Below are 123133 nucleotides of genomic sequence, written 5' to 3'. Positions count from 1 at the left end.
TCTTCCCTCTCTGGCTTATCATATAATGGCTTATGATTCTAGTGCCTAAAATCAACTTTCAAGCTTGTTTCTAAGCAATGCAAGATGAATGAAGGTATTTGAGACATGCAGGGGCTTTAGCAATTTGGAGTCTGATATCCTTTGGAAACAAAGGGGATCCTTTTTCTCCAAGGTGCTTCTGAACAATGTTTCTGATAGTGGAGAAGATAAAAGTAAGTAAATGGCTCCTCTTTCTCATGCTAGTATTTTTCAGTCTGTGGTAGTTTTTTTATGTGGTTGTCATTTTAGTCATCAATTAAAAGAAAAAAGCAACATAGCCATAAAAGGGCAAGCAATAACAGTTTCTCGTTGATTGAAGTTTTAAGTTTGCTCTAGCAGTGTGCAAACTGGCTGATGCATTTCCTGCCCCTCACCAGTTCTTGGTTTATTATTCCTCACCTGTGTGTTGGTGTCAGCATCTGCACATGTGTGTAGTGAGCCAGATCAGGGTATTCATCTGGCTGGAAAACAAGCAAATAAACAAACCCACAACAAGTGTTGAGGTTTTTGTTTTGGCTTGGGTTTTCTTTTGCTTTTGGGGGGCATTGGACACAGTCTTCCTCTTTGATCTACCTTGCTATCTAGCTGTACAAATGTTTGCACTGGCACAAAAGAAAGGATGCCAGGAAGGCTGGGATTAAGAGGCTAATGCTAGAACTGCTTAAGCTGTCTCTGTCCTTGAGACAGTGCTTGATCCACCATGACCTGATTGATCTGTTCTATATAACATGAAGTATTTCTGTGTTCTGTAAACTAAGTTTCAGAAAGAAAATACAGGCATGATTTCATAACATCTGCCAGCCTGGAGACTTGCATAATGGTTTACAACTAGTGGTAATACAGGAGATATTTATACCTTCTTCAGGCTGGCATGAAGATGCATGTTGTAATGGGCCTTGTTCTCATGGGGCAGGCCTTTTCTGGCTGAAGCATACATTCCCTTGTTTAGCAGGCAGAAGCAGAAAACAAAGTCTCTTTTGTGTTTCCCTATGGACTTCTTTGCAGATCTGGTTCTTAAGGGTCGGGGATTATACTTGTGCATTCAGCTATTCAAAAGTATTTTGAACTTCTGTTTGTCAAACCTACGGTATTATTTGCTTTGCACTTACAGCAGGAGTTCCAGAAGCTAAAGGCTAAGGAAAGGTTTGTAAAGCCAAGGTAGTATCTTTCATTTTAGACTAATATAAATGGGGGGAGGGAGGGGAAAGTACAAACCTTTCTGATTTCAGATACCACCAGATAGTGTTTTTCTGTGCCACCTTTCTTTAGATCTGTATCTGTGTACAGCTATGCAAGGCATTGAAGAAGGTTATTTTTTCAGATTCCTTTTTTATTCGGATTCAGCAGTCTATGTGCTTTTTATGGTCAATGGGAACAAACAGGCACCCCTAAAGGAATTGTTCCTCTCAATCCAGAATTAGAACAGATCAGATGAATTGCAACTCAGTGGTGCCCCTATTGGGTATAAGAGCTTGGGATGACACGCACAGATGCGAATGTTTGGCATGTGGGATGTTAGAACTACCCGAGAAGTGAAACCTAGCTTGTACTGCTTTATGATATATATACATGTATACATATCATAATGTATATTTAAATATGTGTATTTAAAGGTGGTATACAGTTGCTAAGGTAACGAAAAGTTGGTGCAAATAGGAAAATATCATAGAGGCAGGAGTTCTACAGAAATACTGTCAAGGAGTCAACGAACAAGTAAGAATGTGAAATAATGGGGTCTTTCATTGCTCTGACATGGTCTTAGTAATGACTTTTGAAGACAATTCATTTGTTATGGACTCCATCTTCTCTGGAAATCAGGCAGTTGAAAACATAAGATGCTGCTCTGCAAAATAAGTCGGCTGCACTTGTGCATTCTGAGTGTTTCACTGAATCAGGCAAGGCTCATAAAAAGGCTCAGACAGGTGTGTGATCTGTTAATTCAGGACTGTGTGCTAATGCATTGCTCCAAAAGGACCATCATCTTAAATCTGGTGATTCTTCAATTCGGAGTCTTTGACTTTCTTTTAACCTCTTAGAGGAAGCTTATTTTCATGGGTAATTTCTGTCGTAATAATCCTCTGCTGTGCACTGGCAGTGCTGTAGCTGTCTCTTTGCAGGGTGCAAGATGCTGAGCTTGCATGCAAAGCAGCAGTGACCTGCAAGGTGTCCTCCAGCTCTGGAATGGGGTCCCTTTTCCCCTGTACTGCAAGGGGGGAAAGCAGGGTGGCTCCACGTGTTTGATGTCTAGAACTTACTGCGGGGAGGTAGTCACATCTACCTGTGAGGTGCAGCTGAAAACCCATGTCTCCCCACTCACCACCCAGCCTGCTGCTGCTGCTGCCCTAACATTGACCCGACACCCCGGTGCGGTCAGTTGGCTGTGGCAGGCTGCCCATGTTTCTCCTTGGGTGTAGAGGGAGACGGAAGAACCAAATGTATCTTTCCAAACTGGTTGGCGATTTGGCTACACTGAAGTTGGTTCGCAGAGCAAAGGAGGATGTTGCAGCCCAGCAACCTTCCTCCTTCAGTGCCAGCCGTGATGACAGGGCACCAGCTGCCCCGGGGCACACGTTAGGTACGTGTGCAAGCACTCGTACAGCTGAGCACAGCAGAGGCAAGGCTTACGAGCCTCCGGGCACCCAGCGGCCTGTGTTTGATCCGGACACCGGGAGCCCAAGGCGGCGGCCCTGAGGCGCTGCGGCCGAGCCTGCCTACGGCTCCCTCAGGACTGCGGCCAGAGCGTCCCCGGGCTGAGCTGTTGCGAGCGCGCTGCCGCCGGTGCCCACGCCCTGTCACGGTAGGTGCTGACCGGCTGCTAGGCCGCAGGACGGCTCCCCGCCCTTGCCCACCGGCTGGCCGGCCGACCCCTGTGGGGCGGGGCGATCACGGCGGCCCCGCCTCCTACCCCCGCTTACCCAATTGTGTCTGGGTGTGGGCGCGGCCCTGGGCCTTGGTAGCCAATCAGAGCCACGGGTGACCCGAAGTGGTGTTCTCTGCACGCGCTTTCAAGGCCAGGGACGACTGTCACCGGCAAAGCCCAGTCAGAACGCGGGGGGGCGGGGCCTGCTCGGCTTCCCAGCCAATGGGAGCTCTCGAGCGGGGGAAAGGCGGTGCGGGGCAGGCAGAGGGAGAGTGGCAGGAGCCTCGTGCAGTAGGGGAGGAGGATGTGCGGCCTCTCCGGGCGGCCCGAGCCAATGGGTGCCGCCGGTGGGCGGGGCGGGAGGTGTCCGCGCTTAGGCTCTGTGATTGGGAGAGGGCAGCGGGAGCCGGGCCGGGCCGTGTGTGCGCCGCACGAAAATGCACTCGGATGCCGCCGCTGTCAGTGAGTAGCGGCGGGGCCGGGCCACGCGCTCTCGCCCGCCCGCCCACCGGCGGCGCCACCGGCCTGTGTTTTTCCGCCGGCGGGCGCTGCCGCCCGGGTGGGGGCGGTTTCTCCTGCCCCTCACCGAGGAGGCTCGGCCGAACGCGCCGCCGGGGCGCCCGGTGACGGCGGAGGGTGTCAGGCCTGCGCGTGCGGAGCTGGCGGTGCGCGAGGCGGTGCGCGCACCTGGGAGCGGCGGCCCCGCGGGGATAGCAGGTGCCCCGCGGCCCTCAGCGGGCCGCTCCGAGGGGCGGCGGGAGGGGCTGGCGCTGGGCAGGGGCGGCCCGTACAGCGGCGGGCGAGGGCAGCAAGACCGGCGGGGGCCGGGGGCGCTCGGAGGGTGTGACGCAGTTTCCCTGACCCGGCTCGCGAGCGGGTGAGGCCGCGGCCGGCCCTCTTGGCTGGCTGCGAGGGGGCCAGGCTGCAGAGGGGAGGGTGGGCGCGGGCCGCGGCGGTGCCCGGCGGCGTCGCCGGGTGGGAGCGGTGTGTGTGTGTGTGGGGAGGTGGGTGGTGGTTTATTTAGCGGATTCCGCCGGGCCGGTGCAGGAGAAGCGGGCTGTGAAGGGGGAATGGGCGCCGCGGCGCATTGTGGGAGGTAGAGTCTCTGGTGCGGCTGCCCCGCGCGGCAGGGCTTCTGGCGGTGGGGCGAGGAACTACAGCTCCCAGCAGGCAGCGCGGCGGCGCTGCACTCTGCCCCGCCCCGCGCGGCAGGGAGAGTTGCTGCCCGGTACCCGGCGGTTGGTGAGAGCCCCTGGAGGGCTGGAACCGGGAGGGGCTGCTTCGTCCTCACTCCCCCCTCCTCCTCTTCGCCGTGGGCAGGACGCGGCCCGGTGCAAAGCCCTCAGCTGCGGGGCGGGGGGGAAGGTGGGGCAGGAGCGGGGGGTCACGCCGTCTGTTCTGGAGGTGCGTAGGGAGGGCTTTGTCTCTGTGGCGTATTTCGTGGCTCCGGTTTCGGAGCAGGCGGGACCGTGGGTAGGTCCCCTGGCGTAGGGGGATTGCACACCTGCGCGGGGCTCGGTATCCCGCGCCGGCCCCCCCGCTGGAGAGACGAGGCTGTCATCCCGGGTACAGCGATGGTCCCGATTCCTGTGAAATCTCCCAGGGACGTGTTCTCACTGTGCGAGGAGTTGCAGCTCTGAGACACGCTTTATTACTGCAGACCTTGCTTATGGGAGAGATAATGAAAACTGAAGCTTTGATCGTACGTTAATGAATGATGGTCTGACTTTTGGACGAAGTCCTGAAAGCAATTATGGAAAGAAATGCTGCGTAAGGCCTGGATTTGCTTGAGTCCTCCTGTGTTTTTCAAAATGAGAGATTGGATGGGGCAGCCTGGTAAAGGCTTTAACTCACAGTGTTATGTAATTTCTTTAGTGGTTCTGCTTTATTTTACCTTTATATTTAGGGATCATTATATGTTGGTGGTTAAGGCTGTTATTACAGCACAAATAACTGCCTCATGATGGAAATGGGTAATTATTCTAGAAAATTCCTTCTGTTCAGTGTCTTTTGTCATGTGCCCTATCCAAAAAAAAAAAAAGGTGCAGGTCTTCGTTATATACGTGTAAGCTACAGTTACAAATATTCCAGTGCTCCCTGGTGTAAGATGTTAAGGCTATGTGGTGATTATTTTTTTATATATGTATGGGTAATTTCTCTGCAGAAAACAACAGTGCCGTTTCTCAGCCTTCAGCTGTTACCGGCTTCTCTTTAAAAACGTCCCTTGGAATGATTGGATCTTCCACCTCAAGACTTTTTTTATGGCGGAAGGGAGAAGGGGGGCAGTTCATGGCCTTGTATATATGTTTATTTTAAATAGGAATATTTTCTTCAGTTAACTAACTTCATTATCTGTATCTTCATGGTAGTTGTTTTTATTCCTCATTGATTTAAATGCTTGAAACAGGAAGTGTTCGTGGCATTTCTTAATACATGCAGAAGTTGGTATGATTCTCTTGACTGAGCATTTCTTTTGGGCCTTCTTAGATTCTTACCTGTTCTCACGATATAAACTGCATTAACATATTTTTTTCTCAGTCTCAGTTTTACTTTCTGAGACTGAATTTACACGTTTCATGTTACATCAGAAACACAAACTTTTCCTTTTTTCCCATGGCAAACATTTGCTTAAAAGTTTTTTTCAACTCTAATAACTACAATTGGAAATGTCTTCTCTACGCCAGGCCATGCAATAAGCTGAATTAGACAGGTGAACAGCTTCTCTTCATTCTTTTTTATCAGGATGAGGTTTCATTTGTGTAGTCACAGCACTTGATTTAAATTTATTTTTGTCTGAGTGGCTTTTATACTAACTAAGTGAATTATTAATCCTGTATTTTCTTTACTTTTCCCTCCATACTTTGGAGAGACTGAAAACAAATACTTTGGGCTTTTTCAAAGCATTTTTTCCTAGTTTTGTTTGTGTCTTCAAGCAGCAGAGGAAAACTTGCTTGATTTGCCTGTCCTGTGCTTGCCAAAAAACATTGCACTAGGAACTGTGGTACATCCCATGAAAATGTACCACTCTGGTATGCCATTTAAATATTAGAGCATTTAATAGTGTGGTTATTTCTTCTACAGTAAGACTACTAGCAAGGCTTTCCAGCAGAACCCTTATTTATTTTAAATGTGCCAGCATTTTTTTTTTTTATGTCGTGCAATTAAGTTGTTTTACTTAAAATCATAGGTCTGAGGTTAAACATTATTTCCACTTTTGGCTCAACAAGAGATGGAGGTAGCTACCAGTTTGATCAGTTTTTGTATATGTATATATATATATATTGTTGTTAGAGCTACAAGGCTTTAGCTTGCCCACGGGAACCGGCTGGTGTGACACATGCTTCTGTGTCTCTTGATGCAGATGTGTGGCTGCACAGACTCTAGGACTGTCTGCTGCAGCTGCTCGTTACTGCCCATTAGCTGTAGATTACTCCTTCCTTTTCTCTACTGTAAAATGGTTTATAGGTGCTCTCTCTAATTCATTCAGTCAAATATATCTCGGTTAGCTGTGGCTGCTTACTTAAGGTGTCTGAACTGACAGGGTTGATTTTTTTTGCCTGAAGTGGATTAGGGAATGCCCACAACCTGTGCTGCTGTCAGGGCTGAGGGGTCAGTTACTTTTGGCGGAGAGGAAGAAGCAAACTGCTGGGGCAGTAATACTTTTGACTGGCATAGCTGTTCCTAAGCTGATGCAGATCCATCGTGATGTATACTAGATGGGCATAATGCTCAACACCCTAGTAGTGCGTACTTGACAGTGTTACATTTCTGCTGAATTAGCTGGAGCATGAGATGCAGAGTTTTTATTAGCTTTATGCCCTTTGTAGGATGCCAGATGACACCTAATCTGGCATGAAGTGAAGAGTAGTGCTGGCAAATGACTCTCAGGCCATAGCAGCCAATAATGCAAAACTAACTTGCTGATTCTTTTCTGAATTAATTTGGTGGTAGAGTAAGCGTTAGACTGCATAAACGCTTTTCATCAAACGGGTGTAAAATTAGTTCTGTATTAAATGTTTTGTAGCTCAAATTCATATGTTCTTGAATTGTAGACTGAAAGAATGTTCAATGTCCAAGTAACACAGAATCACTGAAATGCTGTTTGATTTGGTAATATGTGCTTTAGAAAGAAGATTTCAATTAGCTGTAATTATTCACTGCTTTCATTCCTTCTTTTCCAACTGTGGCTGGTTGCTCTAGCTTTCTGGCAAGAATCTTCATGAGGAACGCTTATCCAATACATTTAGTAGGTACACAAGCGGTATTTGCAGCAACAGAAACAGATGTTTTGCACCACAAATACATTTAGTGTTAGGTCTTGTCTATAAAAAACAAAACACGCAACCAACACGCCTCCAAAAAAAAACCCCACCCCAAATCCCCAAGCCTTAAAACCCTCCATGAGCCAGTGTGCAGGGTTTTTCATCCTATAGGTTAGTGTTCCGTAGGTTAGCATAGCTCTTACTTGTTCAGAGCCCGTTTAAGGTACACAGAGATGCATTTAAACTAACAGTTATAAAACTTTTTAACTGCTTAATTTGCTCTAAAATTCTCAATTGACTTTAAACTGCAGTAGTTCTCTTTCTAAACAAGCCTTCAGGATAGGGTACTTTAAAAATACCTGAGTAGAATAAGGATTTGTTCCGGGGAGGGGAGGGGAGGAGGGGAAATTAGTGGTTTTCCCTATCTATGTAGCATGAAGTAATTTTAAAATATTTTGTTTCAGATAAAGTGAGTGACTGATTGCATGTGGTACTGAGAGTTGAATGTGAATGTTTACCTCAACCGATAAGTGTTTTTTAGTGTGTTTTATCATTTCAACCACATTTTGGTGTTTAGGTTTGGGGGTTTTGTTTTTGTTTTTCAATAGCTTGAATCACTCTGTTTTGCTTCAGAGCATTTTAGGCTGTTGTGTTTGGAAAGTGTACACTGATTTTTAAGCTGTGGGTTTGAATACTGCTGGTGTCAGCAGTAGCTTTGAGCTTGGTGCAGCTCTGTATGCATGTGTATACAGAAGAAATGTCCTGCAGCACCATGTCTTTAGTGTTAATGGTTGGGTCCTGTTGCTCCTGAAGCCAGGATGTAGCGTCCCATTTATTGCATGTCCTTACTGTCCAGGCTGGAATTCACTTCTATTTTCCTTATTTTCTGAGGCATGTTTAACCCCATCAGATCAAGGGAGACCCTGCTTTTCAAGCCTGTTCTCTGCTTCCCCTTGCCTGCCTGCTTGCCCTTGCATGATGGACTGAGAGAGATCTCTCCTGCAGGCTGCCCTGTGAAAGGATATCGCTGCCTGTGCAGATTCAGCCACAGACACGTTGGAAATGAATTCTTAATCCTGTCTTTGACGGGGATGCAGAGTCAGCTCCTAGCTGCTCTGTTCTGCAGTTTGGGGATCTCACTTTTTAGGTGTGTTGTGATGTTTTTGTGTAAATGAAAATAATACTGGTGCGCATTTTTCTTTTGTTTTCTGCCTTTACTACTGAATATAGAAATTCTGCTTCCTTAACATAAGTATTGAAGGCCTTCAGCAAATGCAGGTTTCAGATCTGAAATTCTAAGTTCATTAATCAATATAAATTGTCTTACTCCTAGGATAAGTCACTAAGTAGTCTACAGAGCATAAAATGGTTTAGTTCATGGGAGATTAAATGATTCTTTTATGGATAAGTAAAGTTTATTTAAAACAAATTAAGAAGTCAGTATTTTGAGCTATTTCTAGTAATACTACAAGTTTTCTCCAGTTCTATTTCCTTAGTTAATACAGAGTTGTATCTGTAGCACTTACATGGCACGTCTGTCTAGGAGAAGTATTCTTAGACCTACTGTTACTGTGAGATTTTGTGTACTTTTATATTTGCTCAGAAAAATAATCTAGAAACTTTTAAAGGAAACTTAACTACAGCTGCTGATCTGGTTTAATGCTATTGTTAATTTTGTACTAGCTCTTTAGTAGATTGCAGTGCACCCTGGAGCCATGTTTTTCCCAAGCTTTAAAGTGATAATTTTGACAGCAGGAACTAAGTTAAAGTTCTTATTCAGGCACGTACATGTCTATGTGTGAGGAGGTGCACAGGCAGAAATACTCTTTTTTTTTTTCAGGTATTCATTTGTGGCTTAATTTGAGTAGTTTGACAACACATCATTCCCTCCAATAAAAAAATGGACTTGACCTTAAAAGTTTTTTCATTTCAGGTAGGAGAGTATTCTAGTTCAGTTCACCTGTATAATTTTCTTGTATTTCAGATATAGTCAGGTTTTTGTTTGTTCATTGTATTTTCTATGTTTGTCTCAGTGAGGGGGTGTAGAAAGATTTTTGTGTAGTTTGCGATGGAAGCAAGCCCAACAGCTAGCTGTTGTTTCTTTTGCCTCTACATAACTGGCAGGTCTGTAGCATGTAAACGTTAATCTAGAATGTTTTAAAGGTTATTTTTAAACTATTTGCTCTTTAGTTTTAAGTTGTATATGAATGTGACTAATTGACTAACCAGACTTTAACGCTTAAGAGTTGATGACCAAATGCAGACAGGGATTGAATTCCATGATACTAGGTTGGCTGTGGCATTTCTTCCCTTTCGATTCTGGATTTGCAATTAATTTACTCAAAGGCTTGTTTTGTTGTTTGGGTTTGGTTTTTGTTGGTTGTTTTTTGTGGGGTTTTTTTTTTTTTTTGCCATTAAATTCCGAGTTATTGCAAAGTATTAATACTGTTTGGAATTTCCTTTCCATCAGTCCTTGCTAAAGTTAAGCTAACATATGCATAAAAAGTAATCAACAAAATCTATATGTTTTTTTTGACATACAGCTCTTAAAATCATAGCAAATGTTCCAGCACATCCCTGTATTCATGAAGCAAGCTGTTTTCTTTCTTTTCATCCCAGGTCAATAAACTGTGTGGTACCTTGCTATAAAATAGGTTTTTTTGCAGGGAAAAAATAATCCAAACCAAAATATTTTCACACCAGTTCTTGTATTTAGGTGAAAAATAGCTTCACACATGATGGCTTCCGTCATGTAAAGCTCATACAACCAACTTCTGAGTGTGTAGCTTCATGTAGTGTATCCTTCTGACAGTGGGACTTGAGTGGATAGTTGATTTAACACATTGCTACTGCCATTAGAGACTGTTTTGCTCCCACTTTGGAGGACCTTTCTGGTTTCTTGCTCTAACTTTGCTTGCGAGGAGTTACGTCTCCTTGGTGATCTGCTTCAGACCCCTGAGCTGTCAGGGTTGGTTTGTTTGTACTTTTTGTGGATAAAATTCCTGGGGTGGTGGGCTGACCAAAGGGGTTGGCAGGCATAACTTGGAGGCTGCAGAAGCAAGCATAGAAGCTGGGGAGGTGGAGGGGAGAGAGCATGTTGCTGAAGCATATGATGTTGAATCACTTGCTTGTCGTGTTGACTGTGCCATTGTCCCTTTGCTGCTTTTCAAGAAGGTGTTGTTTAAGCATAGGAGCTATTTTTTTTCGGATTCTTTTCTTAAAAAAAAGTTTTAAAAATATGCCTTTTCAGTGGCACAGGATACTTGCTGTATCTTCCTTGCAATAGAGATAGAGCAAGCGCTGACCAGTTCAGGAGGTGACCTGAGCTGTAGTTTAACTCCCCTAGCTCATTGGCTACTTGCATTTGCTTTTATAACAGGTACTGTAAAAGAAATCTGTTTCTTGGTTTTGGATATATCCCTAGTTTGCAAGCTTCCCCTGTGGAAGAAAGAAAACTTTGGACTCTGGTCCTCCGTATTCATACAGATAAACCAGTCATTGTGGAACTAAGGTGTGACACTTGTACAAGAGCTGTAAAATATATTTGTGTAACCCCTCCAAGTCCCACCATAATTATGTAACCTATTTTTGAAGTAGCAGGTTAAAACTGTAGGGATATTTCCAGTGGATGTGTGAAGTGTACTGGTATGAATGATGTGTTTTGAAGTGCCTGGGAATGTTTTATTTCAAAGGTGATACGTAATATACATAAGCTTAACTTCAAAATGTTTTTATATTGTTTTTAAGGGTACCATTTGAAATTACCATTTAATATTAGTTTAGAATAAAGCATTTGCTCAATGTTTTCAGCTTGTTGCTTCCAGGTATAATTGTTTTCTCTAAAGATTCATGTTCTTTGTAGATTTTAGGCTCAGCAACAAGGGGAATTTTAAAATTCATGTTCCAGAAAGCTTAGTTTGGTCTGGCAGTTACCAAAATAAATCCATAAATGTTACCTTTTAATCGTTGCCCTTCGCAGAATGGCTTTTATGTTCCCACCCCCTTTTTATTTTTATTTTTCAGAATTCCTTTATGTTGAATTGAAGGTTGGCTAAGAGAGTCAGAGTTGATTTTTTGCAGAATAGTTCTACTTAATATTGTTTGGCTAGCAAAGATGACATTTTATTGAGCACTTAATGCAGATCTTTCATATCTTTGTTAGAAGACCTGGATTGTCTTCATACAGATAAGTACATCTAAAGTTGAATGTACTTATCTATATGGCACTTCTGACTTAGAGAAATTGTATTGCTATGGTGGTGAATTGGGGACAATACATTAAAAAATGGGTAGCAATTAGTGAAATGATGCTCTGTAGCTAAGTAGTAAATGAAATTTATGGTTCCTAAAGGTATCTTTTGAAATGTTGTTTTATTCACCCTGACAAGAGAATTCCATACCAATTTGTAGAAGAGCTGCTCTTACAGCAGCCAGTTCCTTCAAATCCACTTGTTAACATCATAGCAGTTTGGTTCACTGATTTGGGGGTCTGATATTTAATGGTTACTTGTGTTTATCCTAAGATTCTGGGTCATCCGAAGTGTATTTTGAGAGCATTTGTTTGAAATGCTAAGGCTGGAAATGTGGGAATTATGTTTGTGACCTTACGTGCATCTTGTATCAGTTACTGGGCAAAATCAATTAAATTTTTCCCAGTAGAAATGCTTTAGTGCATTAACTGGCTGGTGACACTTTGCACATACAGCTTTTCATGTACAGAATAATTTTGCCTGAAATACTTTGCTTGTCATATAGTAAATAGTCTCTATTTAATTAGAGTGTTCTTGCACACAAGTTCTAGTGAGGCAGCTAATTTAGTTTAATGCTATATAGTAGTTGGCTGTCTTTGATCCCTGTCAGCTCATCCGTGTGCAGCTTCTGAGTTTCTTGTTGGTTTGTATGCTCTCTGGCTGGATCACCGGTGATGTGTTCGTACATTACTTATTATCTACTTTTGTCCTCAACACTTCTAGCAAAAAATAAGGGATTTAAAAGACTAGAGAAAAATTAGTTTGTAATTTTTGTAACTGCAGCAAACTGAAGTGTTTTATTTTAGGAACATGGGAGCAAAGTTAACGTCTATGCTATGGCTTCTTTCATCAAGTGTTAGAATATTGTATTTTAGGGTTTTATTGGCTCTCATCCTAACAGCTGCTATATTATGACCTTTGCTTCATTATACAAAAGTCATATTTCAACAGTGTAAGTGCATTCCAGTCACTTAGTTTTGCAAGTAAATTAGTATAAAGGCAGGTTCATGTGTATTAATAAAATCAGCTTTTAAAAACCCCTAGCATTTTTAGTCAGGACTTTAGAATGTTCTATGGTATTTAGATTAGCTTGGAATAGATGGAACAGAAGGACTGAGTAGCATGGAAATTAGAATGATTCCCAATTAAAAGGAAATAATAGTAAATATTTATTTTTAATATGATTTTATATTTGGATAGAGTTGGCCATAGTTCTGTTTTGCTGAGGGTGATCCATGCCTTAAGAAGAAATGTATATCTAGGATGTCTTTTGCAGGTTTCACTTATTGCGCTTGTGTTGAAAATGTTGATGCTGAAAAAGTGTGGAGGTGGCTTTTACTTTCTAGTCATGTGATGTTTTTCTTAAATGACCAGAACATACAAAGATCTCAGTTGCTTCAGCTGGAAATGAGAGAATTTAAAACTTTTCTTTTTATTTTTTTGTCCCCTATAGATTTTCAACTGAATTCTCACCTATCAACACTGGCAAATATTCACAAGATTTACCACACCCTCAATAGGCTGGTAATGACTTGCCATTTTCTCTTAGCAGAATAGCTGAGGCTTTAGTCCAGAATGTTTTGTGATTGAAATCATTACTTTCAAAAGTTATGACTGTATTTGTGCATGAGAGGCTGTAGGTTTTGAATCTGTTAAGAAATAAATAGTACTAGGAAAATGGGGTAGATGATACGCTGGGGAGCAGAGTGGAGTTTGAGCACTGTTCACTGCAGCATTGGATTTAAATGATATCTCCACGGAAGTTTTCCTAGATACGTTAAATAATAGTAATCATCATCATTATCCAGCTTCTCATAGTTCTTTGGAAAACCTCCTGAATGGACAAGCTGTCCTCTTACAGCCATGCAAAGAGTGAAACAGGATTTATTTATTTTTTTTAAGACTGTCCCTGCTTGTCTGCTGTGCATTTACATTTGTTTTATGGTGGCCATAGCTGGAAATGCTGATACGGCTTTTGTGTGCACACTGCAAATTTAATGGAAACGTTTTCAGTTGGGTTTTAATCAGTTTTCTTTAGAACAAGTGCATTTATCCTTAAAGACATTTCTGTTGTAAACTCAACCTTTCTAATACTGCATTTATTAGTGGAATGGTTCAATACAACAGTGCAAAATTCCCCATCCTGTGGATAGTTATTTCCACTTTTGAAACACAGTTTGGTATGTTTTTGATTAAATAATTTGAAAAATATTTTTTATTTTTTTATTTTTCTATTTTAAGATTATGCTTGAACTTTTTAGACAAATGTGCAAGGGTAACTTCTTGGGTTAATATGAACTGGAAACACAAAGGCTCTGCAGTTTTAGCTAGAGGTTCCTTAAGTAATTAAGATGAATAATATCAAATAAAGATTAAAAACATGGCTGAACAATGAAGATCACCATCTTGCTAAACTGTGTCATTCCCACTCTCTTGCAGAATCTGACAGAGGACGTTGGTCAAGACGATCATCAGACAGGTATTTAATGGGGATATAGTAGAAGTAGATTGAAACAATTTAAGCACACTTCATCAAAAAAGTCTCTGACATTGTTGAACATTATATTTTCAGAAAGCTAAAGGAGTTTTAGAACAGAAGTGCCAGGATTTTTTAAAATCTTCTTCAAAATAGATGTTTGTGCTTTTAATTTATCCAGTTGTGAAGGACTCACACAGGCTTCAGAAGTGTCTGTCATTTTACTATTTCTTAGTGTAAATAGTTTAGAAGACAGAAAAATTTCTCACTCCTTGGACTCAACCCATTAGACTAGCAGAATATTCATATTCTTACAGTGCTTTGACTCTCTTGAAAGAGCATCATTGAGAACAGAGCAGAAGCAAGACTTCTTGTGGCTATTGTGATGCCTGTGACCGAGTTTAAATGCTGTGCTCCAAACAATCCAGCTTTTTTCTTGAGTGGTTTTGATACAGGTTGTTCCTGTTCCTTGTGCAGATTTTCAGTCTATGTCTAAGGATTATTTATTAGGCCAAATCTGTTTTCTGTTCCATAAAATGCCATTGTTTTTGAAGGCCTTCATCTCAGGTGCTATGTAATAGCTTGCTGCCATTCTTGATTCATCAGCATTTGTGCTTTGTCACTTGATATCTTACAACTTTTGTTACCTCCTTTACACTTATAATTTGTGAGCTGGCGTCTTCCTTGATTTCTTTTTCTTCCTTCCTTTCTGTGTTTCAGGCATGATACCTAAGGAGGAAGGAAAATAACGTACTGGCTTCAAGCCTTGATCACTCAGCAGAATTGTTCTTTAAAACTGACCGTATCTGTCCTACCATCTGTCTCAAAGTTTTTATCTATCCTGAGGTGCTGGCTATGTTTGCTGATGTTACCTTGAGCGCTTCAGATAGTGGAGAGAGCTGTCAGCTTCTTCTCCAGATTTCTGGGACACACTTATAAATCTAGCACACGCTTAGCCTAGAGCAATGAGAATTGATGCATAGGACTGCATTGTTTGGGATCGGACAGAGCTCACTTGGGGCTTATGTACCCTCTTCCATATGGTGACAGGTGACTTCGTTTCATAGTTGAACTGTCTTACCCTAGCCAGAAAAGGCTTCTGTCAAATATTTCCTTCAGTTTGGTTAGTGATCTGATACTTGAAATTACTTGATCATGTAAAGAAAAACCTTTGCAGGAAAAGTTAAAGCAGGTAGATCAAAGAGATTTTATTGTCTGCATGTTAGAACTAATGTCCTCTCCCATCTCCCGATGGAGACTTGGAATTTTCCACTTTGTGATCCAGTTGCTCAAACTAAACACAGGTACATACTGATTCCATGTTTGAAAATACATTCTTTGCTTACTTTTGATTAGAAAAAGCTGTTGTGAAGCATTGACTTAGTCCCCTTCTGTCACCAATCAATAAGAGTAGGTATGCTTAAGATAATTAGAATTTATCTTATTTCTTGCCTAGCACTTTGTTCATAAAGGTCGGTGTGAGAAACTAGCCTCAGAGCCATGATTACCTCTGTTGGAGAGTTTTGATCATGTTACTACTCTGGATGAACTGCTTTATACTGACACTTGTTGCTTTGATTGCTTTGATTCTGTTCCTTGAGTTAAGCTGTTTCAAAAGCCTTAAACATGCCCATTAAATGAGTGGGCCCAAAATCCTAGTAAATTTTTACAATAGTCATAAAAGAACCTTTCAAACCAGGAGCAAGTATGAAATGAGAACCAAAAGCAGAGGTTGACACTGGCAGGCCATTATCAGATCTCTTTGCAGTATTTCTTATGCTTCTGTCCTACTGTATGCCTCTTGGCAGAAAAAGATGAAGCTCCAGTGTTTGCATAACTCCCAGGTGAATCTGGTCAAAATCTGTGCTTGGTTTTCCTCATATGAGGACAAATAGGCAAGGAGCTATTTTGGCTATTGTGAATATAGTACAGTGAAGTCTCCTGTACCTGTTTTTTATGGGACTTGACACTTCTGAAACATCTTACTGGACAGCCTTATATAAACTTTTTGATTGTGATGTGCCTAAATTTTTGGAACTTCTGTTTTCCAGTATTAGTGACTGCATAGTAAGAAGTGTCCTGTTAATAGTGACCTGTTAATTTTGTTACACAGTTTATAGAACTGCATAGATGCTGTGAATTCGAGTTTCTCTGTCCAGAGCTCATTTGAAAGTCATGTTAATAACTGTAGCAAAAGATTCTTTGCATGTTGCCAAACTCATCACGAAATGTTTGTTTGGGTTTTTTTTAGTTTTGAAAATTCTTTATACACTCTGAATCATCTGGAGCAAGCCTTATCCTTCCAGATAACTGTTTGTTTTCTGACATAATTATCCTGGCTAATGTTATTACACTGTGGGCCCTGCTTTTGGGATGATTTAATAAATGCATGTCTAAATTTAGTTGAGATTTCTAAAAACTATTTAAAAAACCAAAGTATTTCAATTTTATGTTAATATTTATAATGAACTTTTAATGCATAGTGCATTTATTTCAAAGCACTTGTTTCTGAGCTAACTATATATACTGGACATCTAAATGACTTTAAGCAAATTATATCTTTTATAAGTATTTGACAGATTTCTTTTCTGGAACCAGATCTTAACAAAGAGCTAGAGAGTGGCAGTTGTAAAATTTACTGTTTGTAACGGTAAGAAAAGCAGGCATTCAGGTTCTGTAAACAGTACCTTTTTCCTAGTATGTATATGCATTAACTTGGAAAACTCTCTCGAGCTGGAAACAAGTTGTTTTTATGTCATAACTACAAATCTAGTAACTTACAATAGCTTAAATTGTGACTGACCTATCAAGACTAAAATGTCTTTAAAAGTGAAAGTACAATTCCTGTTGTCACAGGTAATGTCTTCATTGCTGTTCTTGAAGCTTATAGGGAAAAAAAAATACCTTTGCCTTAGTATTTTTTCTGTTCTTCTAGAGAAAAAAATCCTTTCTAGTCAAAAGCAATTCTGTAGTGTGGAATTCAAGATAAAGTGATTTTTCCTTTTACAACGAGATTGCAAGATTGCTTGATGTTCTGATGAGTATCCTTGTTTTCTCATCTTGTATCTGAAAAATACCGATTGTTAACTTGTGCTTGTTGTGGTCTCGTTTTATCATTAAATGAGCAGCTTTACCCTTCCATTTACTTCAGCATTCACAGTTTCTAATTATTTTTTGTTTGAAACATCCTTCTGCTTAAGCGTCAGAAGAGCAGGATTATTCACAGTCGTTATCTAGGGAGAAGGTGGAAATTACATGTCTGTAAATCACTTCTGCAGGGACCTCCTTGTAGAATACTTATTGTTGAACTCTGTTTATTATTTTCCATTTGTTCTGGTTTTGTTGCTATTCTAGGAGTGTCCCTCTCTTGTGGTGATTATCTTGCATATTGTTTTAGATCTCTTAGGGTGAATTTTAGCCCTTAAGTTGATCTTTCCACGGGTAGCTTTGTCTTCTGCAAATTTGGAAGTACTGAGTAGAATGTTTGGCAAACAACATTTACGCTCGGCAGGCTTTTGGCTGATGTTGGCCTATTTGGGAGCCATTTGGAGGCTCTATCTTGCAAGTGCTCACTTCAAGTGTCAAAAACCCAGAGAAAACTAGAAGGGTTCTGCCAATCCTGAGTTGAGACCCAGGAGTAAGAAACTTTGAAGATAATCGCATCAGAGAAGTGGCCCTCGGTAAGTAAAGTTCCTGTCAAACTTTGCATGAAGTCAGAGGGAGCTGCATGGATGTTTGCAGATGATCAGACGTTTGAGAAGTAGAATTAATAGTGAAAGGCTAGATCAAGAAATTACATGTAGAATTAGAAAGCTCTGTGTAGGAAAGATTAATATTGATGGTACTTAGTGACCTATACTGTAAAATAAGAAATTGCAAGAAGTCAGCCAAAAAGGACCAAACTCTCTGATAGTTTTTAGCTTTAGATGGAAATGGAAGATTAAAAAGAAAACCAAACCAACAATATTTTCAGAGTTTGTTGCAGGGAAATTATAACTGCCCTTCAAATTCAGGGTACTGATTCTAGTAACAAAAGGAAATACTTTCGATGTAACAGTCTTGTACTGGTTTTTTTAGTACTTCAGAGATCATTCAGCAGTTAAAACATAGTGGACTTGGTCCAAGCCTCAGTTATTAAAATACTGAATCTCTAAAAGCATGTACAATATGTTTGTCCACCTGGTGTCTGTGTGTGTGTCTGTGTGTGAGGGGATGTCCATGTGCATTTAATAGCCACTTACCGATTTCTGAGCTATCTCTTTTCTTCCTTTTTCTGTCAGTTTGAGAGCTGCAACTAGATACATTCAAACCAAGAAAGGGTACAAGTTTTTTGTATGAGTCATTGGAGAAATTGGTGAATTCTGTTATCAGTATAAGCCTTTAAAACCACTTAAGCCATCTTCCTTAAAGTGTCCTGTCATTTAATGAGGAAAAGACTTCAAGCAGGAATCTTTGGGTTAAATTTTTTGGTTTGTATGGGGTTGCAGATCTGCCAAAATAATTTTCATGTTCTATAACAGTTTTATTTTTACTTTTGTTTTTATTAATTTCATTTTCATCTTTCGCTGTGCTTATCTTTTCACAAAGGCCTTGCATATTTCTTTTCACAGCCAAATAACTGGTAAACTGGACAAAACTGGGATGGGTTGGTGGTTTTTCTTGCATTTTACCAGCATCCAATGCCTGTGATTCCCTTTTTGAAGAAGGGCATTTAAAACCATTCAAATTGCTCTCGAAGGAAGGAGATAGCTACAGGTTGTACTCAAGTACATATGTATTTTCCAAAATAAGGTGTTCATTAGCACACATTTTCATTTATTGGGTTTAGTGTGTGTCTAAGTCTGGCTGTCTCTGAGCCATCTGTTCTGCTGTCATATTAAGTGTTTTTAGTTTGTGTAGGTTTTTAAAAAATACTGGCAGAGCCTTTGAAAATTGATCTAAAAGGCCATAGAGCATTGCACTTTCAGTATCTTCTGGGAATACCATTTTGCACTGTCACTAATTTGCAGGCATAATCAGGTGGAACAAATGGCATTCAGCAGGTCAGGTTCCTTAGTTTGTTTAATCTGGGTAGTAAAATGCATCTGGCGTATTGTGAGTTCTTGATGGTCTCTGGCTTACATGTTTCAAATGTATCAAATATCGGTTAGGAGGAGAAGATGAATATTATTATAGCTAATTTCCTTTTGTAATGTATTCCAGAAGTATATTCTCCTGACACAGCCATTATGATTTTTTCATGTGATAGTAGTTTATGGGGTATAATGCTTGAAAGTTTTTTGATAACTGGTTAAATGATAATTTGATCTTACAATACTCTTAGAACTTTTTTCCTAGAAGTCAGTGTAGGTATTGCCATACTTTCCTGGAGGATGCTGGGGTGGGGGAGCTTCAGCGTAAAAAGAAAAAGGGATACATAGGAAGAAATAATTGGAAAGAGTATTTCTTGAACTAGAGAGATTAATTTTATTCTTAATAGAAATTAATATAAAGGTAAGACCAAAGAAGGCATACTAAGTGCAAAAGCTTTATTAATTGAAACCAAACTAGTTCATCTTGATGTAAAAACTTGTTTGAACATCTTGCCTAATACTAGAAAAATCCTTAGTTTCATATGTATAATAGTTTCAGTGCATGTTTAAAATAAAGTACATGTAGCAAAGCCTGTGAGGCTGTAAGGTTCCTTACATGTGTTTCTCCTATAACAGGAGAGAGGCTTTCAAAGATACGAAGAATAGGTAAGCAAAAGATTGCTGTTAGTATTTGTTGGGAATTGGGCCTCTAATTTCAGTCTGCTCCCGTGGTGTCAAAAAGCAGTCAAGGTTTTATTGCTTGCTTTTGTGCTGTGACTTAAAAGATTTTGTGGGCATCTTAATAAAGCATAGCTAAACTTGGATGCTGTTGAAGCTAAGAGAAGGCAGCTTAGGCATGCTGAAGTTCTTCATATTTTCTTGCAAGTTTTCTTTGGCGTTGCTTTGTGTCTGGATTTTTATACCTCACCTCTTTCTTCCTTTCCTTTTAAAATTCTCTGTGTAACGCTTAGAGCTATGATAGCTCTGCGAGCTGCTCTTTCAACACACCTTTCTCAGGTGTCCACGTAGTCTTCAGTCTATAAAAGTAGGACAAAATTTTGCCTGGAGTGTTAGCTTACTGTTTTCATGAGACAGCAAAAGAAATTTAACGACTTGCTGTGGTCAAAAGTGCTGGTCCTCTGCTCTTTCTTGTGCTAATGTACAGAAGGTTATTACTCTTTTTTGCTTGGGTTAATTATCTACAGGTTTTGTGAGCTTGATTGGTACACTGAAGAGTCACATAGGAGTATGTAGCTGAGAGAAGGGGAGGGAAAGTCTGCTACTTGATTGGCATCAGTGTGTTGAATTGGCTGTTTCCTACCTGGGGATCTTCACTGTTTTGAGAATTATCCAGACCAAATGATACAGCCAGCCACTTATTTTTCCCTGCTGTGGTTGCTGAATGTCTCTTCCTCTGTCCCATCCTGTCCCTCTCCTCCCCCCAGGAAAATGAAGACAAAAACAAAGAACAAACAAAACCTTTCCTACCCCTTGCTCTCTGTGTCATAAAAAACCTTGGGGAAAAGGTTCTGTTTTCTAGAGGTAGGTGCTCTAGGCTTTGAGTCACATCTGTGTTTCAAAAAGTAATGAACAACATCTAGAAGTTCTGATTTGAATAAATGACTTAAAATAAGGATGCCTTTTTGAGGACTTAAATACTTCCTCAGGGTAGGCTCAATTCTTGCTTTTTGTTAGACTGAAGTAGCACTGGTACTACTGTACATTTTGGTATAGTACTTTTGGCCTTAACTGAAATTTGGTCATAAAACACCATGTAAAAGTGAGATGGATTTTGCTGTTTAAAGGAGACCATTTCTTTTGTAACTTTTAAATACACTAACTTCCTCCCTTCCATTCCCTTTGTAATATGCCTATTAGTGGACACAGTTTAACTGGTCTGCAACAGTTTCATTTCTTGTACTGGTGTTTTTTAATTCCCTCTGTAGGAAGTCTCCGGTCTTGCAGTTCATCAGACTGCTTTAGTAAAGTGATGCCTCCAAGGAAAAAGAGGAGACCTGCAGCAGGAGATGATTTATCTGCTAAGAAAAGTAGACATGATGGGTATGTCATCTTACCATGAGCTAAGACTGATGGAATATCTAAAGTTGAATAGCTGATATGATCATGTTTTTAAATACTAATGGAAATGGTATTCAAATTTGCTTGGTTTCTCAGTATGGAACCATAGCCTGTGATTGCACTGTGGGATATCAAGAAGCACATCAAGGTTCAGCTTGCATCTCACCTTTTTCTAGTTGTACAAGAAGCTCATGGGGAACTTCTTGTTCTAGTTTTCCAGATGTCAAAGTAGAGATACTTGCTTGTTCAAAAACAACTTTGAAGAGATACATGTATACATGAAGATATTACTGTATAAGATCTGGATTGGGCATTCTCAATCTACAGCCCGTTGGAAACGTGAATGTAGTTGTAGTTCTCTCAGTTCTTAAGCTGAAGTCCTGCTAGTCTCTCCCTGTCATGTTGTCATTAGATGCTTATTGTGCAAGGGAAAGGTGAAGATTGCCCAGGCAAGGTGGTAGCCAGTTGGAGTGGTGACTAAGGCAGTGCTGCTCAGCTTTCCCCTCGGCAGCAGGAGTGCAAGTGGGTTGTAACTATGTGCGCAAGCAGTGTATTCTTTTGGTGTAGGAGTTGCACAGCTGAGAGTTCTCAAAGCATTGGATTTTCAGTATGTGTATGTTCAGTCAGCCTCAGTCATTCAAAATGGAGCACATCGAATGTGCTTTTTGTGTGCAAGATAGTTACTGTCTATGTGCACTGAATTCAGAACTTGTGGGAGAACAGGACTCTACACTCCTGCATGATAGGTGCAGGACTGTCATGATGTTGAAAAGTGAGGTATGCAGCCAGAAAGTTTGTTTGCCACTGTGTCTTGTCAGTAGAATTTGAGTTCTATTACATTTATGTGTTACTGGTGACTCGGAAAACACATGCTTCCATAACAAGTAATTCAGGAAGGTAGAAAGATGCAGTTCTCTCCTAACTAACTGTCAGCCTGAAATCAGGCTGCGTGCTTTACTTTTTATTCTCTAGCATGAGTAAGAAAAATGCTAGTAGCCAAATTAAGCCTCTGGTTATGCCTCTATAACTCCATTGTGTTTAATAAGGTTGCACAACTGTAGCTGCAGTGGAATTTATTAAATGACCCGTTGATGGAGAAGAAAGAAATTTCAACTCCCGCTTTCATTGCTTTGTGTATGTAACACTAACAGGAACAAAAAAGCACAACTTCTAAATACATTTTGTTGCTTTTCAGAAATAATAATATACAAAAGCTAAATAGTTGATAGAGAACATTACAGCTTATTCAAATATATGCGTGCGATATGGAAGTGAAACAAGGAGAGAATGTTTCTAGAATCTTAAGTAGCTCACAAAATTTAACTCTGTCTCCCTTTGCCAAGACACTGGTAAAACAAAACAGCCCAAAAGCCCTAGGAGAGTAAGGTTGTCTGTAAGACGTACTGATTTGTGTAATTCAAATAAAAAAAAAAATAAACTGATTTCTTACTCTGTAAGTAGTATATATAAAATAATTTTTAAGAGCTTTTTGAAAGCATAATTTGAAGGATTTTATATATATATATCTGCTTTTTAGCTTATAAGTAAGGGCTGTAGTCTTCATTCTACTGCCACTTAAGGCTTTATTAAAAGGAAGACCTCAGCCTGCTTTTACAAGTGGAGGTGAAACCAGATCTGCCTGTCATGGGCCACAGGGGGAATATCCTTGTCTGATGTGGTTCCAATTTTTATCTGTCTTCCTTCTTAACTTCTAAAGGTTTGCAGGCTTTCTCTGCTTCCCAGTGTATAAGTTTCTTTTCTTTTGGTCTTCAAGAAAACTGTTTTTATTTCACCATGACTGGCAGTATGAAGTCATTTGTTGAACATTCAGCTCAGTTTTGGATCTCTATTTTCTTTCAGGGAAGGAAGGGTTTCTCCAGATCTGGCTTATGCCCCTGTAACCTTCTGTGAACAAGTTAGACAAAGAGCAAGCTGTCTCCTACTGCCATGCATGTTTGTCAGGCGGAGCTTATGCCTGTCACGTTTGGTCTTTGGAGGTCAAACATCTCAGTTTGTGAAGTGGAAATATATCTGAAATCAGGAATCTACAGCAGTGTGCTGTAGCAGACCTACTTATTTGCAAGGCCGTTTCCTCTTAGGCTGTGTGTAAAGAGTGCTGTGTATAATAAACCCAGTATGGTTCGTGCAATGCCAGTTTATGGAATAAGGGGCTTCTAGGCCCAGTTCTTTACTATCGCATCTGTTTTAGAGGCAGAATTCTAGAAGCTAGTAACTAGTAACTCAGGATAAGCATTTAAGGGACATTAGCCTGTGGAGTCTATATTAAGCAAGAAAGGTAGTCAGAGTTCTGTTCTCGAATGTCTACTTCCAATGAAAAAATACATATTCTCTCCAGCAGAGATTGTATTTCCTAACAGATAATCTGTCACTTCAAATGCTTATGCAATGATGTAAGTTTCATATGTTTCTCAGTTATAATGGCAAACTTACCACAGCAAAATTAACAAATAAATTCAGTAATTGCAAGTCTCCTGTTTATTTATAGAGGGAAGGTGTTAGGTAATAGTTAGAAGATTATCAAAGGAGTGTTACCATTAGCAGTGTTATCACAGCTGTGACCAGATGTTGATAATTCCTCCTGGTTTGTCTATACAAAGGAAATTAATTTCCTTTTAAAATCCTTTCTTGGGTAGTTTTGTTGTGTGGTATCTTCAGTCTTCACTACTTCGGGTGTGTTCTTCAGCTATTACAGCAATATTTTTGAGATATGTATTCTTTCCAGAAAGTTTATTTCAGCAGGCCTCTGTGCTGAAGGAGAGGGTGATTTCTAAAGGCTCTTAAAGTCATAAACACATCTGATACCAGGGAGCTTATAATAGCTTTCACCCTCAGTTCTAGACTGTTAGGGTTACAGCCTTATCTTGGAAGGATTAGTGGAATAATGACACTGGCTTTCGAGGAAAAACACTTACAGGAATAAATATAGTTGTTAGTGAAGTTACTTGGAAATGCTGATCTCATGCATAGACTGATTAGGGAAAACAAAGATTCCAAACATGTTCTTTAGCATCCCACTCTTACATAATGAGAGCTTGAATTCGCTTAATGTTCATAAAGTCAGCTTGAACCATGAATGCAGTGTTTCAGTGGGAGGAAGTTTTTATACCAGATGATGTATAGTGAAAAGAACTTGGTGTATTCATTTCTGGATCACTGTAAGATTTATTCTACCTTAAAGAACAGCTATTGGAGGTGAGTAGTTTAGCACACATTAACCAGAACATAATGACTTGAAGACTTTGTTTGTATTTTCTTCCCAGAATCACAGTCTTGACTTTATTCTACTTAAAATAAGGTATAGGGTATTCTCAGATTTGCGTTAAATGTGCATTTCTGAATATTCACTCTGTTAATGTCTTAGGAAAGGTAAAGCAAGTTTCATGTAATGATACTTACTCAGTAAGAATATAGTCCTCACTGCGTAATTATCTAATGCTGTTTATCTATAGCCAAGTACTGGCTTTTTCCTTAGGGAAAGCTGAGCTGTATAATGTAATGTCTTCTTTCTGATAGTCTCATTCAAAAAATAATTCTACTCCTTATTCCAGAATCCTGCTGAGGGCAGGAATCTTATAGTAACGGATGTCTGGACCTTAGAAAGATGAAATCTAGGAATATTTGTCTGCTTCACTAAAAGCTATGTTTTCAAACAATCAGATCTAGAGCCTAATTTATCCCAAATGTGTGTATGGACCGCATAAAGTCTATTAATGTGAAAAATGATTTTTCTTTATTGAGTGATAAGCTCTATACCCTGTAGTGGAAAAACATAAGTTTTCAAAACACAGTCAACACACTTATTAGCATAAGGAAGTAAAATGGGAGTGTACTAACCTCGAAAGTTTTCAGAACCTTCAGTGATGAGAGGTTTTTTAGTTCTGTTGTTGTTAACTAACTGGTTTGGTCCCGCCTTGTGCAGTCCTGTACACCTTGGTAGTGAACTTCACTTAATAGTTTGGAAGAAACTTAAACTGGACATGAGACTTAGCATGTATATTTAGCTGTTATACATAAAGCTCCTTAACTAAGCCTTATGAAGTTCAAAACATTATTTTTAAACTTTAGAGATTATTGCAAGTCTTAAAATAGGGGGGAAATAAGATGTATTCATTCATAAAACTTACAAGTCAAGTAAATTTGTGCTGAGGGTTGCTTTAGGCAGTTTTTGTCATGCCTTGCACATCGTAAAACATCTCTTCCTCATTCCCCTTGTTTCTATTGCAGTATTTATGAAACTATTGCTAAAATCATAATTGTGAATGAACAGGTAAGGCTTTATAATAATATTTTCATTGTCCTGCACTGATGAAAATTCTCAGCCAAAATTTTAAGTTAATTAATTAGAATTAATGGAAGTAGTAGGGGGCATGTTCTTCAATCAAAAGTTTGCATGTTTCAAAATATAAATAATTTGAAAGCAATTAGTTACTCAGTTTGAAGCTTGGATGAAATGAGGTAAAGTCTTTTAATAAGTTCTGGTTGAATAGAAACAAAGCTACTGTTGGTAAACTTATGTTTTCATTCAGTAAATGCTGACCATCTGACACAACCAGGCTGCAAATCTTGATGAGGGGTTAACTTTTGACCTACCATTATGAACTGTTACCTTTTTGTTTAGTTTGTTTTTTTTCTTTTCCCCCTCAAATGAGCAATTACCAACATCCATATCAAGAGAATGGTTTGTGTGACCTAAGCTCAGTGCTTTCACTGATCTCAGTTTGAGTATTCTGGAATCACACAGCCCAGAGTTGCTACTGTGGTAAGTGGAGCTCTAATGTCAGTACAGTTGAAGCATGCTCAGAGCAGGAGTAGAGAATGAAACTTGTGAAGACCTCATTAGGTTGGAGAGAATTACCATGACCTTGTTCTTTTGCTGGCAGTGACCATGTATGGTGACTTGCCTGGTTAACTTTTAATAGTTGGATGGAATTTTCATGGTTTTGCTTTCCCACCAAATCGGTTACAGAGGGAGGAAAATAATTGGGAAAAGATGTGGATGATAAAAGGCCTAGACAATTAGGTTTTTTAATTAGTTTGGTTACATCTATGTACACCACTTCCAGTTATAAGTTGTGTTGTCTGATCTTTATTGCATGGGCATCAGTTCCCTAGCTCATAAGAATATTTCAAAGACAAGCTTAAAAATGGATGTTATGAGTCAGCTCTTAGGTCATGTTGGAGATGCAAGCATTTCTGAGACAATAACTTCACTTAAATGTGGTTAAGTAGTCAATACCACTTTTATAAAACGTGGGCTGGTTAATTTCACTTTGCTTTTTCCCAGCCCTCCCTCTCCCACATTCTTTCCTCTCTAGCAGGTAAAATAGCTGTTAGAGAAAAAGCTAAATGCTCCTTAAGGGAATATTGGTTATAATATAAAAAAATATTACTGTTACTGTTATAACAGTTACTGTTGTGATATTGACAATGGCATACAAAATTAATAAAAACTATTATTTTTCAAGCAAATATCTGAGTAATTTGACCTCCATGTGTGTCTCATCTGAGACAGATACATACTCTTTGCCCATAGGTAGATTTTTTTTTTCCTGATGGGGTAGTGTGTCAGGGTTCAGAAATGGAAGGGTTATTCTAAACTGAAGTCCCACTGTTCACTGTTGTACAGTAGTGGTAGCAATAGCGGACACTCTAGGAGAACGTTCTGCATGCACTTTTCTAGCTCTGATGATGGAGACAGCACCCTTCAGTAGACCTGTTCTAGTGTCAGCATTCTCTGACAGTAGTACAAATTCTGGTACCAAAAGTACCAGGCGTACTCGTTGGCCCTTCTTTTATGGAAGGTGTCTATGGGGTTTTTACTCCTTCTCTTCCTTGCCCCTTCTTTTCTTACCCCCTCTCCTCTAGACTTGGAGCAGGATGCTCTTTCATTTCTGCTGTTTGGCTGAAACTCTGCATGTTCCTCTTGCAGACCATCAATGAATAACCAAATAAACTGTAACATAGTTAGCATAATGATTGTGCATCTGTTTGAGGTTACTGGGGTTGTTCATCTTGAGGAAGCTGTGAACCGCTGAGGACTTGCAGTTTGAAACTCAGATCTGTTCGGTAGATGTTTGGTGCTCCCAAAATATTCAGATATCTACTGTGTGCGCTCTGGTAGTTGGTATTTGTGTATCAAGAGATGCTGTCCTTAGCACAGAGACAAGGCACATCATCTTGCACTATGTACAGGAAAGTTCCAAAGATAATAGAAATACTCAAAGATACAAGATGTCTCTGGCAGTTTGTGGTTTTCTCCTCTGTATACACTGTTCTTGAGACAATCACATCTGTGTTAATGATAGTTCAGAGGACACAGTCCTTGGAATTACCTTTACCCTGTGCTGGCAGGTTATGCTTGCTGTGATAATTGGACCAACTTGTCCTAGGCTGTAATGTCAGATACTTGTCTACTCCTTGCCCATCTTGCTTCACCAAGCACTTCAGGGATTAGGAGTCTCTTGATAATAGAACTAGCTGGTTTGGCTAGACTGGGAAAGAGAAACTCATTTGGTGTTTGGAGTCAGCAGGGAGAGAACAGGTTTCATCTTTTGTATGTGAGAGATCACTAATAATGGGTCTGCATTGGTGTGCTCATTTCTGTATATTCCTTTTCAAATGATCCTTGTGTTGCAGACTGTGTGATCTGCTGTTAGTTTCTTTATGTTGAGCAAAAGGCATTTGAGATTCATCCAGCCATCTTTGTTGCATGGTTTTATGCTTCTGGGTGTGCGCAATGCATGATATGGTTTCATCTGCACTTCTAATTGTTTGGCTAATTAGCTTGTAACAGAGACTAGGATAGCTCAACATTACATTTTGTCTGATTTTATTTTTTGAATTTGTGAAGTAATTTCTCTGTTGGCACAGGTTGGAAGTTCTGTGATCAGTTCTGGTTTCTCAAAATCAAGCTCTGTTGGTCAGTTACCGAGGTTTTTTTGAACAACGATAAGTTTGAGTCCAGAGTGTTTTGCTTGCAGTTACTTGGCTGTATGTTAGTCACGTAGACTTCCTAATGAATATTGTTTCCTGTACTTCCGAAACAATGACCTTAGCCTTAAGCACAATATTAGTCCTGTGAAAACTCAGTATGTGTAAATACAGTGAATATATAAAAAAGGCGGGTTTGTTTTTTTTTTTTCTGTTGTCATTCACCATTCTTCTTATGCGTGCTGCTGTCATTGGTGTCTTGATTCAGGCTACAGTGTTTAGCTCTGGCTCATGTAGATGCTGGAATCCTTTTTCTGATATACCTGGGTGACCTAGAGCTTTGTTACGAAATTTTTCTTGAAGGTTCCTTCCCAAATCCACTGTTCGCATACTGACAGTGAATGTGCTGATGAGTTCCATGAACAAGCAGGGCAAGGCACTTGATTATCATCCTTTTGTAAGAACAAAGAGAGTCTTGTGATGAATGTCTGTCTTTGGGAACCACATTAGCTTTGCATGTCCTAGGTCCCAGCAGTGCTCTTAGAGAATTCTTGAATAGATAGAATAGAATAAAGATGTTGGCTAGCTCCTGCTACAGTAATTTTCCAATTTGGTATTCCAGTTGTGTTTGTCACGTTTGTTTGCTACAAAAAAGGGAATACTGAATAATTAGACTTTTGCCAAAGTGACAGAATGCTTCCTTTCTTCGTCTCAAGACATTTTTTTTTTTTATTTCTCTGAATTCAAATTAGCCTAAGAAATATTGGGTAGGTCTTTCAAAATCACAGGTCATTCTGCAAGTATGAGAATGTCAAGTTATCAGATCTGGAACAAAATAAATTGTTCCAACTCTTGAACCTTCTGGCTTCGTTTACTTACTGGGCAGTGCTGTCAGCCTGTTCGTTTGCAACTGCAATAAAGCTTACACAAAGTAGGTACTTCAAAGAGAAAAAAACTTTTAAAGCTGTTTTCAAAATGAAAATGGAAAAAAAAAGCAACAAACCCAAAGCCCAGCCCCTCCAAAAACCCCCAACAAAAGGAAAAGAACCAATCCAAAACAAAAATCAAACATACAAATGGTGGTTATTGTGAATGTGTATGTTTGGGACACGTGTGACTGGCATTTTTCTGCAGTGTTCCAGTTAGTTGCAGATCAGTGTGTTTCAGAACAGTGTTAATTTTTCTTTCCATCTTGAAATGTCTGAAGAGCCTCATTTGTATTTGTCTTTCAATTAGCAATTTATCATTTTGCTCTGACCAGGATTGCTTTTCTGATAGTTAGTTTAAAAGAGGTATGACAATAAACACAAAGCAGTTCTTTGAGTTACTGTAATGATCTGTATGCCATTAATGTCTAGCTACAGTTCCTCCTAGCTTTTAAGTAGGTGGAGGATAGTGGGATCCAGTGTACTCTAACCTCCTAAGTATAGACATCTTTTACGTGTCTTTCTAGAAAATGGTGGTGAAATCAACTCCAAATTAGTTTCACCAGCTTGTTTCCAAACTCTCCTTGAACCAGTTAGCTGCTGTGTTGTCCTCCCCCAGCAGGACCGTAAGAGGAAGGGCTGCATGCTTGGAACAGTCACAGAGCCATTCTTGGCTGCCTCCCCTAATCTAAACTATTTGTTGCTTGGTATGAGCCCAGGCTACTGCAGAATGGTGGAAATGGATCAAAGAATACATGTGCAGCAGTGAACAGCTATTTGGACTGCTGAGTCTTTTTCCTCTAACACAAATGATAAGTGTCTCTGCAGAGAAGTCTAAACAGGGTGGAGTAACTCATCAGCTTCTGCTGTGCCTTCCAGGCTTTAGGTGTTGCAGATGCTAAAGTCAGGAGATTGGTACTTCAGTGTTGTTTTCTGAATGTAGTTAAAATTCTTTATGCTTCTTGTCAGCATAACTTTGCCTCCTTTGGGGTGAAGGAACACTATGGATCTAGTTTTTCAGGTAACTGTTTACCCCATGATGAATGAGGTTCCTTGAGTTACTGTCAGTAAGAACCTGTAACCTGTTCTCTGTGGTTCTTTTGTGTTACTAACTTAAAAGCTTTAGAATAATGTATGTGTGGGTTGTGGCTATTTTGGCCTTTGTGCCTTCTGGAGGATTTTTTTGAGGAGGCAAAAAGAGTATGTGTAGTTCTCCTTAGTAGATAATTCAAAGTATATGAAATACGTGTGTTCACTGTGACTTGGAATTACTGTGGGATTAGACTGCCAGCTAAGTTGCAGCCCATCAATTGATTGTGGTCACTAGCAATGTGCACAAGTCTTACTTGAACTTACACAAAGCAGTTTGGGTTTGAATTTGAGGTAGTCTGTATTTGTTGTAAGGGATTGTTGTACATGGATTATGATTATGAATCAGTTGAAGTGTGACAGACTGAGCAAACACAGTATTTAGGTTCAGTGGTTCTTGCTCTGTTAAGCAGTGTCCCAAATGACTGGATATGAGGACAGAATGTTGGGTAAATTGTTCATGAGTTAATGCTGCTGCTTATAGTGTCTGACTAAAATATTGCTTCTAAAAAAGTGATGAATTAATTACTTGTTTCTCTTTTATTTTTGAAGTATGTATAGAAAATATGATTCATCTAGAATAAAAGCAGAGGAAGAAGTCTTTTCAAGTAAGAGGTGCTTAGAATGGTTCTATGAATATGCAGGTAAGGGTGAAATGCAAATTTCTTCTTACTAACAATTCAGTCTACATTGGAATAAAAAAGTTGCATTAACTGATCTTTTCCAAGAATGACTGTAGAGGCTTTTTTGTAAAAGTCTTAAAGAAGCTTTTCTTACATTCTGTGTAGTGTGAAGTTGAAGGGTTCCAGGGCTAGTTTTGTCTGTGTCTCTATTCTAGAAAAAGAATGCAGAAGATGTGTAACTAAAAGTATTTTGGAGCATACATACTTTACTATTCAAATCTATAGCTAGATATGTGCCTCTTTCCAAAGTGGTGTTACCTCTTCTTCTTTAGTTCTGTTATCTGCCATGTTAGTGCTGAATAGTACAGAATTATGCTTCACAAGTGTGTCTTTTTCTTTTTTTCTTTTTTTTTTTTTTAATGTGGGACAGGTAGAAACATTATTTTGTTTTCCTGCTGAGTGTTGTGCATATGATTTCAAGCAAAGTAGTGTATAAATTCAAGTATCCTGTACTGGTCTTGTCTTTATATAGTTTTATATCACAAGGTATAGGGAGGGTAGACTGAAGTATTTTTTTGCCCTTCTGTATGAGAACTTTCTTCAGGCATTACTTCTAGGGTTGTTAATTATGACCTGCAGTCACAAATGATGATCCTTTAATACTGAAGTTGGTGGTTGTATTCATTTTTTCACATGTGATTTTCTGAAAGGGAGAACTTAAAGTATGGGAAAACATGATCTCATGACTCTAAAAATCAAAAGGAAATGAAATAGGTGATTGACAAAATAAGGTTGTCTTGCAGTTTTATGATGTTGTCTTGGATAACTACTGAGCTTGGTCTGTTTTATCTTCTTCGTATGAGTAATGAAGAGTGACAATTTGATGTAATAATATCTTTAATAAAATTATATAAACTAAACCAAATACTTTGATATCTCACTTGTCTGTGGCAGTCTGTGAGAGGAGATTCAGTCAAATTCAAGCCAAATCTAACCTATTAGATTCTCTGCCTTTCTGACCAGCTTGGTTTATTTTTTTACTCTAGCAACAGGGATAACTCATTTTTGTCAAGACTTTCATGGAAAGAAGGGATGAAAGGAAGGCTGTATATAAAAGAACATTGGATGCATACACCAAGATAAAACAGAGAAAAGCAGAGAGTATGATTCTGTTTACAGTATTGAGTAACATTCTAAAAATTAATTTTCAGAGAATAATCTACTTTGTGTTCTTGCTTCATAAGTCTTCTCCTTTATATATGCAGAGAGTTGACACTGCATTTGTTTGTTTTGAGGTTTTTTCCCCTAGTGTGTCTTTACGTTACAGAATGAGCCTTTCTAAAAAGTGTTGTTTACACTCAGAGAACTGTGAGAGGATATAATGAGAAAATGGGAAAAGATATAATTAAACCTTGTTATTTTAGAATAGTAGGTCACCTGATAATAAATCAGATCTCTTTCTTGCACATTGCAATCTTTATATTGGATAAAAGTAGGCATTTCAGCCTTTAATGTTTTGGGTTTTTTTTTCCCTGAATGAGTCCTTTTAAACACAATAAAGAACTCTAACAAAATACTCCAGATACTTAAAATTTACTTAAAAAAAGTAAATTGCATAATGCAGTTCTTAATGCCTATATAATTTTTTCAAAAGTATTACAGAGATTACAAATATCTTGTTCTAACAGCATGTTTTAATACTAGTGCGTTTAAACAGCGTCTATTTTTCATCTTCTTTTTCCCCCTTTGAAGTTGTCAAAGAAATAGCTGTAATTCATGTCTTCTTTCCCCCTGCAGTTACTAAAATTCAGATAATGTGTGGCCATGGCAATGTGAACAAAAAGGAGCACAAGACTTTTATTTTAGGCTCTTTTTTGTAGAAAATGCTATATAGATAAGGAATATCTATGCTATATATATAAGCATATATATGTGCTATATATATATATATATATATATAAAAATGCTATATATAGGAAGGAGATTCTGAGAATGATAATGTCTTATTTCCTGTATAGCTATGTGTCATATTTTTATGTGATGTGATCTTTTGGTAACATTAGAGGCTCAATCAAAGAAAGGAGTTTCACTAACCGCTATCCACCCATTTAACCATGGTAGTATTAGGTGAATGTTCTGCTAGTCCTAAGTGGATTCTTAAAGGTCTTACTAATTTACTCTTGCAAATTATGTCAGTAGATGGGTAGAATAAAGGATATTGTGAGGAAATAAAAGTCGTTTTATGTTTTTTCTGTCTCTGTTTCCAAAGGTGAGATAAAGATTTAAGGGTTTCCAGGTCTGATAGTAAGTGTGGAAATAATTATTGTGTGTCAAAACAAACAGAAAACCCAAACTGTACAGAAGTTGAGGTTGTACTGTGTGATTGCAGTTCTCTTGTGCTGTGAAGGTAGAACTACTTTAATTTTCAGAGGTAAATAAAATGTATTTTGTTTGCAGGCACTGATGATATTGTAGGGCCAGAAGGTATGGAGAAATTTTGTGAAGACATTGGAGTTGAACCAGAAAATGTAAGTTCAAAGTCCAGTCAAAAGGTGACTGATCTGTTATGATGCACATGAGATGGTTTTGTATCTCTTATTTTCCATCAAGAATTAAAATAACACCTGGAATTGTTTTGGTGGGGGTTTTTTTTTGTTTGTTTGTTTTTGTTGTTTTTTTTGTTTTTTTTTTGTTTTTTTTTGTTTGTTTGCTTTTGGTTTTGTTTTTTTCTGGGTGGGGGGGGTGTGTGTTAAATAAAGAAATATAAACCAGGAGGTTTATGTGCACATTTGGAAAGAGGTCGCCTTTATATTAAACCTCAAACTGTCAACCTGTAAAATCTCGATTAGTCTTTGTTGCCACCTCTTCTTTCACTTTCCCACCATTCTGAAAGAGAGATATGAGAGGTTTTTTTAAATTAAAGTTAAACAAAGGCTGCTGGCTGTCTTTTCAGAAACAATGAGAAGACACAGGAGATTTAATGTAGCAGGTACAAAACTGTAAAGTAATGTTTTATTTGGGTTTTCTAGGAGAGAAGATTTCAAAAACTGTGAGCAGTATTAGCACTCCCTTTATGCCATTTTAAAAGACGAATAAGGGATATCTATAACAACATACATATGTGTGACAGTGTACATGTGACAACGTATATATGGTATATGTACATATAAGTAAAATTTAGAAATTAATAGTGCCTTTTACAGGCTTTTTCCTAGAGCTTAATCTTTGCTCTTAAAATGTATACTCAAGGCTTATCTTTTACACGGTTCATAAAGTGTCATCTCTAAGTAAAATGAGAATTGTGGCTTTGAGAGATTTACTGGAAATATGATTACCTAGTTGTGGAGTTTATTAATATAATAAACCCTTGGTATTTATGCAGACATTTGGGTGTAGAAGTAGGTGTCCTGATTTCACGTTAAAATCCATATAGAGCGGTATTAACAGCTAGTTAATGGCTGAGTTGCAAATTTAAATTATCTGATTATTTTCTTCTTCTAGTCTGCAGCGTCAGTTGTCCTCAAAGTTTTTCCATGTATTTATCAAAAGTGGTTTCTTGGGTTCCTGAGTAAGATAGTAATCACTTTATCTGAATTCTTTTATGGCTTCAGTTTTGTTAGATGTGAAAAGGACTCTGGTTCCTTTTGGGCAAAACTGAAGTATTTATTTATCAGCCTCTGCTTTGGTGTATGCTAATGTTAGTTCATCTAGCTTTACTTAACATCTACTGGAATTAAACTTGCATGTTCAGACCTGCACAATTTGGTAGGCTTGATGGAATAGCTGGTTTCAGGTGGGATCACGATTAGCTTTAGAATAATTTGATTTCACAGAGTTCATGGATTGCAACTGATGTTCATCTAGAGGAGAGTGCAACAAATGTCAAATGTAACATGTCAGCACATTGGTACTTAGCTTTTGTAATAGTTTTGGAAAACCATTTCTGTAGTTTTTGCACCTACTCATCATTCTTGTTGTACTGCTCACTAGTTGGCTATACATGCTCCCTTAAAGCAGGGTGGCTACTTGGGTGGGTGTTCACTGTGTCTTTACACTGTTAATGTTCTCCTTGGATTATGTACAGGTTTGTCATTTTCAGTTTATCTTTTAAAATAGTGCAGCAAGGATCTGAACGTCCCATTTAGACGAGTAAAGCATTAGTAGCCTGCTAAACAGTTACTTGAATACTGTGTGGATCTTTTTGTCAATTCTTTTCAGGTAGTTATGCTTGTACTAGCATGGAAGTTGGATGCACAAAACATGGGCTACTTTACACTACAAGAATGGTTAAAAGGAATGACGTCACTACAGTAAGTGCTTTGGAAAACCTCTTACACTTGTTATAGTAAACCCAGTTCTTAGAAAAAAACGGGCTTTGATATTTTGACTCATAACACTTAAAGCAGAGAGCTCTGCTGTGGAGTGAAAGCCATACTTTTTTGGTCCCATTTATGGTGATACAGCCACCTAGAGACAACTTGAAACCTGACAGCTACACATTTAATTACAGTTGGATTAAAATGTCTGCATTCTTAAGAAAACAGAAATGTCATGAGGTTCAACACTGTTTTTGTCCCCAAAGACATCTGTCTTTGTCACTGGATTGGACCTATCTATTAGATATTGGCATGTTGTTAGAGCATGTGTGGTTCAAAATGCCAAATAATACAAACCCTTTCTGTGATTCTGCATTGTCATATTCTTTCTAAGATCTGCTTTCTCTATTTGAGAGCTTATCTTTGTGGCATAATTAACAAATGCAATTGAATAATCATCTAATTTATAGAGAGCTGGAGAAAGAACTGTGTTTTGACTTTCCTTCCAGAACAGAGTCACTAAAACTGTGAGAATTTTTATAGTTTCAGCAAAGAATTGTTTCACTGCTGTGGTTTGCTGGTTATTTGCCATGTGTAGACGATGTCTTAGTTTAATCCTCTGGAGAGTGCATTTTCCTTAAGGCCAAGCAATTTTTTTATCAGAATACCAATGTAAGACTTTTCTATTTTACCTAAATCCATTTCACACTATGGGTTTAATCAAGGCATTTTATGCAGACAAACTCATAAACATGCCTTTGTACAAAGCGATGTATTTTGAACAGATTGATGGGGATACATGTTAGCGATGCTTTTCTAAACCATTGGACATTTGTGTAAGAATGCAGACTCTAAATTCACTTTGTGCTTTTTTTGTAGATGTGATACTACAGAAAAATTGAGAAATTCTCTGGATTACTTGAGATCTTTATTAAATGAACCTACCAATTTTAAACTTATTTATAGATATGCATTTGACTTTGCACGGGTAAGTAATGGGGAGGACCAGTATCTGAAATTTAAACTTTACACTCATAAGTAATAATTGGAAGACTGTATAATTCTGTTTCTGTTAAGAAACCACTCTAGATTGCTTCTAACAAATGGAACTGTTCATGTTCTAAAAAAGTATATGTAAAATGCTAGAACTGGAAAAGAAAAGTGTATAGGATGCTTGATGTTCAGTGTTTTGACATGTTTTGTTACATCTCTGCTTCAAGCTACTCTGTAACTTCAAGGAAATAATTTAGAACCTATTCTGTTGTAAATTGGAAGACTGTTGGAAGGTCATTAATGGTGTTCTCAGTATTTATTAAACAATACACTGAGATCAGTCTTCCTGCTGTAAAATATATATCAATAAAACTGTACCTGGTATTGGAACCCATAATATACATAGGACTATTCCTACTTAAAGGGAGCAATAAAAGAACTTTAATTTTCTAAATTAACATTTTAACGTGGAATTTGGACATCCATCTTGCTAATGTGATGTAATGTGATGTGCAGATGATTTAACATAAACACGATCACAGGCAAAGCTGAAGCTAAGATTTCAGTGCAGGAGAACCAAATGCACCAAGAAAATTTGCAGGAAAAAAGAAGTAACATGAGAAAAATAATAAGAAAGACTTACCTATCAGAATTGCTCTCAGTTCAATTTCTATCGTAGGCAACTCAGATTTGTGGTACATCAGTGCTTTCTACATGTTAGCTTGCAGAGATTCACAGTAGTTCACTTTTAACCAAAGAAACCTACAGCTGAGTATGTCAAAATGAGTGGTATTAGTTTGTATGAGAGGACAAAAAAAGGCTTTATCAACATCCTAATTACTCCTTTGCTGTGTGAAGATTGATTCTGCCAGTTTTGGTCAACGTAAAATGCAAAGGCAAGAAATAACATTTACAAGGAAGATATTGATGGAATATTTTGAACAGGTAGCAAATCTGAAACAGCTAATGGCCTGTCAAAAGCAAGCGCAGAAACTTAAGAAGAAGGTAGTGGGTGAGATTTATTCAAGAGATACCAAATAGATGTCTTGAAAAAGAATTTAAACATTGTGACACAGGTGCTGTGACATCATTTGTGGCCAAAAAACCCCCAGGTTGTAGAACTGCAATTCAAAGGCATATCAACAGGGGAATTGTCAAAACAATATTGGAGTAGTAGAATTATCGAACTTTTAATACTATGTAGCCAGTGGAAGTCTGAAGGAGAGTGGCATCCAGTAAGAGATGAAGGCTGACAAAGGCTGATGTATTTATATAGATGTGACAGATAAATCTGTTCATAATTTTTATCAGAATAATTTAAGTAGTTGGTGGCAAAAAGCTGATGGGGGAGCATTTTTGGGGTTTGATTCAGAAGATTGTGTAATTTCTATCCTAAGAGTCATAATTCCGGGGAAGTACTATATGGCAAAAAGCACTTGTATAAACTTTTTAAGTTTTAAGAGAGAATTTTTGAAAGCATCTGTTGTGATTTGGTAGAGTTAGTTTGTCAATAAAAATAAATATCATCAAGGTTTTGTGCAGTATGAATGATTTAAGTCAGCAGGGATTTGAGGAAATAATTTAAAATGCCATATGTTTGTATTAAGCACAAATACACTCCTCGCTCCCTGTTAGCTATTGTCATTGCCAAGTTTGAGAACATACAGATGCATGTATTTCATGGCTTAAACAGCTCTTTTACCTGAAATGTAGGGAGGGGAAATCTCAGGCTGTCTATTGTCAGTGTAAAACAAATACTAACATTTATCACAGTTTGTCAATGTATTATTTCCCACTGTATCCAAGAAAGTTAATGTAAGTAACTGGAATGTATGTTAAAAATGCAATTGAAGCATCTGTCACAGCAGATGCGCCATTAGGCAGTTGGAGGTGGGTACAAAGGGCTTATCTGAATCATCTGTTCTGAACAGTAGTCAGAGAGAGAGAATGTAGAAACTTTGCAATGTAAGACATGTAAAAACAGCCAAAGTACAAGGAACAGAGCCTGATTTCATTAACACTTAAGTGTGTGGAAAGAATTCAGAACATAAACAGTATGGAAAGTAAAATGTATTCTTACAGCAGTATCATTTCTGCCTAAAGGTGTTTGTGACAGGTGTAAATGGGCTTTGGAAAGAGGGCTAGTTTTTAGAACTATTTGATACTGGAAATAAGTGAAAGACTTGTATCATATTAATACAAAATGCCTTTGCAGGTGTGTTTTTTAATTATCAATTGAAAAGCTTTGTCCATCCTGGCATTTACTGTTTTCCCCTAGATCAGAATGAGTGAAGTCCCTTTTGGTTTACATTTGGTCACTAAACCCAGCTTCTGATGTTTTCAGAGCTGCTGGACTTTTTTTTTTTTTTTTTTGTTTTTTTTTAATGGACACTTTCCTTCCTAAAAAACCCACATAAAATTTGGTCTACAGAATTTTAAAGTTTATTTTATATGAAATGGGTTTCAAGAAGAGAAGATAACCTTGTGGCTAAGGTTTTGGCTGTTCTTCAGGAACTGGGATCTCACTTTACCACGTCTTTCAGACAGAAGGCAGTTCTGCCTCTTTCAAGGTTGTTTTCAATAAAGATGTGTCTTCTGTAGTATATACAGTTGCATTTGCAGAGGTAAGGCAAAGGGTTCAGTTCCCTCTGCCTTGGGTAGCTGTCTCGCACTGCTCTGAGGCACTCCCTGTATTCTGGATATGCCTATATCCATGTTTTTTCTTAATTGCTGTCTGTAATCATGAATACATACAGAGAGATCAAGGTGTATAGTAGCTAATGTGGAACTTTTTTTTGTGTGATTTCATTAACTTCTGAATTTGTAGCTTAATGCTATAAGCAAGGCATAAAAGGGTGAGGTTTTACATCCTATCTCACACCACAGTTTATTTAATTTCAAGACAACAGATGTAAATGGACAAACTACTTGAAATAACAAAATCAAATTTTAGATGTACACACATTACTTTTGAGATGCGTAGAAGTTGTGTTATCAGATATATTAACTTTCCCACTGATGAGATGTAACAAATCTGTTGGGTGCAGGTGATACTTTTTTAACTTAGCAGAAACAAAAAAATCACCCCCTAAGCCTAATACACTACTACTCTGTTGAACTAAAATAGGGTCTCTGTGTGCTAGTGTGTTTTGTTCCCTTTGCTCATTCAATATTTAATTTAATCTGAATTTCATGTAATCAGTAGAATAACAGAAAAGAACCTCCTTGGCTCACTCTTGCATGGTCTCTGTTACTCGGTAGCTACTTAAGTATTTGCTGACAGTTTATGTAGCCGTAATAATTCTGCAGGAAATATGTGCAGTGATACTTCTTTTAAGAGACATGGATATGCAGAGACGTGCAAACATGGGTATGGATCAAATGGCCATTGCTTTCTGACAGTGTCTGAAGTTACAAACAGGAGTGTATGTCTCATCAGCAATAGTGGTGATGGGTTTTTGGGGAAAGCCTGTATCAAACAGCATCTCTGAATAGCAAGGTATTAGCTATGGGGAAGGAAATTTTACTAGGAGGTTGTGTTTTATGAAAAACCTCTGCTAGATACTGCTATTTATTATTCATTCATTAATTTATTTCCTTTATGCATACAGGAAGTGAGAAATTCTGAAATGATGTTATTTTCTGGTTTTTGACCTTTTTTTATGCAGGAAAAGGACCAGCGCAGCCTAGATATCAATACTGCCAAGTGTATGTTGGGCCTTCTTTTAGGAAAAACGTGGTCCCTTTTTCCAGTATTTCACCAGTTTCTAGAGGTACGAAGTTTGGAACAGAATTACTTTCTTTTTTTTTTTTTTGTCTGTATTCTCTGATACTTTAACTAGCGATAGAATGAGCAGCTAAGATTTTTTTAGTTGTTCTGATTTAGAATATACTGACCCCTAAAGCAGCACTTGTAACTGGTTATCTTCCTTTCTTCCTTTTCCCCAGATCCATATGCTGTTTAGGTTTATTGCAGAACAAAGTGTAGAATGTCTTTGATTTGCTTTTGGACTTTCATTTTATTGCTGTATGTTTGTCCACTAAAAGGTGTCTTAATCAAAGTGTGAATTATTGAACACTGGCTTGGCTGGTTAGTGGTTTCTTTAATCTTGTCCAGTTTTAGAAGGCATACTGATTAAAATAATTCAGCATGAGGTTTAAATTTTCTTTAAGAGAACCTGATTTTGAGGGAGTTGAAAGTGTATTTTAGTAACTTTTGTTTCTTGCCTCAAGCAGCAATCAAAATACAAAGTTATCAATAAGGACCAATGGTGTAACGTTCTTGAATTCAGTAGAACAATTAACCTTGACCTCAGTAACTATGATGAAGATGGAGCCTGTAAGTACTACCATATGTTGGTATTATAAAATAGTTTCTTTCTCTGAGCTTAATGACTCAGTGTCCTTTTACAAAATTTTGTAAAATACAGTTATTTGATCTCTCTACAGGGCCAGTGTTGTTGGATGAGTTTGTGGAGTGGTATAAAGGAAAACAGATGACATAGGAGTTTAACTATGCACAGCCACTCAAGAGTCACTGTTACCACAGTTATGTCAACCATTAGCCATAAACTGCTATTTGTATCAAAGTGCATGCTGCTTTTCTTGCACTGCATCCCTTTTGCAGGGAACTTTCGATGTTTGCTATTTAACAAGCTAGCTATGCTTGCTGTGTAGCATTGTTCTCTTTGAAGGCTGCTTTGCATTTTGTATTTACACTACAAATTGGTGAACTTGCCAGCGTCTTCACTGTGATTATGTGTATATTGCTGTCTAAATTTTGTATATGTGTATAAAAAACCCCTTCAGCTAGGGATTATTTCTGCAGAAATGTATTGTAAAAATAATTTTGTGGCATATTTCTAGTCATCACTTACATGTTTGTTGAAACTTTAGTTGTTTTGTTTTTCTTTCGGTCTCAAATGTAGCATTTCAGAAAATGAAATGAACAGACTGCTTGGACAGAGTTATGTGAAGAGCTATTGTCAGTTTTAATGTTACTATTTGAGATGCCAGTTTCTGGGAGGAGAAGACATGCTGTGACTTCCTTCACCAGAATTCGCCAAACCTGACCGATTGCTTAATAGGAATGAAACATTGATGTCTTAAAATTCTCTATATACACATACAAATATTAAACCACTGTAATAGTTGTACATGCCACAAATGATTTCCATTTGAAGAAAAAAGTACTGACTTTTTAATGTTAAAACTGCAGTAGTCATTACAGGTACCAATGAACAAATTAAAGTACCTTTTAAAAATGGGCTTTAGACTTTTGTAAATTGCCTTTGGCATATTCCTCTTAATTTTTGGTGTACCAAGAGTGTTTGGTTTAAGTTGTGATCTAGTGAAACTGGAAGTTCTAGGTAAAATTATTGGTTTGGGGAATAAAGTCTGCTCAGCCCTAGCACATAGATAATACAGATTTGGGGGTTGTTTTTTGTTTTGGGGTGTTTTTTGTTTGCTTCGATGGGTTTTTGTTTGTAGTCTTTGCCAAAGTCTCTAACTTTGTGTTTCTAGGTAATTGGAAATATGATACTGAATAGTCAAAACATTTCCTTTTCTTTCATGCTGGGGATTGGAATTCCCAGAGTGTCCATTGCAGGCAATGGCATGTTAAACACCAGCATTAAATGGCAGTGCTTTTTAGTAGGGACCACTTCCTATTTCACTCATTCTTTATCTGTATAGGGCAGTTCTAGTGATTAATCTGGGGAAAATGAGTGAATGGAATTACGTTTAATTTCCATAATTTTGTCACATTGCCTTATCCTTATTTAAGTAATGTGTTGATTTTTATAATAGGTCCTCAAAGTATCCGGTGCTATTAAACTTTGAACCCTTAAGATTTACTAAAATGTTCCGTATTGATTCACAGAGCATTTAACAAGAAAGGGCCAACCTGTGTTTTGGAATGAAGAATAACATTACTTTTCTGTAGAAATATTTTACAAGGTATTGGCAGTTTTGATATTGCTCTGGAATGCAGTCTGGGGGAGGGGGAAAATGTTTTATGTTGAATGTGAAATTTTCAGCTGTATTGAAGGTCCTGTTCTGCCATCAGTGAAGTCAGGAACAACTGTCCTTAACTTGACTACTTTCAAGATTAAGCCTAGTTTAGCAAAAGCTGAACGTGGTGCTTAAACATTAGTTTGCTACCCTGGACAAGGAGGTTGTAATTGTGGTGCTACAGGTGGTCAATTGTGTTCAAATCTGTTTGCTGTTGTTGATTTTTTTTTTTTTGTCAAACTCAGCTGCCAAAGACAAAAATTGTGTGTGTTTATGTATATTTGTATATACATAAATAGACAATATATGTGCATATACAAACCCCTCGAATTTCATGATGCTGAGAAGAAGAGACTACCTTTCCCTGTGAAATAGTCATGTTTGGATTTCTGTGACACTAAATAGTGCTAATTGAAGTTAATAGTATTAAAACATACATAGTCATTGCTTTCTTATGTACTAATATGCATAACCTTCATTCCGTGTTTAATGCCAGTTTGCACAAGAAATTAATTCAGTGGAGTGTGGTGTTTAATGTTTACAATATGCCTCTTACTAAAAACCACAAGTTTTATTAAGACTTCTGACGTAAATGTATATATTACCGTAGTATAACCTTAAAGAAATAATCAGTGGAGCTGCTGGTTTAGTTCTGAAAAGAATGAACTTAGAAGCAATATAACTTTAACATTAGGCTAGATTGTGGTTGCTAAGATTTTAAGTGAAATACTGTAATTGTTCCTAAGTGTTAAGCTAGTTACTGACTCTAGAAAACAGTTTAGCACAAATTGGCATGAATCCTGCAACAAATACAAGATGTGCATAAAAGGTTTTGTATGTCACACATAATTTAGCTTCCAATAATGGAAGCAAGAGCCAAAGACATTTCTAATCTATTACTGTTGCAACTTTCATCTAAGAGGGTCAACAGAAATCTGTTCAGCTTAATCAGGTGCTCCTTTTCCAAGTTTTGCTAGTGTTTAGCAGAACACAAAATGTAAATAAGAGCAAGTGAAACGGGAGAGGAAACCTCAGAAAGCGCTCATGTTGTATAAGTTAACAAACTCTGATTTTTTTCTTTGTGTAAAAGTAATCAGGAGTAATGGAAAGGAGGAATGCGTTTGGAAATGAATCAGATGCTGCAATTTTTTTTCTTCCACTTGCAAGCAGGATAAATCCGTAGTCTTCAGCTGGTTTATGAACATGCATCTTCATAAAATCAGCCACAGATTCAGTTGCAGCTTGTAGATGGCTTTACTGACATTTATGGGGAACAGATATACTAAAATGGACCTGTATGGCTTGATAAACTTACCTGTGCTATCCATCCTTCTGTTTGTGCTAGATACACTGATAAGCAGAGAAACCTGACATTGCCAGCTCCTGTATTTTGGAAAAAATCCCTCTCATTTTTAATTACTGTGGAAATGTAACTAAGCTACTGGGTTTGCATTGTAGTTAATACAACCTGGGTGTCTGCTGTTTGGTTTGTTGCGCCATGATACAGTTCATACAGGGTTTTCTTTGGGGTTTTTTTTCCTCTTGAAAGGTAATATATAGAATATGCCGACTTCTTGGACAAGACGCTTAGAGGTCGTTCTGGAAGAAGTGTCAGGGGTCTTGTGCTAATCTTTCTGGTGTATTATTACTATCCTTATAGCAGAATCTTGATAATCTTTGTGCAGTTCACACTTGGTGTTTGGGAGATGAAAGTGGAAAACCAGTTAGTGGAAGGAAAACAGCATCCAGAGACTATAGCAGTGGACAGTCTTTAAGTTGATAGGTGACAAACATTTGAAGCTCTTTGGACTTGATAGTCTTAAAGGTCTTTTCCAACCTAAATGATTCTATGAGTATTAGTAACTGAAACATTCCATGAATTTAGTTTCATTCTACAGGAAAATGATATTAAGTATTTAAAATATTAACAAAATTCTGTGTTACTGTTTTTTCACTCTTCATCCTTTTCAAGGAAAACAAGCTGAAGAGGATGGAGTTTATTGGAATCCTTTATGCGCCTGAGTTTTCAGTTCAAGGTTGTCTTTAAGCTACAATAAATATTTGGGTTACCTTTGTGTAGCCTTTTCTAGCGTTAGTAGGGGACTGGAGATGTCTTCCATCTTACTTCAAATACATGCATTTTATTTCATCACAAATATGCTCACACAATCAAAGTTAGTTACAGCTCATTGTTACTTGGTTAATGTTCCCGAATCACGTTATTGGAGGGCAAGAAAGGGACTTAAGTTGTGTTAAGGTTTTCCCAGATTTCTGTTGATCCTTGGTCACAAGTCTAACAAATTGTTTAATACTCTTGGAATTCATACACACAGCTTTAAAGGTTAGCTTGTGCCCTTGTATAACTGCTAAGATACCTCTTCCTAGGCCTTATATTCTGTCCTTTCATACTGCTGTAAAAGTGTATAAAATCCATCCACCAGCTACATTGTTGTCTGTAATTGAGACCAAAACTTAGCTTGATTTTTTTTTTGTTTGTTTTATTTTTAAAGATTTCCCCTATTCTGTGTGTGTGTGTGCGTATGTGTGTTATCACCAGATAGTACCTACTGACACTGCTGATGCAGGAACAGCAGTTAACCTGTAACTGTGAATGCTTTGTTACTTGGATATTACATAAATAAGGTGTGCTGAACTCCTGTGATTCACAGCCTGACAGAAATACTGTTAACACCACCTAACATGAGTTCCTCTGGTTGATTTTTAGGCCTTTTGCTGGTGTTGATGTAAAATGGCATCTCACAAATAAACAGTATTTGTGTTGGTTTCAGCAACTGACTTCAGATTTTTCTGTGGTTCAGAAATTCTCATATCTCATGCATCACTTCAGCTGGCAACCTTTATCATTTAGTAGCAGAGAACTGGTATGTACAATCTTGTCATTCTTATTTCTCATAGTAAGGAATATCAATATTAGAAACTTTGTTGGAGAAAGGTACATTTCAGATGGAGTGTATGGGTGTAAAACTGCATTGTATTACAAAAGGTTTCAACAAAAAGAGTCAATTTGAGCAGGAATGTCTCTTAAGACGAGATTTTTCAAGAATAATGATTATTACCCACAACATCTCGCCACAGGCTTTTGGCCCATGGGGGGGGCTTGCTTGCTTTCAACATAAGAAAGCTGTTGGTTGTACGGGTGGATGAACAGGCAGTGAGGCAGACTGAAAAGTAGTTGTATGGCAGGGCCCAGAGGGTGGTAGTCAGCAGTGCAAAGTCTAATTGGAGGCCAGTAACTAGCAGTGTACCCCAGGGGTCAGTGCTGGGTCCACTCCTGTTCAGGCTCATTGATGAGCTGGATGATGGGGCAGAGGGTACCCTCAGCATGTTTGCTGATGGCACCAAACTGGGAGGAGTGGCTGATACACCAGGGGGTCATGCTGCCATCCAGAGAGACCTCAACAGGCTGGAGAAACGGACTGACAGGAACCTCATGAACTGTGAGAAGTGTGAAGACCTGCACTTGGGGAGGATCAGCCCCATGCACCAGCATATGCTGGGACCCACCCAGCTGGAAACAAGCTTGACAGGAAAGGAACTGGGGCTCCTGGAGGACACCAAGTTGAACATGCGGCAGCAAAAGAAGGCAAATGGTATCCTGGTCTGTTAGATGAAGTATTGCCAGCAGGCTGAGGGAGATGATCCTTCCCCTCTCCTCAGCACTGGTGAAGCCAGTCCTGTGTCTTCTTCTGGGCTCCACAATGCCAGAGAAACTTGAGTCCAGCAAAGGGCCATGAAGTTGGTGAAGGGACTGGAGCTTCTCTCCAGAGAAACCTGGAACTGTTGAGAAGATGCTAGGTTGAGATCTTACTGATACATATAAATACCTGAAGGGAGGGTGTGAAGAAGATGGAGCCATGCTCCTTCCGCTAGTGCCCAGGGGCAGAACCAGAGGTCATGGGTGCAAAGTGAAACTCAGGAGACTCCCCCTGAATATCAGGAAACACTTTTTTGCAGTGAGGGTGGCTGAGCACTGCACAGGTTGCTCAGGGAGGTTGTGGAGTCTCCGCTTTTAGAGGTACTCAAAAGCCTTCTGGATATGGCCTGGGCAAGCAGCTGTAGATGGCCCTGCTTGAGCAGGGGGAGTGGAATAGATGACCTCCAGAGGTGCCTTTCAACCAGCTTTTCTTTGATTCTGTGATTTCTAAAAGCAACTGCTAAAGAAAATTCCCTTCAGTTATTCAAATTCAATGCTAGCAGAGAAGACAAGTCTCAGGAGTATTTAAATGTAGTGATACTTTGATCAGAGAGTCTCTTCGTAACCTTAAACACCTGTGATTTCCTTACTTTTTAGAAGACTTTAAATTATTTGACTTGTAATGAGCTCTTGCATTGATCTTTTTAAAGCAGAAGTGGTATTATCTAAGCAGAACAGTAGAAAAGCTGATAGCAATAAGACATGAAAATTGCAGCCTATGTCTCCATAATATTCACAAATACAGATTTTAAAGGAGCCATTAGTTAATTTTACTGCTTTATATTGCTTGCAGAATTACAAATCTGATTTTTAATACGAAACAGACTTAAAAGCTGGCAGAGAAAATAAGGAGAACATGTTAGAGACCATAAGAAATTGGGTTTTTTAATATTTTGCACTATTTGAGCTGCCAGTCCTAAGGCTTTTGACTTAAAATGTTATTTACAGTACATTTACTGCATTTACAGTACAGTTAGAATATTGTAATGTAGAGCCCATTCTGGAGACACGGTTCTTCATTATGTTCACATTAGGGAAGGCTAGGATTGCCTTCATCAGTTCTCAGAATGTAGCCTGCTTCTTGCATCTATAAGAGGAGGTGAGTCATAGTCTTCTCTACCATGAAAACTTTAATATTACTATTCAAATAGTTTCTGATTTTAATTATATGTAGGTTAGATGCGAATGTCTTTTCTTCAAGGGTTATTTTCCAGCCTAGTTACCAGTGAACTCTGGAACAAATGAAATGCTTTGTACCTACAGCAAACAACTTGATAGTTATCCAAGGATCATAAATATGTGTTAGAAAATGAGAGCTTTATTTCATTCTGATTACTGTAGTTCTCTGTGTACTCTTAAGACTTCTTTAATGTTTCCTATACCGATTCAGTGTATGAGGGATATTATGTCCTGTCAACACTAGAGCTCAGCACACTTGCCCTGTAAGGAATTGTGCCCAGAGTATTACCAACATCCTTTTGGCTGCCTCCTCGTGCTTCATGTGCACATTCATACAGCATATGCTCAGCCACCTCTGTCATCAAGCCTATTCTGTGACTTGGTCTGTTTACCCACTGTCACCTGTGATAGTAACAGAAGTCTTACCTGAGTGTGAGTTTTGCTACCTGAAGTTACTGACGAAGCTGATGAAGTTTCAGCTTCCCTGGAGAGCAGTTGCAGTTACTCCTCTCTGCAGTGGTAACTCCTGTGCATGGAGAAAGAAAAGTAAAACATAAAACTTCTGCTCCTCTATCAGCAGCTGATTTTGTAGTGGTGTGGGTATTCCAGAAAATTCTCAGTGACCAAACCAACTAAACTAGGGAAGATACTGGTGTGAGCAGGATACAGTGGATCGATACCAGCTGAAGTGGAAAGGAAAGGGAGTGGATAAAACCTCAAAGTGTGCTGGTGAATGGAGAGACTACAGCTATTGTATACAAAAGTGCATGATGAAATAGAGTGGATGGAGAGGAGCAGAGTAAAAGGAGCACTGCTTGGAAGCCACAGAAAATAGGTTTTATATGAACTTTAAGAGCAACTGCTGATGAAGCGAGGAACTAGTATGAATGAGAAGCAGCTGAGTGCGTTTGCATGAAGTGATGCCAAGAGTGGAGAGATCAGTAGCAAAGAATGGCACAAGATCAAGCATAAATCTGAAGGTAAGTTTGAGACAGAACATCAACAGTATTCTGACAGCAGAATTAAATACTTTGTCCCATGTTAAAAATCCCTTGACAAGGAAGAAAATTTACCTGATTAGCACAGCAAATAACTATTTTTCTGTAAGTGTATGGCATTACACTTGCAGCTTCTCACAAGCAGTGGACTGCCTGCATCACCACTGCAGCATCCCCACTGCAGCATCCCCATGGTCAGGAAAAAAGAGAAAATGATTTTGCAATTTACATTTTGAAAGCCTGCTGAACTGTAGCAAATGACAAAGCTTTGCTGTGTATGAGACAGCACTTGAGCCAGTTTGGTCTTTTTCTTGTGATCCACAAAATTGCCTTGCTTAGGCAGTTACATTTCTTAACTTGCTAGCAGCTGGTACAGCCAAAAGGTGACAGACAGGCCTTGGAGAATGGTCTGTCAACACTGTGTGAAGACTCATACATGCCATAATGAGCAAGTCTGTGCTTTTTTATGTATTCCATTTTTTAAGTTGCTTTGGCCACAAGTAACTTGTCTGTATAATGAGCTATACTGAAAAGCCAGTTATGAGCACTGGTGGTGAGGAAATACTGCTCTGTTTTCTACTTCTGGTGGCTCTGTAGCTGTTCCTATGAGGAATCACACTCATATTACCCAGTTTTTTCCTTCTAGACAGCTTCTGAAAACACAGTTGTTTTTTGTCACATTCTGTTCTCTGAGAACAGCAGCCTTAAATTCAATAGATGCCAAGGCATTACATGAGATTGAGACTACATGGGGTTTAGGAGAGAAAAATTGCAGTAGAATAGGGTATAACAGTTACAGACACTTGTATAATCAAGGAATGAGTTTATTGGGTAACTTTATTTTAGCTACATTTCTGGGGATGCTGTGATTTTGGCAGGTTGCCGTGTTTTGTTGTTTAGTTCTTGTCTACTTGGAGTAGGAACAATTGTGGACAGTGAAATGTGTAAAACCTTTGCTTGTGTTTGAAAAACTGAAAACAAAATCTGACCCTTAAACTCATGAATAATGTGATGACAAATGGACCAGTTTCTTCAGAAGATGATCTCGTCCTTGGTTCCTGAGTGGACTCCTACTGAAGGAATGAAGCCAGTACCTGCTCTTAATAAAGTTCTTAGTTACCTAGTTAGCATTTTAAGTATCACTGAGTACTGAAGCAAAAAAGGACAGAAATCTTCCAAGAATTAATTGGTAGGCAAGAAGATCTGTGTGAGTGCAGCAGATTGATTGTCTGTGAAGGAAATCTAAGCAGAAGTGACTTGGCTCGGTAAGTGTTTAACTGGTAATTGTGATGGTACATGTTTGCCCATGGCACTTGGTCACCAGCTAGGGTTAAACCACTACAGTAAGTAATTGTTGGAACTCAAGGCACTAAAGAAAATGGTTTTCAAGAGATCGAGTAATACCAGTACTGGTCTCCTTCAGCTGCTTTTCCTTGCCTCGAGTTTTTTTGCAGTAGTTCTTTTTTAGCTCCAACATGTGAAGCGAACAGATCACTAGCTTCTGTCAGCAGCGGTTTCTTCTGTCCTAGCTTTCTGTCTAAAGATAGTTCCAGAGATGTACCTGCACCGTTGGATTTTCATCTGGTGGAACTGAAATGTGTTCTTCTGTTCAGAGCTTTTAGTGAATTAATTGTGTCTGCATGACAGGGTTTTCCCTGAGTTGCCAGCCAGCCTATGTTTAATGGGAACCTGGGCCTGTTCCCCTTCGTAATGCCATTTCCCTTCAAAGACTACGTCCATGATACTGTGTACGTTAAAAGGGCCTTGGGCCATGTTCAGGGAAAAACTTAAGATTTGTTATCTTTTGGCTTAGAAAAAGTTACTTTACATCAAGCAATTGATGGTCTTACACAGCAGTTCTGAGCTGCTCTTGATTTGCCCCTCTTAAGTAAAATTCTGAAGTGGGTATAGGATCCTTTTTCCTAGGGAATTATAGCTTAGTAATAGTAGGCTGGCTTTTCTTCAATTACTCTGCCTGTGTCAGCACACCTGCAAACTGCAGGTAGCTGCGTTTCCATAGCTGACTTTTCTGCAAGGTTTGAATTCTGTTTCTTTGAGAAAGGAGAGTTCCATTTCTCTCTCTGTCTTGACAAGTTAAAACCTCATTTTTTATGTGTAATTTAATACTGCTCACACTTTACCTATCTCTGCAAAACTGGGGGTGTTCAGAGACACTTAATCCACAAATTTGGTTCAAAAAGCAGAAGAGAGTAATATGCACTATTTCACTGTATAGGGTGAGTCCCACAGGAAAACACAGTGACAGTGTAAGGATAATTTCAGTGTTATATTTATTTTAGACAAAGAAACAAAACAGTCCATATTAGAGGCCAATACAAAGGGAAACTAATATCTTAGTACCAACAATAATAAGAAAGTAAATATATATTATTGTAACTCAGCAAAAGCTTTATTAGCAGGTACAACTACCAAGTAGTTTACTCTTTTAAGTATCCTAGAGTTGGTTTCCATGAAATCTATTCGTGGTTGTTTTCTTTTTTTACAAGTACCCTTAAAGAAGTCCATGGCTTCTGACCCAAATTACCCTTTGGAATTAGAGTGGTTTTAAATTGGACATACACTCTAGTTCCATAACTTGGCTTTCGGAACTTAAAGGCAGATAGATGGTTGTACCGAGGGTTACCGAAACCCCAGCAAAACCAACCCAGGCTACTTAACAATTATTAAAAGTTACACACTTCATTTTAAGACACAATCATTTTTGCAACTACTGTGTGACATAAACACTGGGGAAGCTTAGTGTTACGTTTTTGTGTCTCAGCTATTGAAGTTTGTTCTCCTGCTTTCCAAAACCTTCGCAAATCCATCAAATGCTCTCTTCTTCTTGACAAAAACCTGTCCCTGTCCTAAATTGGTCTGACTTCTTTTATGGAGTTTCTCGCTTGAATTTTGGAGGTTGACAGCCGCTGTAGAATTGTCGTGCAGTCCTGTCAAAGTAGTGTCATCCTCCACCTTTCTGGAGTCAGTGCTTTCGGAGATTGTATTCCCTGTAGTTGTTTGTGGGAATGAACATGACCTGTATCGTGTGCTTTCACTGGAGAAGCCTTGTGGGACTGAGAGGGAATATGCGTCCTCATCACTCTGTTCCAGTTGCAAATGATCTTCTGTGTTGAATATTGGTTGTGTTTTCCCAGAAGAGTGAAGATGCACCAAATCTGCTGCTTCAGGCAGGTTGCAGTTTCCGGTATCCTGTAATTCCATGTATCCATCACAGTTTTTCTCATTAAAACCTCTTTGCATTACATCTGCACGAGCCTTAGGTGTGTTCTCCTGCTTCCTCTGTGGCAGCAAGTGTTCTGTCTCTGTAATAACTGTCAGCTGTTTTTCAGCTGTGTGTTCAGGCAGAGAGTGAGGACGTGAGTTGTTGCTGGAATGCGGTAGTGATGTTCTTTTAACAATATCATTCAAACCAGTATCAATGGGAGCAAAAAGGAAATCACTGTCTTCAGATGTGTTTCTTTGTGCTATGCCTCCTTCACCATGATTCTTTTCGGAGGAGTTCCTATCTCTGTGTTCATCTGTATTTCCCTCTGGTGTATTTGCCTTTTGTCCAGTGGGACTGAAGCTGAGGGAATGCTGTGGTTCAGTGGGAAACTGATCTGGCTGCTGCTCAGCCTCTTCAGGAGTGTTCTCTGTATCTGCATCATACATAGGGGAATGTTGTAATGAAAGTAACATGTTACCAAAACCTGCACTTGGATTGCAGAGAGAATCAGAAACCAAGGTCTGTGCTGCTGACTCGGCATTAATAAAGTGATCAAACGTAACAGGAACATCTTGATTTGCAGAACTAATTGTGTCTGGATCTGACGTGCTTATGTGGGTGCTGCATTTATCAGTGTAAGGCAGCGCTGTTTCAAGCATGATGGTATCTGATCCATAATTAATAGTGGTTTCAAAATGCACGTTCTTGTCTTCATTTTCCCCAACACGCTGAAGTCCAGCGGCAAGGTTTGCAGATTCTGGCAGTGTTGAGCACTTCTCAGTTCCACTGTTCCTATCAGCTTCCTCTAGTGACGACTGACAGACAGGCAGGTTGTCTCTAACATCAGCTTGTTCCAGTTCAAAGTCTGCTAAAGAACTACAGTCGCTCATTGTGAATGGAGCCCCCTCATCTGAAGAACTGTCATTGAATATATCTGCGGAAGCACCTCTTTCATTTGTGGGTTGTGCTTTACAGTTGTACTCTGTAAGAGGAGAGTTTTCTGTTGTTTGGTAGATGCTTAAATTCTCAATATTTGTATTTCTTCTGCAGCTACCAGGTAAAATAAAATCTCCCACATCACTGGTTAGATTTATGTTGCCTCTTAGACAAAGTTGTTTGTCACAGCTTTGCCTTCCAGGCATACATTTTGTAGTGCTCATGGCTTTGTTTTGTGGAACAACACCTTTTCTTTCAGGAGAATCTGGTGTAGCCTTTGTGATACCAGACTGCAGCAGAGCAGAGCTGTTGCTTACCTTGCTGTTCCTAGAATCTTGTGCAACTGTACATGCTTGTACTGTAGAAAGTGGAAAGCCAGTTTCTCCCTTGAAGGGTAAATCTGAATCTGAAGAGTCGGTGTGGTGTGAGTAAGAGTCAGCGTTTGATCTCCTGCATATGGGAGGGATCCTGCTCTTCTCTGAGGCTTCATTATTTGCATATATTGGATCTTTCTGTAGTGAAATTTCATTACTCTTTAATTTTCTTGGCGTTACTTCCTTGCTGTCCTTGTCATCTATCCTTACAGAAAACAGTCCATTATCATCAACATTTACATTTTCATCATTGCTGATGCTAGTTTTGATGTCTGAAAAAAAAGCTTTTTTCTTCACGTTGGTCTCATCATTGCTTTGTTTCTGGTACTCTCCTTCAGTATTTGGTGCACGTACACTGCTACCAATGACATTTGCTTGCGAAGTACAAGTTTCTGTAGGAAGAATGTATACGTTCCTTGAAGAATCCTCATCACAAATGAACAAGCTGTGTTGTGTATTGGTTGGTTTGCTTGTGCTTGCAGAGCACTTTCTGCTCAAGGTTTCATCTGAAAAAGCTTGGTTACAGTAAGTACGTTCTGAAGCTGAGTTCTTGTTCCTGCACATAAGTCTCCACAGGCTTCCAAGGTAGGGTCTAGCAAAAGCACCCAGGCAAAAAGCACAAACAAATGTAATGAGCACCGAGAGGCACACAGCCAGTGTAAGGTCTTGCTCTGTTCTTTCTTGTCGCAAAGCAGGGTTAGCATCTCGGGCTTTGCGAACCAAAAATGTTGAGCCCCTTTCTTTCACCTGTATATCATAGATGAGATATTTCTTCTTTGTTGTATTAGAAATACACAAATATAACCCTTCAGCAGCTTTCTCAGCATTGTGTATCACTAAATTATTCATTTTATCCAGTGTCATATGAGGAAGACTCGTATCTTTTGAAATTCTGCCGTTAGGTGTCCACCAAGAGGCTCCATTCTTATTACCTGGAAAAGAAGAAAATAGAAACTAAATCTTTCTTAAAAACAGAATACTTGGTTTTTGGGGTCAGGTTACTTCTGTAAGAATATGCTCTGACCTATCTTTGATAATTTCAGCTATTTATTGTAAAATCCATTTTCTTTTTATCCATCCTGTGTCATTTTACCAGGTATCTGTTAAACCATCATATACTCCCCCTCCCCCACCCCGCTTTAAAACTGTACCTATGGGGTCTTAATAGGAGGCATTACAAGAAAAATATCATGTGTGAGGGAGGAGATCACTGGAATTAGATAAGTGTGTTCTGGGTTGTACTAGAAACACCTGCTGATGTCCCTTGTGGAAGAGCTGTATTTATAGCCAGACGTTCTCCACTGTGGACACGCTCACTGTGTGCAGCAATGAGCTAAAGCTTCACTCGTTAACTCTCAGTGTGCCAATCACTGTGATTTTCCTCTAGTTACTGCTTTGACTGCAACAGTAAGATTTGAAAACCAAAGATATTTGTATCTATCTACTGAGCAATTGTTCCAAACTTTAGCTGGTGTAGACCATGGCTGGTTGTTGGCTTTTGGAATGGTTTAAGGTTGTACGTAGCCCTTTGCCTTTGGATTTGCTTGTGTTCCCAGTTGAGTTTTGGTGCAATCCAGTGTGTTGATCAGTTTCCATGACTCCTTGTCAACAGACAAAGCAGGTGGCATATCTGATGGAAACTGTGTATTTTCATTTGGGGGTGAGAGTTTTGAGGGGAAAGCCTACTCACCTCAAAGCAGTAGCAGTCTTAAACCATGACAAAGTGCTATTGTCCAGTAGAGTTAAACCATTCTGCCTTATGGCAGAGGGCAAACACACCTTCTGTTCCAAGTTTGGTCTTAAGTTTTCCTTCTGCGTGGGAAGTCCTAGCTCTGTATTAATTGGAAATGCTGACTGTGGGCTACAGTAGCTGTACTTATGTAGGAGAAATAGAAATCCTCTCCCCTGCAAATAAACTTTCATTTTATTTTGCTACAGATGGACACCAGAAATGTTACTGTATCCTTCTCAGTTCTCTAGATGCCCCAGATGCGCAACCCTGCTATTCAATCCTTTGTTTGCGTTCCAAAATTAACCGATAAATTTGCAATGTACTGCTTAGTGAAATTTATTTGTGTATAATTGGGCATCATTATTAGTTTAATGTAAAGAAGAAGATGAAGACTTCTGTGGAGAAATATGACAATCAAATATTCTAACGGGTATACTCCTTTATAATGAAATAATTTGCATGTTCATTGTCGTTCAGTTGTTTTTAAACAGGAACTTTGGAAATCCACTTTTTAAAACAGATTTCTTTGATCATTCTGCACACATCTCTTTTTTAGTAACATATGGATGGAGCCCCTGTTTTACATACCTCTTGTGTTGTCCAAGTTACAGTTTAGCACTACCATCTTCCCTGTTGGGATGGCAGCCCCCTTGAGCAAAACACTGTCGCTGCAGTTTAAATGCGAACTTGAAAGATAGAGCAGAGGTTTCTGTGAGCTGGTGCCAGATTTATTGTATGAAATACTCATTTTTTTCCTTGTGGGGTCTAAAAGAAAATGAATGAAATGCTTGAAAGCATTCAGTCTGCAATTAAATACCCAGGCATTATTTGGCAAATCCACTTCAATTTGAAAAGAGTTCAAGCTGATCAGTATCTGTGGTAGGGGGGCTGCCAGAGCATTTCCACGGAGATCTACCACCTAGTTGGAAATAAGTCAGAATTAATTTGATAAGCCTTACAATGGAATCCTAACTGCAGTATCAACAAGAGCATTTCCTTTAGCATACAAGCACTTCGCACTCACAGGGCAATACCTCTGGTCAGGATTGCAGTAATATTTTTCTAAGCTTTGTAATTTTAATGAAAATTTAAACTGTGGTATATTTAGAATTCTCCCATTGTAGACTACCTCTGTGTGCATGGGAAGCCGCAGGGCCCTCACCACGGAAGGGATGATAGTAGAGAAGGACGTGTGTGTGTTTAAGTCAGTTATGGATTGGTTTGTGGCATAAATAAACGGTGAATTTATGGTTATATTTTGTATATTTACAAGTGTATGTTTTCCTGTATATGAAAAGCATATATTATATATCAATAATGATTATTTTCACCATTTGCTTTAGTTTTTAAAATTGTATAATAATATAATAATCAAAGACCAATACAATCCTGCTGAATAGCTGATAATTAATATCTTTAACAGCAATTAATACAAAACACTGAAACAGTTGTAGTACTGCTTTGCAACCTGTAATTTGTTGAGCTCCCTGAAGGCGTCTGGATGAATTTTAGTTATGTGGTTGTTTCGCAAGTCGATGTCCTTCAGCTGTGAACAGTTCTGAAAATCGTTCAGATCGATGTGTTGTATGCCATTGGATGACATATGGACAGTTTGCAGAGACTGCAGCAGGCCCAGTCCTAGGAAGAGCAAAACTGTTTCACAATTCATGTCCTTGTTTTTCCAACTGCATCAAGTGGCTTTTTAAAAGTCTTTGCATCAAAATTCCTTCCATTCCTGACTATTGCAAGGAGTGGCTGCAGGCTTTGAGTTATGATGCCCTTCTTATCTAGTGGTTGTCCCATTCTAAAAGTTGCACAGCATCAGCAGCAGGCAGCATGTTAATACATTCACTACCAATGCATGTTTTAAAGGTTCACAGCTCCGTAAAAGCAGTAACATTCCTTTGTGCTATCAAAATTATTCTGACTGTGATCTCTGTGCTTTGAGCACATCTCTCTGGAGAACTGGAGGTAGGAAAGGAAAAGTGGGAAAAGGGTGGAATATGCTCAGTTTATGAAATCCAAGTATGTTAATTGTAAATAAATGATGGAGATGCAAAAGGTGATACAATATCTCTTACTCATTGCCCTTTGCAAGTCCGTGGGAGTTTCCCATTTGAACCACACTCACAGGATATAAACCTGACTGAAAACAGAAATGTGTTGTTTCTTACACCTGTCTGCCAGTGAATTATCAAAAGCATGACAGTGTCTTCCTCAGCATATCCTAGTTATAACAGCATCTGTCTTCTGTAAGCAGCTCTTTTGAATGCTGGTGACACCTCCTTTTTCTCAGGTGCTGCGTGGCCAGCCCCCAAAGCTCCAGCCTGCAAGTTCCGATGAGACAGCCAGCGCATGACACTTGACCTCACCACAGTTTGTAACACTTGAATGTCACTCTAAAATGATTTTTGATCATACAGCATTGTTGAAAAGCCACTATTTGTCTGTAAACATTTTGCCCTTGGTGTCATCTAGTTTGCTGGAAACCTCTTACTGCAGTTTGCTGTGCTGTTCCTTGAGTAATTGATCTTTGGGTTTATTGTGAAAAGCAGAGGGAATGATTCATTCCTGCTGTAAAACTAGAGGCAGCTGGTAGGAAAGGCATTCAGAAGTTCTGGCAGCTCATAAATTCTTTCTTGCACCTGCATGAAGAATTGTAGTTTGGATGCTTCCCTGAAGCTAAATTTGTGCCAGAAATGTATGTATGGCAGTTTCTGCTTCATTTAACCATTGTCTGGACAATGTGAAGCACTGGTATATTATCAAAGATCAGTTAAATTCAGCAAACAACATACAGGATAGCACTGCTCATATGGCAGCCTCTTCATTTAGCCACTGTTTTAGACAATATGAATCACCTGTTTATGAGGACAAAGGCTGTCATAAAGGCTGTGATGCCCAGCATAGTTCAGGGGTGACAAACACTTTCTAGGAGTCTATTGAAACCTTACAGCCCTCTCCTGTCACCAGGTGTCACTGCTTGGGTGTCAGATGGCACAGAGCAAAATTGTTTTGACTGAGAAAAATACATTTTCTTGACTTTGTGAAATACTGAAATCAGAGTAAGCTTTATTTAAGATTATTGACATTCTTCTGAAGAGTAGTATGAAATTCATTATCCATAATTTTCTTGATGTTAAGGTTCACGACTGGGTTATGGAGGCTGATGTTTTTCCAGAGATCCTTATTTCCCTTTCTGTACCACAAACAAAAATACTGCTTGGGGTCGCAGAGGATAAGTTTGGTTATATCTGACTGACATGAAGGCATTACGATTGCAAAGACTGTATAAAACCCACAACCCATTTGTTTCAGTCTCTGTATTTGCACACAGGTGGAACTTTTCCTCATTTTACATGTAACTAATAGAGATGATCACATTCTGAATTTAGTAGGATGTTACCAAATCATATCCACAACCAACTTACCCCGTGGGAGCAAGGTTTAAGGTTTTGAAATGCTTACCTCTTGGAACTGTATTAAGATGATTTCTTCCCATTGACAATACTTTCAAAGCAGGCAGGAGATGATCAGTTTTTCCGTATGACCCATGTGCAGGGGTAGCTATGTCCAGTGTAAGGGTGTGGATGGCATTACCATTGAGGATTAATGTTTCTAAAGCAGGTAAATTCCTACAAGTAGTTAAGGAGACTTCAGAAATCAGATTGTTACTGAGATTCAGGTGTTTCAGCATCCATTCTTTGTTTCTTCCATCGGTGCACAAGAAAGTTTTAATATTATTGTAACTAAAATCAGCTGTTATTGCTGTTTGTGAGATCTCCTCCGGAATAGTAGACATTCCAGTAAAAGAACAGTTCAGTAAGAGCTCCTCACCCCACTGGCAGTCTGAATGGTGATGCGTATCAAGAAGAATCTGCTGTGACTTGGTCCCCACTGAGCCAGGAAGATGACAGTAAAGGACCACAGCTACGACACTCAAGTGAAGGTTATCCATAGTATCTGCATGTAAAGTGAAGAATGGTGGTAAGTTCAGCATAACAAGACTTAAACAGAAAGCGGAAATACTTTGACATTAAACAAAATCAAACTGAACAAATAAGGAAGCATTGCCAATGTTCTGCCCTAAACATTCCATTTTGGAGTCTTCGGTACTTTTCGAAAAGAACAGTCAATAACCGGTCATCTTTCCCCTCCCACCACCTCTCCCGAAAAACAATCCCAACCTTGTCTTTCTTTTCCAGCCCTTCAGTGGGGAAACACAGCTTCAACAGGAACTTGTGAACTAACAATAGTGAAGACTTTTGAACTCTACTTCAGGAATCACACAATTACCACTGAGCAAAGTCCACCACATACAATCCATGACAAATATGTGTGGAATGATCTTCATACTTACAGTCAATAAAACACTAGTTTCCCTGTTGATAACATAACAATGTATTTTTAATAACCAACTATATTCTTACAAATAACACTTCCAAACCACAGCTGCATCTTAAGAATTTATTGTTTCATTTCAAAACAAACATTTGAAATTCAATTGGTTTTCACCTACTGAAACAACCACCACCTCTACCTGTGCTGAGAACTCTTCGCATCTAAGTTGTTTCAATGTACCCAGGATGGTATTTTACACAGAGGCATGTAGAGTGTACTTGGAACACACAGAATCTTAAGTGCATCTGTGAGAATGAAATAACGGATGTGCCACACAGTGTTTTAAATACAAGAAACAGAAAAATGTACCTCAGGCAAATAGAAGAAAACCAGCAAATAAATGCACAACGTAAGGCAGGTGTGGTGCCAACATTTTTCAAACTGTGTAGTGAAGGCAACAAAATACATTAACAACACATAAATAGTAGCTTACAAAATGATAACTTATTTCATTTGGGTTTTTTGCATGATCAGTTTTGCTACATTTTGACAAAAAGGTCCATACCTCAAAACCAAGTCTCCAGCCCAGGATTTAAGAGTACCTTTGTGACAAACCTTTCTGCTATGTTGCATACAGTATTTAAAAAAGAGCTCTTGATAAAGAATCCAATACTAGCATATAGGCCTGTCAGTACTAACCAGAGAAAAGCTTTAATATTCTCTTTGTTTGTAAGTTACTCTCTGATGCACTGTAATTTTCAAGATCTATTTCAGCTTTGAGGATACAGCTGCTTATATTTTTATATGTGCATGTGTCTATATTTAATATATACAAAAATAAAGTGACCAACTGCCATTAGCATGAGTGAAAGTTCTAAAAGTGTTACAATTTCTTTCCTCCTCTTAACTGTAACAGATACTGAGGCACTGCTTAGCAGCAAAGGTGTGTGCAGGTTTTTAGCAAAATACCTGTTGAAGTGGTTAACAAGTATTAACTCCAGTAACATTATGGTGTTCATGAAGGCTGTATGCAAAATGTTAGTACTCTCCTATAATCTCTAATGTGAGCAATTCAATGGCTTTTGCTACGCTTTATTGTCTTCTGCTTTTGTTAGAACATCTCCACTGCTGTCCATTTCCAAAACCTCAACAACTATCGAGCATCAGACTCTGGTTTTGTCCCCAAAGGGCAAGGAGGGAAGCATGACTACTCTGATCTTCTGTGCGGTTTAATGCCTGACCTAAGGAGTAATCCCTTCCAGCCCTACATGGACCTAGTGACTTCTACTAAATACAATAAATGGACCTTGGATACAAAGTTCTTGTTGCAACAGGAGCTGTTTTGTATTTTGTGGAATTCTATATACTTTGGAAGCAAACCAAAGGTAGACAGTTTATCTTCCCGTAACAAATGACCAAGTCTGAAGTGAACGTGTAACATTTGCACAACTTTTAGGAAGAGAAGTGTGTGCTTATCTAGAAAAACCTGTAAAAAAGCGACTTGCAAAGTCACCTTTGTGACCTCCATTATCAAGATTACTTGATGCTACTGAAAAACAAGATGATTATTTTAAACTGAAAATATACATGGGGTGGGGGAAGGAGGAATCTTACAATGAGCTGGTCTATTTTTAGGACAGAACACCTTACCTCTGCAAAGGCAGTTAAATAGTTTCTGTAAGGCCCCAGCTCTCCATAGACATTGTTGCCAAATTCAGATACATGTGTATTTACTCTGCTGACAGGATTTCCTACCATCACATTCAGAATTACACCCATGCAGTTTAACCTCAGAATTTAATTCTGGGGTTCTTGGTAACACATCAGTACTGACATTGACAGGGAAAAAGAGATCTGATCTCAGGCACTGCTGCAACAGTCATGCTTTAGATGATTGTCTGTTAAAAAACGGATTCATATGCAGTTCATACCAAAGCACCCAGGAAAATATTTTTTTGGGCAGTGAGCAAGTTACATCTTTTAAAATGTACTTCTAATATAAACATGTTTTATAAATACTTCACATAAATTAAGCAACTGTAGAACGCCAAAACTGCACAGACAGAATGGGAGCTCAAGTACCACTTCAGTTATCACAGGACTGTTTCAAAATTAAAGTTACATTTCCACACCTGATATTACTTTGCAAATAGTATTTATGCTACCATTTTTTTTTTAACTACATGAGACTATATGGCAGAAATAATGCATTATTATAAAGTGAATCTGCCACTACCCCTCTCTTAGTACCCATATGGTAAACCACATCATTTTGGGGGAAATTATTATATCAACCTTTGGCAAGAAATGAAGAAAAGACAAAAATCTGCCAGTAAATCCACTTTCAACAACAAATTGACATTCCTGTTGAAGTCCTTCAGATCGCAGATGTGTTCTCAGCAGCCCTCAAGGTCTTGGGATGTAGGACAAAAACCTTCTCTTAAGGCAACTGAAGGCAGACGAGACTGTTGCTAAGATCACATTCTTGAAATATATTCTACTGATCTCAATTCAGGAAGGTACTTAAGTACACATGTAGATAGACAGCTTATTCCATCAGTGCCGCTATTATCGCTAACACGATGGTGACATAATACTGCTGAACACCACAGCCTTTGTTTAAAAATATTATGTAACAAATGTTAGTATAAACTGCTGTAAAACCAGAAATCCTTGAAGGCATGCAATTACTTCATACAAATACATGTAAACACAGAAGAGAACTCTCCTGGTAGTGGTCTGTGTTTCAGTGTGTGGCTCCACATGGATTGACAGAAGTCTGACAACCCATGTTATAATCTGTCACCTGGACCTTGAAAAGTGTCCCATCCGCACACATGCAAAGCTTGAAACGCAGCCAGTTCCCATTATTAAACTGTTCCCCGTAAGAAGAACTTGGCAGTCGTGATGGGCTGACCATCACAGTTCCATTCAGAATAATGCTGTTTTCCTATTAAGGAGAAAAAAAAAAAGTATAACTTCTAATTTAAACAAGGCAGGTTGCTTTTGAAAAGGACAAGCTGGTTTAATGAATAAGTGACATCTTTAGGATGGCTGTAGGCATCAACAGGATAAAGCAAGTACATACAACAAGGTTTCATTTTCTAATTCAATTTGTGAATAATGCCTCTGGATTTCTCCATTACAGTCAGCAATGTACTTTGCTATTTCAATGGTAGATTGATACTGAGAGACAGCAGTAGTGGCTTTTCACTTTACAGACCTATTACCAAATGCAGTACATCTGAAAATATGGACATGAACTGGGAATCAGAGATTGAATTAATACACTGAATTTATTCACACATGAAATGAAAGTGTATGTATCTCTGTTTTTTTATCCTCTTCTAACCTTTTCCATCATTCCATATGCCCTGCAGTCTTACCACCCTGCAGAACCCTTACATGAATGCTGGCAAGTTATACTGCAGCAGCACAGACGATAGTGTGCTCTGCTCCTCTGTCTAAGGTTGCTGGCCCCAGTAAAGCCTCCAAAAGAGAAGATTAATTTCCTTTGGTATTCTTTTCAGTGCAGAAGCCAATAGCTTAGCTTTAACTGCATTGTGGGGTTTTGGTCTCTTAGCAGTAGTAAATCATTGGTACCTGGAAACTTCTGAACCAGTAATTATCACCAAAGTAATAAGCCACCTTTAGTTTGTGGTGTCCCTGCCCATGGCAGGGAGGCTGGAACTAGATGATCTTAAGGTCCTTTCCAACACTAGCTATTCTATGATTCTATGGTTCTATGAAAATCCTACTAAATACAGACTGCAAATAAACTTTAATGCAACACTATTTCACGTAAAACATGCAGCTATATAAAGCTACATCAGTTCATTATCAGCCTGAATTTGAAACTAAGCTGTTCCAAACAAAATGCTGATTTGAAATACTTACTGCTTTAAGTTCCATGTTACCCCCCATTCGAAACTCAATGGTCTTGCCTGTGATGAAAACACCTTCATTTCCACGGACGATAGCACGGCCATCAACCTTTATGTTTAGATCACTGGTTGCATTGCTGGTAATCTAAGAACGTGACAAAACAAGTGTACTACAGAACAATGAAACTGTGTCACTTGGGTTTGTCTGAGTAATTTCAATTACCTTAAAAATTGCTACAATTTAATAAAAACTTCAATGTACTTTTTTGCCCTTCTGCCATTATGCCTATGAAGTTTCTGCCAATTTTTAGTTTTCCACATTCCCATTTAAAAATAAGGATTACTTAATTATGGAAGGTATGTAGAATAGTTTTTTTTCCTGGAACATACTATCTAATTGTTAGCCTTGAAGAGGAAACATGAAGAACTAAATTCTCTTTGTTCTTAACTGGATTGCTCAATGCTTCCTAAGGCACACCCAACCCTCTATAAAACCACTGGTATTACTCTACAAAAGTTATACAAAAGAACCATGCACTGTACTCTATGTGTAAAGCCTTTGTTATGAGTAATGATATGCATGAAAGAAATTTTAGCCTCACATTAAGTTCAAATTTTAAACATACACACACTAGCATTTAGGTTTTTTATTTTTTTGACAAATATATCATATTTAATGCAGAAACCAAGCTAAGAACTCATTTAACCTAAAAGCCATGAACTGACACGGCTCCTGTAACACTGTAATTGTTCTCTATACTTGTAATAAGACTTCTGAAATTCTGATTGTATCATCATTTATCTCCAACGGAAGCAAAAAAGACATGAAATTCTGGTAATTATTTTGTAAGATCTTAATGAAAACAGAGAAGCTTTTCATAGAAATTTGATTTCTCAAACAGTTATTCATGCACAAGTAAATGCTTAATAAAAAGACACACAAGCCTAGTTGGCATGGTATCCCTCATACTGCACTCATTTAATGATGTCAGATTTAATTTCTGTTCTAAATTTTTAGAGTGATTTACATTTTCAGGGCTGCATTTTTAGCTACATCTTGTCAAAATTCTAAATATGCCTGAAAAATTGGATTAGTAAAGTTGTTTTTTCATTACTCTACAACTCTAAGGCAATTCTGTAATGAACTTTTACAAAAAGTGGTAGTTAAAGGAGACTTACCCTCTCTGTAGAAGCCTTCTGTACATTCAAGATTTTAACTCCATTTGGCAGATGAAACTCATGAGTTTCATAGTCCGTGCTGAACAAGGTATTTTGTGTCCGTGGGTCAACAAATTCCATGCCAATATCACTGGTAATAGAAGTTTTGTCTTTTTCCACACTAAGCTTGGTTGTTCCTTGCTGAAATACAATCTTCAGAAACAAAGTCATGCAGTTAATGATGTTTGAAGTGTAACATTTATTCATAATGTGAGTGCAATACCATAGTGTTGCTCACAGATTTTCAATTCATGATATAACTTACAGGCTGATTATTTCCAGTGATCACTAAGTCTTCATTACGTCTGCCTCCTACAGTGCTTTTATACAAGGGATGTATTACACCCATGTCAGAAACTTGCTTAAACCGCAACAAGCCACTCTCATGGAACTCCATACTGTCACAACCATTGGGACCGATGCGAATCACCGCCCAGATAACCAGCGTGATCTGAAAGAGAAACATGCATTTTCAAAGATTACTTTGACCGTCTGGATCTTGCCACAACAAGTACTGTATTAACTAGATGTTTTATTTGAAATAATTATTAATGCCAGTGTTTAAGTGAGCTTTGGGTGTGAATTTACTTTAGTCTGCTTAATTCATACTCGAAGCATCAGAACACATTTAATTATGAAATGCATTTTACATGATTTTTTTTAGATTCATCTGAAATGGTAGCTAAAATTTCTCTCTCTCTAATATATATATATTTGAAATAAAACATGTCCATATTAAATCTTTCTCCTGTTTAAGGGTAACAATGGTATCACTGGCTAAACAAATTACCTGAACAAAGCAGCTGAGCTCAGGATATACTCACCCTTGAACTACAAGAAAGCACCTTCACAGGTGGATGTCAAGTTATGAAAAATAATTCATTACTTCTCAGTGATCAAGCAATAAAAAGGTAGTAATTACAATGAGAGTTTAAAGTGCACTAGATGGTTTATTCTGAATGCTCACATACAGCTCTGTTATTATATATAAAATATTTATCATATATAAAATATTTATTATATATAAAATAAAATTTATCCCAAATGCATTTGAACTACACTAGTAACACTGCACATTCACTGTTATTCAGTTCTGGGAATGGAGAGCTGCTTTCAAGGTTCCTAATTCTATGTTGCATAAATAGTAGGTTCCTTACTGGGACCATGATAACTGAAATGATCATGACTGAACTTGAAAGATTCTTCCATCTAATCTTGCTCAGATTACAAAAGAACAGTAAAAGAAAGGAGATAAATGAGAAATTTCCTTCAGTACATTTTAAGCCTTTCTTATCCATATGGGAATATTTATTTCTCTAGTAAACTGTCAAAATTAATTAAGTCTTAAGGCTTACAGCCAAAGTATTATACTCACAATCAGATTGATGACAGCCAAAATAAAAAGAAGAACAATCACACAAATGGCCAAGTTGCCTTTCCTGCCACGTAACCCTGTCTTATGGAGACGGTCTTCATCAATTGGGATGTATCCTGCTTTAAAATTACTGTTGTGCTCCTTATTAACATTCCTGCGTTCCACAGCCTTCTCTCGCATAGACTTCTTCACTGGGCCATTAGAACTTTGCTAGAATACAAAGCATGGAGAAGCCGTTAAAATGTTATCTTCTTTTGCTGAGGAACAAGGAAATGGTGTTGAGAGAGGTGCTTGACCCAAACAGTTTTATGGTGTGCTTCCTCAGTGATGTTCTGGAAGCCACTCTAGCACTGGTGGAACTCAGAATTGGCTAGGCAAGAAAACTGAAAGAAGAGGGAAAAGGCAATGGAAATCTTGTACAACAGAACAGTAAGCATATTGTCCTGAGGGCAGTGTGTTCTTGAAAGGATGTGATATTGAGCTAGAACTCCAATGTTTTTTCACCTGGTAAGACAGCACCACAGAAGACAGCACCAGGACTGGGAGAACATGGCTGAAACAGTGCTAGCTAGAACAAGCGCTGAAGCATCTATGCTAAATTAGGCAGTGCTTCCTATGGCACGCGAGACGAGGCTGCGTAGGACCCCTCAGGACTCTGGTACTTCACACCCACTGCTGCCACTGGCGCAGATGCACATGCACAGGCTCACTCGGACTGAAGGGCCCGTGGAGACAACGGCCGAGCTCCTGAGAGACGGGCCCTGGAACAGCTCGGCCCTGCCCGCTGCGGGGTGACAGCGGCACCCTTACGGGCGAACTCAGCGCTCGCTCCGCGTGAGGCCTCGGAAGCTGCGCTCCAATCTCAGCCCCAGGCTTACTTACGCCCCGCCGCCGCGTACCGTGCTTCTGCCCCTGTAACAAGATGCCTCACGGCGCACTCCCGCAAATACCGGCCGCGCTGACCAGCTGCGTTCCGCTCCACCAACTAGCAGCAAGCGCCTATTTACGCAAGACATCGACATTCCTGCGCAGAAACGCCACAGCACTTTATTTCGAAAACAGAAAGTGTTTTCGTTGACAGGGATTGCGCTGGCTGCACGGCACAAAACGGGGCTGCACCACGGCTACGGGCTCCACAGGCCTCTACCCGCTGCAAGGCAGAGGCCGCCCGTCCCACACAGAGCTCGGCGCCGGTCACACACGCCATTTCTCCCCTTCCCGCCTGTCACGAGCAGTCGGGAGCCACGGCCATGGGGGTTGCCCTCCGCGCCGGAGGGCTCCGGCACCGCTTCAGCCTCAGCTACCGCCGCAAAAACGGCGCCCCCGCCCGACCGCCCCCTCCACAAGCAGCGCCCCTCGGCTGGAGCGACTGCTCGGGCGGCGGGCCTGGGCCTCGCTCTCCCCTCGCCCCGGCGGGGGCCGCCCCGCCGCCTCCCCGTGCTTGCACCTCGGCGGGGACAGACCTGCTCGGAGGCGGCCGCCGCCATCTTCCTCCGCCGCCGCTGCCGCCGCCGGCCCTGCGGAGGGGCCCGCGGGCGCCCCGCTGCGGCGCAGGGAGGGAAACGGTCGGGGCGGGCTCACGGCCAGCTCGGCGGCGCGTGTCCCGGAGGCGCCACCTGGCGGCCGATGCCGCGCTGCCCCAGGCCGGGCCGAGCGTTACCCGCGTCGCCATGGCACCCGCCGGCGCTACCGTCGCCACAATAAAAGCGGCGCGGAGCAGGCGGGAGGCACCGGCTCCCGCCCACCGCCGTGGAGGGCTCCCGGAGGGCGCGGGGTACCAGCGCAGCCCGTCCAACCCCCGGGAGCCAGCTGACAGCCCGCCATGGCGGCCAGCCTGAGGAGGCTGGTCAGCGCGGAGAGCGGCCGGGTGCTGCAGGAGAAGCTGGAGAGCTGGCACCGGAACTACGAGGTAGTGGGCCCCGGCCGGGAGGGAGCGAGATCCGTGTCCGCTGTGCTGAGCGCGGCCCGCCTCGCCCACCCCGCGGCCCTCGGCGTCCGCCGGGAGCGGCGCCGTTCCGCGGCGCCCGGGCCGTACGGCGGTTTCCGCGGTGACGGCGGGACGCGGAGCGGCGGTGCCCTGAGCACAGCGCAGCCGGGCCCTGCGGCCGGCCGGGGGAGCAGGTTCTAAAGGCTGCTTTGGGACACTGACCCTCGGACGCACACAGTTATCCCGATTTTAACAGCCGGTGCCTCTAACACTCGCGGCTTTTTCTATTGCCTGTGACAGGGTTCACTGAAAGCAAGGGCCGGAGGTCAAAAATGTGATATTTGAGCTGTAATCTCTGGATCGGGGAAGTATTTGTGGTAGAAGAGCAACAGATGGAAGGACCAGGGGTGTGAGTGTGCTCAGGAGGAATTGTCTGTGGCCTGGGAACAGCCAGGAAAATGTGAGGAAAAGGCTGTTGAAGGTGAGAATGGAATTCAGCTTCCGAATATTCCCAGCTCGGCTGGGTGGGAAGCCTGTTAGAGCTGAGAGGCTGCTGCAAGACAGCACAGCTACTGAAGGGCTTCCAAAGAGGGAATGTCCTGTTTGTAGCTGGGGGCTTAAGTAACAAGGAGGCAAGGGTAAGAAAACAGTTTCAGGCAAGAGGAGAAGGATGTGGGTGGATGGATGAGATGGGGTAAATGGAAGAGTAAGAGGTAACAGGAGATTGAGGAATCAAAAGAGTGGAAGAGGTAGAGGAGGTGCAAAACTAGGGAAAGGTGAGAGGACCTGAGACTTTGTCACGATTTTTCACTGAGAAAACTCAGTTATCGAGCTCCCACTCCTCTGTTTCCAGGTTTCCTTAGCTTCAGGACATGCATAGTTGATTTGGTCATCAGCCTGTAGCCACCTACTCTGTGCCATGTTTGGTGAGAAAAGGTGCTGAGTCGAGAAACAGCTTTTCAAGGGAAGGCAGTCCTTTTTATACTCGATGCTACATAGGTGTTATAGCATATTAATAGCCAGTGCAACTCTCGTCAGGATTCATGACAAAGGGCAGTTTTAAGGAGGAGTTTGAGGGTAGCTGGTAAAGATATCACAAAGTGCAGAACACTAGAGGAGGGAGGGCAGAGGTATGCATTTTAAAAACTTGCAAATGGATGATGGAGGTAGACTTCGGGATGGCAGAGCAACAGTAGGAGCTAAGCTTTCCATAGTGAGTTTGGGATAGTCTTTTAGGTCTTGGGGAATGAAGACAAGCAGTTTCAGGCTGCTGTGGCACAAGAGGAACTGGCAGATGGAAGCACCATGGGTGTTATGTTGGTGTAATGAGCTAGACAAATGCACAATGCAGTGGTGTTCTGTCAGAGGTTAGCAGGGTGAGACTGTGCTCCTTGTGGCCAGAGGAAAGCATGTTGCAGCCATCCAAATGCAAGCTGACAGGGGCATGAGTGGGAGTTTTAGCTGTTTTGGAAGCTTGTAAAAGCCATATGGAGCCATTAAAGCCTGAAGACCTGGAGGGAGATCTGCTTGGAAGATGGTGAACAGATTATGGATGAAGATTAGGAAGCAGGTGCAAAGTGTGTGTTCCCCTGGCAGGTGTAGTAGCCTCCTGGACAGATTAACCCCATCAACTCCTTTTCAGAATTTGCTGAAAGTGGTGTAGTTCTGTTGGCCTGTTGTTTCATAGGCATAATCCTAGTTTTTCCCATTCTTCAGTACTATTTCAGCTGATAACTCTTAAAAATCAGATGAAATTGCATGGAGGGTGCACATGGCTGTCAACAGAGAAACACAATAGTCTTATATGTATTATTTCAGGTAATATAAAAAATGAGATTTTAGGCAGCCTTTTCACCAGTCTCCTATCTTAATATTTTAAAAAGTCTGTGTTGAAAGATTTTATCACAGATCCACAATTACTTTATTTTAGAGATACTTATGGTTGCACCTTCTTTATGAATAGAGAAAAGGCTAAGTTTTCTCAAGTAGTGAGTTAGCTGTGTGATAGAAGTCCTGGTATCTTGTCTGTTTGCCCATTAACAATGTGAACCTTTTGAAGATGAGTATTCTAGTGGGTGCAATAACTAAAGGTTGTGAAGATACAAATTTTTTTTGGGGGGAAGTCATGATCATAATAAGAATAATTTTAAGAAAGCCCACACAGTGGCTTAATTAATTAAAGTAAATTAAATGTCATTAATACACATTAATTTACAGTTTAATTCCTGTGATCAAAATCTGAACCGATGCTGTGAAATATTAGAACTGAGCTCTGAGATTCAAGGGCAGCTCTTCGCAATCCTCAATGAAACATCTCGAGAAGGTAATTCACTGCCTTCTCTTATTACTACGAGCACATTTCAATGTGTCATCTTGTCAAAGTCTGGCTCTTTCTGTAAGTATTCTCACAATTTCTTTATGTATTTTCTAAGGGGGGCAATATGCAGGTGTGGAAACAATCAAAACTCGTCTCCTGCCACGGCTAGCACCTTGTTTTAGCTGCTCATCAGGAAGGATCTTTGAAACCACTCTCACTCAGGTATGTAGGAAATCTGTTTTAGTGGAATAGAATGGTGTGAGTTTATACCAGCAGGAGAGCTTTAATGACTTTCTGTTAATAATAGATTTTCCTTAATGAAATACACCCTTAGCTGCACGCATGGAGGCAACTGTGCTATTTCTCTGTCGCATGGCAAGTTTCCTTTGAAGGGCAAATCAAAGATGCCATTAAAGTTACTTTTTGGCCTTCTAGGTTTTATGCTGTTTCACAACAATGAGTGACAATATAGACGAATTTACTTCATTAGGGAAGTTATGTTCTCGTACTGCTTTCCTTTTCTAGGTAAAGAATTGTGCTACATTTACATTTGCAAAAATGTTACAGAAGTATTTACATCATATCTCTATTAGTAAAAAAATCTAACACTGAAAAGACCTGTGTAAGCTGAAGGTGTGTATAAACTCCATGTGTTTCTGTGAGTTGTCTTTTTAAGGAAAAAAAGTAATCTTTGTTTAATGTGTGAGCCTTATAATGTTTCCATAAGGCAAAAAAGAAATGTTCATGCCCATCGTAATACCACCACACGTCTGACTTGATGTTTGGAGTTAGTAAGATTTTGATATGTATTGAAGGGGTTGTATTATTAGCAGTTTGGCAGAAAAGACAGAGTTGTTGTGGCTGTGTGCTTTGAAAGAAAATGAGAGTGTTGGTTGATGCAGACTAGGGGAAAATATTGAAGTTCTTGATATTTGACAGTGATGCCTCCATGTTCTCATTTTTACGTCTTTTATCAAAATCTTTCACAATTAAAATTTCACACAAAAGAAAATGAAAAGTGATATTCCTTAAGAGTGAGGTTCTAGTGCATTGCAGGAGTAGGGTTCTGCAAAAAATACCAACCCCAAAGTGTACAGTAATGTTACTAAATGACAGTATACCTGATACACCAGTTGCAGGGTTGTAGTTGCATGTGACATTCAAAATGTAAAGAAAAGCCTACTGCAGAGTTACCTATTTAATTTGGTAGCATCAGGCAAATCTATTGGCTGCTAAAGACAGAGCTGCATATGTAGTAGTGTGCTTTCTGGAATGACAGTTGTTGCTTCCTCTTCTAAGTTTTTCTGTTATTTTGTGTGCATGAATACCCCCAGACTTTACTGAAGTTGGTGATATAATGAGTCAGAAGATGACTGGCTGAAAAAAATCCCAACCCAACCAACATGCAATGTGTCTGTGAGAACACTTAGTTAAAATGATGTGTATAGAGATAGCACATCTGCATATGCAGACCTTCCATATTGTCTATCATGAGGTGTAAAACAAGTATTGTTTCTTAATGTAATTGAGTCTTTGTTTTGTGTACCTGAAAGGTATTGGTTATGTTTCTAGAAGGTATGCAGTTGCTTCTGTTTTCAGATATTTTAGAAATGGTCTTTACAGAAATGTTTAGAAATACATCTGGTAATAACACCATACTAAATTTGCCAAAGGGTTCTGTAAGGTGGAACATTCAATGTGTTTGTGTTTCATTGTAGGATTTAATTGAGAAAGAGAGGCAGCTGAGAGAGCTGGCCAGTGATCAGAATTTTCAACTGCAAGAGCTGCAGGAAGAACTGACTTCAACTCGTCTAAAGCTCAACCAAGTGCAACAAGAGTAGGGGAATTAACTGTTATTCTTGCTGTTTGTTTTTTTGTTTTTGAACAAGCCATATTTTTCTCTTGGCAGCTAAATACTGCCAGAGATTTTTTAAAATGCTTCATTTCTGGCTTAAAATCAGAGCTTCAAAATACATCTAGGCTCTGGATTGTCTGTGTGTCCAAAGTGGGGTACAAATGATGCAGACATACCTGCACTCATAAATTGAGGTGATAGGTTTTACTTCTGTCAGAGGAGTTGGAAAGCATGCCTGTGTTCTGGGTAAGAGTTTTCTGTAATGCACGATAGTCCAAGTGAAATTATAGTCAATGAACTGTTGCATGCTGAGCAAACCCTTGATAAAAATCAAGTACCTATGTATATTGCTGCCCTGATTGTGAAGAATTCCTTCCTTATATCTAATCAAAATCTTTTTTCTTTAAGTTTAAAACCATTAGTCCTTGTCCTATCTGTAACACAGGGATAAAACCCAGTCTCAATCTTCCCTATAAACACCCTTTAACTGCTGAAAGGCTTCAATAAGGTCTCTCTGAAGCCTTTTCTCCAAGCTAAACAACCCTAAACTTTCTCAGCCTTTTCTCGTAAGAGAAGTGTTCCAGTGCTCTGATAATTTTTGTGGCCCTCACCTGGACTCACTCAAGCAGGTCCACATCTGTCTTGTACTAGGGACTCCAGAGCTAGATGCAGTACTCCAGTTGTGGTCTCATGAAAGAGGAGTAGAGGGGGAGAATCACCTCCATTAACCTGCAGCTCACACTCCTTTTGATGCAGCCCAGGATATGTTTGGCTTTCTGGGCTGTGAATACACATTGCCAGCTCATTTCTCATTTTTCACCTATTTGCTATCTCCAAGCCCTTCTTCACAGGGCTGCTCTTAATCCATTTTCAACCCAGTCCGTACTGATACTGGTGGTTGTCCTGACCCAGGTACATACACTTGGTTCTGTTGAACATTGAGATTCACATCGCCCCACTTGTCAAGACTATCAAGGGTTGTCTGGGTGTCATCCATTCCCTCTAGATTATCAGCTGCACCACTCAGCTTGGTCTCATCCACAAACTTGCTGAGGGTGCACTCAATCCCACTGTCAATGTCATTAATAAAGATGCTGAGCAGTACCAGCTCTAGCACAGACCCCTGAGGGGCACTGCTTGTCACTGATCTCCATTTGGACATTGAGCTGTTGACGGCAACTTTCTGGGCACAGCCATCCAACTGATTACTTACACATCAGTTAGTCCATCCATCAAATCCATATCTCTGCAATTTTGAGAAAAAGATGTTGTGTGGGACTATGTCAGAGGTCTTATAAAAGACAAGGGAGATCAGTTGCTCTTCCATTATTCACCAACAGACATTATTATTATCTGTTATGTCTCATCTTGGATGAATTCAAGGATTCGATTTTTCAGTATCAAAAAAAGTCAGCCAACTCTGGGTGAGTTAAAGGTCAGTGCATTCCCCTGAAAAGAGGAGGACAAAACCAATAAATCTTGTGATCTTGCTGTAGATATCAAATATCAGAAGTGACAAGGTGGGACAGAGAAGGACCCCATGATGTTTGGAAAAAGAAAGTGGTTTTGTTCTTGGCATTTCAACTGGTTTGCCAGAATTAGGTAATCTTGCAAAATAACTCTTGCCTAGAAGGTTTAGTAAGCAAAGGAGTTTTCTGTTAATAGTTCTAACAATAACGAAGAGTTACAGGAGATAGGTGGACCTTATAAACATACCTGAAGCAAGGTCTGTAAAGAAGACAGGGCCAGGCTATTTCCAGTGGTACCCTGTGACAGATCAGAGGCAGAACACAAACTGAAATACGTGGGGCTCTCTCTGAACACCAGGAAATCCTTTCTTAACTCTGGTGGTGACCGAGCACTGTCACAGGTTGCTCGGGGGCACTGTGGATTTTCCATCCTTGGAGATATTCAAAAGCCATCTGGACATGGTCCTGGGTAATTGGTTCTAAGTTGCCCTGCTTGAGGAGCAAGTTGGACCAGATGACCTCCAGAGGTGCCTTCCAACCTGAGCCGTTAAGGTGGTTCAGGTGCATATAAGGGACTGTTTAGGGGTGAGACATTTGATCCTATGCTCCTGTATGGATAGAAAGGGATCATTTGGTGAGCTGGGGAAAAGTGTCAGAGGGTCAAGGCAAGAGGTACTTACAAAGAAAGTTACTAATACAGATTGGAGTGAGCATGTGGCAGTTTGCAGTACAAGAAAATGTCATTTCGGGCTAGCTCCCAGGAGAAGCAGGAAATCGGTGATAAAATTTTTGTACAGCTTTGTGCATTGTATTTCTCTGTGCACTCAGGTCAGAGAGTTGTTGGCTGTGGTTTGCAGAAGTAGGAGTCTGGAAGGCAGAGGGTTGGGAAGAGGTAATTGTTGGAGATGAAATTATGTGGAGGTTTCAGAGCTCATCCTTTCAAGGTGATGCTGTATGGAGTTGTGCTGGTGTAGTTTTTGGCTTGCAGGGGACAGGTGCAGGAGAAATAGAACTCATGTCCCAATGAACGGACCCCATGTATGGACAGTGAAGTCATTCTGAACACTGTAAATTGTTGAACTGGCTGGAGAAACTAGAATTGAGTAGTAATGAAAAATGTTTTTTTCATAAAATATATCTGTTATTGCATAGTCATATCTGACTTTTTTATAAGCTATTTGTGTGCTGATAGTCTGCACAAAGCCCACTGTGATTGTTTTCATATGTTAAATTGGTATGGACTTGGTCTGCTTGAACAGTCAGTTTGTCATATTAAATTCTTCGGTAAAATCTCTGCCTTTACCATGCAGGTTATCAGTTTTTCTTGCAGTCTGGCAAAAACCCAGTTGGCTCTTGAAGATGCAAAGACGAAATCAGCCAGTACTTTTTTGGCAGCAGAATATGAAATTACTCAGCTGAAAACAGCATAAGAAAAACTTGAATCTTGGGATATTTGTGGCAGAAAGTCAGCATGCAGAGACATGGTCTGTCATTTATCTGAGCAGGTTCCTGAGTTTATTCTAAGCTGTCCTATGTTATAGCAAAATGTATCTTTAGCTTCTTAACATGTAGCTTTGTTTCTTGGTGTTATAAAGAGAGAATTAGCATAAGTAGAGCCATGTGAGAAGAACCCTTATGGCTGAACCTCTACCCTTTTTGTCTTTAGGCTTGAGGAAGAAGTAATTTTGAAACTAATAGCTTGATAGCTGTTCATCCTGTAGATGAAGTTAAATAGGAGAGAACCATATTCTGAATGTAGCTGGAAATCATTGTTTGCAGTTTCCTATGATGCTCCTGGAAGTAGAGTTCATGTTAAATAAAAAACACTTCAGTTTGCCTATATTAAGACAAAGTTCTTTGTGTGGCTTTCACTTTTAGACCATTTTTACTAAATCCTTTTGCCTCTACATGGGAGCAATGTCTATCACTAATGTTGATATCCGTAGTTTAAAAATGTTGGTTTGAGTTTCTAAGTGTGTTGGTCACATCTGGGAAGTCAGTCTGGATCAGTATGGGTGCAGCTACCTCTCCATTTCAACACAGGGGTCCCTAAAACTAATTGTGGCTCTAAAAGCAGTAATAATTCTTCACTGTTATGAAATGTAGCCCATGGTTGCTTGGTTGGGTTTTCTTTTTGTTATATTATCAGAAAAGAACACAAAGGTAGTTGAATTAATTTCAACAGCATGTGAATACTTGTGAAAACTGTCATTTCAACAACAGAATTGTAGTCATATTTGTTAAACAAATGCTTGCAGCCTTTTCGTTAAACTACATTGCCGCTCCTATAAATGGAGGAAACTTGACTTTGCTGCTTACACTGTAGGAAAGGATATAATTGTCCACAGGTTTCTTTCTTTTTGGAGTAACTGAGAGGATGAGCTACTCCTACTAAAGACAAGTAAACAAAAAAGCCTTCAAGCCATTAGAGTTTCTACTTCCAATATCAAGTTGCATGTCACTTGTTCATCTCTGGGTGTTTATCTTCTAGAATAATACTAATTGTCAGATTTCATCCATGGACTTTCCTAGCAAGTTTTAATCACTTTGGATTTTAAGTTTTGGATAGCTACCTGGGGTATGAACTCATATTCCCGTAAAATGGGCTCTTTTGATTTGTTGGGTAAAAAGGAGCTCATGTAACTCCTTGATTCTTACATATAACCTGACTGCTGTCTTCCTGATCCCTTTTAGTAGGGAATAAAACATCTTGCAGTCCTCATGTGTAGGTCTTAATGCACACTGGACAGAAATTTGTGTTGCCATTTGGACTACTGACAGAAGAATAAAATCATCTTGTCTCCCTGTGAATTCAGGAATTCTGTTATCTCTGCATAGGTATGGTTCATGTTCACTCTCAGTTTAGCTGGCACTCTATATTTGCATCTTCTGCCTGGGAGTTCAATTTTTGATTGAAGCAAAGTTGCTTTTTTTCATGTTCTGTGAATCATCTTTACAAAATTTGAAACCTATTAATTGGGTGAAATCAGAATTGCATGGTCTTCACCTGCTTGTCAAAACCAGAATCATAGAATCACAGAATCACAGAATGGTTTGGGTGGGAAAGGACCTTAACACCTGCCTCACCACCCTCACAGTAAAGAACTTCCTTATATCTAACCTGAACTTCCCCTGTTTAAGCTTGAGCTCATCACCCCTTGTCCTATTGCTACAGTCCCTGATGAAGAGTCCCTGCCCAGCATCCTTATAGGCTCCCTTCAGATACTGGAAGGCTGCTCTGAGGACTCCACACAGCTTCTCTTCTCCAGACTGAACAGCCCCAACTTTCTCAGCCTATCTTCACACGGGAGGTGCTCCAGTCCCCTGATCATCCTCATGGCCCTCCTCTGGACTTGCTCCAACAGCTCAGTGTCCTTTTCATGTTGAGGACACCAGAACTGCACACAGTACTTCAAGTGGGGTCTCACGAGAGCAGAGGGGCAGGATCACCTCCTTTGACCTGCTGGTCACGCTCCTTTTGATGCAGCCCAGGATACGGTTGGCTTTCTGGGCTGCGAGTGCACACTGAAGCCGGCTCATGTTCAGTTTCTTGTTGACCAGCACCCCCAAGTCCTTCTCCTTAGGGCTGCTCTGAATCTCTTCTCTGCCCAACCTGTAGCTGTGCCTGGGATTGCTCCGACCCAGGTGTAGGACCTTGCACTTGTCATGGTTAAACTTCATGAGGTTGGCATCAGCCCACCTCACAAGCGTGTCAAGGTACCTCTGGATGGCATCCCTTCCCTCCAGCATATCAACCGGACCACACAGCTTGGTGTCATCAGCAAACTTGCTGAGGGCGCACTCAATGCCACTGTCCATGTCACTGACAAAGATGTTGAACAAGACTGGTCCCAACACCGATCCCTGAGGGACACCACTCATTACTGGTCTCCAGCTGGACATCAAGCCATTGACCGCAACATTTTGCGTGTGGCCATCCAGCCAGTTCTTTATCCTCTGAGTGGTCCACCTATCAAATTGATGTCTCTCCAATTTAGAGACAAGGATGTCGTGTGGGATAGTGTCGAATGCTTTGCACAAGTCCAGGTAGATGACATCAACTGCTTTACCCTTGTCCATCAGTTCTGCAGCCCCATCATAGGAGGCCACCAAACTGGTCAGGCAGGATTTCCCCTTAGTGAAGCCATGCTGGCTGTCACCAAGCACCTTGTTTTTTTCAGTGCCTTAGCATGCCTTCCAGGAGAATGTGCTCCAAGATTTTGCCAGGCACAGAGGTGAGACTGACTGGTCTGTAATTCCCCAGGTCATATAATGATCAACATTTAAAAGTAATTGGAAGACAAAACATAAAGTTTACTAAAAACTGTTGTTATGTATGTAGTGAACAAAATCCTATTAGTATGAGTATAAATGGAAGCTTACTATCAGGCTGCTTAGATTTGTGCCAAGATCTAAATAAACTTAAAGCCAGATGACTCATTTTGAATTAAATGAAATTAAGAGTTTTTTTTTTTTTTTTTCCAAATCTGCCATCCAGGGGACCTGTTGTATAGATTGGCAGGAAGAGATTTTGTAATCAGTAATAGCAAATACGGTAGCTTAAATAGGTTACCTTAAGACCTTGTAGCATTGCTGTGGCAGAGGGCTCTTAAAAATAGGTTAAACACGTATCTGGCCAAAAATTACATGAGTGGAGTTGCTGCTTTGAAATGCAAGACAACATGGATAAAGAGTTGGGCTTAGCCCAAGGGCTGGAGGAACTGTGACAGTTTTCTTGTTAATTAATTGTTTAAAACTAAAGGGATTGAAACAGGATTAAGCAGACACTTGACATGAATTATCCAGGCTGTTGTATTTTCTCCTGAGAAACTGGCTGAAGATGCCCATTTTATTTTTAAACGCTTGGATGGTGGAGTTCAAAACACTAGTTATAACCTTAAAATAAAGGTGGGTTATAAAAAATGCTCTGATTTTTCTAAGAGCTATATTTTGCCTTGTGTGCTCCTATTATTTTTCTTTCTGTTTGTAGCATCTGCATCTCTTTAACCTGAGCAGAAAGGTGGTAATATTTAGCAGTAGAGTGAACGAACTGTGAACCAGGGGAAACTCAAATACTGCATAGTTTTAACTAGCATGGAAGTCAGTATTGGTAGTTCACAAATGTGTCTGTCTTACAGTTGATATTTTTTCCTTTTCGTATTTGGTTTTTCTTATCAAGAAAATGACGTGGTTAAACAGCTGCCGACAGCTAAGCACCACACAGCTACTCACTCACTCCCCCTTCGGTGGGATGGGGAAGAGAATCAGAAGAGTAAGAGCAAACTCTTGCGTTGAGATAAAAGACAGTATAATAGGGAAAGCAAAAGCCTTGCACAAGCACAGCAAAGGTGGGGTTGTTCAGCCTGAAGAAGAGAAGGCTCTGGGAAGATCTTTGAGCAGCCTTCCGGTACCTAAAGTGAGCTTACGAGACAGGTGGAGAGGAATTTTCTGCGAGGGCAGGTAGGGATAAGACAAGGGGGAATGCCTTTAAACTGAAAGAGGGTAGGTTTAGATTAAAGGGAGAATTTCTTTACTGTGAAGAAGGTGAGGCACTGGCAAAGGCTGCCCCAGGAAGTTGTGGCTGCCCCATCCCTGGCAGTGTTCAAGGCCAGGCTGGGTGGGGCTGTGAGCAACCCTGTCTGGTGAAAGGTGTCCCTGCCCATGGCATGGGGCTGGAACTGGATGATCTTTAACATCCCTTCCGACCCAAACCATTCTCTAATTCCGATTCCCATTGCAGGCAGGTGTTCAGCCATCTCCAGGACAGCAGGGCTCCATCATGTGTAATGATTACTTGGGAAGACAAATGCTATCACTCTGAAGTCCTCCCCTTCCTTCCTCTTCCCCCAGCTTTATATGCTGGGTATGACACCTTATAGTATGAGTATGCCTTTGATCAGTTGGGATCAGCTGTCCCAGCTGTGTCCCCTCCCAGCTCCTTGTGCATCCCCAGCCTACTCGTTGTGGGATGGGGTGAGGAGCAGAAAAGGCCTTGATTCTGTGTAAGCACTGCTCAGCAGTAACTGAAACATCCCTGTGTTATCAGCAGTTTCCAGCACAAATCAAAAACATAGCCCCATACCAGCCACTATGAAGAAAATTAACTCTAACCCAGCCAAAATCAGCACAGAAAGAAACATCCCACTTCAGCGGCAGCTTTTCTCATGTTTGCTATATGACAATGAAAGAAGCAGGTATTTTTGCTGCCTTCAGTCTGTCATGTGCTCTCCTATTGTGTGGTTGTTTTTTTTCTTTTTTCTTACCCTTTCTGATAAAGGCAGACTCACAATTAAGCATCTGTTTGTAATCACTATCTGCTGTCATGATGGAAAGATGGAAGCTTTGTGGTTCTCACAGCAGTGAGATAAACTTACCATTAACTTTCAAGAAAAGTCCCCATGTGAATAGGGGTAAATACCAAAAAGAAAATAATACAGTAGTGAAATGGTTATTTCTTATTTTTCTTCTCTGTTGTATAGTTATTAATACTGTATTGTCTGTCACGGAAATTTAAGGGAATAATATACAGCGTGCTGTGTATTACATAGGTTTTTTTGCCTTTTTTTTCTTTTTTTACCTAATGATTTTCCACCATTTCTATCTCAAGAACTCATCTTCCCAAGTCTACTTTCCTTTCCAACTTATTCTGTATATTAGAATTCTTTAGCCCTTAGTAAAGGACAGAGATAAACTTGCTTAACTGGTTGTCTGCCAATGTTTAAGAAACACTGCTTCTCTTGAAAGCAGGAGAGGAATCGTTAGCTTTTGATATTACTTGAATAACATAGAATCACGGAATAGTTTGGGTTGGAAGGGACCTTCAAAGGTCGTCTCTCATTGGTGATATCCTTTGGCTGACTAATATATTCCAGAAAAGAAAGAAAACAAATCCAAGAGCCCGATATAAGAAAGTATCTAGAGTCTTAAACTGTAGGAAAGGAAATTGAGCTGGTTTAGTTAACATCTTAAATATGAGAAGGAAACCACCTTTTTCTTAGACCTCATCATCTGAACTAGAACTAGTGCAAGGACACCAGATGCCAACCAGTGATGGCCCCTGTAACATAAGGTGTAGTGTGTCCAGTCTCCTGCCACAGTAGACTTTTACAATTTAAAATGTGATTAGGAGTAATGCTTTGGGGTATATTTTTTAAACTCTTGATTTGCCTGTATTTCAGCATGTGAAGCTTGCTCAATATTTCATAATTCTCCTTTTTTGTTCTTTGTATCTGATGAGCATTGACAGATGGTTTGGTAGAAGGATATCTTGTGACTGACTTTATTCTGTTTGGTTAAGTCTGAAGATTTCTCGTGCCCAAGAGAAGGATGCCCAGAAGAAGTTAAATTGTCTGAACGACTACGAGCATCAGATTCAAATGCTGAAGGATAAGATTTCTACCCTGGATGCCGAGAGGTCTCTTCTTCAAAGCAGGTAGAGGTGTTATTCAGAGAAGTTACTGAATCAGAAATTGTTTATTTTAAGCAGCATGAATTCCCTCCTCACTTGAAATTGAAGTACAAACAAAAGCAAAACTTTTATACTTTGCTATGAAGGAACATGAGCTCTTTAACTGGTTTGTCCTAGTGCCCAAATATTTTAATTTCAGGCAGCTATGTTAAGTGTCTGGCAAAACAGCAAAGAACAGCTTTACCAAATACTAAGAGAGCAACTGTACAGGATAAAAAGAGACGGTTAGGTCTTTTGTTTTTAAGTCCTCTTTGAATACTGTACCATTGCAGGGCAGAACTTGTTATAGTCTCACTTGCTTGATTTTACGACTCCTCAGTGATACTGAAAGAGGAACAAATTTCTGAAGTGTTACTAGTTAAAAGTGTGTTTCCCCAGGACAAAGTACTTGGCTGTACACACTTTAGGAATTACTGTAATTTTATTGTTCAGGCTCTGGCCCATAAAATGTATTGACACAATTGCCTTCATATTAAACTAACCACCTGCAGCTTTACTACTTTAATTATGTAATCTTAGCCTACTCTGGTAACAATTAAATTGACAGAAAGCTGTGCACATGACAAAATCATCTGAGGATGGTGAAGTGGCCTCATGCTTCTTTATATGTCTGTCATAGGCTTGCACGGAGCCACTCGCCTTCCCCAAGGCACAGAGAGAGCAAGTCACTCAGTCCACTTCCCCTGAGGAGCTGCTCACCCGGCCGAGCCAGACGCACAAACGCTTCCCGGCGTGCTTGCTTGATAACTCGCTTCGGTGACATTTATGATCAGAGACGCTTGGACGCAGAGACATTTTTAAAGGCATACATCAGTGATGTGGAGATGGTACACAGGATAATATACATTGCAGCTGTGGTAAGAAGAATAATCCTTGTTTTACAGGCCAGAAGGATCGCAGCAACCCCATGCAATGATGTAAGATTGGGGAAGAGTGGCTGGAAAGCTGCTCAGCAGAAAAGGACCTGGGGGTACTGATTGATGGCTGCTGAACATAAGCCAACTTGTGCCCAGGCAGCCAAGAAGGCCAATGGCATCCTGGCCTGTATCAGCAACAGCGTAGTCAGCAGGGCCAGGGCAGTGATCATACCCCTGTACTGGGCACCAGTGAGGCCACGTCTCGAATCCTGTGTTCATTTCTGGGCCTCTCACTACAAGAGAGACATTGAGGAGCTAGAGCAGGTCCAGAGAAGGGCAACAGAGCTGGTGGAGGGTCTGGAGCACAAGTCTGATGAGGAACGCCTGAGGGAACTGGAGAAGAGAAAGCTCAGGGGGGACCTTATTGCTCCCTACAACTGCCTGACAAGAGGTTGTAGTGAGGTGGGGTTGGTCTCTTCTCCCAAGTAACAAGCAATAGGACAACAGAAAATGACCTGAAGATGCACTGGAGTGGGGGTGGTGGAGGTGGTTAGATTGGATACTAGGGAAAATTTCTTCACCAGAGGTTGATCAGGTATTGAACAGGCTGCCCAGGGAAGTGGTGGAATCACCATCCCTGGAAGTGTTAAGAAACCGTGCAGATGAGTCCCTCAGTGGTATGGTTTAGTAGTGGTCTTGGCAGTCCTGGGGTAATGGTTGGACTTGATGATCTCAGAGGTCTTTTCCAACCTAGCTGATTCTGTGATTTTATAAAATATTATGGCTGGATTGGATTAAATGGTATGTAAATTAGCATTTCTGTGAAGTATGGAGAAGAAAACATCTTTTTTGCCTTTTGATTTTCCTTTCTTTCCCTCACACTTATACATCAGACTCTGAATTCAGATCTGACTGTCCTGTCCCAACATTAGAACAGGGTCAGTGATCTACACTACAGGTGTTAAAAGGGTACATATGAAGACTGAATGGCTCTGAAAGGTGGATGATTCCTGCACTAAACAACACTGCCTCATATAGATGAAGTCTTTCACATTTTAGACAGCAAAAAGTCTTTCCATATGATATTCCATCTTGCCTGTAGCTATGTGCTTTTCTGGTTTTATTTGGTCCCTTGAAATTACCTAGATACCTCACACTTCCTGAGAGCTCAGTCTGAAGAAACTTGATTTTATTTTTCTGTACTTAATCTTCTGTTCTGTAGAACTGATGTAGTACATACGTTTGTCAGAGAGGCAGTGTGTTTCTTAAATGTGCTTGGGGTTGTACAGATTAATTTACTGAAGGTTTTTTTCCACAGCTGTCATTCAGTTTACAGTTTCCAATTCAACCTTTCTTCCCAACAGAAAAGAGGTGCTCCTGTCTGTTGTGTTAGGCTGTAGCAAATAAAATGCTGTTACTGAATTCTGCTCTTGATATCTTTGAATGTGATTTCATTGATTGTGGGGGTGTGATGGAATCCTACATAAAAATAGAAGGTTAGGTGGGGCGCTTTTCAATCCCATCTTATGCAAATAAATCACACTTAGTTTAACCAGAGAAGTCCTCACAGATGAGTACTATTTCTAACCTTCAATTTTACAGCAGTGTTTTATATTCCTCCTTACAATAGTAATATTGGATTAAGTTCATCTTCTCAGATAAGTGATAAAAAATTAATCTCAGTCTCCTGGATTTAACTAGATGTTCTTCATGTTTGCAGGAGTCTTTTCATGCAGCAAAGATGGCCTACAGGCAGTTCAAACTACGTGTAACAGAGACTCTGTCTCTCGGTCACACAGGACCTGAATCACTTGAAGATACTGTCCTGGATTATATAGTTGACCATGAGGATCTGTATGATGTTCAAGCCAGTGTCAATGTAAGTCAAGAGCAGTGGGGGAAGTGATGTGTTGATCTATTTCAGTAGCTAATAAATTTGGAGTGTGTAAACTAGAAATGCACTGTAACCTGAAGAAGTAAAAGAGTTTATTGCATTAATTTTATGTCTTGTAGCAGTTTATTTTCCATAATAATATTATGATATGGCTCAGTAATCACTTGTTTTATTTGCCCGTGACTATAATGTCTCTGTCTGCCAGAATAATATTTTGGACAAGGTACACTGTAACTGTCTTAATCAAACTAATGTAAGCTCAATTTCATATTTTTCTTAAATTGTGTGCTCTACTGAAGATCAGCATCTCCCTTCTAAGATTTATGTCAGTGATGTAGCTCATACCTCAATACCAAAATAACAGCATATTCTTTCTGAAGCTAATATTTTCTGGAATAGCCTAAGACAACATTGCTGGGAACGTCTTATACTGATTTTTGAATGTAGAAAGTTGAGAGGCATATTTAAGAGGGATTTCCACACTTGCAATTGAACAAAAGTGTTAGTGAGCTCAAAAACTCAATTGTTTATTTTCAGGAAGTAATTCGCTCCATAAACATGAACCCAAAGATTTCATTTCCATCAGAAATTGATTTCATTGTGATCAGCACTTTGATTCGAGAGTTGTGCCGTGTGGCTTTTTCAATGCAGACACTTGTTCCTCCTCTTGATATTGCCTTTGGAATTGATGGAGAACTTTTCAGTGAGACCAAGTAAGAACTCCTTATTTTCAATTAGATTTGTACTATTAAAAAAAATTCCATCAGGTTGTATAGCCTCTTCTTTCCTCACAAATAGAAAGGTTTAAGACTGATGCTGAACATTAGGTTTGGGGCAGATACTCATGGTCTGTAGTGAATGTGGTATGTCTTTAAGGTTTGTGATGGTGTAAAAATGCCAGGATGTGGACCATTGTTAACAGATTCTTTTGATGAATAGCAAAGCAATTTCCTGGAAAACTTCCGTTTCTGGCTCATATTTAATTTATCATTTAAAAGGAAAATTTTCAGCTCTCCTTTCTCTGTTCAGTCTCTGTCTGCCTCCAGTGTTTAGAAAATGTATCTTTGTTCCTCCTTTCTAGCCCATTTTGGCAAAGTCATGTTAACTGAGATCTGACAGTTGGTGTCTGATAACAGGATCTTCAACATGTGTGCTGTGACTGCTGTGCAACATATGGATCTTAATACGCTTTTATCTCTTCTGGTTTAGAGCTGAGCAAAAAGAAAAATGCCATTTAAAAATAAGATTTTTTAAAAAATCCTCTCTATAGGGTCAGGGCTGGCTGCTTTGTTAGCTGAGAGAACCATAGGGTACTTCCATACCTTCAAGAAAAATAAAGGGATTGATTGCTCAAAAAAAAAAAAAATTGCTTTCAAAAGCTAGAAAAGCCATACCAATAAGGAGGTTTATAATACTAATGATGATGATGAAGATAGAACCCAGGTAAGGAAGAGCTTAAGAAGACAAGAACTAAAATAGAGAAGATAAAAGTAGCCCATCAACAAGAGAGTGCAAAGTCATGTGACTACGTAATGAGGCTGTCCAAATACTATTTGATACCCAGAGCTGCTGACTGAATTGAGAAGGCAGTAATGCTACAATATCATCTTGGGATGTTTTCTTCACCTACTAGGTGTGTAGGGGCTTCAAAATGCAGCTCTAATGAGTTCATATGTGCTGCTGCACACATCAATACATCTGTATAGGTAAATATGTGGCATAAGTATGTTTACAAGTATAGCATATATATGTGGTACACAAACATTTAGCAAAATATGTAGGAATTAAAATAACTCTGTTAGTTATGTCTGATAGGATTCTCTAAAAGGGCTGGCCAAACATCTCATACCCTATACCTTTCTCCATAAAGAGCTTCATGCCTCTCTTTACAACATTGTTTTATATGATTTGCTATTGTATACTCATTACTAATGTATAGATGCATTCATATTTTTTCTTTCAGCTATTTGGTATTGAGTTTGAATCCACAAAACCAAATATGTATCATTAGTCAATATAGCAGACTGAGGGAGGTAATATATATGTCATGTAAACACAGGCCTTCAAAATTATTTTTCTTAGCTGAAAAGTCGCCGTTTCATTATTAATGTCTGAGCATATTGCTAATGAAATTGTCTCTTATGTCTTGTAAGACACCATGGTGTAACTTTATAGTTGAGATAGAGTATTTCTGTAATATCCTTTAAAGGGGTTTTGTTCTAGCAAGGTATTTCAGGAAGATGGAATGACTATGCCTTCCAAAATGCTGCTCAGGAGATTTAATGTCAGTGGATGCAAGGACTCTGGCTTGTGTGGGGCTTAGGCAAGAATATGTTCTAGTGGCCTTCTGAAGTGTGAGATGACCTTATTGGAGCATCTCTCAGTATAAATAGCATATTCTGCTATGTCTGGTTTACAAATGCCTTTTTTTTTTTTTTTTACAGGTTAACTTTATACTGTTGTGATATGGGTATGCTGTCAAGAAAGATATTTGGGCTGTAGCTGGGGTTCTGCTTTTTATCAGCATTGATGGCTTGAAGCATCATATTTGTCTTTCGGCACTTACATGCAGACATTTCTTGTACTCTGTGTTTTAACAGGTACCATCGTAGTTTTGACTCCGATTTCACAGCTGCCTTGGTAGCCTATCATGTATGGCCTGCACTGATGGAAAATGATATTGTTATTGTGAAGGGAGAAGCAGTCACTAAGAGAGGAGCACTGGTATGTACTTCTGTTAAGGAACATGCTAAGGGAAGTAATTGGATTTAAACACTGCCCTAAAATCTAAAAAATATAGAGGGAACAATCAAGAATTTGGCTGGGGTTGTGTATATCAAATATAGTTAGGTTTTAGTGCTTTATCCTGTATTTAGAATGAATAGTTCCATTTGCCTTAATGAATTCATTGTGCAGATGTATGATTGTTGTCAGAGCCTGTTCTAAGGAGAAAGTTTGTGTTTACTCTCTGTCCCCAGGCCTTGTCTGCAGCATGGCAAGTCTGCTTCCTGAGTCTGTCTTTGTTAAATGCCCTCTTTCAAAACATTTGTCAAACTCTTCTCTCGTAGTGGTCTTGCAGAAGTAGAAGCAGAAACACAAACAGAAGCCGAAGCTGCAGCCGAAGCCGTAGCACCAGTCCTCTTCTAGCTCATCACGTAAGTCCCAGCTGAATGCCTGTAGTACAAACAGCATCAAGTATTTTAAACTCAGAATGCAGGCAACCTTTTAAAAATGCTGATGTGCCATGTGTACATTTTAACATTGGGAATAAATAAATGGCTTTGGTGGATCTGGAAGGAGGCGAAGCTGAACTGGCAGCATATTATACAGCACATAGTCCCTGCCTCCTGGAACTAACAATCTAAATTTATACTCTAATGCCTTCAAGGAGCAGAGGTGGTAATGGTACTAACAAGGTATGTGAAACCTTACCAGAGTTCTGCATGCATAATGTATAGTCACATTATATTTTTAATTATTTCTGTAAAAATCATGTATATTTTTCTAATTCTTGGGCCATCTTATTAAATTGACATCAATTGACTCAAAATGTGAGTACTGAAAATGTGAGAGGTTTTGGGTAAGACACTGCTTTGTGTGTGTGTAGGGTGTGAAAGAAAAACTAGAAAGTTACTGAATTTGGCTTTGTAGCAGAGGAGCTGCACTGATATACATGCAAATTTACTGAATGTTGGTGGGTCCCCAGGAACCTTCCTTGGGTACAGTTCTTGAGCACACCTGAGTTTCCTTTTCTGTATGTCTTGCAGTTGTCTCGAAGCCGCAGTCCTTCACCACTGAGGAACAGATGCCTGAGTAAGTAGGCATAGTAGTTTGTAATGACTCACGGTTTTCACATTATTTTCTTGAATAACTAAGAAGACAACACGCCAAAGGTCTTTGACTCTAGAATACTAGTCCAAATACTTACTTTTAAATTTGGTAGCCCCTTTCTTCCCTGTGTGTGGAAAAAGACTGCAATTTCTGACCTGAAGGAGAGCTGTTTTTTCACTCTACTTAGATCACTGCATGAGTTCTCTCTTCTGGTTGCATTTATTGTGGCCAGTTCTATAGTAAGTAAAACTTGTTCTCTTCCCTACACAACAAGACAGTTAGCTGTATACCTGCTGGCCTTGTCAATCCAGAGCGATAGCTAAGAAGTAATGGTGAAGTGAGGTGTGTCAAACAGTATTGAATGTGTGCCCATCTAGAAGCCAAGACAATTTAGAGGTTTAATAAAAATGAGTTGTACTGAAATGTGTCTTTTTCTTCAATAGGGTGTTAACTGAATATGTTCCTATGATGCAGTACATCCAGATCCAACAACTTCACTGGTGCCTTCTCTCTTCAAGAATACCTCAAATCTCACAATAATGTGAACAGCAATTATCACTCCAAATGGAGTTTTTTGTTCAGTGTGGTTTTTAGAGTTATAGGAGGCTTATTTATTATTTTATAAACTATTTTAATGCTTCCGATAAAAAAAAGGTGCGTGCAGTACAAGATCATACAGATTTGGCAAAATTTGCAGAGCACTGAGGAACCCACACTGTAGTCCTGCAGATGGAGATAGAATTACTACATCTAGAATGTTCTTTAACACAGATAGCAGATGATACAGTTTATCTTGATGGATGTTTAATGTAAACTAAATCATTGATGATGTTAAAGGTCTTTTCCAACCTAGTTGATTCTATGATTCTGTGAATGTTGAGGTTTGAAAACAACTCCATTAATTGGTGCTTATTTACAATTGTAGAAAATAGCAATAATCTGAGGATGTGCCAGTCTCACACAGCATCCTTTTAAATATGTCCTTGCAGGAAATTGAATTTTCTAACTGCAATGTGAAAGTTGCACAGAACAGTACTCTAGCAATCCCCTAGGCTTTACTGACACTTCTTTATGAAGGCATGGGAGTGTGCTTTTGGAAAGGCTTGTTAGATACTTTGTTACTTAGAAATGGATATCATACAAATTTATAGTTTGGAATTTGAAGTTTTTTGAAAATGTGCCATTTATTATTTGTAAGCTTGAAATATTTACTTGGTTTGGCCAATTTGGTATAAATTTTAATGGACTTTCATATCAGAGATAGATTAGTAATTCTTGTGAACACAGTGAAAAAAATCTTATTCAGTTGTGTCGTACTCTGGGTGCTTATTACATTTTAAGTGTGAAAATGAGACCTGTATCGTACTCTGGGTGCTTATTACATTTTAAGTGTGAAAATGAGACCTGTATAGATTTTATTCTGGGACTTTAAATAGTTGTGGTTTTCTTTTTCTTCCATTGTAAATGCTTATTTTTAATATCAGCATTTTTGTTTTCAAGAGAACTGATACTGTTTTTCTCTCAGAACTTCACCTGTAGGGCCAGTTTTAAATATAAGACATACAAGTGGCTCCCCTGGGGCCTTATGCTTTTACACAGAAACATAGGTTTTGTCATAACCAAGCTGATGTGTAATTCACCAACTCCACTGTCTCATTCCAGTTAATAACTGATGCTTCAAAGGTATGTGGAGCTTTCCCCAAATTCATCTCTGCAGTTTTGGAATATGAACAATCAGAAGGAGAACTATTCAGTCCTTGAAATAAAGTTACAGGAGCAGATTTCTGTGATCCTTTCCAGGGATCTTACGCAGATTTACACATCCATGATCCTTCTACTTTTTGTGGGGCTTGAGACTTTAGCACAAGGCTTTTTGCACAGGATCATATTTCAGGCAGACTTTAACATTGGTCCTTAGGAGCCGTGGATCAGCTGTGTCTCTAGCTCTACGGATGTATTTTCATTGGAGTTAAGCCGGTTAGGAACTGATGAGAGGAAAGTTAGGAAGAAATTCTTTACTGTGAGGGTGGTGAGGCACTGGAACAGTTTGCCCCAAGAAATTGTGGATGTCCCATCCCTGGAAGTGTTCAAGGCCAGGCTGGATGGGGCTTTGAGTAACCTGATCTAGTGGGAAGTGCCCCAGCCCACTGCAGGGAGGTTGGAATTGGGTGATCTTTAAGGTCTAAGGATCTTCCAACCCAAACCATTCTGTGGTTCTGTGCACATGAGGTCCTGCACATAGAGATTCATTCATACAGCTTCTGCTTTCAGAAAGGGGACACAGAGGCACATGCACCTTATGGTATACTTTCTTGTTATCTAAGTCACAAGTGAAAATGCAAAGCAATGTATTAACTCTTACAAGAGCCTGATTGTTGGTCACAGCTATGGATCTGAGCTTTGAAGTAAACCTGCTTATTTCTGCACTGATCTCACGACTAAAAACACCAGAGTTCTGGAAAACCTGAGCACCTACAACTTGTGTGGCAACAGAAGAAAATTTATATCCTGAGTATGGTTTTGCACAGAAAAATGAAGAATTTCTCAGAATTTTGTAATTGCCAAGGGCTAAGTAGGTGTAGGTTTTGTAAATATTAACTTTTGTATGTTTGTCTTCTGCATGTAGTTGCAAAGACATGTCTGTGTAATGATTTTGAGTGCGAGTCAGTTTCCATACCAACTATAAGAAAACTAAGACTACATCAAGGAAGTATGTTTTTCTTGACAAGCATGAGAGGCAGGCTAGTTCCAGACTTGCACACAGCTGTGATGCCACTAGGTACTAGTATTCCTAGAGATTTAAAAATGCCATAAAAGATGAATTCTCAGTGCTTGGCAGACCAACTCATCTTATTCCCCAGCAGGTACCTGGAGAATGAGTTAGTTCATGCTTCAGAGCAGAGCAAGCCATTTTCAGTAAAATAGGAAGTCACTCCACAACATGGTCACACTTAATTGGGTGAACAAACCTTACCATACTCTGTACTCTGCAGCCCACAGTCTTTTTATAGGAATATATCGGTTTGTACTGGTTGCCTGTGTGGCTGATTTAAAGCTGATTAATCTATAGGTCAGATAGAAGATTGCTTTTGGTGTCAAGTTAGATGGTAACAGCTCCTGTGCTTCTCTTTGTCCACATGACAACAGTGCAGAACATTTATATCAACAAAGATTATATGGAATTAACCAGCAAATGCAAAATAACTTATAAAAAGGGGCTTCTGTAATTGCTTGAAAGACCCTGTAAAAGATGATTGATTGATATTTTAGTGAGAGTTTTTAAAACCTTAAGCATTTTTTTCTTTCTTTCTGTTTTTCTTTTTTTCTTCTCTATATAAAAGCCTGGATAATACCACATTGTAAATACAGCAAAGTAGAAACAGTAAGGGTGGATTCTAACAGGTGACAAATAAAAAAGGCATCAAAAAACTATTACAGGATAGTTTTTGATCATGGTCATGCTGTTCCAAGTGTTAATTTCAGGAAAAAGAAGGCTAGATTTTGAGCTAATTTAAACTCTTTGCAAATGGACAGATGGAAGTGAGACTTCCGCACTTTGTAAAAAAACACCACCTTTGGGCCAGGTGTTCATGTAGAGCGGCACATTTTTGTGAGGGATTTTGAGATTGATGGAGAATTTCTCCTGCATGTAAGCTCTTTGAAGGCTGATTGTGTCTGTCTCGATTCAAAGGCTGAGTCAGTCAAAATGTGTGGATGTTCTATCACCTATTTCTGGAGAAAATACAATGTCATCAAAATATCTTCAGTCTTCAGTGTTTGCAGCTCAGTAACAGACACATGCAGAGCTGGCAGAGACTGAGGGTAAACAGCTCAGCTATTTTTGCTACTGCACAATGAAGATTTAAATTTAGAAATCAATTTAGATAGATTCTTCCAGCATCCTGATCAGAGAAAGAAAGTTGGGAGCAGGAGGTTGGTGAAGTCCTCCAATCTAATCTCGCTAGCAGTTAGCTTTGGTGCTGATTCAGTCTTGTCAATCTTCAGTCAATGTTTCAAGTTTCAAGAATATTGTATTTCTTTTAGTCATACAGCACACTAAACAAGTATACTAAAAGTATGTATGTTTCATAGGTTTTTGATAGTTTAAAACAGCGTGTGTAAGCAAATCTGTCTGGGCTTTTGCTGATGAACAGGTGTGTTTATGTGAAAGCTCTACCTTTGGTAGACAGTACAAGCAGAGTACTTGGTGTTATTTTACTGTTAGTAGACAGAGGCATGACCGCGAAGTGGGTGGTGTGTTTTTACTCTTGTGACTTTCAGAAAGCAACACTTCTGCCTTGCAAAAACAGTTCTCAAAGTAATGTTAACTTCTTGAAAGAAAAATGTCAGCCTGAAGGCACCGTCTACAACTGTTAGTATTGTTTCCTGTGAAATTGTTTTTTCCTAAAGGGCTTTGGCCTGCAAAGTTCTATGTTTTAAAATAAAAAAATATTAAATATACCATTTTAGGCTAATACCCTCTTTTCACAGTAGCTGGCATTTAGCTTTCTGCAGTAGAGGAATATAATCTATCGCAAGCAGATATAACACGTTTTGTAACCTGCATTCAGGATCTTCAGTGAAAATCTATCTCTGCTGATGATACATGCACCTCCAAAACAGCATGGACAAGACAAATGCTATCTGGAAGCATCGTCTTCTATTCACAGAAACCATTTTGCCCTGTGAGCTTTCATACAGTTTTAACTTTTTATTACTGACTGTTTTTGGTTAATACAAGATAAAGTGTTTAAAAAGTGACAGATATTTTAAAGCTTTGACTGTTTTCTGGTAAAGTTGTATTTGGTACCTCAAAATCAGGAACTTTGTTAATGGAAAAATAAGGCAAAATGTTGCAGTTTAGAGAAGTCGTGCAAAGTTTGTTATATAAAATGACTCCACTAATTCTTTTGAAATATTAGAATAAGCAGTTATGTTAAATAGCTCACAGCAAAGATTTATCAGAACGTTGTGACACACAAAAATTCAGAAAATATGAAGGGCTATTTTATCAAATTTTGTCTCTTTCTTAAGGCCAAGCTTCATGACTGCTTTCAGGGTACCTTGTTCATAGTACAATACTGCATTTAGTACGTGCTGTCCTTTTCACAAACCATTATTGTGTGTGCTTTATTGTTTTATGTGTCAACCAGAAATTGAACGTATTATTCCTTAAAAGCACTTTGCATGCCACAAGTGTGCTAGTGATTACTATTCAGGTTGAGTTGCTTGCACGAGGGCATGTGAAGTGTTAGGTGCTTCAGTGTGAAGACCTCCTCAAGGCATGTTGTTGCTGCCTTCAACTTTATCCTGAATATCACACCTTTGGCTCAGAAAAGGTAACTCTATTATTTCTACATGCTGCTGTAATTTGGGCAGGAATCTATCTATCTGACTAAAACCAGACACAGGTAGAGCTGTGCCAGTCCTTTAATGGAGAAATGCAATTAGTATTTTCACTTCCAGTCAGTGGATGATGTATTGCTCAACCTGATGAACTTGTGGTTTCAATGAAGTATTGTCTTCGAATTCTTCAGTTGTTAAATCAATGAAATGCATATGAAATTTTGAATTTAACCATTTTCAGTTGATTAACGCCAGTTAGTACCATATGTTTCTCTCACCCAGACAGGAATTTCAGGAATGACTAACTGCAATCTAAATAACATATCCGTGTCAATTAGTCTGAATAAACAATGTGTTTTACACTAGTACCTCAAAACTGTTACTGTAAATTGTAAATTTTGTTAGAGAATTAATAAAATACCACATGTAAGCTCTTTGTATGTTAGACTAACAGCACCTGGTCTGGTCTGAATTTAGCTTAAACCAAATTAAACCAGATCTCAATTGCTGTTATTGCAAATGGACATCTGAAGCCAAACCTCAGTGTGACATCTGTTCCTCTGTAAGCTTGTGGCCTGATTTGTTAATACTGCTCTAATATACTGCCACAATTTATTGAGAGTTGGGATAGATTGTCCATCTCAGGAATTTTAAGCTTTGGAGTGCGTACCTATTTTGCACTACATGTGTAACAGTCCAGAGAAAGGGTCTAGAGCCTCATACAGGAAGACAAAATACATGGGTGTGACAGTTTGTTCTCATAATACTGGTATTATATAAATATAAATACCAATTTTATAATATTGGTGAGAGTGTACAAATGATAAGTCAAATGACATTTCCCATTTCTCCTGGTGCTTGGCTTCATTAGTAACGCTGAACCAACAGCACCATGGAAGTACCAGCCTGAGATTCATACTTGAGCGTGCCTTGAACCAGTGCATGCAGGCTGCAAAAGAAAACTTGCTGTGAGCACCACATCCTGTTTAATTCAATTTCTGGTTAATAGCTACATCTGATAGCTTCAGAACTCACCGCCTTTGCCAGGGATCCAGAAAAGCAAAAAAGAAAAAAGTTCCCCAGTGTTTGGATTTACCTTTATTTGCTCACAAAGAAGCAGGTTGGCCAGAGCCCAGATGGGGATACAGCCTGCTGTCATTTTGGCAGGAGAGCCCTCCCAGCGTCTTGAGGAGTCACGGCAGAGCAGCATGGTGGCACAGGGAAAACCCTTGCAGAACAGGCTTGAGTCTGAAGCAGGCAGCTGGCTTTCTGTTGAGTGCCTGCTGTGCGTAAAAAGAAGCCAATTCGGGCTAATCTGTTCCCTTCCTCACCAAGCAGCCACGCACAAAGAGCTCGCTGGAAGAAGCACGCTACTTCTTGTTGAAGACACAAATGAACCCCTCTGCAAGGTGGACAGCATTTTAAATGCAAACAGGTTTCCATTGTTCTCTGGTGCGTGAAGTGCTGTTTGTGTTTTGGTTTTGCAGAGATGGAAGGAAAATGACATTAAAAAGGTAAAGAGTCACAAAATCAGACAAAATGGACTGAAAATGTCAATAGGAGAAGCATGGTTGAGATGTGACTGGCAACTGTGTGTGTTTGTGTAGCACACGTGTGGCACACCCAAGGACTCATGGCATGTGCTTGCTCAGTGAGGCTGGTTGTGCTGGACGATGCAGAGTAGCATTGCTCTGCCTCCTACCCATAGGGTTCCCCAGGCTGGATCCAAACAGGGTGCTGGGGCCATAGTTTGTAGGAGAGCACCTCAGAGCAGAGCAAAAACCTCAGGAAACCTTACCACAGTGCAGGAAAAGGCTACTGGAGAAGTTTACGTGCTAACCTGAAGGAGCCAACTTAAGGAAAAAAAAAAAACAAAAAAGAAAAGCCCCTCAAAACCCCTACATCTTTCTTTTTTGAGGAGCTGTTTGCATGAGGAAAGGCTCCAAATTCCTCTGCCCACTGTAAGGCACTAGGCAAGTGCATTTCCCACGAGATGGCACTATTGCCCTATGCATAGAAAAAGCAGGTTTTGGCTTCATCTGCAGTTTTAAAAGCTGATTGCCAAAGAGAGGTTTGCAAGAAAGTGTGTAAATGTTACAGATCCGAGCAGTATCAACAAATGTCAAATGGAGAGTAAGGTTGCTGCTTGATAAGAATATGAAGAATCCTTACATAGGGGTGATGAGATGAGCATTGCTATCGATCCGTTATTGGGAAAATGGTTTGGATTTAGGCTTTTTGCGGGTTGATTTTTCAGAATTAATGTGGCTCTCTAAAGTGATTGGTATTTACCTGGTCACGTTCTGACTGATCTTCTCAAAGAACTTTTATTACCAAAAAAAACCTCCCAAAGCATAATGCCCAAACTGAAGATGGCATTGAAAATGAACTACTTTTACTGTTTATTTTCCAGTATTTCTGATTCTTATTTACTTCAAGAAAATGTCAGCTTGCAAAAGTTTTATACTGTAAGTGATCACTCAGTTGTGATGGTTGCCTGGTCACTTGCTCCACTGGTCCCTTTGTCTATGTCTGAAAGAGGTGTGTTCCTAATAAATTCTGCAGAGTCTTGAATCAGAAACATACTCTCTCCCTTTATCTGCACATTCTGTGCAAACACAGGGTCAATTGCATCTCCTGAACCATCAGGGTAGAGCTGGAAAAAGCACTGCTGTCACAACTCCATTGGATAATCATGTTGTTAATCTTATTAATTGCTGTTTTAAAACCAAGTTTGCTTTGCACCAAACTCTATCTGGTTTTGCAGCATTGTTCCAGAATCTCACTTCTCTGATGCTTGGAAATTTTCTTCTGATTCCCAGCTCAAATTTATTAACTTCCAGGCTATAGCCCTTTGTTCTTCTGCCAGTATTCTTTATCTTCAGAAGTCCTTGTTCCCTCCTTTGGTATCTGCCCTGCTGATGAGAGCAATCACTTCTTCTCTTAGTTTTTGTTTCTTGAGATTAAAAAAGCCAGATCTTTCCATCTCCTATGAAGAGAGAGGCTCTTCATTCCTCTGATTATCATGTTTGGATGGCTCTGTATGTATTCCTGTTTCAATCTATCTTTCTCAAGCACAGATGACTGGAAACGATGCACATACTCAGGATAAGGCCCTACAAGAGCTTTGTATCATACATATATCAGTTTCACTGTACCATTGTAACATCTCCGTGGGAAGTGTCTGAATATCTGTGATCAATTAATAGGTTTTATTACCCTCAGTTGTTTCAAACTGATGAGTCTTTTTCCCCTAGAACGTCAATTCATCCACACACTTTTTTGTGGGCTCTTCATTTTCCATCTCTAAATGTCTTTCATATGGGTGGCACAGTTATTTTAGAAACCCTGAGCTTTGAACATTTATTTGCATGCATATCGTGACAGTGGTGTCTGTGGGTGCTGCAATGTGTCATGGTGTGTTCCTCTATTACTAAAAACTGCTCCCAAGTGATGCTTTGCATTAAGTTGCCTGAGCAGAACTTAATGACCAACATTACAGAGTTTTAGTAGCAATAGAAGAAACTGCCCAGAGCTTGGTGTTACAAAGGCAGATATCTTTTTTAGCTCTATTTATATCCACTTCAGCTAGAGAAGATACAAATGTCACTATAAACTTGTTGAAATCTAGAGTACCAGATGGAAGGCCTCTGTCAGTATTAACAGAGTGAAATACTAGGAATTCCTCATGAAAGGAATATAATTTGTGTACCTGATGGTTTGCAGCAAGAGCTTAAAATAAAATTGAATATTTTATAGGTAATCTATTTCCTGACCATGATCAATCACATGGCTCACATTCTTGTGAAATGCTTTTTTTCTGGGTTGTCCATCTCTTAAATTTGCCAAAGGCCCTCATAGCCATATTGACACTGCGTGTGTGTCACTTGTCATGGACAGAATACCCTGTGAAAGTATTCTCTGTGATGCTTCTGGATTTGTGCTGTTTCTCTGTAAGTTCTGGGCCATTCTGAACTTTGAGGTCTCTTCCCTTGGTCGGATGGGGCTTTCCCCAGGCTAGGGATGATCTGGTGCCATCACTTCATGTCTGAACTATGCCACCAGTAATAGCCAAGCAGGGAGCATATATGGGGCTGTCTCTGTAGCTGAAATATGCTGTTAATGTGTTTGTCTCTGAGCACCCACAGGATGTGGTTATTGTCCCTGTGGCTTTTCCTCCACATACTGTACAGCTCCTTGCCTCTTGCAGATTATAATCTTTGGGTTAGGACAGTTCCTTACCTCTGCTTTTGCATCAGGGCTGGATTTTCCAGGCAATGTGTCTGCACAGCAGATGCAGCCTTATGGTTATCACTGTTTGGTGCAATGTGCTCCCCTAGTCCCATGAGACAGCTGTTAACCCATCCACCTTCCCGTCACACAGCATCAGTTGTTATTTGTGCCTGAGTACTGTGCAGTTCAAACAGCTCCGTCATCTAGTATAAATAAAAACAACCCAGGCAGCTGAATGAGTGTTTACATGCACGAATTCGTATAATAAAGACAAGCAGTGAAGATTAGAGGGACTATGATCAAAAGGCAGATTACTTCTACACAGAGCGCTTCCCTAAGTCACCCCTGAAACATAAGTAGGCCTTTGAGTGTTCCTTGCAGGTAATTGTACACTTTTCCTGCATTTTTGAACAGGCTTAAAGGTAGTTCCTCATTATCTCCCTGAAGGATGGAGCACATGAAGGGAGCAAAGCAGCTGAGCCAAGGACAGGAGGTTTTGCACAAGGCAAGCTCTTCCTTGCCACTGTGGTCTAGGGCACTTCTCAGAACTTGAATAGATGGGTGGTTCTAATTTTTTTTGTTGTAACTTGGCCTTGTAATAATATCAGATAAATGAGGACTTCAGCAAACGGTGAAAGCTGCCTGAGAGAAATTGCTTTTGGCAACAGTTCCTTCTAATTAAAATGAAAGTCTGAAAAGCCTCAGTCTTTGGGAACAATTAATAAAATGCCAGCAGTAGATAAGATACACATAAATCTTTGTGCCTATTAACTGCTTCCTACAATTAGAACATGTGTGTTCAGCCAAATGCAGCCTGACCCTGGTATGGTAGGAAGGAGAGGTTCTGATTAAAATTAAGTCAGCACCTGCTGCTTGCTCCACTGAGCAGGCCAGTTCTTTCCCACCTTCCTAATAGCAACAATAAGAACAATTAATAGAAAGTTTCAGTACTGAGAGGTTCCCAGTGAGTCCCAGTACCCTACAGTGAACATCAGGGGGCTTTCTTCTGGTTGTTGGGTGCAGCGTCTACAACATCTCTGTGAGCATTTGAGTGAATGGCCAGACAGAAACACAGAGAAAGGAAAGAGAAATTCTCTGTCTGGCATCCAAGGTACCAGTTTTCCCACTGGGGGCTTAAATGCTGATCAGGAGTGGTCAAAGACACAGGCGTGCAGGACCTTCAAGTTGGGATCAGACCTACTTATTTCCCAGCCTATGAAATAATTGGCAGTCCTGATGACAAAATCCCAATGAGGTCTGTTCTTTCTGCCCCCTGAAGTGGCAGCCTCAAGGCCAGGATGCTCTTGTGCTGGCAGCATGGGGATAGGACACGCTTAACCCCGGAAGGCTGGGGACAGGCAGCTATTGGAGGTCCTGGGGGAAACTCTGTGCCCTGGGGTTTAGTCCAAGGACCTCAGAGGCTGTGCCTGCCGTCTGTCCCAGCTTGGGAGGCCAAAAGCATGTTGAGAAAGCATAGAGCAAGAGCAGCAGACAAGATATGTGTGCACGTGTGCAGGGGGCAGGTGAAAAAACACCCAGCTGGAGGCTTTGGGAGGTGCTGCTGGATTTATGGCAGCCCAGCAGTAGGAGATGAACCCCCAGTACCTGAGAGAAGGGGCTGTGAGGGGAGGTGTGCAGGCAGGCACCTCAAGGAAGGCTCTGGAAGAGCCGTGGATCTATACACGGGGAGAGGACACACTGGAGACTGTGGGACCCAGATGAGGCAGACAAAGAAGGGGAGTTCTGAGCCTATTATCTTCATATGGAGAATGCGTGAGCCAGGGGTGTGGGAGAGCCGAGATTGCACATGTGTGTGTATGAGAGGGAGAGGGGCAGGGAGCAGCCAGCCAGCTCGTCTCAAACAGCAGAGGCAGGGGGTTCAGGCAATGTTTCCTAAGTAAAACCAACTGGAAGTAACACTTCAGACAACAGAGAGAGAGTTGAACATGGCAGTTCAATGTCATCATCCAGGCTGGCTGCAGACCTCATCCACTGACAGTTCAGTCATGGATATGTAAACTAGTAATTACTTCAGAAAATAAATGCATGGTACAAAGACAAACGGGCTGCTTGGCATATCCATTCCAAGCAAGGCAAGATGCTACTGCATGTAGGGGCATCGGTCTGTAGGACAGGGACCATGCTTGGGGCATGGCAGCCCCATGGGATGACCTGAGGTAGCCCTGGAGATGCTCAGGTGCTACAAGCCATTTTGCCTTGCCATCTAGCTTGCAGCCCGGGCAGATTGCTTCAACTGAGGCTCAGAGAAGTGTAGAAAACCTTCTCTGAGCAAGCCATGTATAGGAAAATATTCCCAGAACTTGCTTTAGTCACTGCTACAACCTGATGGTTTCAAAAATGACTGCAGAGTAGCTGCACTGCTCCTCCGCTGCTGGGCTTTGACTCAAGGGTGGCATTTATTCTGGCTATACCATAGCACAGGGTGCCTGTGTAAGCCTTTTTTTCCTTTGCTTTGTGTGTAGGAATGAGGGTCTGGCCCCAAGGCTGCTCTCTGACGAAGCTCATTCCCAGAATAACTCCTCTCCATTCTCCTCTGCCCCCCAAGAAAAAAAATCCGTAATCAAATATATAAACACTGGCAGCTTTCAGGTTTGTGTTTCTTTCTGAGCCTAATATAAATGAACAGCAGACATTTTATGGGCTTTTCCAAGTGAACCTACAGGGGCTTATTTGCTCGAGTCTGACGTTCTGACAGCTCTCTACGAGCCTAATCAGAACCAGACTTACTCTCATATGAAGCAGAATAGTATGAAGGAGAATAATATATATTCATGCAGCTACAAAGAACCAGGCTAAATGTAGTAAGTCATAAACCGCTACTATGGCAGCAATCATTTAATCATGTGCATTGACCACACTTGGATTTTGGAACAAGGGGTACATTTGTTTTGTTCCCATTGTATGAGGAAAGTTGTGGCGAGGAGCCAAGTAAACATGTCTTGCGTCTAGAAAATGCTCTATGTGCGTTACTTAGAGTTTGTAGCTACAACATGGAGGATGCCTCTTCGGTCTTCTACCCACGGCTGGGAACGCTGAGGTGACATCTCTCAAGGTGAGGTGCGCCCAGGTCTCCTAGGGGAAGCTGCTAGGGGCAGGCGCTTCCTTTGAGCTGGACAGGACAAACTGCAGGACCAAGCTGTGTTCAAGGAAGATTTGTTTTGATCACCTTTGCAGCTTGTCATTCTTCAATGCAGACCATATTTCTGAAATGCTCCCAAGACTTCCTTTATTTAGACAAATTCTGGATGGCATAGGTAGGGCAGGGAATACTGAGGAAACATTAAATACTTACAATGTGTTGACAGAGAATTAAACATTGACCTCTAAAAGAAGGCTTATTTTCTATTTCTAATTATCCCGCAGTGTTCCCATCACATAATATCACCTCTCTCTGTACAAGGATGCATTCATGTTCAGTTCCTGACATCTGGAAGAAATTCCTCCTTATCTGGCATGTGCATTTTCAAGTGACATGTGAAAAGAAGTGCTGAATTGATAAAGCAGGGATGTACCTTTGGGCTGGGCTAGAGGGTGAGGTGCTGAAAAGGAGAAGGCATTCTGCCCAAAACAAGGAGGAAGGGCAAGGAAGCCTGTAGGACTGGGCCACGCTGGAGGAATGGGAAAATCCTGTGCCTGTCTGGGAGGCATTGGGCAGTGTAGCCTTCGTCCACCTTCCAACAAAGATGTTAAGTTTGTGTGAAACTGAAGAGACTTCAGGCAGCTTCGGATTGCGAATGTTTCTGCCTAATTTAGATTTCAGTGTTCCCAGATTCTCTGTTGCGTGACTAAAAATCTTACCTGTGAGAAGACAGCCAGCACTGGCCGCAGCGTGTGTAGCATGGTCCATCTGGTTTCCTTAAACCTTTTGTGCTTCAATAAAAATCAGCTAATCCATGCTGAGGACACAGTTTAGCACTTGCCATATTGCCTTAATGATTTTAGGTTTGATGATGACTACTTTTGCCTAAAACCTCAACACTATGCTCAACTACCTGCTGCAATCTGTCTAGAGGATAGATTTCAGCTCATGGCTGAGACTCCTTCAACTTGCTGTTGCGCGTGTCCAGGAGTGACTACTGACACAGGGCTTTAACGTCCCCTCTCTGCTGCCTCCTAGTGATTTGGAAGGAAATGCCTGGTCCTACGGAAAAGTTGCCTTGTCTGATTCTTTCAAATTCTGACTCCAGCAGACCAGAACAGATTAAACTGGGCTGCTGGGATTTGGTGGTGTTTGAGGTCCATCTGGCACGGGATGCAGGAGAACATCTGTCACGGAGAGCAGTAACAGGACCAAGAAGCAGACTTGCATCATCTCCTACACATTTGTGTTCAATCACCGCAGAGCGTTTTGGGTGGATGTAAAACCAGTAACAGGTTCATTTTGGTTTGTTGTTTTTTCCAGTGACTTGAACCGAGCGGAAGGTGAAGAAAAACTTTGTCTGTGTAGACTAGGTTGGGATTTGTTTTACTGGACACTCTTCCAGAGCGTTCTAAACTGCAATTTTTGTTCATGGTCTGTTTCATTGAGACCGTTATTGGGAAGGGGGGAGTCTTTTTGACTGAGCCTTTTACTTTGTACAAACGCAGCACACAGACAAATGTCATTAACTGCATGGGCCAGGTATTTTGTTTGAAGTCAGTGTTTTTCATTGCTCTCTGCAGAGCATTATCACTGAATGTTTGTTAGAAGACGTTGTAGCTGTTTAATAGGTTTTCCAGGTTTGGTGTCTCTCAGCGCAATGCGTTACATTATAACTCACTTTCAGAAGAGTGGATGACTATAGATAAAACATTATCTTGCTTTTAAAGCATGGAAGTGCCTTTTATTCCTGTTTTTATGAGCAGTATCCAGTTTTGGCATAAGAGAACCCACACAGTATAAATCAAATAATTTTAGATACTTAGACTTTTCATCATTTTATAAACGGTGGATGTGTTGACATTTTATGAAACCACCTTTAGACTCTTTTTGGATGAACCATTTATACTGCATCTTTTTTAGGCTTTCATTTTAGTCTTCCAGTCTGTCCAGTTTTATAGGTGTCACGGTGACTCTCAGAAGCAGTAATTTCTTTTTCTTTTTGTTGCTGTTAGAAACAGACAAAGTGACAGTAATAGCTGACTGAAAAACATCAGAATTAGGTAGGGCTTTTTTACCTTTCTGTGTAGAAGATGAAATAATTTGAATGCCCTGGCTGGCTTTTTTAGCAAGACTGCTTTTCACTCTGGACAGGCAAAAAGACTCAGACAGAAGCAGTAATATTGCTCTTCTAATGCATAAACTTTTTAGGGGGTTTAATGGGAGCTGTTGCACTGGATTGGAATAAAATGCAAACTCTTTTCTAAGAAACAGTAATTACAATTGTAGCGCCCAGTTCTGCACCAGTTCGGTCAACATTTGAAAAGTCTCACCAGGGACTGATTTGCAGGCTGGCCACCGATGCCTTCCTGTCACTTGAGAGAACAGGGCAGTACAGACAGCAGAGGACCTTTCCAGAGCTGTACACTGAATTTTGTATCACACAGGAATGCAAAAAGCCTTGCTTACAAAAGGAAAGATATCTCTCATGAATGTTGGAAGAGTGGCACTCAGTATTTCTAGGGGTTCGGTTGCTAAAAGCTGGCTAGGTAGGATAACCATAAAAACATGGGTGCACAGGAAAATATTATCCTTGCGTGTGCACCTGGCTACACAGAGGACCCCACTGACTGGTGCCCTTCCTTTCTATGAGAGGAAAGAAAAAGGCACATACTAGGTATTTTCATACAGCAAATCACTGAGTCCATTTTTCACAAGCCTTTCAATGGAAATGAAATAATCGTGCCTGTGCATTTGTGTTAATGATGAGTATTCAAGTTCGGTGTACGCTTGAGGAAGGGGCTTTTTTTCAAAAGAGACTGCCTTGTCTAATGGCAGCACGGTGGAACTTACAGTAATAATATTAAATCAGATTACACTGCAAGAAGTAGATCTGTGCCATTTGGAAAGAGCAGGTTCATTAGTAAAAAAGTGAGGCATAATAATTCACAAGATCAAATTGATAAACCCAGCAACCTCCTGGACTGGATTTAGCCATTCCCTTACCCAGCTGCTGCTTCTCATGGGAAACACTGATCCTGCAGAAGAGAGTGCAGCCACACGAATGAAGTGTGAGTGAGTTTGCCCCTTGACAGCAATAGCAGCCATTTCTTTGTCTCGTTTGAAAGCGATTTTGAGACCCTGTCTGAGTAGGTTTTTTCCTTGTGTAAATAGTCTTCTCCTTTCCCATCGTACCAAAGCCGAGTCAGAATGGCAAAATCCAAACTCAGTTTTCTTGCAGATGGTGCTGGCAGACTTTACCACTGCCTCTGATTACTTGTGGTGATGTTAATACAGCTTAGATGCAATGTGTGGCCCACAGATTGGTGATGAGCTAATAGGCAAACTGTTTGACTATGCCTTTCATAAAGAGTTGGTTAGTGGACAGTAACAGTAAGAAGGTTTTATTCTGGACACAGAACATCAAGGTATGTGGGTTTTGGACTCTTTATTTATGCATACCCCAGATGTGCTCCTTGCTGCTTGGCAGTCACTACATTCCTCAAATAACTCTGTGAGTAACGATAATATTAGCAAAATTGTAGTTACTGGCAGTGCACAGCAGCTTTCAAGTATATGACAATTTCCTGCTTGAAAAGGAGATTCAGGTTTGTAATTTTAGTGTCTTACTACGAGGATTGCCTTACTTACACATCTTTAAAAGGAGGAAAACAGAAGGTGATACACACGCAGACTGCATTTTTGCTGCCTCTTTCTGGTTGCCAGCAGATAACAGCAAGATGCAGGTTTCACTACTGCTATGCTGGGTTTTTTAACCTGGATACCATGCCAAAGTTTTCTTTTTCCTTTTTTTTTTTTGAAGAAAGGTATACATAGGGGAAATTGAAGTTTTCTGCTGAGTTATTGCTTGCCAAGCTTTTTCAGCTGCAGGATATAATGAAGGCCAAACTTTTTGGAACTTATTAGGACTGTCAGTGTAACCAGGGGAATTGCAGGGTGATAAAGTCATGAATCTATGCCATAGCGCCTGTGTGTAATGGACGACTGTAGATAAATACAGATGTATTTATTATGCCAGGGTGCTGTGGCATAGCTCCATATTTTCCTTCAAATGCAATTGTTCTTGATTGCTGTACATGTACACATACACACACGAGAGGGAGTAAAAGAACTAGTAAAAGACAACCCGTATGTTGCCTAATTCTTTGAAGAAAGCATCTGCTCATAATGATAGGGTCATTGACAGGCAGATGTTCCAAAGCTGGGTTTAACTGTAGCATAAATCAAAATTTCAACAATTCCTTTATATTTTGATACGGCACTTTCAAAACACCATGTATTTTGAATTTAGGAAAGGCAGAAATGTAAATGCTTTCATTTTATCTCATACTTTAGCCCCAGAAGCGCTTTTTTAAAGTATTAATTCCTTTGTCAGGAGCCGCCTTCTATAGCACAGTCACAGTTCCACGTGGAAATGGAAGCGGTGATTTGAGCCATTTGTTCACAACTGTGGTTGTGCAGGCTCTCTCGGCCTTGGCTGATGCGTGCAGTGCACCAGTGTCCTTACAGTAGCTCTGATCAGGATTTGTAAGAGGTTTTTGTTTACCAGAAGTTACTAGGAGGAAGACATGGCTTTCACTCAAATAAAACATGTAACGACACTCAGAGCCAAATCAGCTTTTATAAAAATGATTTTAAAGGTCCTGCCTACAGCAAAATGTGTCAGGAAATGTGTGTTTGAGTCAGAAAGCCCAATCTATGTTGTTTTGTCTGACGCCACAGGAGGGTAAAGAGAGGATACAAGGCTAAATATAAAGGGTTTGCAGGAGGATGTTGCTTGCGTTACATCATCTTCCATTTCCCAGTGGGAATCTTCCTGTGGGACTGTACAAACAGCAGGTTTCATGCTGTGAAAGGGGACAGGCCCCTGACTGTGATGTCTGCCGCTGAGCTGGGCTCTGAGCCTTGCCTGGCATCAGCCTGCTAAGTCTTGGCTCCCTGTCTTCCTTGGCTTGCCTGCTGTGCGCTTCAAGGGAAAACTCCTGCCCAGAGCTCGCCTGGTGCTGCAGTGACATGTGGGACGGACAATGGACAGGCAGAGGACAGCTAAAGGACAAGCATGTCCAGTGCTCCCAGGAGCCTGTGCTTCAACACAGGAGCTCTCTGTGCAGTTCCACAGAGCTGAGACTAACTCAGAAGGACATTATCCTGTGTAATACCCAACAGGCTTGGACAGGATACAGATGAGGAGCAACTCCTGTGGGACAGTCTGCCAGCCAAGGACATGTTCTGGCTCAAAGCGACCATGTAGTGCTCAAGATCCTGGACTCCACTCTAAAGTAGGGTCAAAAGACTCATCTCTTTTTAACTTGAGGTTTGGGGCACTCTTGGGTTTCGAGGTTTGACTCAGAAAGTAAACCCTGCAAGACAGGCAATTTAATTGTAAAGCTGCTAGAGTTTTCCAGAGCCACAAAGCTGTGTGGGACTCTGGTTCTGCACTGTATAGCTGCCCAGTGCACATGGTGAGATTCAGCTGGGTGAGTGAGCTGCAAAGCAACATTTTGTCTCTTATTGATAACTATTTGTCACAGACAGATGAAGGAAACACCACTTATTCCCCCTTCCCCCCAACAATCCCTGATTAGCTTTTCAAGCTGGGAGATAATTTGTCTATAGTTAAACAGAAGATATTTATAGAGACATTAGCTGGTTGTACAAAATACTACAGAAGTTTGTTCAGAAGTGATTGAAATCAGCTGTGACTGAACTGAAAAACCAGCCACACAAGCTATGTCTACAGCCCTCGGTCTGTCTGTTGTCTGTTAATGCAGCACTTTCTTCTTCCAGCAACATTACCAATTCAGGGCAGCAACATCAATCTCCTGCCTTTCATTGGTGGGTATTAATAATTCAAGTATTAAACTCATCACTGAAGCAGGGCAATTTCAGCGAGTTTTACTGAGAAACTGCTCCAGCTCTTTTATTAAAATATATTTAAAATATTGCCATGTTTGAGAAGTCAGGCACGCAAGCACCAGGAAAATTGGTGCAGCCCCCAGCCAAAGTCCCCTTTTCTGCCAGTTTTAAACCTAGCCAGAAGTGAGTGATATGGGAGGTGACGAAGGGCCCTTCACTAGCAGAATCCTGTAGGTCAAAATCTGCTTCTGCCGCAAGCTGCAACTAGGTAAATGATGGGGTCAGCGTGAAGCAGGCTGGTTTGCCCCCACCCTGCCCTCCTGCCTGCCCCCCTACAAGCTCTGGTAGCTTTTATTCTCACAGCTCTTCTACCCCTCAGCAACTGTGGGCACAAGTACGATGGTGTGATTTGTACAGCCTGGGTGAGGAGAGCAAAAAAAAGTCATTACGGTAAAGAACTGAACCTATCTCATGTCGAAAGGAGCTTTCCAGACCATGTACTTCCCACTGAGGGAAGCTACACTCCACTGGTGCCCTTCCTTTAGGCCATTTCTGGAGCATTGCTTTGACTCCTATAGAATACTGAAACAGATCACTGATTTCAGGGCGTTAATCACTAGGTTGGTAAGCACAAAATTAGTAATTTTTTGTAAAAAATTAGTAAATTTTTGTTTTGTTTGGTTTTCTTCTTACATATATACAAGTAATGATCATTACATAGCATGCTTAACTTGCCAATGTTTAAATACCCTAGGAAAACCTCTTTTACAGCATCCTCATTTACGTGATACCAGTGGCACCTCCACAGCAAAACCAGCCCCATTTAATACTTGAGCAGCTCAGAGCTGTGTTCTTCCTTGGCATATTCCCTGGTGGGAATGTCACTGACTTGATGCTGGGGTGTCCTGTGGTTTGATGTCTCCCTGAGGTGGCTGGACTCCTGGGGACACAGTACCTTGATGGACGGTGTGCAAAATGCTTTCATAACAAAAAATGCCAAAGATGCCTTTAAACTATTCCGATGCGAGGCGCCTGAGCATAGGGTAAAAGGAAAAGCTCTCCATATTTAATCTTGAAGTCAGAAGTTTACTGCTGATGTTTACACAGATGCCATAGAGCTGGAGCCACTGCACATCTGGGGAGTAGGCGGCTAAATCTCCCTTTCAGTTTCTTACTGGAAACACAGTCAGAGGAGGTTGCCTGACAGCATGAATAAATCAGCATGTTGTCCACAGGAAACAAGGAGATAGCTGGAATGAAGCATAAATAATGTAACACTAACATGGAGAGATTATTTCATACTTTATTTTTTTCAGAGGACTATAGTGAATGGTTTGCTGGAAAAATTCTTAGAGAGCAGCTCTAAGTGCAGCTTAGCGTTATGAATGACCTCTTCACCTCCACGAAAAAGGCTGGATTAGCAGGATTCCACTTGGCCGCAGACGGTGAGGCAGGGGAAGATGCAGGAGACAGGAGACAACATGGACAGATCTTCTGGCATGTTTTGTTCTATCTTTGGTTAGGAGAGTGAAAGAACAAAGAATTTTTGGTTTCAGCAACATGAAAAAACCTGTTTTTTCTTTTCCATAGAAATTCCTGGATTATAAGAACGCAGGGCTATGCCTTTCTTTAGTCATCTGCTTTTCCCCATAAAAAAGTTCCCATGTCTTATCTTTGACAAGAGCAGAGTTGCTGCAACTTGCTTAGTCAGAACATTTGAAAACCTGTTCCTTTCCAGCATTTTTCTTCTCTGAGCAAGAGCTCTGTCACCTCTCTACTTGCTTGCACTTGGACATTGAAGAAGAGGCACCAGCCCTAGGGCAGTGTTCTCAGGAACGCTGTGCTGGCACTGGAAAACTCAGCTATTGTCAACACAACAGGTGCTCTGATGAAGCCAGAAGTGCTACTGAGGGGGTATCTTAGCAGTCACAGCCATGGCTGGGTGCAGTTTTGCCTGTGTGACACAAACAGTGTCAAGGGAAGGAGGCACCATTTCTTCTCAAGCCCTTCCATTTCCTTTGGTTCCTTTCCTCCTACAAAAGCACTTTCAGCACTTACTGGTGCTGCCTGGCTGCTTCTGCTCATGCCAAAGCCTTTAAAATCAGAGTGGTCCAGCTCTTCCAGACAGGTTGCAGCTTGTCCCTTAGAACTTCTGAAGACAAAGAACCCTTGCAGGGAAAGAGACTGTCCTGAGCATAGACTGCCCCAGAAAGCTGTGCCAAGGGTAATTTAAACTCAGATGCCTCTCATGGGTGGCATAATTATTTATTTGGGGGTTGTAAGATTTATTGTACAGGTCCATCATTATTTCTTGGGGTTTTTTGTTGTTCTTGTGCCATAAAGCTGCCACCAACATGTGTCCAATATTAGAGGTTTTGAGATGCAAGAAACACAATACAGGAGGGGTCTTGAGGGATTTTAAACATTCCAGAAAAGTTCCACTGCATTCAGGTGACCAGAGAAATGCTCTCCCATCTTCACTAGGTGTGTGCAGTTTTTCCAGGGCTCTGTAAAAGCCCCAAATGAACTTTCTGTCATGGCAGAGCACTACAAAGCTCTGCACATCCATACAGCTGGAAATTTGGCTTGTCCTACACAATCTTATTTTGCTTTTGTTGGTGGAAATTCCTTCTTTGCTGATTATGCTTCTCTGAATACTTCTTGTTTTAAGCAAGCAACAAATTAGAATGTAGATGCAACAAAGATGGTTAGAGAGGTCTATTGGCTATTCCAAAGCGATCTCAATGCCACACAAGCTGTTGCAAACGCAGTCTTTTCTATTGATCCAGACCCTGTGCTATAGGCTCTCCATTATCTTCTGCATCCATTTGTCATTACTTGCTTTTAAAATCCAGCATGTAAAAACCGGTGGGTCCACTACAACAGCCACGGTAGCATCCATGCATGGTACAGGATATGATTCCTTCACAATAACTTTGCTTACTTCTCTGTGGCCAGCCCCAGATGGTCTCTGAAGTCTTTGTTCATTGCCAAGTGATGGCGAAAGACTCTTGGAACAATTTTCATGGGTAGTAAGATGACTTTGTTCTTGGCAGTACCAAATGATAAGGCAGTTGTTTACTGAGCTTCTTCCCTCTGCATCAGTCTTTGCTGGGCTGATGCTCTGTGGTTGATAATATCTGAGATAAAGGCAATACCTAAACAAAAATTATATTCAGGTTACGTTGAAGGCATTCATTTAAGATCCACTCCATGCTACACTGAGCCAAACTGAATCTAAACTCAGGGAGCTTCTACCCTGGAATATCATTTCTTCTGTTTCCTATAGTGTTTTTTTTTGAGTTGATATCTTCAAGATGGAAATGTTCGTCATCCTGGCAATTTATACAGGCTGGATAACAAACTGAGAGATGTAAGCCTCTTAGCAAATGGTCTCCTTAAATTAGCAGATGTTTTGCTTATTTGAGCTGAGACAATCTGATCTCCACTTCCTGGATCTCTGTAGTTTACAAGAAGGTTGTGAAATTCCAGTCATAGCAAAGTTCTCTGGTGGGTCCAGTTCATTACCCAGGTGGTGACTTTTGACTGGGGTCTTTAACTTCAGCTTCTTTGTGGCTCAAATGCCTGTTAGTTCCATCATTTCATCAGCAGCTCGTCTGTGGCATATGTGAGGAGGAGCCCAGCGGACAGGCAGGCTGAGACTGAACTTGTAATGAAGACAGAAGAAGGGAGACCAGGACAGATGTGAGCTGAGGGGTAGAGCAGGGAGGTGGTGAGCATTGAGCCTAAAGGCCACGGTGTTAGACATTGCAGAAAAGGCTAAACAAAGCCTTGGTTGGTGGGGTCAGGAAAGTTTGATGCACAGAGGCATTTGGGCTGAAGCACAGAGGGAAGATCAGAGCAAAGTGACAGGGGTCTGGGCAGACAGGAAGCTCTCAAGAAGATTCATTTGGCCGTTGCTGGCTGTGAGCTGCTGTTTTGCAGAGGATTTCTTTTTGTATTGAAGGTAAATGAATGGCTGCCTGAGGAATCAGTCTCATGTTAGCAATGAGAGCATGAGAGCTAACAGCAAGACTCATGTTAGCAACTTCCATATTGACATAAAAAGTTCCTGACCTTGTCCTTTTCTTGCAAAGTATGTTCCTCAATAGTTAGTTTTCTGGTTGTGGAAGTGATTTGCCTTGCTCCTTGAGTATGAAAGCTATAATGCCTACCTGCCTTACTGCCTTTCCTGGTGAAATCCCTTTACTTTTAAAGAGCCTATAAAGCTCATTGTCTTGAACACAAGAGCAGTCCAACAACAGATGAGTGTTTCTTTTCTTGCAGTCCCAAACCACGTTTTCTAGCGCTTATCGCAGAAAACTCTCTGGTGGCTTTCTCCTAGGGTCACACACAGCCTGCAATGTGGCTGCTCCCTTTCACTCTCTTTGTGCTGCTTCTACCCATATAACACCCTGGTAATGCCAAGCCTCTACATTTCAGATTTTGGAGTAGCCTCTCCTGTATCCTTGCATGGGCAGGAGAATACTTGTTGAGGCTTCAGGTGACCTCTATTGATTACTTCTTCTCAGAAAATGAAACAGTGCTTTCTGTCTTAATGATGAGCTTATAACTGTTTATAACAATACCAGCCTTAGTATTTCCATATTCCTGATTCCTCAGTCTTGGTATGAGCCAGTATCCCATAGGCTGTTCAGTGACCCCAAATTCATGTCATTACCAAGTTAGAGTCAGACTCTTGTGCACTGGGTTAACAACAGTATTTGTGGTTTGGTATGTTTGTATGAGTTAGTGACCATAATCCTGATGATGAATCGTTCTCTGGTGGTTTCCATGCTTGTGTTGACAGTATTGCTTGTTCCCGAGAAATGAACAATCATTATACTTCATATTAATTTGCTTTGAGGTATTAGGCCACAGCTAATAATTTTGCCCTCCCTAGGCTTTTGTTTTCTTTAGAAAACAGTTTAAAGATTGCTTGGTACTCTTGTTCTGGTTTTGGCCAGACTCCATCAAAACAAAGTCTAGAAGTCGCACTCTAATTAAAACAGTGGTTACTGAGAGCTATCAAGCTATGAAGCATATCTGTTTTTTCAACTCTGAACTTCCTTCCTGAGGACATTATATGTTTTAATGAAAAAGAACACGATTTCTTCAGCGGGTTTTTTTTCTTTTCATGAACCACAGAGATAAGGTCTGTCACATATGTTGTGTATCAAAGAAGCACTCAAATGGTTAAGAGAAAACCAGAACATTTCAGTCAGCCTGTTTCATTTCTTTATTTCTTTAGCAAAGGGGGGAAAACAACTGACATTAGCTTCAGGCCCTGCCAAAGCAGACATTTGTTTCCCATTAGCTGCACATATCCCTTCTTAAGGGCTTACTATGAATTGAGACACAGCTCTGGGCACATATCTGGTTTATGTAAGGCATTTTTGATATGGATAAGTAAACTTCACACTCAGAAGTTTATTCTCTTTTCCTCTAACTCTATATGAATTATCTCCCTGCTTAACAGCCAAGGGCTCTGAGTCTGTCCCACCAGGGAAGAGGTGTCCCAGCATAGGAGGGAGTGATGGATTTAAGTGGCACTGGACATTTAGAGGTCCTACAACAATAAAATTCAAGAATAATATGCTGTTTAAAACTTCACTGTCATTCTCCAGGACTAAAAGATGCTTCATCTAGGCTCAGGTGGGTGCTATACAGAAAGGCATAATGCCTTAGCTGATCTGCTTAGTAATCTACAGCAAATGGAATTAAAAATTGTTCCAGAGGTTTGTTGTTTGTAGCTGGAGTGTGAACTGGAGCAATGCTTTGACCAATGCATTATCAGCAACCTAGTGCTGTGTAAGGAGTAACTACTTTTGAAATCCAGTTTTCATGAGTTCCAGGGGTAAGAAGCTGTTAATGACCACATGGATGTCAGAGGGCTTCAGAAGTAGTTATTATTTATACTTTTAGACTGAAAAAATCTAAAGACTTCAGTGGCTACATTTTCTATGGTGCTGAGCAACACAAGTGCCATGAGAGATCATTGCCTCTGAAAAATCAGGTCATTGATTCTTTGGGTAGCATAAAACCCAATAGACAGGAAGAAGAGACAGTGAAATGCAGCATCCATTACAACCACAACCCCTGAATGAAAGTGAATTGCTGGAAAGCTGAAGCTTAGAAATACCTCATCAGCTCCCAGGCTCCCAGGCTGACTTCTGTTCCCCATCACAAGGAGATGGAGGAAACAGATAAGCTTTCCAGCCTGTTTTGGAGGTCAGTGAGGGAACTTCTGCTGTATCTATCTATGGGGTCTCTCTACAGAGGTTTTGGTCTTGGGTTGGAAGGGTGAACATCTGAAAATAAGGTGTGAAAGTGTGGCTGAAGAGAGACAGGCCGTCATTACAGCAGTATGCCATGCCAAAAAGTTGGAGGAGAGCAGCACGGGCAGAAATGGCCTGCTCACTTCAGGAGAGGCTCCGCTGTGGGCAGAGATACACTGGCTTGTGGGCAGCCCTCAAGAGTTTCCATTCACAGGATACGAACATGCATTGACTGACAGAGGTGTTGATTGTTTTCCAGTCTTGCAGAAGAGACACCAGGAAGATATAAACGACCTCTGTCATGAGAGAAGAGATGAAATGGGGAAGTCTTTACCCAGAAAGCTGTAGCTCTGCTTTTATTCGGGCTGGTGTGGTATAATATGGGCAATGCTGCCCAGATGGAGTTCTTTGCTGTTAGAAATTGTGATAAGGCTGATATTTGACATGTTAATGCTGCAGTGGTACAGAAAATGGAGTAAGTTAGTGAAATCACTGTGATACAATAGCAGCTCCCTAAGCAAGGGAGATTCCACCTCAGATGTATTTTGACGACTCCTCATTGGACTGTTTTTAATTCATTACTTTAAGTGATTGTCACAGCTTGCAAACAAATAAGAAAATCCTTCTCTCACCAATCTTACAACCTGGAATCGAATGAGAGTAGTATTTTCCTAACTGGAATCCTATTTTTGTTTTTTCTTTATCATAGGATGCATTATACTCATCAGAAAAGATTCAGGCAGTGAGATCAATCAAGAATCATATCTGAGGCATGTAACTAGAGTGCAACAACTAAAATAAGACAACTGTTTTTCTTCTGTAGGATGGCTGATATTGAAAAGTGGAGCTTGTCCTGTTTATATTTGATTTTGGTTAAATCACTTTGGAGGAAAATTAGGCTATTAATCCTGCCTCATGAATTGCCTTAACTGTGTAGACAGGCCCCACTTACACTGATGTCCTGTTTGCTGTGACTGTGCTGCTTCTTTGATTTGGCTGCTCTGGCAATGGACTCCTCAATCTGCTCCCCAGGACTGAAGTTCACAAGGCTTTTCCCTGCAGGCACTGGAGCAATCTCCAGTGTTTCGGTACAGGGATTAGATTCTGGGAGCATGCACCCAAACCAACCTCTGCAGGGAACCCAGTCCCATGAAAATGTGTGGATGACATGAAAGCAAATTGCAGTTCTCATGGCTAGACATATGGGGAGGAAAGATATTTCAAGCTCAGACAAGTAGAAGTTGACATAAATGTCTTGAGTATGCCTAGTGGTTCAAGAGCAATTGAAAAGATGTTTGCTAAACAATGACAAATGCTTCTTTGGAGATCCGAATAAGAACAAATCCCCTTTCTTTTAATGAAAGGGAGTATTTAAAAGAATATTCTGTTTTCTGTAGTGTTTGGTTAAGCTGTAGTATCCAAAATAAGCAATGGATAAAAATTCTCTAACATCTCAATGCTTTTAGCCTAAAGAATATTGTTTCATCTTTCAATGGGATTTTTTGACAAATTCTGTTTTCCCACATACTCAGTAGCAAAGACTTTCTTCTTTCCAGGGCAGTAACTCACATAAGATGGCCCAAATGAGATCATGAAGTTTTTAATCTATGCCTGTTTTTTTCTTTTCTAGGCACATATGTTCCGTTTCCTAAAACATGTTCCTTCTGAATAACTTATGCCAACTCATCTTCTGGCCAAAATGAAGATAGCAAAGCTTATTTCAAGACTTTTACTGTTTGGGTTTTTTTTAAAACGTAAATCTTGCGTTGAGACTGTAGAAAAATGTGTATTGTATTGTTTAAATGTATGTGAAATTTTGTTTCTACAGACTTGGGCTTAAACCAAGTGTTATTTTAACTCAGGGCTCAGTTGTGCCTTTTTTGCCCATGAGGGGGATTTTCACTAGTGCCCTAACGCTTCATTCTGAGAGCACCAAAGCAGATATCTTAGAGGTGTTTGCTCTTAAAGCCACCTACATGAGCATGTCCCAGGCTGCCACTACTGTGTGGGGGAATGGTGCTTTGGCCAGCTCATCAGCCCTGTCATGTTCCTCTGCCATTATGGCTGGCATGACACATGGTGAGGATTTCATGGGTAATGTGCTTCTAGAGACTGATGCTATCAGAGGGAGACCTGGCACAATGGGTGGTTTGTCCCTGGTCCTAGCTCATACTAGCCTCTTTTCCGAGCATGAACCATACTGCTTAAAGACACACCAGTTGTAATCTGTGCATGGGGCTCCGGCTGCATACAGGAACTACCTGTGCCTACCTGGAAGCCCAACCCAATGCTATCAAGTCACAACAGATGGTCTCTGTTGGACAACAAAGCTAGCTCTTTTCTCTACTTTTCCCACGGAGGAAAGCAGTAAGCTACCTGTTCCCTCTTGCATGTGCCTGGAGAATGGGGCACAAGAGCAGGTGTCATATCTGTGATACGCAGAGTCTCCTTTCTGCAACAGAACAGAATCAAGATGTGTGCTACCCGTAAGGAAAACAGGAATAGTTACCCTCAGGGCTGTCTATGGAGCAGCATGCCTGGCATGGGGTCAGTGTACCCAGCATCTTGCAGGTGCAGTGGGGTTGCCAGCTACTGAGCACTATGTGGCCTGATGGTCCCTCTTTATCCCCACAGCTCTGCCAAGCAGCCATCTGGGCATCTTGTTGCCTGATTTCACCAACTCCTAAGGGGTCCTGACACATGGATTTACCTTTAGCAGATGGGTGAGTGAATATCTATGATGTCGTCAGTCTCTATGGAGGGCTTATCTCTACCCCAAGGAAATCCCTTGGCAATGGTGGATCTGGGTAATGAGGAAGCTGCTGGATGTGGATGCTGAGAGAGGATCTTGGCAGTGATTTATCTTTCCTTTGTTTTTGCCTCTGTGGTGTAGACTGTCACAGCCACAATTGTACCTGTTGTGGTGATGGAGACTTACAACGATGTGTGTGGTGAGCCTCGGGGGACTGGTGCTCATTTCTGAGAGCTGTAAATTCTGCAGAGCACCTCAAGGCTGAGACACTGCGGAGTCACTTTCTGGTCTTCTTTGCCTTTAAAGGCCAGATCATCACATAGCTTGCTCTTCTCTGCGCTATCTGCCTCAGACTCATCTCATATCTGTGTCCTTGAAGTCTGACAGCCTCAGAGGGATTCCAGGTGGCCCCACCAGCGTGAGAAAGGTCTTTCTGAATAAGCGTACCCATGGGATATGGCTGTACCCCATTACTGTTGGCCAGCAGAGAAAGCGCAGCTTGCTGTGAGCTTATCTGTGCAGCAGTAAAGACATCACCTCAGCGTTTAAATTTGCATCTGATCTGAGCTGGCTCTGGCAAATAAGTGTTGCTCTGGCTAAGGACTCTGTGCCTTGCAGCCTGGCTCCAGTGCACAAAGCCAACCACTTGCCATGAACCCTGGCCCCAGTGAGGGCTGGCCCATGTCCTACACTCATTTTTTGGCCAGTCTCTGAGGCAGGCAGTCCCTGCAGCACCAGGAAGTGTGTGCTGACTGTCTGGGCTCACGGCTTGCCAGCAGCCTCTATGCGAGGCTCCCACGGCTGCTTCCATTTGGCAACATAAAGAGGGGTCTGCAGCAGTCAGCAGTTAGGTATTTCTGTATTTTAAAACATGTATCTGTTCTCTGGGACAAGTGCTCTGTACTTAGATGTGTTATACCCTTACTGCCTGCAGACCGCTTGTATTTGACTCATCTGTGTTCAGCCACTGTGTGGTCAGCAGATCCATGCACCTGAGGGCCAGAGCCACCTCGCTCATGTACGAAGCAGGCAGCCTCTGAAAGGCTGGGGAGGAAGTGGGAGCTGGTTTGGAATTCAGAAGAGCTGGGAGCTGGTCCCTAACCCTCTGTCTGCAGATCCTCTTCCATCTTCCCTCACTTGGTTACACCTAGAATCATAGAATCATAGAACAGTTAGGGTTGGAAAGGACCTCAAAATCATCTAGTTCTAACCCCCCTGCCATGGGCAGGGACACCTCACACTAAACCATCCCACACAAGGCTTCATCCAACCTGGACTTGAACACTGCCAGGGATGGAGCACTCACAGCCTCCCATGGCAACCGATTCCAGTGCCTCACCACCCCAACAGGAAAGAATTTCCTCCTTATATCCAATCTAAGCTTTCTCTGTTTAAGTTTTAACCCGTTACCCCTTGTCCTGTCACTACAGTCCCTGATGAAGAGTCCCTCCCCAGCATCCCTATAGGCCCCCTTCAGGTACTGGAAGGCTGCTATGAGGTCTCCATGCAGCCTTCTCTTCTCCAGGCTGAAAAGCCCCAACTTCCTCAGCCTATCTTCATACAGGAGGTGCTCCAGTCCCCTGATCATCCTTGTGGCCCTCCTCTGTTCCAGCAGTTCCATGTCCTTTTTATGTTGAGGACACCAGAACTGCACACAATACTCCAGGTGAGGTCTCATGAGAGCAGAGTAGAGGGGCAGGATCACCTCCTTCAACCTGCTGGTCACGCTCTTTTTGATGCAGCCCAGGATACGGTTGGCTTTCTGGGCTGCGAGCGCACACTGAAGCCGGCTCATGTTCATTTTGTCATCGACCAGCACCCCCAAGTCCTTCTCTGCAGGGCTGCTCTGGTTCTCTTCTCTGCCCAATCTGTAGCTGTGCCTGGGATTGCCCCGACCCACGTGTAGGACCTTGCACTTGTCATGGTTGAACTTCATAAAGTTGGCACCAGCCCACCTCACAAGCGTGTCGAGGTCCCTCTGGATGGCATCCCTTCCCTCCAGCGTATCAACCGAACCACACAGCTTGGTGTCATCGGCAAACTTGCTGAGGGCGCACTCAATCCCACTGTCCATGTCAGCAACGAAGATGTTGAACAAGACTGGTCCCAACACCAATCCCTGAGGGACACCACTCGTTACTGGTCTTCAGCTGGACATTGAGCCATTGACCACAAATCTTTGTGTGTGGCCATCCAGCCAGTTCTTTATCCACGGAGTGGTCCATCCATCAAATTGATGTCTCTCCAATTTAGAGAGAAGGATGTCGTGTGGGACAGTGTCAAACGCTTTGCACAAGTCCAGGTAGATGACATCAACTGCTTTACCCTTGTCCATCAGTTCCATAGCCCCATCATAGGAGGCCACCAAATTGGTCAGGCAGGATTTCCCCTTAGTGAAGCCATGCTGGCTGTCACCAAGCACCTTGCTGTTTTCCATGTGCCTTAGCATGCCTTCCAGGAGAATGTGCTCCAAGATTTTACCAGGCACAGAGGCACCTGCAAGGATGTAGGGCAGAATGTGCATGTGCTTCCTGGCACAGAGCTGTTGCTGGAAAGTGTGACTCCAAGAGCTGAAAAGCTGTCTTTGTCTTTCTGTAAGGGGTGCATGAGCACACACCTTCCAAGCAGGGTGGTTTAAAGGTGGACAGCCCCAGCAGGATGAGACTTCTCCTGTCTTTGTTACTGTAAGGTAGGAAACAGGGAAGGGAGTGATTGTTGTTTCTGAAGATGGTTTTGGTAAGCGGTAACCCAGAACACCTGCCCAATGGAGCAATGACCTAGGGAACAAGGGGAAAGAGGCTGCTAAGGGAAACTGATGGAGAAATAGAAGACATCTGGCAAGGCTAGAGAGGAAAAGAGAATTCTAGAGTCTTAAGGCCAGAGGCACACCGGCTGGTACAAAAGGTCCTGGAGGCCAGAGAAGTCCGCTAATCTGTACGCAGATGGTCTTGTGCACGGTCCATCCCTTGGCTGAGCAACATTTCTTGGGACTGTGGCCATGGGCAGTATCAGGTGTGGTGGAGGCCAGCCAAACTGATCTTTTGTAGCTCTTTGGGTGGGCAGAGCTCCCTTCTCGCTTTGCACAGTGATTCTTTTGCCATCTTCCATGTAAGCCTTGAGGCAACCTCTGTGGCCACCTGGCACTAAGGGGCTGAAAGTTCACTTGGTGGTCAGCTGGAAGAAACCAGGGTTGCAGCCTTCTCAAACCGGCTGTGACTGTTGGAAAAGAATGACTGAGAAATGACACCAGAAAGCAAGCACTGCCCCCAGCTGAATGCGTGGGGTCCCTTCTCCCATGGACATGCGTGTCACTGAGCAGGGAGAAGGAAGTGTCTGCTTGTCCTACTCACCTGTCACCCATGCATATAGGCTGTGCGTGTGAAATGTTGTATGATAGTTGCCTGCAGTGTCAGATGAAGGCACACGGCACAGGGAAACGTTAGGGAAATGTTATTCGTGAAACAAGTGTGGGTCTGCGCTGGGAACTGTGCTGACTTGTATTACAACCAGATGAGATGCCATGTGCAAGGAAAGAAACCTGGATATTCCTGGGATATTGCTATTGAGATGAGGTGGGACAAAAAAATGGGAGTCCTTGCATAAATGAATGAAGATCCAAAAGACGGAAGTGGCACGTGAAACATCTGAAGTTTTGCAGAAGCAGTTAAAGCTTCTGAAAAAGTTAAAAAAAAGTTAAAAAGCTTCAGTTAAAGCACTGAAGCTGAGGCCGTCGTGGGATTGAAGGAGCTTTGGGTTTTGGAGGTTCCCCAGGTAGAACAGATAAAGTACTTCCAGGCACAGTAAAACCTGTTTTTTAGGGAAGGAACAGTTGGGTAGATGGGAAGTGCAGTTGTGACACCTCCAGCCTGGAACAGCAAGAGGAACTGATGAGGTGATCAGCCGCCTGGCTGCCAAGGACAAGAAGTCTTTTTGCAAAACACAATCAAGCTGTCTCTGGCCAACGCGGAGCTTGTCAGCCGATACAAGCAAAGACTGAAGCAGCTAAAATGTCAGCTCCACACCTGAAGAGTCAAAGATCAAAGTAGAAATCCTTTGTGTAGACGTGGAATTCCGCCAGCTAAAGGACTTCAGTAAGGTGTGAAACTTTTATAAGTTTCCTACTCTGTTTATAACATTGTGTGCTGCAGAGGGAAGAATTCGGAGGGTTACAGCTCTTAATTCCTTAACAGGTTTATTTAGCTTCAGTGCTAGAGCTCAGAAAAACGTGTAAAGGAGGGAGTCTTTTTGAGCAAATAATGTGACTCATAGAGGATGCCTACAGGAGACCATGGCTCTGCAGAGGTGACCTCACCTCTCCAAACCCACAGAAATTTCCAGAACCAAAACAGGCTTTGGAGCTCACCGCTCCAGGAGAGGCTGCCTGGAGGATCTCCCAGGATTGAAAGGAAAAGTCCTGGGGACTCAGGATGACTCCTTGTTCAGTTTGGTTTAGAAAAGCCACCATGAAGTTTTTGTACTTTCAGAAACAACACCTCCTGTATGCAGGAAATAACCAAATTCTGAGTCTTCATTCCAGTTAGGAAGGAAAACATGAACGATTTCTTTTTTGACTTCTGACAAACTGGAGATCTCATTCCTCATGCTACACAACTGCTCTTAAAGTACAAACCAAACTCTTATTTTGTCCTATAAAATGAACGGCTGCAACAGAACTGGGAATTTTGCTATTTGGTGTTCCAGACATGGACAATTTTACTTGGGGTGCCATAGTTACTAATGCAATCCTTCACTGACAGCAATGAGCACTGCAGTTGTCCAGTATTCACATGTCACCCCTGAGGTAACCTTGTGAACAGCCGCTCCTCCACAGGAGTACTCACGCTTGCATCTTATGGGACTGATGATTTCTAAAAACATGCTTTCTGAAATGATGGAAAAGGGATATAATGGTGAGTGACAGGCAGCTGAGGTAGCTCTGGGACAAAACCCCTATACCCAGCTTTCAACACCTGAGAGAGCTGCAGACTGAAGGAGATATCCCACCTCCAAATGCTGCCTGTTATCAAGTAGTCCTTCTCACGTGAATTTTTCTAGCAGTGAGCAGCAATGCAAAGATGGGGATTTTAATCCAGCAAGCAGCTAAGCACTTTGGGAACTCACTCAGCCCACAGACATGCACCAGAAAGATCTAATTAACATAACAATGGGGCTATAAAAAGCACCTGACAGATAAGGTACAAAGGAAGAGAGGGATTTGAAGGAGGTTATGTAGGTCTGGCGCTTATATCTTCTGAAGGATCAGGGTGTTCTGGATTGAGAAACTGTGAGATCAGGTATGTAAGGAGCATGGACAACATGAGATGAAGTTCGTCTTGTTATTCCTGCTTGTTAGTAGTACTAGGTATGGTGCTTAAAACTATTTCTAAGAGGAAAATGAGTAGTTAGTCTGAGGTGGAGAGTAGCTGGGGTGCCCTGGGAGGTGAGGACTTGATTGTATCCTGCTGTGGGACAGGAGGCCAGTCCCACGTCTGGTTACAGATCTAAGTTTATGAGGAGTTCTGAGAGCTCCAGATACTTCCCACAAGTTGTCTTGTGCTGTAGGAAGTGTTAGAGAAAAGCTAAAGAGAGGAATTACTAAGGGTGTTGGTGGTGAGTAGAGTGTGAAGAAGTGTTAGGGATGTCATGCTGTGAAGCTTTATCCCGATCATCTCTCCAGTGATTACAGTGATGGTAGCAATCAGGAGGCAAAGGAGTACTGTCACCGTGTCCTGTTCAGACAAGTAATCATAAAGAATTGATACTGGCTTTCTCCATTGTGCTGCAACTGAAATGGCACTTTTGGAGAGGAAAAAGTGAACAATCTATTAGCCTTCAGGAATCACTGCAATTGTTAATTAAGTTGGGGAAAAGTGGAAGTGAGCTGGTTTTGACTCAGACTCAAAATAGGACAAAAATAAAGCATCAAGACAATCCCAAGTACTGTGCTTGCCCTAGCATCCAGTAGGTCCTGATGCTGGCAGCTGAGCTTGCCATTGACATGTTAGACCAAAAAGGGCACAGCTATATTTAGGGAGAGCGTGAAGAGAAACTCGGAAGCACTAGGTGATACAGGGGGTTGCCTGTGTCCAAGAACAGTATTACAAAATTAGAACATCTGCTGAAAGGTATGAATATAGCAGGCACATGAACTTTTAAGAACGCCGTGCAGCAACTGGTCAGGCGTTGCTGATTATAACTGGAGGACTGCATATATTTTTACCATGTCTAACAATGGTAGTGATACCTATTACTAAGCTGTGGCACTGTTCACAGGGCAGAAGTCTAGATAGGGACCATTTTTTTTAACCTCCTGAGCTTTTTGCTGTCTAGTCAGGTTCTGAGACTTCTTGCTCCATGTTGCATCCTTGGACTACTACTATCTCCATTTCCTGTACCCTCGCACTTTCTTCATCCTATGTTTTCCTGAAATCCTGGTAATGTTTGTGTAAATGACCTTAAAATAGTACCATAATTTCTCTTCAGTCTTGGATGACAGAACTGAGTACCGGGAAATAGCTTTTGAATTATGTTTATGTTCTTGTTGGAAGATGCTAGTGACTGTGGATGCAGAGTTGCAACAGGTTGCTATGGCCTGGTAAAGGCTGCTCACACCTGGAGAGTCACTGCACTGTATGTTCTTATTTGGCTTTTCTTATTTGATACTTTCGTACCTTGGGGTTTCTGTGTTGCTGGTACTGATTTTACTTCTAATAGATGAAATGGAAGGAAGAAGATACGCTCTCTGCTCTACCAAACTCCTGCAGACCTTTGGTAAAAACAGGTCTCCTCTTAGCTGACAGTAGCTTCTGTGGTTGGAGGCTCAGTAAATGGGGGAGAAAGTGAACTTATGGCACTGGGGCACAGGATTCTAAGCTTTGAGGTCTTCTGAAGCAACCTGAGGATCTTCTTCCTAATTAACCAGAAGCGAATTGGAGCATACAAGTTTGGATCAGATTTAGGTGGCACCCAAATTATACTTGATTCATATTAACTGTGCTTGGACATGTACATATGTAGCTAGGAATTGTGTAAGGGCATTTGACAAAATACCTATCTTGGCAAGTGTCGTGGTTTGAACCCAACCACAAACCTCGTCCACTCACTCCCCCCCTTCTTGCCCTCCCCCTGCTCCTGGAGGGACGGAGAGGAGAATCAAAAAGAATGCAACTCCCACGGGTTGAGATAAGAACAGTTTAGTAACTAAGGTATAACACAAATCACTACTGCTACCACCAATAATAATAATAATAAAGGAAATAACAAGAGGAAAGAATACAACACCTTAACACCAGCCGACCAATAACTCGCCCCACTCCCCCCAGCCGAGCACCGACCGATACCTCGTCCAACCCTGCAGACCCAACCCTTCCAGGTCATTCTAAGTTACATCCTGGGCATGACGTGCTGTGGTATGGAATACCTCTTTGGTCAGTTTGGGTCAGGTGTCCTGTCTCTGCTTCCTCCCGGCCTCCCCTCCTCCCTGGCAGAGCATGAGGCTCAGAAAGTCCTTGGCCAGACCAAACATTCGAGCAGCAACTGAAAACATCGGCGTTATCACCACTGCTCCAAGGCCAAAAGATCAAAACACACCACTGTACTAGCTCCTAAGAAGGAGAAAAATGACTGCTGCTGCTCAACCCAGGACATTATCCACCCCTTATTCCATACCATTCACGTCATGCTCAGATCCCACATCTTCAATATGCCATCACTCTTACATATATATATACATCTACATATACACAGAGAAAAACATCATCTTTATTGGCATATTTCAGTCTAAATGTTATTAAGATCTTATGTTGCATCAATGAGAAGCTTTCCTCAGGATGGCAATGCGTTTTATTGCTAAGGCTGTTCGTACTGTGAATTTCCCAGGTGGGAGGAATACATAATCATTTAATGATCACCAAATTCTCTTGCCCCTGAGAGCAGGTAGCTCAGCTAGGTGTTTTGTCTGTACAGACTGTACTATTTCCACTGTTAGCCTGTATAAGAACTTCTCTGCGCGCATGGCTTTTAGACTTTGACAAAAATTGTACTAAGGGCAGCTTCAGTACATGCTATAACATTCTGTTTTCCTAAAATACATGTTTTTAGGCAGCATAGAATCATAGAATGTTTTGGGTTGGAAAGAACTTTAAGATTCTCTAGTTCCAGCCTGCTGCCACGAGCAAGGACACCTTCCACTAGACCAGGTTGCACAAAGCCCTGTCCAGCCTGGCCTTGAACACTGCAAGAGATGGGGCAGCCACAGCTTCTCTTATACTTCTATGTTCTGAACCAAATAAATATTCTTGCCATTAAATTACTCCAGAGGATTTTTGTATAACAGAATTGGAAGATAAAGACTCCCCTACAGTCATGAATTTTTCCAGGTTTATTTTCCACTCCATACAGCTTCATACTGTATAATAGAACTGCAAGTTATTTAGATTGTCCTTACTGTTTCCTTAGGTGTTTTTTCTGTCAATAAACTGTACTAATGGCAGGAAAGGAATTGTTTTAAGACCAACCTTATCAGGGCCTTGTAGACCTATAAGAAAGATAAGGAGTGATGTATGTAGATATTCTGGGACAGATTTGTTCTCTTGCTATGGCAGAATCAGTACTGAAGTACTGCACAGATTTCTTCCTGCAGTGGGATAACTTCTCTGACTTTGTCCTCAAACAAGACAAAGCGGCCTGATCGCGTTCTGTTCGCTTACGGTCTGCAAGCTGAGATCACGAACAGGATGGTCTGACATGCTCATGGGACCTTGGGGTACTTCTGTGCTGTGTGCCACGCCTGTTACAAGTCAAAATGGAAATATGGAGCCAGCTGACAAAATCTGACACAGGATCTTTGATCCTCGCGAGGGTGTCCTGGAAGCTCATGCATGCTGTGCAAAGCTGTCTCGCTCTGCACTTGCCTGTGTGAAAAGGGACATACCAATCCTGGGCAAAACCTCAGCCCTTAAAGACATTTCAAAATAGGTGAAAAATAACCAGTTATTTTTTGCA

General features: G+C 40.7%; 4 protein-coding genes across 15 annotated transcripts; 2 read left to right on the top strand and 2 right to left on the bottom strand.

Annotated features, from left to right (window-relative positions):
* Positions 1 to 3262: 3262 nt before the first annotated feature.
* DCUN1D4 (defective in cullin neddylation 1 domain containing 4) lies at positions 3263 to 44736 on the top strand. Of its 11 annotated transcripts, none has more exons than XM_065697431.1 (12): positions 3263 to 3361; positions 12865 to 12935; positions 13851 to 13890; positions 19596 to 19625; positions 20906 to 21020; positions 30557 to 30648; positions 33085 to 33155; positions 34846 to 34937; positions 35823 to 35931; positions 39605 to 39709; positions 40173 to 40275; positions 40386 to 44736. In XM_065697431.1, exons 1-12 carry the CDS (start codon positions 3337 to 3339, stop codon positions 40439 to 40441), a joined length of 909 nt encoding a protein of 302 aa, XP_065553503.1. In that variant the 5' UTR covers positions 3263 to 3336; the 3' UTR covers positions 40442 to 44736. The 11 variants fall into 11 exon arrangements, with proteins under 11 accessions (XP_065553503.1, XP_065553517.1, XP_065553552.1 ...); XM_065697489.1 differs by lacking the exon at positions 3263 to 3361 and adding an exon at positions 3390 to 3616; XM_065697505.1 differs by lacking the exon at positions 3263 to 3361 and adding an exon at positions 3978 to 3995.
* Positions 44737 to 50114: 5378 nt separating this feature from the next.
* On the bottom strand, positions 50115 to 59691 carry LRRC66 (leucine rich repeat containing 66). 2 transcript variants are annotated; one of them, XM_065697408.1, is made up of 5 exons: positions 58296 to 59691; positions 57577 to 58071; positions 55577 to 55746; positions 54697 to 55027; positions 50115 to 53308 (listed from the first exon to the last, which is right to left on the bottom strand). In XM_065697408.1, the coding sequence occupies exons 2-5, from the start codon at positions 58064 to 58066 to the stop codon at positions 50619 to 50621; spliced, it is 3681 nt and encodes a 1226-aa protein (XP_065553480.1). In that variant the 5' UTR covers positions 58067 to 58071; positions 58296 to 59691; the 3' UTR covers positions 50115 to 50618. The 2 variants fall into 2 exon arrangements, with proteins under 2 accessions (XP_065553480.1, XP_065553471.1); XM_065697399.1 differs by having other exon boundaries at positions 57577 to 59691.
* Positions 59692 to 60377: 686 nt separating this feature from the next.
* On the bottom strand, positions 60378 to 66466 carry SGCB (sarcoglycan beta). The gene is made up of 6 exons (XM_065697420.1): positions 66390 to 66466; positions 64927 to 65136; positions 63817 to 64002; positions 63513 to 63704; positions 62347 to 62478; positions 60378 to 61399 (listed from the first exon to the last, which is right to left on the bottom strand). The coding sequence occupies exons 1-6, from the start codon at positions 66411 to 66413 to the stop codon at positions 61196 to 61198; spliced, it is 948 nt and encodes a 315-aa protein (XP_065553492.1). The 5' UTR covers positions 66414 to 66466; the 3' UTR covers positions 60378 to 61195.
* Positions 66467 to 66649: 183 nt separating this feature from the next.
* Positions 66650 to 87070, top strand: SPATA18 (spermatogenesis associated 18). Its single transcript, XM_065665271.1, has 12 exons — positions 66650 to 66835; positions 69071 to 69176; positions 69286 to 69392; positions 70889 to 71007; positions 79792 to 79926; positions 80582 to 80819; positions 82540 to 82698; positions 83251 to 83426; positions 85314 to 85437; positions 85782 to 85868; positions 86481 to 86526; positions 86988 to 87070. The coding sequence occupies exons 1-12, from the start codon at positions 66749 to 66751 to the stop codon at positions 86993 to 86995; spliced, it is 1392 nt and encodes a 463-aa protein (XP_065521343.1). The 5' UTR covers positions 66650 to 66748; the 3' UTR covers positions 86996 to 87070.
* Positions 87071 to 123133: the final 36063 nt, after the last annotated feature.

This window comes from Lathamus discolor, chromosome 1, assembly GCF_037157495.1.
Source record: "Lathamus discolor isolate bLatDis1 chromosome 1, bLatDis1.hap1, whole genome shotgun sequence".
NCBI lineage: Eukaryota > Metazoa > Chordata > Aves > Psittaciformes > Psittacidae > Lathamus > Lathamus discolor.
This window is presented reverse-complemented; position numbering and strand designations above follow the sequence as displayed.

Excerpts from the sequence above, each read along its gene's own strand:
- DCUN1D4 (XM_065697431.1), top strand. The coding sequence starts at position 3,337 with ATGCACTCGGATGCCGCCGCTGTCA. Across the intron at positions 34,938-35,822 it reads AAAGGAATGACGTCACTACA|ATGTGATACTACAGAAAAAT; the intron begins GTAAGTGCTTTG and ends CTTTTTTTGTAG. Across the intron at positions 40,276-40,385 it reads CTATGATGAAGATGGAGCCT|GGCCAGTGTTGTTGGATGAG; the intron begins GTAAGTACTACC and ends ATCTCTCTACAG.
- LRRC66 (XM_065697399.1), bottom strand. The coding sequence starts at position 58,108 with ATGCTGAACTTACCACCATTCTTCACTTTACATGCAGATACTATGGAT. Across the intron at positions 55,747-57,576 it reads TCTTAATACAGTTCCAAGAG|GACTGGGCCTGCTGCAGTCT; the intron begins GTAAGCATTTCA and ends TGCTCTTCCTAG. Across the intron at positions 55,028-55,576 it reads GGGAGCTCAACAAATTACAG|GTGGTAGATCTCCGTGGAAA; the intron begins GTTGCAAAGCAG and ends ATTTCCAACTAG.
- SGCB (XM_065697420.1), bottom strand. The coding sequence starts at position 66,413 with ATGGCGGCGGCCGCCTCCGAGCAG. Across the intron at positions 63,705-63,816 it reads TCACTGGAAATAATCAGCCT|ATTGTATTTCAGCAAGGAAC; the intron begins GTAAGTTATATC and ends TTGTTTCTGAAG. Across the intron at positions 61,400-62,346 it reads GTAACATGGAACTTAAAGCA|GAAAACAGCATTATTCTGAA; the intron begins GTAAGTATTTCA and ends TCTCCTTAATAG.
- SPATA18 (XM_065665271.1), top strand. The coding sequence starts at position 66,749 with ATGGCGGCCAGCCTGAGGAGGCTGGTCAGCGCGGAGAGCGGCCGGGTG. Across the intron at positions 71,008-79,791 it reads CTCAACCAAGTGCAACAAGA|TCTGAAGATTTCTCGTGCCC; the intron begins GTAGGGGAATTA and ends TGTTTGGTTAAG. Across the intron at positions 85,869-86,480 it reads GTCCTCTTCTAGCTCATCAC|TTGTCTCGAAGCCGCAGTCC; the intron begins GTAAGTCCCAGC and ends TATGTCTTGCAG.